The following is a 128379-nucleotide window of genomic DNA, read 5'->3' on the forward strand; positions in this document are numbered from 1 at the left end:
TTTATTCATTAAGTTATTATATAATATACATGTTCCTATATATTTGTTTATAAAACACGTCACTAAAATAAATAATTAACTGACTTACTTACACTACAATAAATTGCATAACAATTGAGGCAACATCTCCGCAAAGACCCTCAGATATATCGTCACCTGGGGTGCTAGGGGACCCATGGATCAGATAAGTTATAATTTTATACATATCAACATTCAATATGGATTTGCCAATTATATGGTCACATAATTAATGCCAATCATATAGACATATATTTACAAGAAAAAGATGTATGCACTGAAAACAGTTAATTTACAAAAATAGTTTGCAGGGGACTCAGAATACAGTGTCTGTAGAGCGTAGAGATCCATACCAGTTTGGCTCCAAAGGCCGGGACACCCTTGGATTATTACAGCTTTCATACATTGTATTTTATGTAACAATTATATGGGAATACAATATATATCAATAGTATCTATATTCAGTTTGAGTTATGTCATTAAATACATGTATATATAACGAAAAAAATTATGCACAGTTAATTTACAAAAAGAGTTATGGGGGACTCAGAATAAAGTGTCCATAGAAACCCCTACCATTTTTTTTAAATTGAAACCTTTTGTAAAGTTTTCAAGTATATAAACAAAACTAAGTATAAAGTTGTACTTGCAATTAAAATTTTAACTCCCACGTTCTGTTTAAAAAAATCAAGATAAAGTTACTAACGATCCAAAGACCTTCTCCCCAATCGTTATTATGATAGACCAAGGGACGTAATCTCGTCAAAACTAATTCACCGCGGGAGCACTGGTTGAGAGAGAAACACCTTTTAATGCGCCAGCACATCTACGAGATATATATATATATATATATATATATATATATATATATATATATGACAAAATGTCGTGAAATTGGAGATACCGTGGTTTTAAATAGTCTTCGTCATCGTTTAAATTCGTATCAGTGATAATTTATTGCATTAAAAAATCGGAGTGATTAATTACAGAGACTACTAATATAGTATATACGTCCCTGTTTAAGTATAACATTTCATGTGCAGATTATCTTAAACCAAGAGACATGTATCTCATATATATAGGTAAACCAATGCAAGGATAATACACTGTTGACCTATTGATGCAATTACAAATCCCAAGCATATATTGTTTGTACACATTTTAATGCTTTAAAATTATGAATGATGTAATGTGAAGACATTCCCCACAAAAAAGGTACAAATGTTTACTAAGTAATTAATAGTACATGAACTAGCATTTACTGTTTAAACACGTCACAGATTCTTTTTAAACATTTGCAATATTATACAATTCAACTTATTCAACCTGATTAAATTAATCACAGTTTCTCTACCATATCTTGAAAACATAATTCTGAACATGTATAAGTTTATTTCAATTTTATAATCAGAAGCTATTCGTTGTTTCCTCAAATATTCCAAGAAAGTCATGTATCATGTACTTTGTCTCTGCTTTAGTATCACACCAGTAATACTTCCAAACCGTACACGACTCTTCTCTCTTGGATACAAAAATATTCCTATTAAAGCACTACAATGTAATACACTGGTATTATGAGAAACTGTCCACTTTAACGAAAATTGTACAGTTAGTATTCAGAATATCAATAGTTTGACTATTTAATTATTCCATGTGTCGTCTGACTCAGGTCTTCAACCATTTCTTAAACTGATCGACTTTTGAGCTAAGACTATATAACTGTAACAGTCATTGATGTATCAATAAAAGAACAAAAACTGGATACTAAAATATTAAAAAAAACCAGCCGAAGGAGAAACGAGTTGTCTTTCGTTGGTAGATGGATAATGAGAAATAATGTAACATCGGGACCGCAAAATATGGTCCTTATTTAGAGTCGTTTGATTTCAGCACTTCAAAAAAACCCTTCCAATGCAAATGTGATAAAGGATAATATTCGGCAAAATAAATTAGATTTTCATATTTTCTATTCATTCCCTAAATTTTCCATTTGACCGATTATTGTATCTTAACACTGTTTTGTATATAGATATGTCTACAATGTTTATACGTCTAATAGTAACTGAAATCAGTAAAATTAGGAAACAACTAATTCTGACGTAGACAATTTATAGAAAATGTATAATATTGATTGAAAGAATTTTTGTTGTTGTAAATACATGTAATTAATATCCAAACGTTTCTTATATTATTTGATGTTTCATTCATACGCAATTAAGTATATTTTTTTCCCAAGCACAGGTACCTGACGTTAAAATATATATTTTTATAGTAATTCAAGATGATTCTCTGTACTATAATTCTCATTAGAAATCTTTAACGTCAAATGCCTGTGTTTATAGCCTCTTGTAGCAGAGAGCAGGGTACGTAACTCTTACGTACATAGCTTTAAAATAACGTTATCACAGTCGTGGATACAACGCCAATATATATACATATGTATGTGTATATATATATATATATATATATATATATATATATATATATATATATATCTTCTGAATATTTTAAAATGAAAGAGCTATTTTAAAGCTTTATTATTGAACGTTTTTCGTGTTTTCTTCTTTATATATATATATATATATATATATATATATATATATATATATATATATATATATATATATATATATTACTTATTAGGTTAGTTACTGACTCACTACGGAAATATATTGGGTTGATCAATCTCATAGATGGCGAGGCGAAGTGAGTCAGTGACTACTATCAAGCGACATATTTGTTCACAAATAGCGATGATCTACGCAAAGCCATGTACAAGATGCCTTACATTTCGTCCAATTTAACTCATTTAAACTATTCAAAATTTTCATCTCACCTTTCAAATACTCTTTCAAAATCTTTGCTTTACCCATGTTTACTTACAATGTTTTGTTGCTATTTAATTTCAAATGTGTTCTCCCTTTCCTCTGCAGAGATTTGAGCAAATTTCGTCGATGCCATTTTGTTCTGCTCCAGACAAAACAATGTGACGTCAATATTCTAAGGGCAACTACTCTAATTTTAAAGAATTTCAAAGGGCAACAACTCCAAATACTTTAAGAACTTACAGCATGCAGTTTATGTATAAAATACTATGAAATGTCAATGGGTCAGCGAAGCGTCGATCAATGACGGACATATTGCCTATTACTATGCCTTCTGTCAGTTTGTCACTATAATTATATTCAATACTCATCTATTTTCGCACAGTATCAAAGGATTCATATAGCGTTTGCATACTATGCCGAAATAGAGCACGGCAATTGTTTTCAACGTAAATTTTTCAAGCGCCGACAGCGGGATTCGAACTCACGACGCTAAAATCATTACAGCTTAAAGCCCAACGCGTTACCGCTAAACTAAATTAGCCGTTTTGATAATCAACGGTACTTATATATATAAAATGTAGATATATACGACTGACATCAAGCAATTAAATTTATTCATTTTTCCAAAAACACTTTATTATTGACGGTTATTTTAAAGTTAAACGTTTCTTATAAACTTTTGAACAAATTGATTGAACATTTTTCAAAAAAATTCTACATGAGAATCACAAAAACGCTTTTTGAAATGACGTTTGACAAAGAATGTACAAGAAAAAAAATTCAATGAGATTTCGTCTGCTAAACATTTCGAGTTTTCTCGGTAAGACCAAACGTCTCTCATTTCTTAAAAAGAACATAAACCTTTGTTGACTTTTTATTGTACAACAACTTGTTGATTAAATAAACAATCAAATTAATTGATTAATTTGAAGAAAAAAAAACAAAACAAACGCTTGCTTTTCCGGTGATTATTTTTAGGGACTTGTCAACACTCGAACGTCACAGCTACTTATAGCAAAGTACGTCAGTATATTCAACAGTCGGCATAATAATAACAATAGTGTTGTGTTGTGCATGTACTATGCCTAAATAGTAGTCAGGGTTTGATACATAGTGCACTCGCCTCCGGCTCGTGCACTATGTATCAAACCCTGACTACTATTTAGGCATAGTACATGCACAACACAACACTATTATATAAATATTATTTCTCACAGAACAAATATAGAGATATATGAGGCAATCACGTGCTATGTTTAAACCAATGAAAATGTGACATTTCAGTCCAAGGGAAAACAAATATATATATTCCCCAGAATATTTATTCTCTTATTCTCCTTTTTTCATCACACGCATTAGTTTAATTCATATTATTTACGGTTCTCAGTACATAGTTCAAGGGTAAAAAGTTTGAAATCTATTTTCTTTTATCCGGTATTACTTAAAAACCTATTACATTTGCCACTTTCATTTATTAGCTGATAAACACGAAACTTTAAAAAAAAGAATCCCTCAAACTAAAAAAAAACTAAAAAGTCAAAATTAATACAGACTTGAACATATATTCTTGTACTTAAATGGTCTACTCATAGCTTATCTTTTTGTCTTAAACATTTTAGACAAATATCTGTTGTACTTGAAAAACTATGAAAGAATTTATGATGGTTAACTCGATTTTTTTATTAAGTCTAAAACTTAGAAAAATATGTCATTAATATTTTGTTTTTATGAAAATATCTAAGTGACATATTAGTACAGAAAAAGTAGTTAGTAACCCTAACCCTAACCCGAGAAAGACTTTGTGCTTTATTTGTAAATACTGCTTTAACAGTATAAATTATACTAAGATCTATGAAATTGTAAAATAGCAGGTTATCAAAACCGCTCAGTCAGGCAGACAAATATACATGGTTCTGCTGCTAATGCAATATCTTATGTTTAGATACAACAATAACTCTGGGATTCTCCAATAATAAGTATTACATATTTCCAATGCAGTGTATACAGTTATACCAAATGTTACAATCAACTTTCCTAATATCCGGAATTTCTGGCATTTGTAAAGGGTATTGTTGTTAAAATGATATAAATAATTTTAAAAAAAATCAGTAGGGACACACCTTACTATAATTCACAAAACCTTGTCGGATTTTCAACACATCTTGTGACAACTGGAACTGTTTAAATGAATTGCATTGCTTTAAGAAAAAAAAAACAACCCCAATTCTTCAACCAAAATACTATATTCTTTTTTTCCCTAATTCGTATACATGCAAAAACGCCATGACATTAAGAATGACTAATAATTCCAGCTGATTATAAAAGCTTTCTCCAAAGTTTTCGGTTTCATGGTTATTTCCTAGATTTTGAATCATCAATAGAACTAGGAGCCCAAGCCATTTTACACAGAAATAAGAATTAACAGAGAATCAAGAGCCTTAGAGGACAGCGACAATGCTGTACTCGGGAGGGGCCAGCCATTAGGGGACATGCCTTTAATCAGTTTTAAATGAACCCACAAGCTGTTGAAAGCAGCACTGACCCGAAAAACAACAGTGCGCGGAATCACAGGAAAAACTGGCTCCGTCCACCCGGAAAATCGGTCTGCACCCAAAAGTCAGCGGCCAGTCCCCGTCCGACGGCGAAGGACTCCTTATACTTAAGAAAACCGGGGGTAATCAGGCAGAATTTATAAATCAATTATTTCACCATTAACCATCCTTCTACCACACTGAAAAAAAATACCAACTGATGAATATGAAATCTACGGCAAACAGATTGTTTCATATTGGCGGATAAAATTACTTCTAATGAGTTAGAATACTCATTCCGCTCTAAAGGGATCTATGAAAGATGAAAGGGAAGGTTGGGTGACTGGAGAAACTGTAGTTCATTTGGTAGAAAATATATTGACAGCCTTATCAATATAACTAGAGTTAAGCCTCTAATCCACGCCTTAAGATTTATAATTGTCGGTAATTCCTCGGGGTTACTTGGTGCAAATACCAAAGCCAAAAGGACCGTACAGCTTCCAGAATACACAAATGAAGTTAAACAGGTCTTTGATCAGTGCTTGTTACTGATTTGTTGGTGATCTTCTAGAAAATACAGCAAAATAAAAGACAAACCGACAAAGTGGAGCTAGTAGTTGTCTTGGACAGACCTTGAGAAGTATTATGAGCTTTCTCCAAAGTTGTTGCATCAAGTTCGTTAACTGGACGATCCAGTAACTCTTTAACAAACCAACATTGTGTGGACAAACCAACACCATTTTGACAAAATGTAGAATCTCAAAGCAGTATCGATTACTTAAACTGAAAAAGAAAAACAACCAGTATTTATTTTGTCATGGTAATTTCGTAGCATAAATTTTCATTCACAAAAACTACTGTCACTTAGTTAAACAAACACGCAAGTGGCGAAGATACCAGAAGAGATGACTGACCATTGATTGATTGGATTGACCAATGGATTCCCTCACATTATCTCACGTTATATGTAGATCCTCCAAGTCTCCGCCTCCATGTGCAAGTAATCTTAATCCAAGCCAGCCACATCGGTCACAAGCTGATTTCTATAGACCCGGTTTGCAATGGTTTCTGCATTTGTCTTCAATTTTTGCATATTTGTTTGTTTTAATATCATGTATCATTATTCATGTAGTTTTTAAGAACCTAACACACTTTGTTGGATAAATAATCCATTAAAATCAATAAGATGGCCATTTTATGATTATTTCAGAGTATAAGTAAGACCACCCTGCTATAGCATTCTTTAGGGCATCAATCAAAACGCAGAAAGTGAATGAATCCACATGTATGTGAGCCATCGGCACATTGCATTGTTCATTCAATATTTTTATTTATTTGTATGTGAACACTGGTACATGTTATGGCAAAGCATATGTAGAATTTATATAATTTTCATGGCATAATATTTTAAAAACAAAAAAAAACCCAACTTTTTTTTCCCGAAATATTTTGAGACACAACTTCATGAATAAATATGTAAAAACGTCATAGAAATGCCCCGTACATATGTACACGTATATAAAAAGGGAGACGGACTTTGTAAGTTCTCTGTGATAATAATGATCTTTGGGGAAATTTGCAGTTGGAATTCTTTCCAGAAAGGCATCCAACAATGAATTTGATTTTAAAGTCACGAATAATTTATCACCTGGAAAAAAATATAAATTCAATCCGCAGAAACAGAATTCCGGTTCTTCCATTTATTTCAAATATGCACAACAAAAGCTGACTTTTTTTTTTACACATTGACAAGAACAGAGAATATGAGACGTCAACTTGAATTAACTCAGAGCTGCATATTTCAGCAATGATATTTAAGATCAAAATAACCCGTGAATTTTGTATTTTTGTAAACAGCACTGCTTCTATTCAGGGGTCGTCAATGAGCGGGGGACTCGATGCGCTGGGTCGTCCAGTGTGAGAGGGACACGTTAACTAATGAATTAGAACGTCATCTGATCGGGTACTTGTTTCACCGTCATACAGGTGTTTACCTATACAGGTATCATAATTAATAAAGGTGATTCATCCGGTGTTAGGTTCCAATATTCCCACATTCCTCTGTATGGCTGATGAATTCTGCGGAAGGACGAAATGAGGCCGAGATATGTTAATTTGATCGTAGAACTTCTTAAGTTGTCAAATCCAATTGATTACGGAATAAAATACTCAAGAGCACACATACACGGACCGGCGTGCAGCAGGTGAAGGGATAGCGGGCTCCTAGTTGATTTAATATCAACATTCACTCAATACACTTGATCATTAAGAAATATTTCAGTTTTAATGAGACAGTGGCCTTCGGATGGGGATCTGGAGGTCACGTGATCAGATGGAGGGGTAAGGGGAGACCCCTCGCGGTGACGACATCTGCATTACCATTATATTGCTAATCAAAGAGACAATGACGTTATCATAAGAACGGACCACGTGCAAGAGTCCGCCATGATTTCGTTTCACTGAAACATCGACGAGTTAGCGAAGGAGGTTCAACCAAACTACAAACTTGTTTGTTTTATTTGATTAAATTAATTCAATTTGATACTATTTCGCATGAATTCTCTGCACTTAATAAGGAAACATTGATAAAATAGCCTTTTACTCAAATCGTTTATGTTTTAAAGTTTAAGACCCTCTAATAAAGACAAAATTTGGTAAAATATTTTACTTTAGTTATAAACAATTTAATAAGATTATGATATCTTGTAAAATATGGTAAAAAATATTTTAAAAAATTATTACTTTTTACTTAGATGTAAAATCAAAAAAGTTAAAATTCAGGGATTTGTGTTTGTTTTGTTTTTGATAAGTTGTACATGTACATGAAAAAGAATTAACCTGATAGGAAGCATTTGGAAAATACATATTTAACAAAACATTTAGTTTCGAATACAAAGAAAAGAAATTGTTTAATGGATTCGATATGTACTCTGATAAATTTTTGATAATGTTTACATTTTATATAGTGAACCAGCCAGAACGTGAATCGTCATGTGATGTAACAATTCTTACTTATCTATAATCAACACCATTTCAGAGAAAATTTTGTTTCCTTGCATATCTACGAATTTCTGTTTAACAAATCTTATTATACAGTTTTGAAACTATGTGATTATTATTATATTACAATAAAAAAGTGAAATATGATAAATAAACCAAGTACGGTAAACCTTTTTTTAAAAAGTGTCTTATAATTTGGAACCGTTGCCCTTGTGTTCTGATTGGCTATATCATACTGAAACCTTGGCCATCTTGTGTTGGGTCCACGTGTGGGGTATGTGTATTTGTTTAACTTGAAATATAGGTAAATGACAAATTAGTGCAAGAAATCGCCTTATTCTCAGCGTTGCTTTCCAAATAAGCCAAATTACGAACTTCTTGAGAACATGTTAAAACCGTTGTCCAACAAGTCATTAACCAAGTTCTTAATATTGCAAATGTTTCCTCTGAAGAAAAGATTTTTTCAATCAGTTGAGAAGAGGGGAGCTAGAGTATTGTGCTTTTAATGTTTTATTTTGAATTCAGCACTGTAATTTATCTATTTCTTTGAGATCAAACCTTCTGGTGCTCTCGCTGTCGCTTTGAACTAGGGGGTGCTTCACGGTCGGTGCGAGGGGTGAGAGACCGCTATGTGTGTGTGTCGCATTTCTTCACGGCGAATTTGTTCAAACATGCCCGTGTGCTGGTATCTGTCAGAAAAATGAAATACTTTCTGCCATCACAGTCTTCTGTCTCTAATAAGGTTATTACGCCTGATTTCAAGTGGCTGATAAAAGCATTACTCCTAATGGCGCTTGAATATTTACGGAATAAAGTTTTATTCATGACAGAAAGATTCGATCCTAACCAAACTGCAATCTCCAACAATGACACAAATGAAAACTTATCAATGATTTTATTTTTACAATTCTTTATTGGACTATTGAGTTTTTGTTGCCGTGAGTTGCTTGTACATATACGTACATTTGTAATAAGAATTAAAATAAAACAATTGCTGTTTTTTATAAGTAATATTTTTCATTACCACAAGTACAAGTGACAAATCTGAAAACTCATTTTACACACTTGTAGAAAATAAAGTACATTAATAACTCTTAACTTTTTAAATTATATAATGTTGCCATTGCATACCAGCTTTATGAATCAAGCTTTGAAAGCCGGCTATGTTAACAAATCCGGAGTGTAGAGGGAGCGGAATGCCGTCATATGTTTGTCAAAATCTCAATCTCTTTCTTTCCAAATGATGCTCAACTAGAAAAATGGGAACTCAAGATTCCACTTTCATTTTATATGAACACACAGAGGCTAAAATGCAGGAGGAACTTCCACTGCACTGGGATTTTGAGATGTTGAACCTAGAAAGTATTGATATTAATTCTATTTATAACAATTTTTATTGTACTATTAAAAAACAAAACGCTCTGAAAAGTTATACATTACATTTTGATAACAATAAAAAGAAAAAGAAATTAAATAGAATTGGAAAACAACAGTTTAATTCTTGTTTTGATATTTTGTTTTTGTTCTGTTTTGTTTGTTGTATTTGTTTTCGTTGTTGTTTTTTGTTGCGAAAGTTAAAGACAAAAATTGCAGGTTATCAAACATCAGTTTGCATCAATAATGTCGCTATGTCCCTGGCATCAGACTACATCCATTCAGGTACAGGTATATATAAGCGTACACGTCATAGGCACCTTACTGACATAGTTCTCTCAGTATAAAAAAATACCCCCTACGTAATAATATATCATTACGTATATTGTTTTATTATTACGACGAAACTTCAGTGTATATTTAACGTCAAGTGTTAGTGGTACACATCTGTTGGTTGTTATTCCATGAATTAAAAAGTTTATCAAAAACCGCTTCGGTAAATGGTGTTAGTTTTATGTTGATGGTAATAATAATGGTCTACCTTATGGAACCAAGGGACGAAACTCACTAGGCGTCAACCTTTAACAGAAGTATAATCAAAACAAATTGTAATTGATTTAAAACTTCAGCGTAAGATGAGTAAAGGGCACTGTTGTTACAGGTAAAAACAGTCAAGCATCATTTATTTCTTCTCTAATTTTGTTTTACTGTACAGCATTAAGTGTGCATTTTTTATATGAACTTTTTATAGAACTGTCACTGTCAATGGAAAATATATTCAAAATTTCATATTAATAACAGATGTACAGTAAATATTGTATAATCTTAGATTTAATTCACTTGAATACAATTCACAAAATACTGTTTGGTTACTTGTGACTTCGAAAGAAATTCAATTTATGATAGATAAATATTTTCTATGAATACTTCCTTCTGTTGAAAAATGATAATAAAAGAAATCCCTCTTTTAAATAATGCAACTGATAAACTTTTTGCATATAATGAAGTCCAAAACGATTGAAAATATAAAATATAAAGAGTCTAAATCATTTTCTTTTGAACGCCATTGATAACAAAAATAAGTCGGATTTACACAATTTCTCTCAGGTGATTCATAACTATGTGTCAAAATGTGTTCAGCATACACTGCTATATCAAAACATTTAGTTTTGCCTTCATCTCTGACAGTCTTGTTCTGTCGGGTTCGTCCTCCTGACGCCTTCAAGCACCCCGAACTCTATGGGCCCGTCTTCAAGAAAGCTTTTAATTAAAATTGAGTTTGACGAATTTCAATTGATTATTTACACAATTCTGTCTGCATACATTAAACCTTCAACGCAGAATTAAAAAGTGTAACAAATGTTTCATTATACGCCAAACCTCTTTTGGGTCTTTTTCCAGATCACGTGACCTTACTTGGAGGACAAAGGAAGTTAATGGAAGATGACTAGTCAATGATATAGGCGAAAATTAGAAAGACCAAATTAATAAACTTGAGATTACAGCAAAATGAAAATCAAGTACTATAGTACTCAACGTCTAAAATGAGAACGGCCGAACAATTGACTAAATGCACATCATGTTATTAGATTGACATCACTAAATTCTGACACCCATTTTGTATTAATATTTCGATAAAAATGACAAGTATTTAGCTCAACACATTTCAGTGCAGTGAAAACCGCTGTTTTCTCTCTATTTGAATGTTGAATAAGGGTAAATTAGATAGTATACAATTTTAACCGGGCCATCATGATTTACAATTAAATTATTTTGGCAGTGTCGATCGAACCAAAAAAAATGTAAGTAGATAAAATATATATCATGAGAAAATGTGACGGGACAATGCCTGAAATTTCAAGAACGTGCACTGGGTGGTCATCATGTAGATATCGAACAATGCTAGCAGTAATCAGGTAATTTGTTAAGTAAACTTTCATCTGCTTAAAGACAAGCGTTGACTTTATCAATTCATCTACAGTGAATATGATATGGTTCAAATTGTAATGATATTCTAACGATCTGAGAGCTTAGACTTGGTTTCATGAAATTATCTACCGTTTTAAACACATTTTAGCTTTTTTAACTCGGCGAAAAGGATATCGCCGTTTGATTTGATTAATTACAAGAATTATCCTTGATTTAAAACTCATCACGTTCAAACCATTATAGGTAACTTTTTATTCTGTGCGGTGGCCGTAATTAGGGATTAAAGGGGAGTTTTCTCGCTACTTGATATCAACCTTTTTTTCCTCTCTCACACACAGTCAATCATCTCGCGAGAATACAGCCTCCTCCAATGGGAGGCGGGTTTACATTACAGATCAGATAATGCGCACAGCACCAGAGGGCGGGCCGAGACAAATTAAATGTATACACAATTCGTGACATAGGACACTGAGGGCCGAGTATTTTGAGATGAACAAATGTTTGGGAACTAATATACACTCTCATTAAACAGAGATGGCAGCGACAGTGTTAGGGGTAAGTCTTCATTGTAATAATTGTGCATTCATATCGTTTTTCCATACCTCCAGTTTTATCACGAGTTTTCCTTGAGACATTTTGAGCGCGTCTTGAAGATATCACCCTCCAGGTTTTTTTCTTCATACAGGCTTCGTTAGTAATCTGTATTTACGTATAGATTTTTTGAGGAATAATTGCAGTGTTATAAGATTCTGCTAGATATTTCTGTAAAATTACAGCCTCGACAGTACTTCGTTTCTGGAATTGGAAGAAGTCATTTTGGGATTGGCAATTATTAAATTCTTCTGAGTAGCAGAGGTGATGATCAGACCTCAAATTACGTTTTTTCTGTTTTTGTTACGAGTAAAGTTCTTGTTCTAATTAACGGGAAACCAGCTAAAATAACCATGTGACGAAGAAGTGAAACGGACAAAACTTCCAGGGAATTCCGCTTTAATTAATAAATGCTTTCAAGATGAATTGCCAGTCGTTTTATTTTGAAAGTCGATAATTGTTTGAGTTAGTCGCATCAATTGAAAAATACGGGTATTGGGTGCTAGACAGTTAATATTTAAACTCTTCTGTTTTCTTCCGAATTTATCTTTTGGAAATCTAGACCCCGCTGCTTGATAACGAATTCGCATTTATTTTTATCAAACTTTAAAGTCTTCTTCAGTTTCACGCTATTCAAAGCTCAAGATCAACACTGAAGTGATTTCCATTGCATTACTTATCTTCAGATTTTATATTTTTTGTAGTGTGAATTTCAAATAAGAAGTAATCTATTGAGATTATATTTTGTACAGTGTAAAGAAAATTATTTCAATATCAAAAAGGTTTGAATAAGAATTACATCCATTAGTTTACATAATATTAAATCTTCACATTTCTATAAACTCTTCATATATCTACGAATTGAAGCATATTCAATAACACATAACCGATGTTAATTAAGTAATTTTTGAAGTGACAGTGATACGGCCGGACAAGATTTACGCACTTTTAATTGGGGGTAAGCTGCGTTAGTGTTACATATCCTTGAGATTTCGATAATTTATACCTTCATTTGGTCGCGGCCATTTTCAGACTATATTCGTCTCATTTAAAAAAAGATTTCTGTACATAGATAGGGGAAAAAAAATAAAAATTTATAGCTAAAATATTAGGAAATTCTCTTTACTAAACAATAATTGATGGCTTTAAACAATCACATGCAACACTTTACAGAGAATCTGTCGGTTAGTTTGTTGTCCATGAACCCTCCTTAATTTCCGGCAGAACCTTAGATTGTACACGGTACTCAGTTGTTTTTTTAAACTTTTCTTTTGACGATTTTCTGCTTTGCATCTGACCAAAGAATTACATTGACGGGTAATCAGTAAATCAGCGTTCATTAAGGGAGGGCAATCACGCCTCATTTCTTCCTAAACCACTTACCAAACTCCTGTCATTGTATCATAGCTTTTCCTGTTTATAACTGATCCTTCTAAAGTCGAATAAATGTGCGAATGATTTAGAGAAATATTTGTTTATGCAAATTTAGTGGAGAAATTATTTATTATATGATAACGATAACGAATAGGTATGAATAAAATCATACTTAAAAATAAGTAAATTGAATAACATCCAAATAATAAGTTCTCGATCATCAATTTTAAATGATATATGACAATTCACAGTACATGTATCTATATTATTCCATGCCTTCTATCCGAAGTCAGGAAATAGAAAATAGATTTCTGGTCTTGTAAATTTATACCAAAACCTATCACACACAAATTATGGGACATTCAATACACCCTATAGTCATATAATTTTTCTAGAAATTATATTATCTTATTGATTCCTTAAATGAAGTTTATCATTAATAAACATAGATAACTCTATATCAATGGTTCTATTCTTATTATTCTCAGGAATGTTTGAAAAATGTCTTAACGTTGTTAGTTTCGTTTTTCTGAATCTTTTAAAATTTACAGAGATTTAATGCAAAAAAATTGTAAACAATTAAAGCAAAACCCTGATTACTTAAATAGCTTGATACTTTAACAGGTTAAAGATAATGAACAAGTAAAAATAAAATAGTACAATTTCAATCAAAATGAAATTTTTAATATCCGTGAAAGTACCCGGACATTAATGCGGTGAAGGGCGTTGATTCGTCTGTTTATTATTTGACCACACAATTGTTGATTGACTTGTGACACATTCATTTCTCGTAAATACTGATATATGTTTCCGCAAGGTAGGGCAGATAATGATTTCAATCTGTGGGCCTCAATCTGACTGTTATCGGTGTAAGATCAATCGGAGCTCGCGTGAATCAGACCCCAGACCTCTCGCTCCCCGGGTCCCCCTCTCCCTGGGCGTTACGTATTGTCACAGATTTAAGTAGAACGATTTCGTAAAATCAAGTCATACTGATGCAGTCACAATGAAAATGTGTGAATTTATAAACATGCTTTTTGTGCTAGATTTGTGAAGATTTCGAGGCATATTTTCTTTGATCTGATAATTAAGTGGTTGGGTATGTGTTAATATCGTTTCAAATCTTGAAATTGAAATCCATCTCCCTGATCTCTTTATTAATAAATTTGGATGCGTGTTTATAAAAATTACTCTTATCAACATATGGTGGTAATATATTTTTCTTTAGAAGCTGAAAAACTTCTGATCCCGAAATTAAAAATAAAATTAAAATGTTGCGTAAATTGTGGCGATGATAGACACTTATACAAACAAACATTCCGTATCATATACAAATTAAAAAAAAAAACACCCATAAAGTATTAAAGTTTTTTCATTGAAATCAGAATTATAATTTTGTAAATCTAACGCTTTTTATAATATGAATTAAAATAATTTAAATAGAAGTTTATAATAATGGTTTTCAACAGGTTTTTTTTTTTCTTTTTTGAGAGAAGGTATATAAAGTATAGATAATCGGAGAAAAACATATTGTATATTTTTGAGTACGCGGATTAAAGAAAAACTAATTTCATGATTTTAAAAATATACTAAAAGATAGGTGATTAATACATACAGTCAACCAAGCTAATAATGGAAAACGACATTGTGTCAGAAAATTGAAGCTTCCTTGCAATTAAATAAAAGTTTGGAAAAACTACGGAAAAAATCAAAGGAATATAAAAAGTCCAAAGAAAATCGTAAAAATTAAACTACATAAATTATTTAACAGAAATGCTTATGATAAACTTAAAAGAAATATGAGAGAAAGAAAAGCTCCTTGTGGGGTGTAAAATATGATAAACAAATTGAAGTTCATTGTAACTTTTTTTCTTACAGTGACAAGATTTTTTTCAAACATTTAAAATTGATTCAAATAACAAGAAAAGCAGCATGCATCGGCGCAGTTTCCATAGAAGTCTTTGATGCGAACTATGTTATTCTAACAAAGAGCGAGAGGTACTAATCGTGTTTTTCACCTGACTGTATCAACCTCTGAATGACTCACCTTGAATCGAATTTCCTGCGAGTTTCTCTCCAAACAGGTGCGAGGTCCACGATTTGATTTACTGGGTGTCGTATTTTTAATGTCAGAGTGCGGTGGTCAGAGTTATTTCGGAATAGAAAATTGATAGCACGTGGTCCGAAAACACGGCAGAAAATAAAACAATTATCAGCGAACAAACGATTTGTTGCAGTTCAATTTTTAATATTCTACTTTATTATGATTCAACGAGAATCTAATTATTTTTGAAAGTTTTAAAATTGAATTCCAGAGGCGTGAAAAAGCATTGATGATTTTTTTTTTCAATTTTAATCAAACACTATAATTAAACTGTAACGAATTAGAGAGACGGTTAAATGTCAACATCCATCAGAGGGATGGATGGACGGGGTCATTTTGTGGACTGTATTGATCTTCTTAAGGAGAAGAGCTCTGTACATAAAAAGATATAGGAAAATCCTTAAATTTAAAAACTAAACAAATCATATCTTAACATTCCGGGTAGATATGACGATTACCCCCTCCCCCACCCCCAGCCTCCTTAAAAGACTGATTATAAACACAGATTATTTGCATCGTTTGCAGATATTTTCAAAATAATATTAGGTGTGCAGTGTACATGTATCAATTGTTGTTTGTTTGTGATGCTACAAAGCTCATAGGGCTAGAACAAACTAGTTAATTACTGTTAAGGGCCACTGAGGTTAGGCAAGCTGATTAAGTTAGTGTGAAGTACACTTATAGCAGTGGTCCCCCACGCAGCTCTGCCCCAGAAGTCTCTCGCTAACTTCTAGGTTCTGTTGGAGAGCGATTGGGGAAATCTTCGATCGATGGGGACCGTGTTTCGGCGATACAAGGGTGACTTTTCAATTCATCTTCCCCCTGCTGTGACAGTGCCGTGTTTTCCTTTGACAAAGTTTAAATCCGATTACTCTTTAGAAAATCCCGTTTTCGCATTCAAGAGGGGAACATCTCATTTAAACGTCACAGGTCAATGCGTTTCCTTTGATGATTTTTCGTGTATTTGCATATTATTACAATTCTGCACAAATAATTTGGTTTCTTGATGGAGGTTTTAGAAGTTTACTATCAAGTCTAATGCAAAGTTATGAGCTATTTCCCCAATTTCAATTTCATCTAACACGTGTTGGTCCTTATAAAATTTCTCTCATAATGTTATGTCTGGTAAATTCACTGGAACATATGTCTTTCTAAATTGGAGACACCTAATTTTCTTCCTAATTTTCCAAAAGAGAGAATTTTTTGAGCATAAAATTTTGAATCAGGAACATGTAATGTATCATGCTAAATTAGCTGAATTCTCTCATTTCAGGATCCCTACCACATCGGGGGAGCCCCACTGGCGATGTTGGCCGCACAGTGCAATAAATTGGACAGATGTCCCTCGCCTCTTGGCAACTCATCACTCAATAAAGGCTTCCACCCCTGGAAGAGGCCGGTTACAGCAGTGACGGCGCCGGACCCCATGACTTTCTCATCACAAAGAATACCCGGATTAAACGCAAACATGTCCGCCTCCGGTTTGAACTACAACCGCGTTCCTATAACATCCGTCAGTACGGCTAACGGGAGTAGCGATTGGTTACATCAGTCGCCTGCCTCTCAGCATTCAAACGATACTCCATCACCTACCTATCCCCCCAAAATGTACTCAGAAAACTGCATGAGCGGCTCAGTGCTTGGAAACGTATACTCAAGACTACCAACGTCCATGAGCGGTCATCCGTACGACTCTTGGTCTTTGAACTTGACGCATCACTCCACGGTCAAGGACGTCGGCACTCCGCCAAACACATCCGCGTCGTGGTGGGACATGCATTCTAACCATAACTCGTGGTACTCAGAGATACCCGGCTCTACCCCTGGGATCCACTCCTCTTTACCCCCAAACTACTCCAACACAGACTATAGTTTGACTCATTCGTTAGGATCCTCCAGTAATCCATACCTGGCTAGCAATCAGCATTTGCTATCGGAGACGTACAAAAGTATGTTTCCGTCACAAACTGATATCGGTGCTAACTCAATGAACCAATTCTTACCAAGACCGGTACTCTCAAATGTGACAACATCATCAAAGTCTCAAAGACGCTTGGCAGGCAGGGCAACATGTGACTGTCCAAACTGTCAAGAGGCTGAGCGACTTGGACCGGCTGCTGCCCACTTGCGCAAAAAAGCCATGCATAGTTGTCACATTCCCGGATGTGGCAAAGTCTATGGAAAAACCTCTCATCTGAAAGCACATCTACGATGGCACACCGGGGAAAGGCCGTTCGTCTGCAACTGGTTGTTCTGCGGGAAGCGCTTCACGCGGTCGGATGAACTCCAGCGGCATTTGAGAACGCATACAGGCGAAAAACGCTTTGCCTGTCCAATATGCAACAAACGCTTCATGAGAAGTGATCATTTGAGTAAGCACACCAAGACACATAACTGTGGTGATGGCAAAAAGTCGGACTGTAATTCAGACTCTGATAACAGCAACGACAAACCAGCGATAACCCCGGGCGGTGGCAAGAAATGACCCCAGGGTCAGGGCACCGAGACCCAACCCCCAAAAACCAAAGATTTCACTAGGAATTCTGTACCCAACCCCTTAACATTGCATACAAAGTATGCCTTACTTGTGAGGTAATGACTCCCTCGTTAGTCACATCGAAGTTAAATGCTGGTGTCTTCCCGAACATATAGTTGCCTACCTTATCCTGGTGCAAACTTGTTCTGTTACAGTTCATATACATACCTCTGTCTTCAGTGTTTCGACTGGGGAGCGACAATCATGATATTACTGTGAGGTGTGTTCGAAACATACATTGAACGACTTATTTTTTTTTTAATTTTTGGCAGACACTCTAGAAACAATAGTGTATAAATGCATGAAGAATGTTGATTATTGCAGTGAAAGCTAAGGAAATTTTCAGCATTTCCTCTAGTGTACTTTCATTAGCTGACGAATATTTACCATTTGTTTGTTATAATTGACGGATAATAAATAAATTCAATTTTAAATAATATTGCTTTAGATTTAATTTCTCAAAATGAATTGACTAAGAATATGCGCGAAGAAACCCCAGTTTAAGAAAAAACCCATAAAAATATGAATACATCTCTTAAAATATTCATGAAAAATTATAGGGGAAAGTTGTTATACACATATATCTATATCTACGTAGTATATCAGTTTACTGTAGTGGTAACTGTACCATTTTGCAGAGGCAATTTAGAATTAAAAATGTGGATTTTTATTGTTTAATTAATTTTCTCTCTTTAAAACTTATAGTCTTATATTCTAAGTAACATTGTCACAATTTTTCTTTGAAAAAAAATCCCAAAATGAACAGATTTCATGGGTGAATACTGTTGAGATAATTAAATTTCTGTAGCATACAAGTAAACTTTAAAATTCAGTTTTCAAGACGTTTTGAAAACATATAATAGATACTTAATGGTTGCAAAATAAAATTAAATGGTTTGTGCTTAAAGATGTATTTATATGATAAGCCTTTTATGGACATATGGATATCAAACCTGTTAGAGCTCTAGGTTTGAGGGCATCGCTTTTCTGTTCAAACATTGCCTGTAATGTCTTTTGAGGCAATTGCTTTTCCTGTCAAACATTGCCTGTTGATAACCGGGAAAATGAAAAAAAAGGGAACGGAATTACAAATATAATTCATAATCTACTTACATCAAACACTTGTTTCAAATGTTTTAAACGTTTTTCTACTCAAAATACAGATGAAAAGGAAAAGAAATTAATTCTATTTCAATCGGTAATAGAACACGTTTTAAGTTGTCTTTTTCAATTCGCTCTTTGCGTGCTAAACATCAAGTGAAAGAAGTCGAATTAGTGTAAATATGTATGCAGTCTGTCTTAATTTATATATCATTTGGCCTTTTTTCATTTCATTTAATTCTTGAAAGTAAATGCGAAATCACATATTTACGTACAGGAATATATGTTTCAGAACAACATTTTGCTGTTTGATTTTCGGGTGCAGCTCGTCTGTTAGCTGTTTTATGCAATATGCAAAGCAAAGATAATAGGGTTTTTCCTGATATATAACTAATGGCCTACACGTGGCACTGTAATCATAAATAATTTACCGACGTGGTATATGAAATGATTAAAGCACTTAAAACGCTAGCTCTGCTGAACAAGGGGTGTCGAAATCTTTATGATGAAGACTCCCAACAGCGCACAACAAATAGTTCCGTATTTCACCTGCAAAGAGTTAAGTCTTTGCAATAACGTTTCAAGTACCTGGTGGAGCTGATTAAGACTTATTTGCTGAAGTGTTCGGCGGTTTTTGGTGCTCTCAGATGCTCCAGGGACCCCTTGCCATCATACAACGCAGTTAATTCAAGGAATCTCTTTTAAAACCATTTCTGTCGCTGTTGGTACAAGATGACAAGTAGAAAAAAATCCGATGTTGTAACTTAATTTTTATAAGTTGCTAGGAGAGTGACAGTTTGATAGGAATAATTAGTGTGTTTACCCACATTTAAAGAATTAACATCTAATAAATGCTTGGTGTAATGTTTTAGGCAGAAAATTACTCCAATACAGGTGCACTGAAGACCCCCCCCCCCCTCTTTCCATTATAAAAGTCCCACAAGAAACAAAGATTTAAATATTGGAGAAAGTGAAAAAAGAATTACAAAACAATAGACCGTAATAAAACAAGAATTCCACACCCTACCTCCCGCATTCTGTACTCTCTCAGTGCAGGTGTTTCATGCTCAACAAAAATCAGATACCTCAATTATTTCAGAATTAAACTTTATGCGACATTTTTAGTTTGCTATGGGGGCTGAAACAGGGATCTCTGTAGTTCTGTGCTCTCTGTGCCAGCATCAGAGGGTTCCGGGGACCCTAGTGTCGCCATGGTTCAACTGACCAAGGCCCCCATCTGTTGTAATCACTCCCTATGATCGGCATCAAACGCGAGAGAGAACTAAAATTAAATTGATATTAAAATGATAACATGACGCAATCACGACATCTTTCTGTTTGAAGAGGCCATCAATTTAACGATTAAGTATTGTTTTCAGGCTTTACACTGATGATGATTCCATTTATTCTTTATCTTCTTTAAGCTTTGCAGCTTATCAGAGTAAACAATGAACATAGTGAAGTACAGAGGTGGGTGTTTTACTTGCAGGAGACCCCAGTTCATACATAAATAAGAAATATGACATAAGTAAAGAAAAAAAATCAAAAGAACACCAAAAAAGGTATTAGTTCTCAATTTCATACTTAAATTAATTTAATGATAAATCTGATGATAAATCTAATGATGATTACGATGATGATGATGAATCTGGTGATGATGTATCTAATAGTGATGATGATGATGATGTGATAACTATGATGATGATGATGATGATGAGTAGAATGACAATACACTTTTCGTTATAAAATTTATACTAGTGGTATTACAGTTGATATGCAAATTTGTTCTTGTATTTAGCATCTTTTGAAATTTCATAAACATTATATGACTTCACAAGAGACTTATCAAACCCGTAAACGCCAAATGAAATCATAAAATCCATTTGATAGCTTCATGTTTCTAGTGAGCCGGTGTAACTAAATCTCGGCTTTATTGGAGTATCCACACCAACGTAAATATTCATCAGGTTTAACCATCTTTATGTTCATGTAAGTAATAAAAAATAAGGCCGACACTTAAACAGGAGACTGTGGATCTCCAGCCCGACAACAAATTACAACAAGGGACGGTTAGGACCGGTGTACGGCAGAAACTTGATCCACTCCTATCGGGCTACAGTTTAGTAGGTATGACTTTAATAGCTACAACAGATTGCTATTACATATGAGTTAAAAGACTCTCTTTTCTTTTCTTTTTTGACTTGAAAGCCCTTTTATATTACACGATTGATAGTTGATACTCTTTTAAAAATCATTTATTTCCTTTTTTATACTGTTTGTCCTAGTGTAAGTAAATTATTGCTTTTATGTCAATTTGTTGTTTATTTTTACATCTATTTACAATGGTCTGTTTTTAAATATATATCATCCATTCATTAAAAAACCTATAGACCAAGGTCTTTATATAGTTTATAAAAAAGATTAAATTTAATATATATTTTGATCACTTTCATTGCATGTCATTTTATTGTAATTATCACAATTTTAAATTACATTGAACACGGCCATATAATGCTTCTGATGAAAAAAAAAATAGATATTATTTTCTACGGATAAGCGCTAGACAAAATGAATAAAAAATGAAATCTGGATGTTAACTGATTTATTAATCTGGATTATCTGGTTGCATCCAAACCCGCCAGGATGAAGACCAACAAGAGTGTAAAGTTCCCTCAATTTACAATTTATATACATTAGATCTAGTTTGTCTGCGGAGAGAGGGCTAATGGTATACAACATACAGGCATTTGAACCGGGGTTCTGAAACTCAATCTTGGATAGGAAAAAGGGTCCCGTCAGTTTGATGAGCCAAATTTAAATTTACAATCCAGTCTTTTAACTTTGAAGTTAGTTTGGTTATTAAGCAATTATTTCACTTAGATGAATTTAGAAACCAGTGCGCGCATTTCGTAAAAGATACCACACATCCCGCTGGAGTGACTACACCTTTGATGCAGTCTTCGGGTTTTTGAGTGAGCCTATATACTGATTCGGATTACAAACATCACCATATATTTAATAAACATTGGATGCCAAGGCTTCTCTCTTCCGCCATTTTTAATAGCCAAGAAGTTATAAACATATCTAAAGGATCGTTATATATTTATTTCCACGAGCTTAAGTGTAAAATGTCTCCCTCGCTGGTGTTTGATGTAACAGCGAACAGTTTTATTAACCGAAATATATCATGCAAACATAAGCTTAGAAGGACACGAGTTTTCTTTAATTTGTGAAGTCTGTAATATATTCGTCTCCAGTGAAGATAAAATATAGATAATGAGAAAGCCAGGATAATTTCCCTGCACTTTTTGTGGTAGAAGCAAAGCAAACCAATCAAAGTTTGTCTTTTGAGAAAAAAAATCTCTTTTGTTTTGCATGTCTGCTATAATCCCTAATGAAAGCTAATCGCTAATCTTCAGAGGAAGAAAACAATTAAGTAACACATTTACCACGTTTATAGTATCCTTGATGCCAACTTTCTAAGAAAGAATAATGGCTACTGTGAAACTGTGATGACGTCACCACCGTCTGCTTCATCCTTGCAAATGGCTTTGTCACTGCACGAAAAACACATCACAGTACTGGTGTTGCCAAGGAAAATAGCCAGTATTGGAGCTCTTTATTTCTTTGTAGAACAGGAAAATATTATGAAAATCAAAGAATAACTCTGGACAGGAATGCGGTATTTGAAGCTTCCATGATGAAATAGAGGTCGTGTTTGATTCATTAATACTGAGCGCCATCTAAAACATATTTTGTTACACTTTAAACTCTTCAAACATGGAAGCGACAAAACGAGCCAAATGGTCTAATTTTCTATCCATATATCCAATAGGAACTCACATGAATAAAATTCATGTTTTTTTTCAAAGACTTCAAAGAAATATTCTCGTCATGTAAAACACATAGATGTATACAAGACATGTGTTGTATTAAATTGGAATGTTTTGATATAGAATTATGGAAGACGAGGTGTTGCTCTGGGTCAGTTTATTGTCATTTCATACAGCGCACCCTTCTGCTTCCCCAATCTCCAGCTATGTAGCAAACGATGGCCTTAACCAGGAATTTTACGCTTCAGCTTGTCATCTTATAAATCGGTAACGATCTACATAAATTTGTCACGGGATCACCGTATAAAATACGCTTTAAAACTTCAATCCGGATTTTTATCGGTCGTGTATTGACGATTTTTCTTTTTAGTAGATTTTTACCTCCACGGTAGCCATTTTCTCCACGCTTCATTAACTGTAAGGCACTCTCCTTTTATTGAATTATGGAGTGGATACAGTGTATTCCTGGGCTTGATTGGATAAATTCCTTGACGACCCTGAATTTAGCACCTTCTGTGAACTCCATGGTGGACCCTCCATAGACCCCGGCCGGCACCGTGTGTCGGCTGTATGCTGGCTACTTTAGGTTCTCCTGGTTTGTTTGTTTGTTTGTTTGTTTGATTGTTTGTTTGGCTGAATGGTTGTTTAGCTTAATGGTTGTTTGGCTGTTTGCAACAGTTGGTTTATAAGAAACAAATTTATGCTTGTTGCTTGCAATTTCACAATGTCTATTTCTGTTCTTTTCTTTTTAAGATACTTATTTCAGTCGATAAAAATCAAAATTAACAACATTCTGAGCATAAATGACTTATTCCTTTCATTTATTAAATAAGTTTTTAATTTGTTTTTGAAAATAAATTGATATTTATTTTTGTAGCTCTTTAAAAAGAGATACTACTACGTGATAAAAAAAAAATCCCAAGATCATCATTTCCCAAACCTGTGTGCAATTTTTTATGCAGATGATGTTGAAATGCTTCGAAAAAGATTACTATGACCAAATATCGCAGTCAAATTTTATTAACTTTTTCCTTTCTGAACACCTGTGGGACCATAAAAATTCCGCTTGAATTTCTATTATGGCCTCTTTACCTTTATGTTGAAGATACATCGAGTCGTAACAATTATCTGAAAGAACTTTATTTTCAAAAGAAATACAAAGAAAAGAAAAGGATTCTATATCAACTTATTTATGACCATTCTTTTAAAAGTCTGGCAAAACTTTAATCTGTTCGGGATGCCCATAGGAATGTTAAATACTAAATGATGTATTGGACTGGCATCAAAATGAAACTCAAGATGGAAACTAGTTTAGGCGATTACACGTTCTGGATATATATTTATAGGCAGACGGGAGTTTTTCTTGAAAAATATACGTTTGAAGTTTAAAATTATTCGATTCTCTGAGCATGTTTCCGATGTCACGGGTGATTTAGGATAATATTTTCAGGAAACCACAAGTCAGCACTGATATGGTTTATCTTTTATAGCCTGACAAATCAGGGCTGAGGAATTGGGGGTAATACACATGCAGATCTCAAAATAGTGAAATCTCATAGGATGAAACATTTAGAAGATTATCATTTCGAATATTAAAAACAATATATATGCATTTACTCTTTTATTGTTTCAAGGGTGTGAAGACTGTTTACATGGATTTCCATTTCCTCCACGTAAGCCCCCAGACGTCGCTTTTTCCCACAATCGGAGCCGAAGCAAGACTATCAATCAGTAAAGAAACCTTGCCCCTGTCACCAAAGGGACGTAACTCGCCAGATAACGATCGTTAGGAACACCTCGCGATTTACCCCTATGTTCTAACAGTGATAAGACACATACGTAACACAGAAATCAGCGGAACAAATGAATTGTCCAAAAAGAACATTCATCCATCACTTGCGCTGTGCTTTCATTTTTAATCCCTCGGAACGAGGACTCTGTTCAAGTGTGAAACGATATCCGTATAATGGGGAACCTTTTCAGACACTTGCCCGCAAAAATAAAAAAGGAAGAATTCAATAAAAAATGGCGCTGAATTATCGTGTATCCAGCCGAGAGATCACCCCTGGGCCCATCTTTTAATGTCATTGAAATTCAACGCCGTCTTATTTGTTTGTTTTGTTGAATCTAACTGTGACAAATTTTCGTCGCGAAATACAAGAGCCAGGGTGAGACTGTACATGTAATTCAGTAGTAATGACCTTAATTAGACTCCCCCACCATTGAGAAGATGTGAGACGCATCACAGCTACCACTAACTTTGAAGTCGGAATATTATTTTCAATTTAGATTGAATGTATCCCGTGGTACGAGCGACGCCTGCTCTCGCCATTCCTTGTAGGGGTTGACAAGTCAACTCTTTTGATTTGCATTGACATGCGCAGTGATTTCTTCGCCTTTGCACATACCTTCCCCCAAGCTCTGCTCAAAACCAAGGTGTTAAAATCCACGCGAGGAATCTTGCCGATTGTGTATACATAATGGCCTGGACGTAGCAGCGATAAACCTCGATTTCCTCAGAGGTTATCCTATTTCATGCATTTCTTTTTGCAAAATTTGTCTATGGGTGACAAGCCTTTCACGTGATTTTGAAAGAGTAACAATGTCCTTTTCATCCGTTTCCCTTTTACGGCATAATTTTACGACATACCGGCTTTATTTTGAATTATGTAACGCGAAACCATTGATGAAGATAAAATATTTAGATCTTCATAAATTCTGATTTTTGACATGTTAATTTTCTATGACAAGGAAAAAAAACTGCTGCTAAACTTTATGAATAATTTAAAAGATATAAATTTGAAAAACTTGAAATTTGAAATATGGAGTTTTATTCGTTTAGTTTAAGTTTCTGGCGTAAAAAAACCCTGTTAATTTCAATCTAATCATTCCTTTTTCTTTTTAAAGTATAGCATTTTTTAGCAAATGTATATTTACGAAAAAATGAAAAGTTAAAAGGCAGTGAATCACAAACAATTTGACGAGTGCCCAATGACATATTTCACTCCTAACTTTTTTCAGTATAGCAGTTTCACCGATGAGTAAGATTCAGATATCTTACACCAAAAAAAAAAAGTTTTTCTCGAATTTCTTTAAACGAAGGGTCAACGTGAATTCTGAATAAAACCCAGGAATAGAATTGATGGGCATTCTGCGCTATTAAAATAAAAGGTAATTTAGCACACCTGTGAGGGAGATGGTGACTGATAAAGAAATACAATTTGTCCGACTATCAGTTTTCTCCTTTTTTCCAGATCTTTAGCAGATATAAACGTTTTCTTGTAGATTTTATTTTTAATTTGATTGTCGGCCGTGAAGAAACTTCAGCCTTTCCATTAAAATTTTCATCATTATCTTGTCGCACTATTGATGCTTATCTTTTTCACATCTGACATTTCCTTCGGGGGAAAAGAAACCCCATTGAATTTATCCGTATGTATCACTTTTAATACCTGATGGATTAGGAATGAAAGTGTCAATTTCAATTGAAACCGAATTTCACGTTTACATAGCCCAGCTCGATGGGTAGGTGCGATACACCATTATAAACCAGCAATTTATGAGCAAATCTCAAATAAATCAGTTAACCCTACCGCATAAAATGACTCCCAGTATTTTTCAATGGGCGATAAAGTAATGATCTAATAGCAGAAAATGTCCAGTTTTATTGTTGCCTTTATGTATTCAAGATTGCCTTAGTAGATAAGCCAATAAATTAGTATATCAAACAGTTTCTGGAGATAAAGTCGCCGGACGCTCGACCACAGGCGACGCGTGACGTAGTACCTACGACACAAATACTAAGTATATAATAATAAGTACACAGAATACTACATTAATAGTGTTTGACTGGTCTTTTCTGTTGTTTAAATTACAACGTGTATATACAGGTTAACGATTTAAAAAAATTAATTCGACAAAAGACGTTTTGTCATTCAGTAAAGCAAGTTTAAGTGAAAATAAAATGACTTGGTTCATTTTGACATTAGCATTACATTGTTATTAATAAAGAAAATTAGCTAATTGTATACTTTTTTATCGATGGGGAGAAAATTTCTTTTAAAAACTAAATTGCCCACAATTGTAATTGTGGACCAATCTGACTAAATTTTGGAGCTGAATGGCATTAACACTGCAGACGACACCTCTGGCCGGCAGACGACAATGAGATGACCCGGATTAGAACGTCAAAGGCGCAAGAATGACCGCCCATCGGTCACCCCTGCTTGTTGATACAAGATGTACCAACCATCTTTTATCCAAACATCTTTTCTCTTTCAATTGTATTTCTTAAAGACAACAGCTCATTTTTATCCATGTCGCCCGGGTTCTCACCCCTTGCTGAGCTCCCTGCTCGGGTTTATTTTGACACCTCTCTGAGAAGAAATATCCACAACATATTTTAACTCTTTAATCGTGCATTATTTCATACTTTTCTTCTGTTTAAATAAAATAAAATAGCGCAGAAGAAACAACCACACAGACCTTAAAAATTTGTCTATGACGAACAAATCGCTGTTTTGAGTTTAATAAAAGAAGATGAATTCATTGTGTGTGCACACAAAAACTCGATACTAAAAGTGTCAACGTTCTATTTACTTACTACACAGGGTGACTCATCGCCTGCATAAAGAAAGAGTTTTTCCCATTAATCATTTTAAACTATCAGGCTTTGGGTCTAATTTCTAAATTTCACAAGAAAAGTTTTGAAAAGAGCTTGTAGGAAAATTGAGAAGTTTTGAATGGAATGTCTGTTATTTCTTTATTTCATACATATTTTTCAAAAACAATCAAAAACGGAGCAAAGTTGTGCACCATTTCCAGCCTCCCCATCTCTGCTCATTGATCAGAATTAAGATCATCTCCCAAAACAGCAGGATGACAATTCATATATTAATCTCTAGATTGAAGTTAATTCGAGTCAATAGCGGGTAATTGCGGTAATTTATGGCCTGTTTTAGTCCAGAATCCATTTTGGAAGCACTCGATTACTGTCTTAACGAGAGTGAGATGGTAGAAAGGCGTAAAATCCGAACCAAAAACGTATATTTAGACGTCAAATCAGGCCATCAAGCAATCCCTGCGTTTCGTTTTGGCGGGCTATAATTGTAGTTCCTGGCGTTTCCTTGACATGCGTTAGTTTGACGGCGAAGCGTGCGTTTCATTTTCATCGTGTAACGGCGGCCATGATTACGCCGAAATAGAGAAGTTTCAGCCAAGAATCCAATTAAAAGAATCTTACTTCATCTTACGACTGTAAATCACGTGATCCTTATAACGACACCTAGCGGTCATAACACACAGGAAAATGAAAACAAGGCGTTGCTTACAGATTGTTAAAATTAATTGTCAATTGATTTGGAAGAGCTTTTGTTAAATGAAATTGTGTTAAATTTATTCAATAATTCTTTTATAATACCGGTAAGTTTCCTTCTCGGAAGAAATCAAAGCGTTTTCTACTCAACAATTTATTCTAACAACATATTAGAAAAACATATTTAAAACTATATGTAATATAAATATTGAAATGTAACTACTGATGAATAGATATTTCCAAATCTACTTGTAACTGCGGAAAAATTGATAGGAAATATAATGTTCAAAAGGCAAATAACAGAAAGCTTAATAAAAAAATGTTTGCAGCACAAAATATTAATCCTTAAAAAAAAAAAAAAAGAAGTTGCATGGAAATAACGAAATAGAAATAGAGTGATGGGAGCCAGATGTCGCGCGAGGTCAGGAAGGCCATGTTGGACAACGTTGCAAGTTGTTTGTTCCAGTCGTACGTCAATTTTATAAAATTACCCATAATTTCGCCGACGACAATTCAGTTTCTTCATCAACTGGGGTTCAATCCCGTAATCGGAAGCATTAACTCGCGGAGAAATTGACACTGACGAGGAAAGCGTGCAATTAATGGAAGATTTCTCTATCTAATCAAGAAACACCGGCTTAAAGAGGAACATCCGACCGTACCTCTACATGCTACTTACAGCAGCGACAATAGAAAATTAACAGATATTAACTCGGCCTTCATTTGCTCGGATTGTAACAGAATTGTATGAAGACGCAATTATCTAAAGGTCCAATTTTTTCAAATAAAATTTAATATTTTCATGAAGTTGCTCTTTTCTTTAGGATGATCAATGAGATCGAATTGAAGTACGAGAGCTGCTGATTAGCTTCATTCAATTATCAGAAAATCTTGTATCTAAAATACATGTAATGTAATTTTTGGAACCCGTATCAATTTTTTGCTTCTTGGGGAAAAAATTCCCTATTATAAAAATGTTTTATATTAAACATTTCTGATTTCCGATCAAAAAATAATTTATACTAATATTGTTATATTGATATTCAACATATAATATAATTTTAATTATGCTATTTACATGATTAGATTAGTCCACAGTACTAGTATACAAGTTATAACCGGATTTTTGTTACCATCATTCTGTTGCCCCTTGAAGGTCCTTAATTGGTGGACTAAAATTGAATTGAAATTCTTGAAATACTAAGTATTGGTAAGTATATTTTAAAAACGTATGTAAGTATAATTCTACATTTTCTAACATTTATTTCAAATATCTAGATCTGTTGTACATGTACATATTGTTGATATTTCTGATTTAGTGTGCATAAAAAACTAGCAGCTTTACGTTGAGACCAAGCTGTGTTCATATTTAAAAAAAATAGAATATATTCAAACCCCATAACTCTTTCAATCTCTTTTTGAAAATTTTAAATGAATTCATTTTCACAAGAGTGACCAAATTAATGAATACTGTTACTTGAATGTTTTTTTCTAAATTGGATATGTTTTGTTTTTACTCTTTGATATCACAATTAACTAGCCCAAACTCTGAACAGATTTACAGTAGGCATTTGGTATAGCAAAAGAGTTGAAATATCAAAAGATAAAATAAGTTATAATGAAGCAAAAGCAATTCACATTGAGTGATTTTCTTAAAAATCTCAACACCTTTTCGTTCCATCATAAAATGTGCATGAATGTTATATATATCATAAAACGATTTCTCATCGGTCATCAACTCCCCGGTTTTGTATCGATACATTAGTTTTTGTACTGGTATCATGAATGTAAATTGCACACATGTCAATATGAATAAATATTGTTTAAACTAATTTCTACAGATAATCTTCGTCCGTAACAAATTTCCCCATTCAGGTGGTGTCACCTTGACGTCCATTTCAGACGTAAATCTCGGTAATGTTCCCTCTGTTTTTTTCCCCGAGTACTTCCCCGGTCAGTTATAGTACATCCACCACGCAATAAGTACTAGAGCCCTCCAAATAAAGTATACGGCACTCCATTTAGTCACTTTATGGCCCGCTCATGATAGTTTTCTGGTGATTTGTGATCGTGTAATGGACAAAGAAAACAAATTTTGAAACTGACCCGAGGGATATACAATTAACTCGACAGGGTCTCAAAATCTGCCATCAAGGAAGATAATTGGATCGTTTACGCTAAACGTTTCCATTTCCAGGTCATACTGCCTTTGTATATGTTGTATGTACACCATAATCTATCTAAATATTTATAATATATCTATTTACACAAGAACACTCAGTAACAATATGGAAACATTGATTAAATTTGGTTTTATTTATTTTTAAGTAATAATTCTAAAAGGCAAATAAATATAAAAATCAATTCAATTCTCTTCTTTCTTACAGTTTTTGCTTGTTTGTTAAGAATCATTATTCATTTAATTTGTAATTTGACAATATGCAATTCGTGAAATCCATTGTGTTTTATAAATAAAACTACATCGTCAAGCTAGGATCGATAAATGCATAGTTTAATTTAAAATTTCCAGATAAATAAATTGGCATTTTAAAGTACACCAATTTCAATTTAATTTTTCCATACAGAATAAAAGAAGACCCGGGCATCTACGTTAAATTCGATTTAAATGAGCTATACCCTCGTGCACTTTACAGTCTACAAGTCTAACAACGCATTCAGGTTCAGTAAACCCCGCGTGTAATATGTAAATATACAGAGTGGTCACATACGGACGTAATCTGTCTCCACACACTTCTCGGGACGAGGGTCACAGATCCCCACTCGTCTACACCTTTTTTATGTAATCAGACAGGATTATGGTTATTCTTTCAGACCCAGGTCCGCCTTGGCCCTCCTTGGGGTCGACCTAAGAACACCCATCCATCATGTGCTTCACCCCTCAGACAACCCTTGAGTCTAAGATCCCTCTACAGTCAAGTATTTCACATCTCTAATCGTCTTTCATTTTGTATTACATGTACCTCAACTTAAAACCATTGAAAATATTTTTTAGAAAATTTTGTTCCTACCGTTGAAAATTTAATAAATTATTTCTCACTTTGAAACGATAATATTTTTGTTTTTTTAATCATTTTTGTGAAAATTTACGAAATTATGACACACATCGATCAATGAAGAAAATAAACATTAATATCTTCAAAATAGTTGAACTGAAATGGCTAAACATTGGCACTTTTATTTTCCCTTAATAACTGCTGAATACACAGAAACCAAATGACTTTTCTGATCGAAAGTTAAAACCCTCGCACGCCCAACCCAACCTAGGGGTTGTTCGGCACTCCTCCATTCTTTTTCTAGAACGCAAATAATACATCTTATCGAACGAAATTACAGCTTTTTCGATCTCAGTGTCTGCTCGGAAGTAAAGTCGATTCTTGGCAGAATATCGGTGAGAGAGTCCCGGAAATAGCGCAAAGAACAGAAATCTTTTACCACTATTATTACAACCTTAATTGAATTAAATAATTTAAAATTTTCGCATCAATGTGCATCCAATTTATAATTTTAATTTTTTTTTTATGTAAGTTCAATTTGGAGTATAAATACAAAGGACAACTTTTCGTGTTTGCAGTGCATTTCCCCCCAGTTAAATATTTACAATACTTTTTATATTTGAAAGTGAATTCAAAAGCAATATTTCTTGTAAACATCTTAAATGTAAAATATAGAGAATTTGCTCGGATTTTGAGGATTTTTCAAAGTAAGAGAAATTTTCTTACAAGAAGAAAAAAGGCCCTGTTTTCAATCTGAAGTATTGGATGTACCCCCACCTGCTGACGAACTCTGCACACATAGCAGTTTTTGGACTGACAATATATAATTAAAACAATGTACACTCATCAAACTTATACCCGCTAGGGGTCTACACAACTATTCGTTTTCAGGACAAACAGGCAGGGTTTGATCTTATATTTTGGCGTACTGTGTGTAAGTCAATAGCTATTTGTAGTGCCCTCATGCCTTCAACTTTATATTTACTTACCCGGTTTTTTAATCGATTTCACAACTCGACAAGCACGTTTTATAATAAAACAGGGACAGAATACTTCAGGAAATGTTTGCTCTTGAGCGAGTCAAAAACAGCGGTTTATGTATTTTATAAATTGGATTTTGTGTCGCTGAAACTATTGATTACCATGAGCTGCCAAGATGAAAAAATAAAATAAAATATTTTGTGAAATTTGTGTTTAATAATAACAAATGCCTGCTCAGATAAAATTAGATCGGTTTAAACTGAATGGTATATATAGAAAGAAAAGTGCATGTACATAGTTTTTATGTGATCTTCGTAATAAAATGAAAATTAATTCAAACAGTAAAATGAATCATTTTATAAAATATAATTTTAACATTGTTTCCCCGTTTGTGTGAAGTCGTAAAAATCTTTTAGCAATGTTAAGGAGTATTTGTGATTTCAGCGGAATTAGCATTATCTGATTTATCAAGAGAGGCGGGCCTACAGAGCCATGCTGTGAAAAGATTCCTGTGCGGTGTCGCATTTAGCGAGTATTTGATTGGCTCACACTTATTCAAGTTCACGAGATGCAGCGCTGAGGGAGAGGGGGCGGTGCCGGGATTTGCTCGCAGGAGAACCCTTGGCCGATGGAGTGGTAAACACTTTAAAGAAACAGTATTTTGCTGGCAAAGAATGCAAACATAGGCGGCCATTGAAATATTATGACACCGGGTGGATCGGGGGTAAGTTGTTATTTTTGTCGGTACAATAATGTTGGTAGAGTGGGGTCCCTCCCTCTCTCAATGGGGAGAAGAGAGATTCTCTGGCTCTAAAATCCACAAATACGATTATTTAATTAACAAAATGGAAACGCATTGAGCGCTAAGCATTTTAAAAATTAACATTCTTCACAGATAAAACAATATGGTAATTACAAAAATCTGCGCTAAATCTGAAAGTAGAAAAAAAAATGATAGGAACAGATGGAATCTACAATAGAACTGAATTTCTTTTCTAGTAAGTAGTTCTTCCGTTCTATTTCTGTTTTTTTTTCTAGTATATTAAGATAAAAAATTTGATGAAAAACTTTCATTTATTAAAACTAGAAATTAGTTTCTTTTTGCATATAAACTGCAAAACTTCAGGCATGCCGTAAAGCGTTTGATTCTGAATCAGCATTCAATATCGGTAATGAAATAGCCAAGTCCTTGACAGATCTAATGAAATTGACATTTCCCCGTGGAAATAGGAAAAATGGCATTACTGAGACCCGAGCTGCCATAAATCTGTGGAAGAATTTAGTTAAATTGCTCGTTTATTGTTTCGTCTCCTTCCATTTGTAAAAAGTAAATACTTGTCCCCTTTTAATTATTTTTGGCGACCATTTTATAGCTCATGATATTGCAATGAACAATAATTTAATAGCGAGGCTTGAAATAAACCGTGCCTCAATGAATTAGAGTGGGGCCTAATATTCCATCGTTCTATCTTCATTTATTATCTTCATTTACTTGATATTCTCTCGCAGAAAAAAAACCCACAAATAAATTTAAAGCAGTTGCTGTGTGTGATTAAGAACACTTTATCTTAATGCGTTAATAAAAGAATAAATACAGAAAGTAAAATAAAATTGATATGTGTTAGCAGATGCAGAGAACACGACAAGCATCACGTCGATGACTCGTTGCGTAACTTCAAAACACAAGCAATTCATGCTATACCCAAAGCTTTGAAATATCAGGAACAATACGATATTATCCCTTCCTGCTGGAGATAGTGTTGGTATAGTTTAGGGAACAGTCTAATGTTTCAGTACAACCGCTCTACACGATGTACTTTGCGCTGAAATAAATGTTTGATATTCGACAAATTAATGAGTCCGTAGCGAGCGTTACCGTCTTCACATCCGGTAAGGCGAGGAATTAACGCTGTAGAAATCAACGAATTACTCCTTGTTGTATAATCTGTTCTGTATTCATTCATTGACGGTGTATTTATACTAATCTCCGCTTCTGCCTATCAATGTCACAAACATACAGTATATAAATTTTCCCCACAACGAGGTATTATTTGATCCTGTTTTGTCATTCGGTGGTAAAAATCGGATTCTTTTTAAATTCTTTCTTTCCATTTTTAAACAAATAATAGATACATTTTTAACTTGTAATTTGTAAATCGTGGGGGGTTATTCATTTAATAACCAAACATTCTTGGATCATGTTTATTTAACAAATTTAAAAGGAAAATGAAACAAATAAAAAAGGATCAGAAGCAAGTTCGTACAATTTACGAATATATTTTCTAAAAATGTAATAAAACATTGCACAACTGTCATTGTAAAATACTGTACAGAGAACACACACCATCACAAGTAGAAACCATTCACTGCAACACTCAATACAAGCTTCTCCCTGTGATGTAGACTAAAATATCAATTATATCGGGTTAGGATTGATTCTAGTTCAGTATATATATAATTTCATGTTCTTTACGATTTTATATACTTTTAAATGCATTGATCTATTGATACCAGTTTAAATACATTGTAAAACAGAAATTTTTTTCCAAAATAGATAAATTATTATTCATATATAGTTTCTCCCATGATAGATTAATGTTTTTCTTTTGAAGGTTTTGTTTAAAAGATTGCCTTTTTTTTTAATAATGTTTCAAATTTTAAATTCTATTTGAAAAAAAGTACAAAATAGATATAAAGCAAGACCAAATGAAATAATGCAGTGACATCTAGTACTACAAATAAGGGAACATATTAACTGAAAAAACACTTATATCAGTATATAGAATACGTTTATTCTGATAACCATGATAAAACATAATCCAATTTAAAAAAAAAATAGAACTTAATCCAATTTAAAAAAAAAAAAAGAACAATTTTGCTTTCATTAAAAAAAAAGATTTTGGGAATTTGTGTAAATCAAGGGTTTCTAAAACCCTGACAGGTGACGGTAACTAAATCCGACAAGCTGAAAACACACCTGAGACACTTAGCGTGTACGTATTCCGTGACTTTGGGGACCTCGGCCACTGATCACAGGGCCAGGACGGTCCCGACTCTTTGAACTGGGTGGAAGCTGAAAAATTAGTCGTAGGTAGGAAGGTGATAAAGTAATCAGGCCGAATGAATTCGCCACCATCTCCAAAAAACAATCGGGGTCCCCGAGTTCATAGGGACCCTATTATACCCGACCTCCAAATCAGGCGAGGTTTCCACACAAGATCGCGATTATGCTTCGCTTTATTAATGAAAAAATTATGAAAGAAACTAATGGGACCTTTCCGAATTTTGTACTTCATATTGCCGTTTTAATATATGGACACTGGGTCTTAAATCTTCATTATTGAACGGTATATTATTATTATTTGTTGCATTTTAAAATAATATGAAACGTTAGAAGATTAACTTCTTAAAATTCAACAGATGGTGGACACACATCAGCGCCCTCTAATTATGAGGTATGCAGCGATAAATTATCCGTTCCGGCGCAGTAAGGTCGATTAGCGCCGCTGCACGCTTTTTAAAATCCAAGATTGAAATTCAAAGATTTGATCTATCGATCTTTCCAATAATTTCCGTATGGTGGACACCTCGCCTCGAACACCGCGGATCCTGAAGCAGACACAATCAGATTCTTAAAGACGCTTGATAATCCTAATTTATTACGTTTGATCGCCATTCGCCCCACTTCCATTAGGGAAAAAAGAGATTAATTGCAATTTATTTTAATAAAAAGGGCGAAATCTCAATTTGCAAAAAAATGTTGCAATCTGGCTGCACAGCTATGAACGTCCACCCATTGTGAGGACCGAAATTTACTACGGCATTTCCTCAAATCTACCCAGCATGCAAATTTCAGATAGTGCCAATGAAACAAATCAAAACTTGATTGTAGACAGAATCTCGTGTCTTTATTACCTGTTATTTCACAGAATGAGCTATGCTTAATAAAATGAATTTATAAAGAAAAGTTAAATAATCATTTAAAATTGTTTAAAATGTTAAGTTCTTTACATTTTAAATTTTATTTTAATCTTAAATGTAAAAGAGGAACTTGTTTTTACATTAAAACCGTTATAATTTATTGACCACGTGTTGATTTCCTTAAAATCCGAAATACGGCGTAATGACGAATAAACTTTTATAAACAAGCATTATGCCCACCCTAAGTAGCCCCCCCCCCCCCTCCAGCTTCTTACCCCCACTCTGCCAGTGAGACAGCGACCAGGCCACAATCTGACGCTTTCAGCCAGAAATGACGGTTATTTCATCAGGTCGACAAATGTATCAAGCATCCACTGTTTTTATGCATGGATGAAGAACATTTCCGCTTCACTTCACAGTGATTTATGATTGCAGTAACTTATCAAAGAAGATCAATACGACATCTACCGCAAGAGGTGTGGGGGGCGACCGGGGCTTCATTCATGTACTCAAAAACTGGGGGTGAACCAAACTGGGCTTGTGAAAAAAAGAAAAACAAAACAGCGACAATTGCCCACCATGTACGACACAAATTAAAATGTTTAGCTTTAAAACATAATGTTACAGAGTGTATCATATACAAGCATGTTCAGGATCTTTCTGTCAATGAATAATTAGTATCTGACATACTTAGTCATTACTTATTGATAAAGAACAGATGTAAGAATTTATACTAGAATTAATGACTGATTTCTGTTCAGTTAAAATTTTTGTACCCTAAAAATGCAACCTAGAATACTCGAGAAGCAACAATTGTGATTTCACGTCTTGTTACAATGAGGAAGACTTCAAGGAGAAACTCTTGATAATAAAACAATGTTGCATCTGTTGCCAAATATAAAGAGTTAATGGGATTTATTTTTGAGAATTAAGTAATGTTCGCCGGTAGCTTATGTCGTTAATCTGTTATATGTGTGTAGTTGTAGGTTCTTGGGACGTAAGCTTGAACCCCATTAGCTATATACATGTAGTATAGTTCTAACGTTAATCTCTTGTATATATCTGTATATTTTCAGGATATTGTGACGTATTCTGGCACACCATTAGCGATGCTGGCGGCCCAATGTAACAAAATCACCAACAAGAGTCCTCCACCTTTGGCCGAGGCCGCTGTTGGTAAAGGCTTCCATCCATGGAAGAAAATATCGTCCAGTGTGGTGCAGGCGCCGTCGCCGATATCTTTCGCTGCTCAGAAAATGAACAGTTCTCATTTTGGAACCGGGTCACCCATAGGATTGTCACGGGCTACCACCTTGCCGGGAACTTCCGGAACTTGTGGAAATGACATTTTTTACCAATCCGCGACATCGCAGCCGCAGTCTGATCCTGGCCAGACAGCGCTGCTGCAGAAAATACACAACGAGTCGACCCTTACCCCTCAATCTTTAGGAGGCATGTACCCCCGGGTCCCAACAATGCCCAACCACCCCTACGAGTCCTGGCCGTTCAGTGTTTCTGGTTCCGGTTCACACAGTATAAAGTCAGAAATGGCGCCGTCAGTCAGCACCGCCTCCTCTTGGTGGGACATCCACTCCTCTCCCTCAAACTGGATCACGGACATCGCGACCAATTCCGGGGGACTCCATTCCCAGTTACCTCACAGTTACCCTCCCTCTGAATACACGCTGGGGCATACCTCTTCTTTATTATCAACAGGACAATCCATTCTACAGGATTCATACAAATCTATGATTCCGGGCCAAAATGATCTCACTTCTGCTAGCGTTTCACCGTTCTTGCCTCGACCATCTTTGCCAGGAATTTCTAGTCCCCGATCTCAGCGCCGATACACGGGAAGGGCCACGTGTGAGTGTCCCAACTGCCACGAGGCGGAGCGCTTGGGACCCGCTGCCGCGCATCTCCGGAAGAAAAATATTCATAGTTGTCATATTCCGGGATGTGGAAAAGTTTACGGCAAAACTTCTCATCTGAAAGCTCATCTACGCTGGCATACGGGGGAACGACCATTTGTTTGTAATTGGCTGTTTTGCGGGAAAAGATTTACGCGGTCAGACGAATTGCAACGTCACTTACGAACTCACACGGGAGAGAAAAGGTTTGCTTGCCCGGTTTGTAACAAGAGATTCATGAGAAGTGATCATCTTGCCAAACACGTCAAGACTCACAGTGAGGGCAAGAAATCGGGGAGCGGATCAGACTCAGATACAGGGGTGGACCAAAAACCAACCATTGATATCAAACCGACGGACGCTGAGCTAGCTGTGAAAGAGACCGGAAGTCTGAATGACTGTAGACAGGAGTCCAGAAATCTCAACCATTGAAGTTTAACCAATGTCAAAAAAAATCTGTCTTATCTATTCACACACATTTTCTTTAAATTTGTTCATGATTATAAGGTGTGGCACTAATTGTTATATCATCAAATGTAAGCCTTTAAAGGGCTTATATTAAATATTGAAGAGAGAGAATAAACGACAAACAGTCGATAATGGGGGGTCAGAGCCCGACTTAACAGAAAAAGAACTCAAACAGTCAGCGATCGATCAGTTAAAAAGAAGAAGAAAACACGTTCTTTCTCTCAGCGAAATCTTGTAAGATTTTTTGTGTATGACTTCAATGGATCACAGAAGAGAAAAGAATCTACATAATTATATGTTTGATTGTAAAATCTCTGAGAAAACAGAAGATGTGAGAAATTTTCCGAAAGAAAAAAAATCCAAAGAAAAGTTGTTTGTTTAAAGATTTTTTGTGTTTTATTTTATACCTGCCAAGAAAATGCTCGAATGGTATTTCTTTGTTCTTGTATTGTTGTGCATTGTTTGATATAAAATGTTGTGAATAAAAGGAAAGAGAGTATAGAACGACTCACTACTTTATTCTTTATATCAACATATTTGTTTGTTCTAAATTTTTTCAAACGGTTGAACCTTTCATTCAAAAATATTATTTAAACACAAAATACTATACCTCAAATCTTTTATATCCAGTAATAAATTCAATTCTATTTATAGAAGTTACTCTTCAAAAATTAGGTAATCACGTGACCAGCTATTTAACAAAGACGAGCTAACTGGTCTGTCTGAAAATATTTTTTAAAATTTGTTTTATTTCATTAGAAATCAAAACTGATCGTATTCAATGAATTTTATTAATTATAACAAAAACGATCAATTAACACTGCTTTTCTCAAAGTACTGTTAAGAAAAACAATAATTAGCCAAATTAAAACATTCATTGGAGGTACTGAAAATGATGACATTGACTTTTAAGATTTTTATAGTAAGGTTGAAGTCATGGTTCTAAGTATTGTAGCTTATATATTATTTTTTTTCGTGTAGAAAGATTGTACATGTATAAGCATTGATGGCCGTTGGCATTCAGAATTTCAAGAGCAGTTTTGTAAAATATAATCTCCTAATGAACTAGTCATAAGCAAGTAAGAAAATCTGACTGGTGTGGCCATTTTATCCCCGCTGTCAGTGGATAGCGGTATGACTTCGTTGCGGACAATTTGACGACTTCTTCTCCCGAAATCTGATAACGTTTTTCTCATCCAAGGGTTTAAGAAGCTTTAAAACATTAATTCAAATTTTCGTCAGTGTAAACTTTTTTTATGAAGAAGCCCTTCTTTGATGGAATTGAAACAAATTCAGTGTATTCATCGCTCAAATCCCAGTTATCTGGAGCAATTACAGGGACGATAAATAAGATGTGATACTTCTGTAGTCTACAGAGACTTGCCCGGTATTACATACCGTGTATGGAAATTTTTTTCGAGGAATTTTAGAAGAAAAATAGTCAGGATAATAACATTTTATCCCTATCATTATAAAATTAGAAACATCAAAATAATCTTTTGATTGTTTCGTTTACTTCAGAAGTCATTCGAGAATATACAATACGGATGCGTATGATTACATCAAAGAAATTTCTCTAACTCATGTATCGTTGACAAATATCTATAAACAGAATAGATGAAGAATATTCATTTTTTATTAGTCCCCTACCGCTTTTCACCGGAGGGGACTATAGCTTTCCTCTGCGTCCGTCAGTCCGTCTGTCTGTCTGGCCGTCTGTCTGTCCCACTTCAGTTTTCCACACCTTTTTTCTTTATGCGTTTGAGGAATGATATGAAATTTGCTGACCAGCTTCAAAATGTCAAACTACAGATCAAGTTTACACTTTTGTAGGGTCTGGTTGATATATTTTCAAGAAAATTAATTTTTTATATTCCAATTTTTTAATGTTCGGGTTCGTTATCGGGCTCGGTGTGTATCAGATAAACGAGGAAAGTATGTTGTCAGTAATAATATCGTGCATTTCTTGGACCATTCCTTTTATTGTTTCTAACAAACAAATAAGTTCTGTAAAATAGTGTCAAACATTGTGTTGTAAATTATATCGACAGGGTTTTATGTATTATTACAATCGGGTTCGTTATCGGGTTGGTCTGTTCAGACGGTAAGAAATGATATTCCGCATAACAGTGTATTGTTTTCACAAATTTCTACAAACCGGTAGGGGACGTGTATTGCTTATGCAATACTCTCAGAATGCTTGTTAATTAAGTTTTGTACTCAGTTCTAAGAGCCTATAAGTCTAAAAAAAAAAAAAACTATTTCAGTTTTCGAAAATTTTAAAACCTGATTAGCCGTCGATCACTTAGGTATTTTGACAGGGATGGTAGGCGGGAAGGTCTCTGCCCCATGGAACCCCCCCCCCCCCTCCCGGTGATTCCTTGCCCTTATCGCTGGTCCCAATCATGATGCTCTTCACACGATCTGTTCTTTGGAGCGCTTTGTTTTATCAAAGTAAGGAATTCACAGACTGTTTTATTGTTTATACCATTGTATAAAGTGCATAAAAGCGCATTTTGATTTCAATGGCTCCTCAAGAGTGGAAATAAAACAGGTGTTGTCTGAGTATCGATTTGTAGAGTTAATACACAATTATCAACCTCATCCTGATTGCTATTAACTTCAAACACTGAAGGGTCATTCGTTTCCTTGCGGGTGTAAGGGGCCCTACAGCTTTGATTGCCCCTTATGTCACTCGATTTTCTTAAGCGATCAAGAAAACTTTGTTAAAGACTTGAAAAACTGACCAGTACACGATAGTGGAAAGTCATTAATCGACGGTCACCAGCTTTTACGAGGCATTTTCTTTTGTGGTTCGTTGTTTGCGGGACTCGTGCCCCACGGGCGGGTAATTAGAGACAGCCTAGACCTCGGACAACTGCGGCCATCCGCTCGGTGGAGGATGCAGACGAGAATCGCTAAATCGAATCAGAAAAGTATTGTGAAGAAAAGTGTCCTATCTCAAAACAACGCAATGGGGCATATGTATGTTCCCACGTTGGACAAAAAAGAGATACCATCATTTTCATTTCAATCATCACACTTTTTTGGGAATGATTTATTCCTGAGAAGAAAACGTAAATAGTTTCCGACAAGTTAAAGACTTGGGAGAGGGCAGGGTTGATGTCTCGGCCGGGACTTCGGTGATAATCATGTATTCTGTTTAAGCAATCTTCTCGCTGTGATCGTTTTTCTAATTGGCGAGGCCTACCCGAGCTGACACCACGATTTTCTATCTCTTCAAAAATACGATTTGCCAAACTGTGGATGGTCTAAGCCAAATTGTCGTAGCCGTGGTTTAGTGCTACATCATTTCCTTTTGCATTTACCAAATCGGCGTTTCTATAACCCTTACACATACGTGATAATACATACTTGATAATACAAGTCAGATAATAGCTAGCGATGTTTAAGCATGCCTCAGAATTCAGACAGAAGGTTTGACTTTGTGAACTGTTTTTTTTCTGCTAGTCTTGTTTCAGATTGCAACTCAACCATGTTATTTCCATGTCTAGGAATTTTTTACCCTCGGGTCATTTTTCGTGATTTCCTATCTAGAAGGTCCAAGATCCTGATCCAATCAATTGCTTGCTTAACGTTCTCACCTGAGAATATAAAATCAAAATTAACGGTTATCGTTTGGAGGTCGGTGTGTAAATTTGGTCAATGATCGCCACTGATCGTATACCTGTACGTGTTGGGTAATTCACAGAGATCAGTTTTAATACGATCATCATCGGATACCTCCGTTTTAATTCAAGAAATGAAATTAATGATAATCTATTTTTGAAGACTAGTAGAGTGGTCTCTGGCTGACCTCGCTTCCGGTCATATGATACCTAGGGGCCGTTACTCTGCCATAAGTCAATGGCGATTGTTGTGATGATAAATCTCTAATGTAAATGAAGCACCGGAAGTACATGTATTGTTATTTATGGGTAGACGATGAAGTCCGACACCCAACGGCCGGTGGTGGTATTGTTGGCAGTTAATGAAAATGCCTTCAGCTGATGAATTAACGATTAAAACTTGATACAGAGATGGGGGTCTTCGCAATCAAATTCTAGGACCCTTACTCGCCGATATACATGTACTCATTTGTACTAATAAACCATGACTATGGTATTAACATCATAAGAGGAACTAACTGACTCATGTGTTATAACAGGAATAGTGACTTTGCCTTAATATCTGGTATATTGACTCTGATTGTTACGTTCCACCGTACTTACTTATCACCAGAAAGTGCGCAAGAAAGCGTGGTCTGTCGGTGATTCGGTGGTTTTGTACATTGTAGGTATATATACATAATCTACCATTTGAGCTCTAGACAAAACTACCCCCCTCAAAGGATGCCAGCGTGATGCTGCTGAAAGTGACCTAACTCTGACCCAGGCTGATATTTAAAAACGCGTGTCCTTTCAGCAGTCCCCGCCTGTGTGTGTTTAGGTGCGGAGGGGGCGGGTAGAGGTGGGAAGGGGTGGTTGGGGGCTGACCGAAAAGCAGCCCTAATAAGTAGGAACTAACGATGTTATTCAATATCAATTCTATGCAAAGTTTGTGTGCGTAAATCGGCTTTTAGTCTCGCAAAATAAGGGTTCTCATCTGCCGTTAAGCTATCATTTTGTTGGCAGTTTTTTCACGATTTGCCCGTTTCCCACGGCGCGGGACGTTTTATAAATGATATATAGTTTCCATATTAATTTGGTGCTCTTTCAGAGTTTCCAAGATATTTCTCTCCGATGCAAAGCAGTGCCTCAGACGACGAAATGACAAAGGGACCTGAAAAACAACTCGAAAATTCCATTGTCATCGAAATACATATCCTAAATTAACTGCGGTGGCAAAGACCTATAAAGGAGTCGGAGCCTCGCGCAGGACTTAATGATAATTAAACGGGTTGTTCTGGAATAGCAAACGTGATCGTTCTTCTTTGGTCCGAATAGAATTACTGAGAATAGCTGACAGAGTGATTAGTACCCTTCTATAGTACCCTGTGATTACCCGGGACACCCGATCCACCCACGTGCAGGGGGCGGGGTCCAGAAGCAGGTGACAGTAGATGGGGATTCTTCAAGACAAGGCAAGAAGCAAATGAGCTCGAAAACAAAGTATGGAGTTTGCAACATTTATTGAATGGCGATCAGCACGGGTTGTCGGTTCGACGTTGTCAAGGTTGACTCTGCAACACATGCTCTTTGGGGTAGGCGCGCACCCACACAATTCATCTCATGCAACATTGTTTTGGCAAGATTAATTTTACGGCCCTCTGTTATTTCTATTTTTTTGCGTTCCGATCTTGCCCTGGGCCATTTATTTATCAAATTAACTATATTGCCAGTTGTGAGAGATAATAAAATTCGAAAGACTCGCGTCAATTTCAATACAAAGCCCCTCATCTACGTTTGAAGAACATATGTATAAATAAAATTCATATATTGATAAATCCACTACTCATATAAAATTAAATGTACATTTACTTTACTTCGATGTCAAAATAAACATTTAACTACTTCGCAATAGAAGAGTCCACATTTTAACGTACATTTTTTAGAAGTGAAACCGTCTTCAAAATATTTCATGCTATAGATTCAGAAAAAGACCTTAATTAGGGGCTAATTTGATAGTTAAATTAGCTGTGGTATTTTTATTTTTCCCGCGATCGGCCACCGTATACTTAAATAGCCATTCCATGAAGTTTCCTATTTTATCGTCGCCTTTTGCCCCGAATTCAAACAAAATGATACCATAAAATGGAGGAACATTTCAGTTTCTCAAGAGAAAGGTCAGACATTAAGAGATAGTAAAAATCCTGTTCTGTGTCCACCTGTATTGTGCTGGTCGGGAAATAATCAGGATAACACGGATTATCCCCTTTAATCAGGGCTATCAAATTAGTTCAGCTAGTTAGCTGCAGTAACAAATGTCAAACTCAGTAGCAAATTCCCTTGTGCTTCAAATTGCTCGAGATGTTAGTTACAAAGTTGATATTGCATTTGACTTTCTTGTTTATTATTTATTAATAAATGAATATACATTATGACAATGACAAAAAACGACACTCTCCTGATTGGGCCACGGCATTAGATCTGTTGCTAATGCTCACATACTAATTCTAAAGCTAATGGGACTTTTATAAATGAAAGGTTTTCTGCCTAAATTACTGGAGCTTTCTCAAAATAGTTTCCGATATCCTGAGACATTGAATAATTGACTTTAGCTGTTGCAAATGATCAGAATGGGCCAAATTTCGTATGGGTATTACAACACTGAATTTCATTTGAAAATGTTTTATTTGCGGCTGTCGTCCAATCTATAAAAAATATTTAGGCACATGCTTGTACCTAAATATTTTCTATAGATTTTAAACAATCTCGATTATTTCTACGTTTATCAATTATGTCAAAAAATTTATTGTTTTTTTAACGATTTTAACGAGTTTAACTTTAGTTAGCTAAATTTTATTTCATCGAGTGAATTAAGTACAAGAGTATAATATACTGTCGTGCACGAAATTCAATTCTATAAAATTCAGTTAACGACAAAACGTTTGTAGGCATCTTTTTTTTATCTTTACAATTAAAAGTACCTATGTACAAATCTTACCAAATGTTCAAATTTACATGTAAGATAGAAATTATAATACATTTTCAGAGACTGTCCTCTCTTTTATCATGTTAACTATTACAGTTGTTTTTCTTTATCATCTCGTTGCCAGTATAAATTAGATTTTAACAACAATATTCGTTATTTTAATTTAAAATCGTCATTATTGATATAGGTCTATGCATCTATTATACATTTATTTATGTAAATACGTGAAACCTTTGAACCGCATAGTTATTGGTAATAAACAATACAATACAGCCACCAGTTACATTTATAACTCCATAAACACAATCCTCCATTTGAAATTTAAGACACATATGAAAAATAATTAAAGTGCAAAAAAGGCGCAACCAATATTCCCACCGATCATGGGATTATGAACTACAATCACTCTACTGGCATAATTCAATTGGGGTTTTTCTGATAGCGAAGCAGTAACGGTTCAAAAAATATTAATTATGTGGAATATTGTAAAAAAATATATGTAAGAATAACTACAAATCTAGTTGACGAAAATGCCTACCAGATGCGTTGCAGTGCTTTTATGGTCAAGATTACATAATTAATATGTCCGAAATTATCGTTTCACCCACGTAGAATGTTTGTATGGCAGTGAAAAAAAAAAGTATATTAGCACTTGCAAATTTTGTTATATAACGTTTTTCTGTCGAAACGTGCGCAAAAGGTAACAGTCATTTTGCATTAAAAAAAAAGAAACAATTAACTCTGTAAGATTTTATCAGTATTGTACCAAAATTCTTTAAAATAAATTTGTTTTACTTTGAATTAACAAATGACGGGAAAATGGAGAGAGAGAGAGAGAGAGAGAGAGAGAATGAGAGAGAGAGAGAGAGAGAGAGAGAGAGAGATGATGATGAAAGAGACATAACTCTCCGTTTGTATCTGATTGAATTTTTAATCTTTCATAAAATCAATGCTAAGATTAAAAAAAATCCATTTCCCTACTAATTTACCCCATGCACGAGCATGCACGAGAGCACTGGTCGAGTTAACCGACTGATTTGACACTCACATTCCTCTGTGTTTTTATTTAAACCCGATTTACAACGTGAGAAATCATTCTGATTAAAATTACTTGTTAAATCGCAATTAACACGCTTTGAGTTTAAGTAAACGGAGGCAAACAATTTTGATCTGTCACCGTTAAAGGCCAAACTATCGAAAAAATACCCAATCCAAATAAAAAAGGAGAGTTATTTACCGGGGGACAAAGGCAGGGGCAGGCCCGGGTGACAGTGTAAGGTGACGCGGTGCAGGGCTGACATTATTCCCATTGTGATGTACCGTACACGACAACCCAATATTACAATATTTCCCGTTTAACATTTTAACCTTCCCTTGTAGATTTTACCGGATTTATTCATTCTTCTCTGCATCAGGTGTACCCTTTAAATGGTGGTATCTGGGTTTACAAATGCTATTCGAGGAACATTACTAATTAAATCTAGCGTAGTGATTACTCCATTTTAACGTCGTTTTCAATTGATTCTGAGGTGAAAAGAGGAACTGTTCTCTTGTCATGGTTTTTTGCGATACTGATGATTAAGTGGGCTTGAAAGGGACATTCAAAGACCCATTTTAACAGTTTGTTTGGATTAGAACGAGGTTATATTTATTAATTGGGAGGATCGACCCACAGTGAGCTGAAAGATAAAGCAATTGGAAGAGGGCGAACAGAAAATAGTTCCAGCTCTCTAACTTATTGTGTTACTTTGCGTACAGCTTTTCTAATTGATGAACAGAAATAATTGAAACGTATAATAGTTTCCCAATGATATTTGGTTGGGGGGGGGGGGTTAAGTATATTGTGAGGGGGCGGGTCTAGGGCTGCCTAATTTGACGTCATTGACACTGATGATATCATTGGTTAGAATAAGTTAACAAAGAATGGTAATACTAAATACAGGATTATGTGCGGTAAAATTTTTTAATAATTCGACAGCAGTGCCTTACGTATGTAATACATGGCTAAGAACAACCAAAATACTACGGATCTAAACGTATTGTTACATGTATATGTATATGTAATGTTTTTACTGCAAATGAGAAATTATACAATAAAAAATGAAAATATTTAATAATGAAAACTATACAATATATAGTAATGGAAATAATTATGTAAAGTATTTGATCATACTTATCAATGTTAAATAATAGAATTTTAGAACCTGACACCCCTTTCCACTGGACTCTCCCATGTGGTTATGAGTTAGAGAAGCTGAGATTCGGTGTCATTCCTCTGTTAGCAGCTGAAAGACATGGTAACAGAAATACTGTATAAAACGTCTGGACCCACTTAATAAGATCAGCCGGAACAGAGCCGAAGCTGTTTTGTTGTTTGGTATTGTTTATAAGGGGTGGTATTAACCCACATTACTGACAGTTTGTCAGGAAAGGTAGCAAGTGCCTGGGTTAGGGGCCCGAATAGAGCTGACCTGTCCTTGGTACTTACATGTAGCTATCTGTTACTCTATTAGAAGGCTTGCCTTCTTCATCGTCAATCCTTTGTATATTTGATTCATTCTTGATGATAACCCAAGGGAGGGACATTTTGATATAAAATATAAATGTGATCAGTGATTGGGAAAATTTGTATGCCTTTCATTCTTATGTTAACGATCAAAGAAGGGACTAAACTCATTTACACATTACATTACTTGGTGGCAGCGGTGACCGTGTCTTTGTTTGATTATTTGTGTTTCATTAATTGCTTTTATTATGTTGATTTTTGGGAGTTGATTTTAATCAACTCTCCTATGCACTTACTCGGGCAAAGCGAAAGTGAAACAGTGTTTGGACCTAAGCACAAATCAATACCGCTGACAACACTTAGTTCTTGAAAATAATCCATAAATTCGATGTTGTGTATTCTGAAGCATTGTTTTTGAAGAAAACTTATTTATTAATACCATGAAATATAATATTTTAAATTGTACAAACAGTTTAGATATTTTTTAAAGTCGTATGCATTCCTACGCTATCGTTCAATGTAGTCTCGTTCAACCATACGCTTGGCTGTCTCGATCCGTTAATATCCGACAAAACAGAGTCTCTCTTGCTTGTCGAAGATAAACGGAGACAGCCGAGCGTTTGGTTGAACAAGACAAGAGTTCAGTCTTGCCTGGATCCATACAATTTCTCAGAAATATTTCGATTACTGATACTACTTGCCATGCAAAATCACATATCGTTGATTTTGAATAAACGATCAATGAAAAAATCAACTTCCGTCAGTACTTCAGTACTTTGATTATGTTGGCTTTCCAGATTGTTTGACATGACATCTAACGTAAATGATTTGATTTATAATGAAATATATTTTCTGGAGGATGAGATACATAGGCTAAGGTTTGAGTTGACAAGAGATAGGCATTCAACACCAGTAGTTGAACGGCATGTTAATCGTGGGCAATTGGCAAACCATATGCCTCGCCAAAATGCGATAACCAGACTTGATGAATACCAAACGGCAATCCAGAGTGAGTGGGCTAACCGTTTGGCAGACCATGGCATTTGGCATGTCAGAGAAATATGGCAAATCGAGATAATTATGGATAAGAAATGACACACTAACATAAACAGACATGAGCAAACACCATACATAGCCATAGACAAGTGACATGCAAAAATGAAAACGTGATCACAGGTGATATACAAAGAGACAGGACACAAAATGTTGAATTGCCTCATAATGTCGACACAAACGAAAGTCTATTAAACCTGCAACATTTGCTGGTAGTACAAATTGGAGTGACTTAAAGTCACACTTAGAGGTTTGTGCGGAGTTGAATTGCTAGTCAGTGATTAAACAGGGGTGTATTTGGCAATATCTCTTAGAGGTAATGCACAAGGTGTATTAGAAAACTTGCCATCAAACGACAAGCGGAATAACAATGCGAATGTACAGCACTGCAGCAAAGGTTTGCACCTACAAACCAAACGAAATTATATAGGGCTCAACTGCGGGAGAGAAAACAGAAGGCTGTAGTGTCTCTTCCAGGGTTAGGGCAGGACATTCGTAGGCTGACAAATTTGGCATAATCAACCGCAAAGTTGATCTTAAAGAAATACTGGCTAAAGAGCAGTTCATAGATGCCTTGAGAGATCCTGACACAACAAGCGCGGCCAGTAGATTTGAATGATGCTATCGACCATGCAGTTGACACACAGCTCTTCACAGTGCTGACAGAAAAATGCAGGAGGCCAGGCAAATGTCAGAGGAGCGGAAAAAGACATCGGTGATATCAAAGAAAGTCAAAACTGAAAAGGCATGAAAAGATATAACAGATGCCTTAGCCTCATATAAGGGAGGAGTTAAATGACTAAAGGGGAGAGAAGATGAGATTCGTCCCAGCCAAGGTTAGACAAGAGAGAAAATCCAACGCAGAACAAGACGTTTAAATGTTATATTTATGAAGGCCAGGCCATCTGAAGAAAAATGTAGAGAATTTGTAGCCTTACAACCTACAACTACACAACTAAATTGTGGAGCATCAGAAGCCATAAACAAAGCTATTGAGAAAGAAAAATTCCTGGAAGTTAGAGTCTAAGATAAAAACTTAAGGTTTTTGGTAGCAACATTGACCATGTGTTTAAAGGTAAAATTGGTTGTGAAAATCTAGGGATATCACCAAAGAGTGACGTGATGACATACTGCAATGTTAATGACGTATAATCGAATTCTCCTGCACTTGGCATAGTGCAACAATGCAAGTAGTTTTGTGATTTTGATGGAGCATTGGTAGGGAACCAAGGAACGCATAAAAGTTCCTGTGCGTCTTATAAATCTGCACAATAAAGTAACAAAACCTGAGAAAAGGAACATTCATTGTCGAGTTAAACCAAGTGTTTGAGGTGATGACTTTAACTGAAAAAGGTAATGATGATCTTACCATGCCGAAACTGCCTGTCCATATACAGGATCTCTTTGAACGGTCAACTATGTACATGGAAATAAGGAGACTGTTTGTCATTTGCTTATGCGTTATTACACATCTTATGCAAAGTCTGATCGAGATTATTGATGAAAGGACACAATAAAACACCAAAAATTAACACAGGAGACGGTCTTCCTATCAAACAAGCCCCAGGAAGAATGCCTGTTCACATGCAAAAAGAAGTTGATAGGCATATTGACGATTTGTTGCAACAAAATATTAAACCATCTAGCAATCCGTGGGCATCAAATGTAGTTTTGAACGATACCACCATATTTTATTTTGATGTCCAAGTAGCGAAGTGGACAATGCACTCGCTTCTCACCGCTGCGACCCGAGTTCGATCCTCGTGATCGACAGTGGTTGTAGGTGATAGGGTACGGCGGTCGCCCCCTTGGACACGTGGGTTCTTTCCGGGTACTCCAAGATCAAGACAAGATCAAGGCAATTCAGGAATGGAAGGTGCCAACTAATGTTCAAGATGTAAGATCATTTATTGATCTCTGTAGTTATTCTAGGATATTTCTGAGGGAGTTTGCTACTATAGCAAAGCTATTGCACGACTTGACAGCAAACGACGAATCGTTCAAGTAAAGAGAGGATGTCAAAAAGACGAGGTTTGTTTGAATATTCTTGTTGCTAGGTAGGTTGAATTTAATGGTCATATGGTATCTTCAGATGTAATATCTACACGTCCTGATAAGACAAAAGCAATTCAGGATTTGAACGTGCCAACTAATGTTAATGAAAGTTAGGTCATTATTGGTCTCTGTAGTTATTTCAAATGACGAATTAGTGGAGAGAGGACTGTCAAATTTCGTTGACAAGTTGAAACATTTCCGAACATCTGAACCAATACTTGCACATCTTGATTTTAAAAGGATTCCATTTTGGATATTGTTGCCAGCGACAAAGCCATACGTGCTGTTCTCATTCAAGTAATCGATGGCAAGGTGAGAGTTTGTGCTTAAGTCAGTCGATGCTTGTCAAAATCTGAAGAACGTTACTGCGTAACTAGAAGAAAACTTAAAGCATATTATCTTAGGTTTTTTTTGTGTTTTTTTTATATTTTCAGGTATTTTAAACACTTTATGGCAGACAGTTCGGACTTCCATGTCAGAACGGACCATAGTTCCTTCAGATGTATGATGCAATTCAAAGTTATAACCAAATTGGACAAGGTCAGCCATTGTTGTTGGCTCAGAAAAATGTCAAAGATCTCATGAAGTTGCGTGCATGGGCAGAGGAAGGTTCATTTCGAAGTGCTATAAAAGTATCGCAAGGAAACCATTTTCTAAAGTCACTGGTTTCTCAGTTTGAAAAAATTGTGCTACAACGATAATCTTCTTGATCGTATATGGGGAAAAATGTCGGTTAATCAGACTCTTTATCAGTATATAGTTATATCTTTCCGAGCGTTGTACAGTTCTTGCACACTACCATGACATGAAAACATCAGGAAATCTCGGTATTAAGAAAACATTGTCTAAGATTCGCAGTAGGTTCTACTGGCCAGGTTTACAGCAAGATGTGCGTCAGCATATAGAGGGTTGTGAATTGTGCTCTAAATAGAAGACTGACAATGTAACTAAATGTGCATCCATGAAAGTGGTACATTCTAGATAGCCTTTGGAAAGGATAGCGACGGACATCTTAGGTGAGTTATCGTTAATAAAGAAAGTAGCAAATACATCATGGTTATTGCAGACTATTATTCAAAATGGACAGAGAGCTTTGCAAATCAAATTATGGAATCCACCACAATTGCTAGATTCATTGCAGAAGAAGTGATCCGTCGAAATGGCACACCAAGGTCGACAGGTCGAAAGCAAGTTGTTCTCATATATGTGTTAATCGTTAGGCATCAGAAAGAGACACATAAAGCACCGTACCGCCCCTAATCGGATGGTATGGTGGAACGTTTCAATCAAACACTAACATATATGCCAAGCAAATTTGTAAATGAAAATCATACAGTTTGGGACGAACATTTACCGTATATCTTGATAGCATATAGGTCAACCATCCATGAAAGGTATCCACCAAATTCATTGATGCATGGAAGGAAGTGCTGCACTCCTGTGGACCTAGTGTATGATGTACATTCCGCTATTAAGCCAGTTCCTTAAAATGAATGGGTTTGGCATTTACATGAAATACTTGAGAATGCACACAAAGCTGTTCGGGCAAATACAGAATGATTCGCCACAACCATTACCGTGACAAGAAATTAATTTGGGGACAGTTCAAGGAAAATGATGAGGTGTATGTGTATTTTCCATTTTCCATGACAGTCATCCAAATTTACTAACTATTGGCATGGATCATATAGAATCATAATGAAAATGTCAAATGTTACGTTAAAGGTGAATTTTGGGCAGCGTGAGTCAGTTCAAGTCATACATGTTGATAGAATTATACTAAACGACCTCAAACGTTGGTTTGAGAAACAGATGAAGGGCAAACGGAAGAAACATTACAGGAGCAAGAGCATACGTGTAGTGGCAAAACATAGGCAACAAGAGAAAATACAAAATGCAAAAACGAGAGTGTTTTCGTAAACAGCAGAAATATAAAAATGAGAAACAGTCTAGCAAGGAAAAAGAACTGCCTGCAATACAGTTTCTTAGTAGAAGACCCCTTGTCTGGTCAAAAGATTACATGACTGATTATTAGATTATGTTACTAATGTTCTTTATTTGTTGCTTAGATTTCGAGTAAAGGCATGGTGGAGACTAAGATGACAAAGAGAAGTGGGAGAAGGAAATGTTCAATGTGATCCAGTGTTTTCTTCGACGATGTTGAATTTTCCACAGATTGACAAAAAGACCTATTGCATTTGGCCAGAAGCTGGGTAAAATAAACAAAGCACCGGACAAGGCAAATAACACTAGAAACGACCGCAATATTGTGTCAAGTGTGGACGAATCAGAGAGTGAAGAATGGTTGTTTCAAGACCAAGGAGTGAGATCTAGTTCCAATTGGAAATACTATCAGTAGTTCAACTTGTAGCAGGGATGGCATTAAGATTGAAGGAACAGTCAATGAAGAGAGATCAGATCTCACGTTGGTCGTTTTTTTTGCAAGAAAACGTCACCTTCTATCTCAGGAAAACGTACATTAACAGATGATGACAGTAAACCACCTGGGTCAATCAGAATATATGGTGAAAATATATGGTGAAAATGTTTGTCAAGAGAGGAAAGCGAAGGTTGACATTGGTACCCAAACATAGTTTAAAAGACAAGTTCCAGTAAAATCTGTAAGGAAGTATATAGAGGTTGAGGTTGAGATTAATGAAACTATAATGAATAAGTAATTGATCTTGATTTTAATTTAAATATTCATCTTTAACACAGAAAGTGTTATGAGCATTGTTCTTGTAAACCACTGTTGAGCAGTTGTAAAATTTGCATTTAATTTTGTAGTTAATTTAAAAAAATACTAGATAAAAGGTAAAGAGTTTTGTCATTCGGGACGAATGTAGCCAGAAGCTTGGGTAAAGTAAAAGAATTGATCATTGTAATCAATTTTATAGAATAAAATAACCCGACACCCCTTTCCAATGGACCTCCTATGTGTATATGAAATATATAAGTGAGAAAAGCTAAGAGTCGGTATCATTCCTGTGTTAGCAGCAGAAGGAGAAGGTTATAGAAATACTGTATTAAACTTCTGGACCCATACAATTAGATCAGTGGCCTGAATAGAGCCGAAGCTGTTCTGTTGTGAGGTTTTAAACCACATAAGTGAAAGTTTGTCAGGAAAAGAAGCAAGTGCCTGGGTAAGGGTCCCGAATAGAGCCGACCTGACCGTGGTATTTGGCTATCTTTTACTTTATCAGAAGTTAGATTTGCCTCCTTCATTGCCAATATTTTGTATATATTTGATTCATTCCTTATTTTAAATCCAAGATAGGAGCATTTTGATATAAAATATAAATCTAATCAGTGATTTTGAATTCCACATAAGTATTAAAAGGCATTAAGCTTATAAAATTTAATATACTCGAAAACAAAATGTATGTAAGCTCTTGTCATTAAGTATTTAAAGAGGAAATAACTAACAAATACTACTTAGCCGACGAATTTCTACCGATTCTTGAATTAGAATAGATTAGAAGTATATACATGTATTAAGGGGGCTGCGTCGCCATTTTGTACATTTGAGGATAAGAATGTAAACATTTATTAAACTGCCTTGTTTCTGCTCAAAACGGAACAAAACTGTTGCCAAAAGATATAAAAGCAATACATATGAAGACATATATGTCATTTTCTTGGAAAAGTTTTCAAACAAGAACAGGGCAATGCCTTTTTAATCACTTAGAATGGCTGTCAAACTTACTTTGAAGATTTCAAAAAATGTTTACATTCTTATCCTAAATGCACAAGATGGCAACACATCCCTCTTAATGTGGTGCATTTAAGAATTTTTTTTTAGTTTATTGCAAGGAATGAAGTCAGACAAGTTGCACAAAATATCTGACAAACTTATTGTCATATACTATCTTATGCATCTATTCTGTTTATAAACTCTTTTCATCCACTTATTTGTATGTATACATAAAGTTGGACTACTGCAAACGCTCCGATATTCATTCAGATTTAGGAGTTATCGGACCTTGTTGAGAAAAGAGATTTAGAGGCATTGCGAATTTCTCCTACAAATACGTTCACACAATTTTACATTTAATAGAAATATGTACAAGACACCGCGATAATGAAAACATAGAAAGTTTTGTAAACATTTTTTTCAGAAGCAGATCCATGGTGTAATTTTGATTGATTAAAAACTAATAATGTACACTTTATGCATGTAAAATGGGACAGATAGTTAGATAGCTTTAAACTATTCCTTTTTATTGTAATATGACATCTGGTTTTAACGTGTTTGGATTGATTGTTTGCTTGCTAATTGATTTAATAATTTACAAAGCTAGGAAAGTTTCAAGAAAGGGTCATGTTTAAGTAAGCCACCCCCCCCCCCCCCCCCGGGAATAAACCCAAATAATACAAGGGTACGGAATATGAAAGGTTCACGCAAATTGAAAGGGGTAACCTCAAGTGATATTTTAAGTTTTTATAAAAGAGAATCTATTAAAATCTGTATTATTTAAAAAAAAAATAAAAAAAAATATATACTTCTACAACTCCTGCACACCTTGAATATGAAAAATAAAAGCAAATTCGAGATGTTAAGGACTAATTTTTTTTTTAAACAAGCGGTCAAATCCATGTAACATCAGTTCTTACAAACTTTGTGTTTAACCTTCATATAACAAGTTTATGTTGAATAAATCTGATCTCTGAGGGTACACGGGGCTGGATCGACTTTCTGCTTCAGTGATTATTGACTAGAGTACTGTGTCTCTGCTACGTTATGTATTTAGGTCTGATTATACATTATTTATAGAGGTGCGGAAACTCATAGTTGTAAAAGGTGCAGAGACTTAGTAAAAGAGGGCCACTAAATGGTGGGGTATTTTTTGTTGTTGGTTGATTTAAGGAAGAAAACGGTTGATTCCGAAGCACACGTAGTTTAATAACCCACAGAATATAGAATAAGGCGTATAACTGTATTACACTTATTGACAGCTGTACATATCATTACCAGCTTATGTAATGAGATTATGTTAGTGCAAAATTTATCCATCTTGTTTATTATTGAGCTCATTTTGCTATCAAAAAAATACAAATAAATTGAATGTGTCGGTAATTGTCTTGTCGCAGTTCAAAAATACTTTAGTAATTGACAACGTAGTTTGACCATCGTTAATTCTATAATTAAATTCTTTACAAAATACGGGGTTTGTGGAATTATGATCAACTGCACTTTATAAAGAGGCTTCTGGTTGCTCTTATTTATAGCTCTTGTGCTGTTTATCTAGTCCATATTTTTCCATAATATAATATTAAGAATAAAAAACATGCTTATATTCACTTAAAAACTTATATAGAGTATGATATTAAATATTAAATAATATAATTATTAAATTATTATTATTTAATGAAATAATTATTAAATAATAATCATTATTAAAATGTTATTGATTCCGTGGTGTTTTGATGCAAATTAAAGCAGATTTAGAGGCAATAATGTAAAGACATTTTATAAATACATTTCTTACTGCAAATGAGTAATGCTCAGTAGCATAACTGCCAATAGTAGTGTACACGAACTGCAAAAATGTTTTCATCACCGAATACGATATGTTGATCCGGGTAGGCGGATCTTTAAGAACAAGTAAACTGATAACAAAAACAACAATGAGGGTAAACTATGTTCTAGCAAATTGATTGATAGAAATAAAGGCTGATGGTGGCCTAACAAAGACCACTAATTTTACAAAGGTAAACACTACCCTAGTGAACATACTGATAAAATATAAAACTACATTTAATAACAAATGTCTACGATAAAAAATATAGTTATGCTGATTTTCTACAACCACCCCCTCCTTTGACCATAAGACAAAAAATAAAATTGCAACATCATTTTAGAAAACTAGATTTCACCAATTCAATGAAAAAGACGTTTTCTATTGATGGGAATAAAGATTTAATGGTTTTGACATTGGTTTATATAGAAAGTGTAAATATGGGAGCTTTATTTTTCCAATATGCGATTATATTGTGGGACGGGTCCTTACACTTTCTAAAATAAATGTTTATCCACTTGCAATTTACAGGTAGTTGTTTTGATGTCGAACATTACTGATTACGAAATGCGGTTAGATCGCGTTGTCCCTCCTACCTACCGTGTGACGGGGTACACGTAGATACATCATTGATGTCAGATATATGTACTAATATGAGGCGATGAACATTCAAAAACAGGAAGTCAGTGAATCGATGGGTTTTTTTTTTAGCATTAAAATCGATTCTTAAATTGATAACAGTTGATTGGCACCACTTCATAATTAGGTGAGCTGGTTACTGTACGTATGAATGCAAAACAATGTAATATGGTGTATCGATTTGTAGCTGTACTTCATATGAATTAGTAACTTTTTGACGATTTTTCAATTTAACCGAAAATACTGTCTTATTCTATATACAATATATGTATTTGATGATTTTGATCTTATTTATGTATATGTTCAAGTCTTCTTCCTCATAATGAAAACTTTCGATGTCACCTGGTTCGCCGCCATTGTCTTGTTGCACACAGGACCAGTTCTTCCTCAGTTATTCAACCTTCAGAATAGCGGCCAAGGGTTATCCCCAAATGGACGGCTGGACATCTCTCAATTCATTTTACCAGGTAATAAAATTTATACTAGTGTTTCATTGAGTATATGTAATCATAAAATGTCTTATTGACTATGACTTTTACCACAAGATACAATTATATGAGGCTTTTTAAACATCGTTCGTACACCTTTCTTCACTTGTCTCCTATTTACCACTTTCTTCACTCGTCCTCTATTCATTTGTTCTCTACCCCTTTCGCCTTTTGTCCTGTATTTAACTTAATTAATCGTAATATAGAAATCTCTTTTTCCTCTTATCATTTTTTAATGCAAGGTTCATGGATTTCATTTGGTCCGACTTGTTAGTATTTTGCCAACAGATAATTTGTTTGCACCATGAATGATACTTTGTGCTAAAATTCATTGTATTTGTTAGGTCCTATATTCATCTGAGTTCATTTATGAAAAATTAGTAAGAGCAAACATGCTGTATATAGAGACAAATGATGAATATGATGTAATTCAGTGTCTTCTTTGATAGTAGTGGTCATCCTATTGATACTGGTTATTATATAAGTCAATGTCTCCTTTGATAGTAGTGGTCATCCTATTGATACTGGCCTCCTTGCCTCTACTTGTGGGCAGTTCCTGGATTTTCTTGAGGGATATGGACGACGAAGACAACAACGAAAACAAACAACCGGACTATACAACAGAGACATCAATAACAGAGGGGAGGATACCAAGAATAACCAATTCACCTTCAGGGGTAAGCAGCTTCTTATTTTCGTTTTTAAAGGACATAATATGATATACAGCGCTTTTTGACCTTTTGTTTAATTTTTTGGATCCTTTTTCTGTAGGATAAGGTCACAGAAGAACCCGTAGACCCCACGCCGGCCTAAAAATTGTGGTTGATATAAAGCTGACTTGCAATGGATTATGAATGAATATGTTGAAAAAAAAGTTCTCGTTTTCATTTCTTCAGCGCTATTCCCAATTACATATCGGACATGTAAAGGTTAAATGAATTATGTTTCGAAACACATTACGTACAGGTATACTGTTTTCATTTAAAATTAAAATGTTTTCTACTTTACTTAACGTCAAGACATAGTTATATACTAAAGAAAATTATAATAAGGTCTTAGTTCTACTTAAATTTTGTATGCAATATTTGAAACGCCTCAACAGAAGATAAAGGTTTGATTAATCTTACCATTTCTATTGTTCTGTGTTCTAGATTTCATGCTAAATTGTATATCTAGACCTCATAATTTGAGTGAATAATTTCCGCATCGAGTAACATTAGTAAATGACGGAAACTAGATGATCGAAAGCATACCTCTATTATTCCTAAATAGAAAATACAGAGGTAATTTCTAATTACCCCACGAATCCAATACATGTTTTACTGTTGCATATCAATTGTCATAAATTCAAAACCCTGTACATCAAATTGTGTTTTGCTAAGAAGATGACACCGATACTGACATTTCCAACAACAATCCCTGACTACCTCAGCAGCAGAAACAACAGGAAGTTGGACGACAAAAAACATTAGCAACAAAAAGAACAAAAACAACTTAAAAACAACAGATGCAACATATTTTATATGTTAACTGGTGTACAAGGCTTTAAAAGAAGGAGGGATGGGACATAAATCTTTCCTTATTTTCAAATTGAGGACATTATTCTTATATTATTTTCAAAAATCGAAGACATCAGTCGTTTAGTTTTTTCTGTTAAGATTCTGCTCATTATAAGATCATATTTTGGATTCAATAAATGGAATTTAAAACTTGAAAAAGTATTTCACAATAATGAGAAATATGCATAATGAGAAATATACATTTAAAGTCAACTTTAATATCGTGGGAAATGGCTTCCTTTTTTTGAACTGCCATTGGTATATTTTTGTCAGTAACGATGGTTCTCATGCACCAAGCCGAATACCTTAAAAGACAAAAATGGAAGCCAGCACAGAAAGGTGTATAATTAAAGATTATTCGATAAAAGTTTGGTCAATTTTAGAAGCATTAATTCAAATTTTTGTGATTTCAACGTACTAAACAGGCGTTACTAATATATGCGAGGAGGTAAATATAAGACTGTTTTGTGCCGAGACTACGTTCTAATTAATATACTTAACGAGCATTAGCATTACTTGAATAGCATAGCGCATTCCGATATTATTTTTGATTGTCGTTACAGCTTATACCGGGCAACGGACATTAAAGAAAAGTTTTTAATTTTTTCATTGATCAATGTCTGTTAAAAATATGGTGGAAATGACTAGACACTTTGTGATCTCAGGAAAGTCAAATGACACAAACTGGTAATTCTTGAAACTGGATCAAACATTAATGAAGATTGGTGTTACAACGACTCAACATGTCAGAGAACAGCCAACATTTACAAAAAGGCATTTAATGGAAAAATAACTAACATTAGGAGACAACAGCAATTTTTTCAACGCAAACCAAACTTTGAAACCAGAAATGCACACAAGATTCAAAACAGTACTTTGTGATGATAAAACTCAAATTGGAGGCAATTGCACCTTAACCTATCAACAGAAGAAAATCAATGTGAAGCAGAATTCATAATGCTTCAACTGTCTTGAATCACATCGAGTCAAGAAAACTGTAAAAAGTCTGGGGAACGACTTCATACTTATGCAATGGCTTTGACACATGATTCAACAAGATACGAGAAATCTGTCCCTTCTTCAGCATCTCAACACGCATCTTGTAGTGGCAAATACTCAATCAATACTGAACAAGCAACAGCCAAAGTTACCAGTGGAGAAACAGTCATGGTCACAAATATATTATTTTATGAGGGATCACAGATTTTATTCATTACAGAGAAATTAGCAGAAAATCTGAACTTGAAGTACACGGAAACTGAAACTCCGACAATTGCAGCATTTGGTTTAAAAGATATGACTTTGAAAACCACCACCTTATATCTGATTGCAGATTCTGGGGAACAAATTCATGTAGATGTTGTCCCATGTATTGGGGCCAAAGTCCAAACGCATCATGTTCCAATCAAGAACCTCCCTTATCTGAAACAATTGTAGTTTGCACACTTCTACGATGGATAGCCATTGATAGCTCATTACGAATCGGCGTTAATCACTACTGGGACATTGTTGGAAATGGCATCATACGCGACCTGGACCAGTTGCTGTAAGTTCTAAAATAGGCTATCTACTCTCTGGACCAACACACTCAAGTGCCAAATACAATCACGTTGTTTCCTACAAAGTACTGTCTTATCATCGCCCAGAGGAATTGAATTAAGAGGAATTCTGGAAAATAGAAGACCTTTGAAGCCTGAAAAAAACCCAACCAATTTGCCGATTAAAGATCAGAAATATGTTACCTTTGAAAATAGTCGATACACAGCAAAGTTACCATGGAAAGAAGAAGTCTGCATTTTACCCTCAAATAAAATAATTGCACTGGAACGCACGAAGAATGTAATTCGCCGTTAATCATGTGACATTAGACATATGACGACATAATTAATAAACATGAAAAATGTGGATTCATCGAGAAAGTAGAGAAAGAGGATACCCCCAACGGGCAGGTATATTACATTCCTCACCATCCAGTTGAAAATGATTCAAGGACATCTAACAGAGGCTGGATTCAATTTAAGAAGTTGGAATTCGAACAACAAGAGATTGTGTCTGAAAGCAGATGAGGAAGAGGTACTGGACAGAGATGACAGTGTAAAGATATTAAGATGGGATTCTACAACAGACTAGATTTCTTTTCCAAGACGAGACTTGGACAATAATATGAAATTTACAACAAAGAGAGAAGTACTCAGCCAATCATTCAAGATTTTGACCAACTAGGAATCTTGAGTCCCATCACTATAAGAGCCAAATTACTTATGCAGGATATAATTTGGGAAGAAAATGTTACCTGGGATGAAAGCTTTCCAGAATGTTACCAGGAGAGGTGGTTGGAGCTCGCTGAGGAACTTTCAGAATTGTTATCTACTACAATACCAAGATATCGGCTGCAGATGATATTGTTCCTAATTAACACTTATTCACAGATATCAGCAAGAGAGCTTACAGAGCCTGTGCATATCTTGTGACAGGAAATACCTCAAATCTGATTATTTCAAAAAACCGAGTTGCACCTATCAAAACTACAACCTTACCTCGTCTAGAATTAATGGGAGCAGTAGTTGGAGTCATATTATCTAAGAACCTGAATGGCGTAGTGAACGTGAAATCAACAACCTTATGATGTGACAGTAAAATTGTCCTTCATTGGCTTCATTCGAAAAAGGCGGTGAATCAATTCAATCTAGAGAAAAGCAGTGACTGAAGAATCAACAGAAGGACATACATGGAATTACATTCCAACTGACTTTAATCCCAGATCTTGACAAGGGAACTTTCCTACACACAATTTAAGATAACACTCTTTGGATGAATGGTCCTACATGGGTAACAGAACCATCAAAATACCATCAGTGGGAAATCTCAAGGACGTCTACTTTTACAACTTACACAATGAAAATCCGAAAGTTGTATCAGAGAATATCATCATGCCTGGAGTAAGCAACATCATAAACATCTCAAGGTTCTGCAGTCTACAAAAACTGATCAGAGTTACGTGTCATTTTCTGAGATTCATAAAAAGTCTATAAAACATCCAGTGAGAACAACAGTCAAGAAAGGCAAAATTATATTAAACAACCTCAACTAGATGAAATAAAGAAAGCAACAATGCTCTGGATCAAAGATGTACAACAAAACGCATTGGAATGAGAGATTACTGCCATGAACGGAGGTAAACAACAAACATCTCTACATAAACAGTTGAAACTTTATCCAGACGAAAAAGGACTATTACGTTGTAAAGGTAGAATTGACAATTCTCCTTTAGATGACTCAGCAAAATATCCTGCCTTGCTACCCAAGAAGCACAAATTTAATGATTTGATAATAATGGATATCCTCAAAAGACGTTTACACTTCGGATGTTCACAAACCCTCGCAGAAATTTGCCAGTCATTTTGGATACCGACCATAAGACGTAGTGTTAACCGTATGCTACGGAAATGCATTCTATGCAAGAAGATAGTTGGACAACCAGTTTCAGTTACCAGATCCACCATCACTGTCTAAGGACTGTGTATCAGTCTGCATATCCTTTTCAACTGCCGGAGTAGATTATGCTGGACTCATTAATGTCAAAGTAAAAAGACAGACATAAAATATGTACAATATGTCTGTTCACTTGTGTAACAACCAGAGCTGTTCATCTGGAACTTCTTCAGGATCTATCAACTGAAACATTTGTATTAGCATTCAGGAGGTTTATCACCGACAAAGGAATGCCACACACCATATACTTAGACAACAGAGCAACATTATAACCTGCCTAGCGTACCATCATGGAGGAAACCGGTTTATTGTTATTTTCATTTTTTCATATTATTTGGAAGTTATTACCAAAATGTGCACTACTGCATGAATGATTTTGGGAACGCCTTATTAGGATAACGAAAATAACTCTGCGCAAAATACTTGGAGTTATTGAGTGAGCCAACCATTTGTACCATACTGGGTGAAACAGAAGCCACAATAAATGACCGTCCACTTGCATGCCGTGTATGTTTTTATCTATTTACCATCAGAAACATCGTGCTTGTAAACCAGATTCTCAAAATATCTACCTTCACTATTAAATAAAAGTCAACCATTCAGCAGTGAAAAATAAATTCTGAAGGCTTCCAGTATGAAATCATACTTTATGCAATTTTAAAGAAGTCAAAATATATTCTTGCTCGTAAAATTCACCGGTAGCATCAAAATAAAAACAGATAGGCTCCTGATGGTGTGTTGTTTAAGAAAAATTTTGATTGATCGAAAAACGTACTCTCAATAAAAATAATAAAATTCTGCCCCCCCCCCCCCAAAATAGAGATGGAAACCCCACTTCTGAGTCTATTGCAAAAAGATGACCTACTTACAGGCCAAATTTTATTAAGCAAAAGAAAAAAATTCATATATTTCCATAATATAATCATGTTATATCGGGAAAATAGAAACACGGACGTAAATGCTTTAGGCGCAGCGCTTCATTTGCATTAAACAGATGTACACCAATTAATCTTTCTGTCAATAAGAAAACCTACCGAACACTCCACGAACAAGTGCTGTCTCTGTACAATGTAACCACCGAGTAAAACCTCTCAAGAACAGATTAAAATCAAATTAAAAACTACATTTTTGTGCATTTTTTAATGCTTAACCCGAACGGTAATTTTTGGTTTGGGTACCACTTTTATGATATTCAGGTAACAACGTTTTCATTTGATTGAGTTTTTTTAAAATTTAATTGGCATTTTTGTGGTCTGATAAGGTGTTATGAGAAAGTTCCTTGGTGGAGAAAGAATTTTCTGACTGGTACAGCCTATTATTGATGCTGCAAATTTTGGCCTACCTTTGACTGTTACAGACAAGAAAAATGTCAGGAAAATAATTAAAAAGTGTTGGCATATATCCGTTTTGTGATATTGCTAAGCTTTTAGCATATCGATATCGTGGGTTAATCACTTTGAAACGTATTTTAAAAGAATTGAAGATTTAAATATATATATATATATATATATATATATATATATATATATATATATATATATATATATATATATATATATATATATATATATATATACCGCACATATTGACTGATGTCCAAAAAGAGGCACAAGTCCAAAACCGCTTAGGGATTGCTGAAACGTTCAGAAATTCAACGAAAAACAATTTGCAAATATCGTATCTGTTGCAAAAACATGTGTTGACTTTCGAACCAGTAAGAAAATTTGAAAACAAAATATTAACTAAACACGGTAGGTGGTCTATGGTTGCCAAAAGAATCATAAACAAAAAATTGGGTTTTTTATTGCACTTTTGAACTGATTGTAAAATCCTACACATATGTTGCCAAAGAGTAAAATTAGTTACAGGTCGGTATTGCCAAGGTGTTATACTAAAAATCTCACGAAGTATAATCATAAACGGCACCCTGTTTCTGGATTTGTCATGTTTGCCTACATCATGACACACCTGGGTTTGCGACGCAATTTTTGAAGTCAGAGAAGGATAACGACTTGCCACACAAACGAAAACAAATTCCATCTACCCTCAGAAGAATCTTTCATGACTTTAAGGGACATTTAGAAAAAAAATAAACTCGATCAATGACGGAATCTCGTGACAAGAAAGAAAACTCACACTGAGTAAAACAGAAAAAAAAACTAAAGAATAACCATCAAAATGTCATAGTTGAAATTTAACCGGCGCATCAAGGGATAAACAAAATAAATCTAGGAGACTGATTGAATGAGCATGCAAGAAGCTGTATGATACGAAACCTATGACTGAATATAGCATAAACAAAAATACTGGGATTTTAAAATAATCTTTCGCTCTACAGACAACTGCACATTTTTGTCAAAATCAGTGGAGTACTGCGCCTGGCACCTGTTTAGTCGAGTACCATGAAACATATGTGTTTTCTTACTTAACACTTATTCAAGAAAGTCCTGCAATCGGTTCACATATAAAGATCACTGTTAATTTCACAGTAAAAATGAACTATGAATCTGGAAGCTGTTCAAAAATAAGCGTGGTAATATCAACCTAAAAAATCAGGAAATTTGCCTTATCATTAGGATAAAAACTTTGTGTTTTTTACATACCGTACTCTGTGATATTGTAAGCTTTCCCGAAACCCCCTAGGGATGCGCTATCAAATGACCTTCTAGTTCATGGATGTTTGTGATGTAATTTTTCCACTCGGTGAGCAATGTTTGGACGGTGTGTATGCAAATAGAAGTAAACAAAGGCAATCATGACATATATAATTTTGTAGATAAACTATTGTAAAAGAGAATTGCAGTAAGCATTCTCCCAATGTTTTTCATCTTAAAGCGAAAATGACTGCCAATCACGTAAGGGGATAACGTTATTCCTTGTCATTCGAAGTTAGATACCTTGTCTTATTATTATACTATATTTGAACTATTACAAAAACAAGCATATGTTGCCTGCTTAACATACTTATGTTTATAAGATTTTATGCATGCATAATCAGTTTGCCGGCTTAATGAATTAATATCTGTCGGATCATTTCTTTAGTTATCACGTGATCAAACAGTCACCTAATATAAGTGACAAGTCTACCCTTGAACTCCACATCTTTTAACTTCATTTGGAATACCTAATGTTAGTTTCAGAGTAAGTAATTACCATCAATGTAATGTTGCCGACTGTTTAGACTAGAACTGTTTGAAATCGTTCTTATGAACATCAATTTAACAAAACTTCTAAGTTAAAAAAAATATTCATAAATTTAAGGCAATGAAATTTTACATTTCCCACCGTATACTGTGGTCTCATCAATATTCGTTGAATACGAATTCTCGTGGATTTCGTTGTTTAGTTGATCCACGAAATTAAATGTTCATTGAAAGGCAATTTTTATTAACATTTTGTATTGATAGGGTCATTGGCCACGAATTTACGTATCCTTGAAACTGTGTTTTTCATTAATCCACGAAAATGGACACCCTTGAATATTGATGAAACCACAGTATTGGTAATTAGAGAATACGGAACCCTTTTTATGTTCAAGGTTAAGGATTATAATAAATTATGATATTTGATAGGGTTGGATATGTAACATTCTAACTCTACACTTTTAGTTGAGGGTTAATTAAAATAAAAGATGACAACTTCCTGTGGGGTCACCCTAGTCTTTGTTGCTGCTCTCTTGTTTATGACTAGGACCGTCAACTCCCAGTACAGTTACCAGTCGACATACGGTCAAAGTGTCTACTCTTCATACCCAACGGGTCAAATGATGGCCGTAGTGCCACAGTCGGACATTTCTATCTTCATCATACCAAGTAATGGCATATATTCTCATGCTCTTTCTGACGGTCTCTGATTCTTTTAGCTTAACTTTTATTTGGTTTATAATATTATCAAAAATTGTAAAAATACTGTAACCAGAAATTAATGATGTTATGTAAAACATGTCGAATGTTTTTTTTTTCTTATTGGTTGATTTCAAATCAATGTTAAGTAACTTTAATTTAAAACAATAGATTGAAACAGTCCAACTAGTGTCCAGTCGAGTAGTACACGGACAAACTCGTATACAGGTCGACTAGTCTACCAAGCCAAAAAATGCAAGAAATTTATATAAGTTATTGCTAGACATCACAAGAGTTATGACCTTTTACGAGTTGATCTGTGTAAGACATGACTGACTGTAAGTCGTTCAAACCGTTAATATAAGATCTCTCATTTGCGATGGTATTATGTTTTTTATTCAACAAGTTGTGCATTTTCTTTTCCCGAGCCTTGGCGAGGGGATGGAAAACATAATGAGTCGAATTAAAATCATATACCATCACATATCATAAGAGATTCTTTTAATTACATGTTTTACCACGTATTTTTTCTATATAAATTGTAATTGTGAACCGTACAACACATTATCTACAAGACGTCAACAACTTTATGCATGGAAAAAAATTCCTTGAAATATAACAAATAAACATTTCATTTTAAAACAATATATTTTTGAATTCGTGAAAAATAAATGAAACAAAATTAAATGGTTCACATTTACAACTCAACACTTTTCGACTAAATTTTTTTTCCCCTTTTTCTTTCTATGTCAACAAATGTTTGATAGTGGAGCACGTGGCGGAGGAACAAACAGTGTAATATCAAAAATGTATCCCCTGAATAATATCTACCGTATATTGAGCTAAACATGTGATAAAATGTTTTATGATATCTCCACTAATCATTTATTATTATACACAGTAATCCTTGTTGTGCTGGCCGCGGTTATCGTCCCTGCATTGGTCGGTAGTTCCTGGACCGTAATGAGAGAAATGAAAACAACCAATTCCCCGACGACGACGACGACGACGACAATGACACCTACTACACCCACAACTACGCCAATGGGCCCGGGGGGATAAATGTATAAATCATGTACCATGTTGGAGTCGCTGTCATCAATCCTTCAGAATGCCTTTTTCAGGAGATATTTAAAAGGATTTATATAAATTAATACCCGTAAATAAAATGTGAATAGGAAGTGTTATTTTCAGTCTTGTCTATTTATAATTTGTTTTATAAACTTATTAATTAATGGCGGCATATTTTGTCCTTGTTTTCTATCATGGGAAAATGAATTAAAAAAGTCCTCGTAACCAGATTCCTTGTTGGAGCCACTGTTCATCGAGCATTTAAATACATTAGTGTTTATTTTTCAAGAGATATTAAACAGATCCAGATGTCTGTAAATAAAATGTGAATTAAAATAATTTATCCAAGGTTGTCTTATAATAACAAAATGTTTCAGAGTGTTTGAAAACCTGAAAAATTGTTAACTGTAATACCTGAAAGAAAGAAAGAGTTTTGTTCGTAATCCTTTAGATGTGTTATATCTCCCTAACATTATTGAACAACACTGTACGACGGGGTATAAATTCATGGTTTCCGTGTCACAAACTGATTCATTTTTAGTTAATATTCAGCGTCCAATGAATTTACGGTGTACATTGTGAGAAAAAGGAAAAATTGTCGATGATTGTGACACACAACAGAGTTTGTTATTTGAAAATGATGATACTAGAGAATTTAAAAATAATTAAAACCAACCGGTTGAAAGGAAGATGCTTTCTGAAGATTAAAATCAAATGTAACCCCTCGCTTGTATATCAAAATATGTGTGCGACTTTCTGGCTTTGTTTAGTCACTCAGAGGTAAAATTGATTATTAATCTGATTAATCGTAATATGCAGGAAAAAAAGTACACTAATATTAAGAATTAAGGTGCAGTGTTCATTTGCATAAAACATATGCACATCAATTCATTATTCTGTCAAAAAGAAACATCCGCTGTGATGATTAGCCATACAAGCTACGAATCATCCTTGTTCAAGTTCTCGGGTAAGGTAGGGACGGAGGAAAACCACGAGTAAGCAAATATTAGATCTAATAAACAGGTGCCATTTTATCCTAATACAACCAATAAATCTTTTTTATTTTTTCATTATTATTTATTTAAAACATGCATTAAAACAGTTGAACATTTTCCTTCATACGTTGAATATCTTTGAAACATATCATAATTACGTGCAAGTTTTGTCGACAAGCTATTGGAAATGAATATCTTAAAAATTCTCGTTCCTCACTTTTGGAGAGAATTGATCAGTCTCTAAAATGTAATTTGTTAATTTTGGTTAAAAGTTTTTTACTATGTTGTCATCTGACTTATTTCCCCCTATATATTTTTTAAATGAGTTTATTTTGTTACATACTTTAAATGTGCCCCCGTCACTTTTTGTAGGCGTGTAATTTCCCATTTTTCAATCTAATGGTTTGACAATATGCAATATCTGCATAGATTTTTTAAATGTTTATTTTTTCGCTTTATTCTTTTTTTTGGTTCAATATATGACCTATTAGTTTTTTAACTCCCCCTCCCAACTTATACTTACTGTACATGCATGCAAAATTAGCTTAAAATTGGATTGATATGAAAGTAAAGCATGGCTATTGCTTTAATATATAATATATCTATCACCCCCCCCCCCCCCAAAGTAAAAAATAAAATGTAAAATCAAATCATCTCAGGCAGGTATCGCATTTTATATTGAAATAGCTAGTACACGCATTACGGATGTTTGATCCACCTGGAAATTTATCGCTGGAAATACAGCGCGAGATCACTGTGACGTCATATGTTAAAATCTTTATTCAGTTGTTCACGTAAACCGACTCAGTACGAAGGAATGGAAGCATGTACAAAATCTCTCGATTCTCATTAAAGCCTGTGAAGTACGCAAAATGTGTCTTCAAACCTCAAGGCACCGTAAAGTACGAATTAAATATAAGCCATTTTTGTATATCATCACATGGGAAACATTTGAGAATATTATGGGCCGTAGACACTAAAAAAAATGTTCCCGCTTGCAATGGCACTTTTAGCTCGCTTCGCTCTCTATTACCCCCATTCAATTTTCATTAAATTGAACAAAAAATGGATAGAGATTTGAAAACTGATAGATGAAATTCGGACTGAAATATTTTTAAAAATTGTCACTGACAACGAATTGCTTTGTATATATAAGAGCTACTGCCACTCATAGCCTGTGCTTCTTCATTTTTCAAAGAGTCTTATTAATTAATTGTAATATTTTCACAATAAAGAAAATCTCATTCAGAATGTAAAATTTTATGTTTTTTATTTTTATTTTTCTAAACTTAATTTTTCCAAACATATTCACAGGCCCGTAAATCAAAAAGTAGGTGATTGCCTGACTTACTTTTTTGAAAGAGAAACGTAACACTGCAATCCAAAATCTATTGTATACAATAGATGGTTTCTCATGATCATCAGTGGATTTTTTTTTCATTCTGAGTAAACGTCGTCCTTTATGTTAATTTCACGGCGAGTGTGACCAATCAGCAGAGGATGCTCACTCCTCCATGGCACCTGATTCTACCTCTATTTTTTTTAGGTCCGTGTTTGCTCTGCTCCTGTTTTGTATTTTCCTTTTTTAAATCTTTTGATTTTAACCACTGTTCGCTATTATCACGTCATTTTTAGAAAAAAATATTCCAAAAATAATAATGTAGGCATATTTATTATATGAGCAGTCGTGTTCACCCTTAAACAAGAAGTGCTGATGGAGCCATTCATTTCACAATTTTGGTAAACGTCTTACTGCTAAAAACAATCATGTATTCATATCAGGCTTTGGGTAATGCTAAATGTAATGGTAATGCATTGCAATGTATTACATGTTTTCAAAGTAATTCTAGCAATGTGTAATGCCACACAATTGCATTACAATTAATGGTAATGTAATTCATTACTTTCCAAAATCTAGTGTAATGCTGGCATTATATGGCATTACTTTGCATGACTTTGCTTATTCATGCATGTTCACTTTTTTTAAAAATGTGATGAATATATGAATAGCTGAAATTGAAATTGATTAAATTCATTTAAAGGAGAAAGAAATAATTCTTGAGACAAAAATGTTATAGTTATATTATAAAAACAGATTTTTAAAAGTTCATTTTAAATTGTTAATATAACTAGCCATAAGAACACAATTTCATAACATGTTTAAGAATGTTGTTAGTAAAAGTTTTAAATCATTTAAACAATTTACTCTGATTAGTTTGCACTTCAATAAAGAATGTGTCAACAAAACACTATGCCTCAAGGATAATCTTAGTATCAAAACAATCGTTTTAAGAAGTGCTAAACAGCCTAATCCTCTCCCCTTTGTTATGTCCCAATAAAATAAAGAACCTTTAAAATTAAAATGAATGCATTTTCAATCCATGATGAAAATCAAAATCCCTTCCAATATTACAACCCATCTGAAAATAATTTTACTCTTTTCTGTTTCTAACATTGTATCATGCCAAATATCTATAAATATCTTTTTACTTATGTAATATAATCTTCATAATGCCACAAGACGATTATATATTGAGCAAATGAAGAATGACTCCTGTGTAGTCATTGAATTTGAACCTGATACTGAACATGAACCTGTAGATATGTTAAAGAGTATATTTTATATTTGAAACATTTGCAAAAACTCTTTATAAGCTTTACTGTTTTAAAACAAAGTAATGGTAATGTAATGCATTACTTAAAAAAAATCAAGTAATGGTAATGGTAATTTAATGCCCAAATACATGAAGTAATGGTAATGTAATGCATTACTTTACAATGTAATTCGCCCCAAGCCTGATTCATATGTCATACTTAATATCTAGTAGTAGAGAGGTACGCTTTTCGGCGATTTTTGCATTCTGGTATATATTCCCTTGTTTTTTTTACCCCAATATACACAGCTCCTAGGAGGTAGAAGTTGCGGAAAGTAATATATTTCTCGCAGCATATTAAAGCTTTACACCAAGATAATCACCATCCATCTCAGAAGTTTTAAGGGATCCATCTCAGAAGTTTTAAGGGATAAAAGACAGAGAACGCAAAACGCACGACGACCGTCAAAGTCCAACGGCAAAAGAACCGGGTCTTCTCTTATGTGTTTTAAAAAGAGTAAAAAAATAAATGAAAGTTGGTTTTTATTGAGCTAATTATTTTATCAGATTAATCTTGCAAAACTCAACGATTAATTCAAAGTTGATAATTTCAGCAAAATTAATGAAACTGAAACACGACTTAACCTTACAAAACCAAATCAAAAAAATCTCTTGCAAAAAAATAATCAAAATAATCACTTTGAAAATATAATTATCAAACGCATACATGTTGTTTAGTTGTTTAGCAAGCGTCGAAATATTGTAAAACTAAGTTATCTGTTTAATAACTAGATCAATGTATATTGCCGTACAACGGTGACTGTTCCGGAAAGGCTCGCCACCATAGCTAATGAAAAAGAAACATATAAGAAGTCAGAATATAAATACTCGTATATATGATGTCACAGCGTACATAGCATGCTTCGTTTATTTCGAGATAAGGTACATAAAATGTGTGCTTCGAGTAGCTATATATAGAAGGAAATATCCAATCTTCAGACTGTAAATTAATCAACGGTAACCTTTAATGATGATTGGATAAAAAACCTGACGAATAAACTTGAGCACCATACAAATCAACAATATATAAGTCGAATCGAAACAAAAAATAATCTGTCGGTAGACCTGGGAGGTAAGTTTTCATACATTGATATTTAGATCATCTGGCACAGATAATGTTCCTTTACTTCAGTTATCATAGTTATGGTTTTTGATGACAGTATATACAGAAATTTTCAAATTATTCTCTTTCAGACTGTTTTCTTGATTTACTAGACTGACTACTTTGAGATAAAATTAAGTGATTCATTTTCGTTTTTTTAATTTTTAATTAAAAAATATGTTTTATATGAAAATATCAACAGCTGAGGTTGAAAGGCTCTTGTTAAAATTTTCATCTCAATTGATAAGAGACAATATCAATATTTTCTTTTTTATTTTCACAAAGTGGGTTATTGTTTCTTTATTTAAAGAATCTTATAAGGACATATTCATTAGATAATATTGAAATATAGTCTAACTAGGGAGGAGATTCCCTTTTACTGCAAGTGGGGATAATCTAGATACTTATTTATCATTTAATATTGAGGTACATTCCACATCAGAACAAAAAAGAAATAAGTGAAGCGATAAAGGATCTCCTTGTGTATGTTCTCTTTTTGAGCACAATATTTTAAACATGTTTCCTTTTAAACAAAAATAGTTTTTTTAAAATGAATTTGGTGGTTTTTTTTGTCCTGTACAAAAATACTTTACAGCCACGTCAAAAAGAATCGTAGAGATGACAACTTCCGGGGTAGCTCTGTTTGCTCTCGCCGCTGTCCTATTTCTTGCAGAGCCTGTCGCCTCGCAAATGTACCAACAGGCGACTTACGGTCAGGGCGTATATGCTCAATACCCAAAACCCATGATTGTACCTGCAGCTCCGCAATCGGACATCACTGTTTTCATTATACCAAGTAATATATTTAACTTTTCTTTGTCCTAGACGCTCTGATTTTAAACCAATGCATACGGCGCAAAGTAATAGAAACGGTTGAACTTATTTGAACTCATTATTTATAATTATCTATCGAACGTTTTAAAAATGTCTCGTGTACAAATAAATGTAAAATCAAATCTACACGCAAATTGAAAAAAGAGCATTTCATTTCCTTGTAGAGCACGGTCTTAGTTATGTAACTTACCCAATCCTAATAGTATTTTTGTACAATAAAGATACGTTCTAATGAAATCATTCATTTCTTGATTCCAGTTATACTCATTGTGTTGGTCATCGTCTGTATACCGGTACTGATTGCCAGTTCTTCAAGCACGTTCGAAAAAGAAACCACAACTAAATATCCATATATGCCTACTACTGAGGAGGAATACAGAAAATATCCCGCTAGATATCCCGGATACTGACCTGGAGAATTTCCGAGACTCTCTAGAAAAGGAAACGAATAAATAAATGGATGATTCCACAATGTCTGGTGTTGTTGATTTGTTTTGTACATATTCTCGTCTCATGGTGAAGATAATTCATTCCACACATTAAACAACAATTTTGACATAGACCGAGTTCTATTAGTCACAAAGTATTTGACAACCAAAAGTTGTCAATACTAAGAAATGACCAAGCATTTTGATGTTTTGAAAAATGTAGAATATAATTTTTATCATAATGATAATTTTCAAATAAAATGTTATCATGACTATTGCATGATTAAGTCAATAAATCCACAGGAGGAATGCAATATATCCATTGCGCTGAAGAGTCCTTCTCTCGGCAAAAATGTTAATTACTCTCAAAAAGTTTCAATGTATATGTGTAGCTTTTTGGCAATTAATTTTTAAATAACTAAAACAATCGACATAAATGTGTTTATTCTATTAAGTAAATCATATACTAACCTGTATTATATACAGTTTATATTAAAAAAATACCATAAAAACAGGAGATAGAAAAGCAATACTATTAAACATGGCAGAAGTGGTTAATCATCCATTATATAAAGAAGTCTACACTATTGGAAGCCTGATTTAATAATGTCTCCATTTCACGCTTAGATATGTTACTGTAAGAGAACATGGACTATGGCTGCCATAAGTAGACACAGAACACTGATTACTGGCACACCGGCACTGGAACCTGAAAGTAGATGTTGATCTTTACAATCTTCAGCAAACTATCGCTAAGAAACAGTTTACAAAAAAAAAAATAAAGTCCAAGATGTAAATACAAAAGGGCCAAGGACCTTTATGGTCACCTGTGTATGATTCAGGCCTGAAGAAGGCTAAATTGTCAACAAATTATGCATCGGATCTACCTTAAATATTCATATATAATATTTTTGGTCTAAACCATGACTTAAAAAAAAGGAATTCAAATATTTTGATTTTCTGATTTTAAAATTGTCCTACATCTTTAAACATTGCTCCTTCTTTAAGGAGAGTAATATCCTTTGAAAAGGCTATTAGCATTCAGCCCTTTGCATTGGGTGTAACAAGAGTACTAGTATAAAATTGTATTATATCTGACATCTTATACCTTACTCAAACGACGCAACTTTAGTTAAAGGTTTGAAATCTAATACCATCTTCTGTGAAAAATCCTCTTGACATCTTTTTAAACAACACATCATTTACACTCTAGTAGCAAAAACACATGTGCATCCAGCAAGGCATGAGACTTTGATTACGTCGAAGTTACACATGAGCTTGAAAATAAAGTCCGGGCCTTTTCACCCCCCACCTGGAAATGGCAAGCACCAAAATTACATATGATATCGAATTCTTACAAAACTGGGATTGTTAAACATCCTACACATTGTGTTTTATCTCATAAAAATATCCGGTCATGTCTCGGAGGGGAAAGAGCCAAATTCAAAAGGGAGTTTGGGAATTGTTTTACCTCAACCATGTATTGAACCTTCGGTGAAATAATGCACTAGATAATGTAATATAAACTGATGGAGAAAAAAATATATGGCCCAAAAAATATTTTGGTATTCAAAATTTATTAAAAAATATTTAATATCTTTATATGAATAAAGGTTTGGAAATTTTGAATAGGGCAGTTCAGAGTTATTTTATCCCTATTAGTAAGATATTAAGAGTAGAAGATTAAAAAATAACATTAACCCAACAACATATCCAAATTTTGATAAAAATCAATCGATGGAAAACTGATATATTCTATACCCTGCAAAATTTTGGCGTATTTACACCCTTCTTCTTGCGCCTTTATAAATGTGATTTTTTTTAGCTACATTGTAGTACTTTATTCATCTGCTTATCCACGCCCCAATATTAACTAAATTTGCTGATTAACCACCCCTATGACATTTGACAAACGTTTTTAGAATGGAACTATTCAAAAGTGAAAAAAAAGTTCTATGTGACTGGTAACAGAAATTGTTAAAATATGTAAAAAAAAAAATCTACGAGAATTACTTCTGTATGACACATTTCAATGTAGATCTTATGTAATTTATTTCCTGTATTGAAACTGTCATGAAACATTTTTAACAAAAGCAGAAATCATCCATCATTATTTAAAATGTGCGTGTTTGCTGTATTATCTTGCATTCTCTTGTGGTTAATGTTAAAATTACTGAAATGGTGTTTGAGATTTGCAGACAGAATCTAAGATTCTCTAATTTATATTTTGTTGAGGAGGGAGAGTGTTTAAGGAATAAATTAGCTTTACCATTAGTGTCCGAGGCCCATGTTTGTTTATCTTACGTTGTATTTTTCAGGGGAGTACAGACCACTCCCCCACCCCCTTTAGATCCGCGGATGTTTGAGATGAGGTTAGATTATCATGATGCAAAAAATTGTTTAGTATATCATATATTTAAAGAGGCTGAATGTAATCAATTATTAACCAATCAGATTTTCTTAAATTTGGAGTATGATTTGTAAAATTATAAACTATTATAATTAAATTTAAGCTTTTGAATTTTAGTAATTGTAGTGCCTATATCTTAATAAAAACTTTTTTATAAGTGTCCTTATAGTCTAACAATGGCCATCTTAAAGACTATAAAAAACCCTTAAGGGCACTAAGAAATTCCTGAGTGAACCTGAGAAATTCATTGTTGAGGATACTGGGGAACCCTTGAGCGACCCTGAGGACGACCTGGTTGACCATTGAATCGGCACCGAGGAAAGCCTGAGTGACCATGAGGTCGGCACTGAAGAAAGCCTGAGTGACAATGAGGTCGACACTGAGGAAAGCCTCAGTGACCATGAGGTTGACACTGAGGAGAGCCTGAGTGACCATGAGGTCGTCACTGAGGAAAGCCTGAGTGACCATGAGGTCGGCACTGAAGAGAGCCTGAGTGACAATGAGGTCGACACTGAGGAAAGCCTGAGTGACCATGAGGTCGTCACTGAGGAAAGCCTGAGTGACCATGAGGTCGGCACTGAAGAAAAAGCCTGAGTGACAATGAGGTCGACACTGAGGAAAGCCTGAGTGACCATGAGGTTGACACTGAGGAGAGCCTGAGTGACCATGAGGTCGGTACTGAGGAAAGCCTGAGTGACAATGAGGTCGGTACTGAGGAAAGCCTGAATGACCATGAGGTCGGCACTGAAGAGAGCCTGAGTGACAATGAGGTCGACACTGAGGAAAGCCTGAGTGACCATGAGGTCGTCACTGAGGAAAGCCTGAGTGACCATGAGGTCGGCACTGAAGAAAGCCTGAGTGACAATGAGGTCGACACTGAGGAAAGCCTGAGTGACCATGAGGTTGACACTGAGGAGAGCCTGAGTGACCATGAGGTCGGTACTGAGGAAAGCCTGAGTGACAATGAGGTCGGTACTGAGGAAAGCCTGAGTGACCATGAGGTCGGCACTGAAGAGAGCCTGAGTGACAATGAGGTCGACACTGAGGAAAGCCTGAGTGACTATGGGGTTGGCACTGAGGAGAGCCTGAGTGACCATGAGGTAGGTACTGAGGAAAGCCTGAGTGACCATTGGAAGACACTGAGGAATGCCTGCGTGACCATGAGGTCGACACTGACGAAAGCCTGAGTGACCATGAGGTTGACACTTCGGAAAGCCTTAGTGACCATGAAGTAGACACTGAGAAAAGCCTTTAGGATCTTTAGGAATTTCAATAATGAGAAAATATGAATGATTTGAAAAGTTAAAGATGAGCGCCTTGGGCATTAATTGTTAATATCACTGAGTCCTAACTCAATTTGTATAATAATGGTAAAAGGTGATCAATAAATGTTGATACTATCACAAAAGCCTTATTTGAGGGAATAAAAAATGAATATCTAAAATAATTATTCCTGTAAGTAACAACAAAAATCCATGCGGGATTCGAACTCGGAATGTATGTAACACAAGTCCGACACTTTATCCACTCGGCTATGGAGTAAGTTACATGTTTTAGTCCATCAAATCCTTTTAATAAAACAAAATGTCGTTTCGATCAGCAGTCAGCCGTTTTGTGATGATGTGTTATTCAACCTTAAAGCATATAGAATTTCTCCTTTCTTATAACATTACGATTAAATATGAAGCGGTTAATGTATACGCTAAACGATTTATGCCATGCTACCACAACTATTATGCAACCAGAACCTTTGTCCAAGCGCTACCTATGATAAATTATTATAGAGGTATTTAGAGAACTGAAAGTCGATCTCCGTTTGTTTTCAGAACAACAGTGACAAATTCACATTTTCATATTATCATAATAAAGTGGTTGTTCGTTTAAATGATGCCACATTTACTTAGTGTTGGCAGAGAATGGGATATAAAAAATAACAACTTATCAATTGATAACTAGTTTGAAAGAAAAATTATTTCCGAGAAAAGGTAGTATCGTGATAGTGCGGCATTGTTTTTTTTTAAAATGACGTCATCTCCTGGTGTTGTACGCATCAAAGTTAGATTCGCAAACTGCGTAAGCAATGATACACATTCATATTTTGTTGTAAGATTCCCAATTTTGTTATCACAAGTTTCATAGACCAAAAGCCTTCCCCTAATACATTTCTATAATGTACAATTTCCTAATTATTGTGCGACTTATAATGAAGAGTGATTTCTTTGATTGGGTGCATATTTTACACTTGATCTTTTTTATTTGCACAATCAGTATTGACTAGCATTCATTTTTTTTCAATCACATATAGGTAAAGAGTAAGAGCCCTTTCTTTCGTATAAACAAACTTGCGAGATAGATAAAGAGATACATGTATACTCAGTTCAATGTGAGTTCAAGCCTGTATCTGTTTTTAAATGTACTTGTTGGTAATGTATCATCATATTAGGAATTGTTCATATATATTATATGTATCGGTATTGCAGGAAATAGTTATTGGCTAATAATATAGTAAAATACTGATTTTAACCGTATATGAATTTCTATGCACATATATACATGTACATGTATTCCAAACAAGCTTGCTAACTGCTCTCCAGTACTATCAATACTTATAGACCTAGTCCTATATAATGTAAGCGTGTGATGTAAGTGTTTTGTGCAATGATCGTTACGTACATAACACGCATGAATCATCAAAGTTAACAATTTATTGTTTATATACATCTTTCTTTTAAAATTTTATTTAATTAATTGAAAAATATAAGTTAACTAAATAACTTTAATGTACATCAGTATTTCAGCTAAAAGAAGCCACATCCTCTCCTACATGTACAAGACTTTGAGTCTGTAATTATCATTATTATTTCGTGCAGTCGGTGATTTTTCTTAGGTTGTTGAGGTTTTAACCAATCGATAAACCGGGCGTAATGATGTCAGCCTTGTCAGTTTCTTCAGCGTTATAAAATTACGAGCACCAGATCACCAAGAGCAGCAAACTCTTGTATGACTATCAGAGATAAATTCAATGCATGTTCCATGGTTTTTCTCAACATAAATAAACACGGGAATTAGGTAATTGATATTCATAACGGGAATTGTGAAAATGACATGTGATGATAATGAACAGTGTTCCAAATCAAACGTCTAAAGGACAAATACAAAACAGGAGCAGATCAAGCACAGACCTTTAAAAAAGTTAAAGTTCAGGTGCCATGGAGGAGTTAGCATCTCTTCTGACCGGTCACACCCGCCTAGTGCTCTTTGTTGTGATTGGGAAAAACGGAGAAAAAAATCCGAAAACAATTAGGTGATTGATTATGTAACAATGAGTATGAAGAAAACTTCTGTCAGCCTGCAACCCAATGGAAGATTGTATTTGCTGACCAGGTTCTTGTTTGCTCTGCTCCTGTTTTGTATTTTCCTGTGATTTTGAACAATGTTCGTTATCGCCACATGTCATTTTTAGGAGGAATATTTATCTAAAATAATTTATGCATATTTACAAAATGACTAGTAGTGTTCACCCTTACACAAGAAGTGCTGATGGAGCCATTAATTTCACAATTTTAGTAAAGGTATTCCTGACCAATGCAATCATGTACGCACGTGTCCTACAAAAGAACGCCGTTTAAGATTTTGTCATACAGTATGGATCAGACCCAACCAAACGGAAGGTAAACTCCAACTAAACCCTGGGTTAATTTACTGGGATTACTCTGGTTTACTACAGTGGACCCAAAGTAAACCCAGAGTGTACACAGATAGTAAACCCCGATCAGAAATATATTCCTGAAAGCAGACGCTACATGTGTATTCGGAATATACAAGTGGCGGGAATTACAGGCAGTAAAATGGTAAAAATCAGTGCGTACAGTTGACCCCAAAAGCAGTTCTCGAGTAAACCCAAAGTAAACCCCGAGCAAACCCAAAGTAAACCCCGAGTGGCTCCTAATTTTCAAAAAGTAAACCCGAGGTAAACACTGAGAGTAAACCCGGGTTTACTCTTGTGTTAAGTTGGGTCTGGTTGGTACTGTACAGGTATATCTCCCCCCGATTTTAATCCAATATGTATAGCTCCAAGGCGGTAGAAGTCTAGGAAATTAATCATACGATGAACCTTCATCTCAGCATAAGAAAGCTTCACAGGTGGGGGGGGGGGGGGGGGGGGGCTGAGGGATTATTGGACAACATAAAATGCAAGATGACGGTCAAATTCCGACGGCAAAAGAACTGGGTTTGCTCTAAAGTGCTATAAGAAGAGTGAAAAATATTAAAGGTTGTTTTAACTGAGCTAAACATGTTTAGGAAGTATCAGATTAATCTTTCGAAGTTCAAAGATAAATTTATAGTTTATAAGCTCAGCAAAATTAGTGTCAAAAATGAAACACGTGCAGTAATGTAGACTAATTAACTATAACAAAAAAGAATAAAAAATAATACCTTGGAAAAACAAATCAAAATACTCACTTGAAAAATGATTTAACGCATCCAAATTGTTTAGCAAGACTCGAAAATGTTCAAAACAAAGGTATCTTTTGTTTAATAACTAGATCAATCTATATTGCCGTACAAAGGTGACTGTTCAGGAAAGGGTGATCATCATAGCTAATGAAAAAGAAACATACAAGAGGTCAGAATCTTAATATTTGATACCACAGCGATCTCGCCAAGCAGGTTTAGTTTATTTCGAGATAAGGCACATAAAATGTATGCTTCGAGTGGTTACATTTAAAAAATAATACGGTCCTCTAATGCTGATGCAATTTTAGGTAATATCCAATCTTCTGATTGTAACTAAAGTCAAATGTAACCTTTTATGATCATTGGATAGAAAACCCGACGAATGAATTAAAGCATCAATAAAATAAACACTATATATAAAACAAAATAGTCAGTTGGTAGACCTTAAAAGTAAGTTTCTATACACTGGTATTTATACCACCTAGAACAGATAATGTTGCTATACTTTTGTTATCATTCTTATGGTTTTCAATGAAATGTAATTTCAAATAATTTTTCAGTCTGTTTTATTAATTTATTTGACTGGTTGCTTTGAGATAAAATTATTCTTTTTAAAAATATCTTTATATCAATATCAATATACTCCTCCTAGGCATCTGATCCTACATTTATCTTTTTAGAGATCCGTGTTGCTCTGTCTTAAATTTTTATTTCGCTTTGTGGATTGTTGAGATGATTGACAATTTGTCATTGTCATTTTTTATCAAAAACAAATAATCAAAAGCAGATTGGCTCTTATGAAAATTTCCATCTGAAGTGATAAGACACAATATGTAATTTTTCTTCTTCCTTTTTTAAAAAAACAAAGCGGATTTTGTTACTTTATTAAAAGAAATAAATAAGGTCATATTTTTTAAAAGCTATTGAAATATAATCTAACGAAGAGGAGATTCTGCAAGGGATAATTTAGAGACATTTATAATATCATATCGTATTAAGGTACATACCACTTTAGAACAAAAAAAAGTGATAAAGGATCTCCTTGTGTTTTCCTCTCTTTTGAGCGCAACTAATAGAAACGTGTTCCATTTTAAATTCAACTTAAAAAAAAAATTAATTTGGTATTTTTGTTTTGATTTGTAAACTTTTAAGAAAAGTATCCCAAAATATTTTACAGCAATGTCAAACAATATCATAGAGATGACAACTTCCGGAGTAGCTTTTTTTGCTCTCGCCGCTGTCCTATTTCTTGCAGAGCCTGTCGCCTCGCAAATTTACCAACAGGCGAGTTACGGCCAGGGCGTATATGCTCAATACCCAAAACCTGCAGCTCCGCAATCGGACATCACTGTTTTCATTATACCACGTTGCTTATCTTTTTTGTACTAGACGCTTTGATTTTAAACCAATGCATACGGCGCAAACTAATAAAAACAGTTGAACTTAACTGAACTCATTTTCAAACGTTTTAAAAATGTCTCGTGTACAAATAAATGTAAAAGCAAATCTACCAACAAATGGAAAAATGTTTCATTCCCTTGGAGAAGGCGGTCTAAGTTATGGAACTTGTGCCCAATCCTAATTGTATTTTTGTACAATAAAGATACGTTCAAATAAAATCATTCATTTCTTGATTCCAGTTATACTCATTGTGTTGGTCATCGTCTGTATACCGGTATACCAGTTCGTTCTTCAAGCCAATTCGAAAAAGAAACCACAACTTAATATCAATCAAAATCTACTACTAAGAAATACTGGTCTGGATATAAAAAATATCCTGCAAAATATCCCGGATACTGACCTGGAGATGGAAACGAATAAATAAATGGATGAATCCACAATGTCTGTTGTTGTTGATTTGTTTTGAACATATTCTCGTCTCATGGTGAAGATAATTTATTCTACGCATTAAACAACAATTTTGACATAGACCGAGTTCTGTCAGTAACACAGTGTTTTAAAACCAAAGCTTGTCAATACTAAGAAATCTTAAATGACGAACTATTTTGATGTTTTGAAAAATGTAAAATATAATTTTTATTTTAATGATAATTTTCAAATAAAATGTTATCATGACTATTGCATGATTAAGTCAAATGGAGGAATGCAATATATCCATTACGCTGAAGAGTCCTTCTCTCGGCAAAAATGTTAATTACTCTCCAACAGTTTCAATGTAATAAGTGTAGCTTTTTAAATAACTAAAAACAATCGACATAAATGTGTTTATTCTATTAAAGTAAATCATATACTAATCTGTATTATATATAGTTAATATTTTAAAACATTACTATAAAAACAGGAGATATAAAAGCAACTATTGAAAATGGCAGAAGTGGTTGATCATCCATGATATAAAGAAGTCTACACTATTGGAAGCCTGATTTAATAATTTCTCCATTTTTACTGATAGAGAACAAGGACTATGGCTGCGATAAGAAGACACAGCACACTGATTACTGGCACACCGGCGCTGGAACCTGAAAGTAAATGTTGATCTATACAATCTTCAGCAAACTATCGCTAAGAAACAGTTTAGAAAAAATAAGGTGCAAGATGTAAATACAAAAGGGTCAAGGACTTTTATGGTCACCTGTGTATGATACAACCCTAAGGAAGGCTAAATGGTCAACAAATTATACATCGGATCTACCTTAAATATTCATATGTAATATTTTTGGTCTAAACCATGATTTAAAAAAAGAATTCAGTTATTTTGATTTTGTGTTTTTAAAACCTTTATACATAACTCTTTTTAAGAGAGCATTCTCGTTATCATGGGTGTAACTATTGTATAGCATTCTAATGTATATTCTTGCAAAAACTACGCAACTTCAGATTATTGATTCAAATTAAATACAAACTGTCATGTTTTAAACATTTGGTAAAATAATGTTCTCCACATTAAGCATTAGATAGTGTAATATAAACTGATGAAGAAAAATTTACATGGCCCAAAAGCAAGATTGATAGATGTATGAACAATAAAGGAATAAACTTTTAAAAATTGATTAAATAAACATTATTAAAAAATATTTAATACTTTTGTATCAATAAAGGTTTTTAATTAATTAACAAAAGATTTTTGGGCAGTTTAGAGTTATTTTATTCCCAATGGTAAGATGTTAAAGGGTAGAAGATTAATAAAAATAAGCTAGAAACATATTAAAGCAACAGAAGGTGGTAAATAAAATTAGCATTAGCAACACCCCTGTTCTTAACTTAAACACAGGCCATGGTTATTTTTCACGTTTATTCTTTTAATATAATGATATAAATGATATATAAAAATGAAATCAGACTTGGCAAAAAAGTTACATTAGTCCAACAGCATATCCAAATGTTGATAAAATCAATCGAAGGGAAACTGAGATATTCTATAACCTGCAAAATTTTGACCGTCGTAATCTCTTCCTCTTGCACCTCTAAAAATGTGAAATATTTAAGCTGTTTTTTTCCTTTTGCTTATCCACGAACAAATTATAACCAAATTTTCCCATTAAGCATCGTTTTGTATTACACATTTCAATGTAGCTTTTATGTAATTTATTTCCTGTCTTGACTCATATGAAACATTTTTACCAGAAGCAAAGATGATTCATCATTGTCATCGATTATTTATCAAATGAAAAACACTTTCTACAAGTCTATAAAGAAAGTGCGTGTTTGCTGTATTAACTTGCATCCTCTTGTGGTTAATGTTACGATTATTGAAATGGTGTTTGAGGTTTGCAGAAGGAATATAAGATCTGCGAATTTAGATTTTTTTTTCGATGAGGGAGGGCGTTTAAGGAATAACCATCTTTACCAGGGGTGTCCGTGGCCTATGTTTATTCTACTCTGTCATTTTTTCAGGGGAGAACAGCCCCCCTCCCTCCCTCCTCCCCTTAAATCATGTATGAGATGACGTTAAACGAGTTAATCTGACTGGGATAAGGTACAACAGAGAGAGAAACATTCTTAGTGTTGAGAAAACAGATATATAGTCGCTACCAATGTAAACTTATTAAACTTATGTCTTACATTCATGTTGAGCCATTTGTTCCTCTGCTTTTTTCAGAGTATCTTCAGCATTTGAACCACAGTCCTTTAAAGCATTTTTAACGCAGGTAAGATACTCTGACACAGATCTAAAAAGGAAGTTTGATTATTATGATGCATAGAAGTGTTTGGTACATTATGTATTTAAAGAGGATCGATGTGGTCAAAAAATAACAGATCAGATTTCTTTAAGATTGGAGATATGATTTGTAAGATTAAATTTAAGCTTCAAGGTTTTAGTAATTCTAATTTCTATATCTTTATAAAAAGCTTTTTTTCTATAGGTGTCATTGTCAATACAGTCTAAAAATGACCATCACCACCAAGCTCTCTTATATCCGTACTGGAAAAAACCCGAGAATATCAGAAAGACAGAAACCCATAAGGTAACCCTGAAAGGCATTGAGAAAACCCTAGGTGAACCTGACGATTGCACTGAGGGTACTGAGCTAACCCTGAGTATCCCTGAGGTTGGCTTTGAGGAAACCCCGAATGACCATTAAGTCGGCACTGAGGAAACCCGAGAGGACATGATATTTGCAATTAGGGTGCTGAGGAAACCCTGAGTGACAACAAGCATTCTGAGAGTATTGCATAAGCAATACACGTCCCCTACCGGTTTGTAGAAATTTGTGAAAACAATGCACTGTTATGCAGAATATCATTTCTTACCGTCTCAACCCGATAAGGAACCCAATTCTGATAATACATAAAACCCTGTCGATTTAATTTACAACACAATGCTTGACACTATTTTACAAATCTTATTTGTTTGTTAGAAGCAACAAGAAATCATATTGACGCAAGCGTCAAATGGGCCGCAAAAAATATAATTGTTGTATGAATCATTGGTTGTTTACATAAAAACACACCACAAAGAAGAAAATTAGAGTTGGTTGTACTAATTTTTATGGTAAATTTTAATATACTTTCAGCAACTTGTTTTGACGTTTAACATTTTACTATTATCATAAAGAATCTTTCGTTACTGTAAGCATTTCTAACGGAAATTGTATGATCATTGGCATAGTATGAAGTAATAGAGAGCACATTGATTTGTACATTACTCTAATACAAAGTTCAACTCATCATTTTTCTCTTGAAAATTATGTATTTCAAACCATTTAGGGTTTTTTTTGTTGCATTTTATTGAATGAAAACAAATGCATTAGTTTAATATATGATTTCAAGGGACCTCATAATAAAATTAAAATTGATTAGTTCAAATTTTCCAGTCAATTCAAATTTTAATTTCTGTCATATTCTTGCGTAAATAATTCATATAATGTCATTTCATGATATTTTCTACCACATTTTACATGGAAATATAATAAATACACACGCAAAGTCATTTTATTTGACACGGCACATAGAAATTCAAATATATCATTGATATAAAAAGAAATGACATTCAGGTCTTTAGTATTTCAGGTCTTTAGTATGTCCCGTATACCGATCCTGATGCATTGTTTTGAAAAGAATGAAGAACTCCGAAATTTTTTGATAAAGAATGAAGAACTCCGAAGTTTTCCGAATAGATTATAGTCTCGATAAAAACGCGCCAAATACCATAATCTACTAAGTATGACCTACTATTCATTTACGAGTAAAACAAAAAATATGTGATATTTTCTAAAAGGCATAAAACATATTTATACATGCAAATTTACTTTAAATTCATAAAAATAAGCATAGTATTAATTCTATTAAAAAAGAACTATCCCGCAGAAACGCAGTAAAAATATTTAAATGTGTATCAAATAACGGACCGCCTTCCGGCGGCCCGTAATAAAAGGAATGTTCCACGAAACGTACGATATTATTACTCACTGACAACATACTTTCCTCGTTTATCTGATACACACCGAGCCCGATAACGAACCCGAACAGACGCTACAAAAGTGTAAACTTGATCTGTAGTTTGACATTTTGAAGCTGCTCAGAAAATTTCGTATTATTCTCAAACGCATAAAGTAAAAAAGTGCGGAAAACTGAAGTGGGACAGACAGACGGACGGACAGACAGGCGGACGGACTGAAGGACGCAGAGGTAAGCTATAGTCCCCTCCGGTGAAAACCGGTAGGGGACTAATAAGGTTCTGATGCCGGTACTGAGGGAATCCTCAGAGACCTAAAGGATTTACAATAGTAAGAAGATATAAATTGATTTAGAAATTAAAAGATGAGCGCTATATGTATTAATTGTTAACATCACGGTGTCATAACTTAATGTTTATAATAATGGTACAGGATGATCCATTAATTTTGATACAATTACTATACTTAACAAACGCCCTCTCTGATAAGGTAAACGGTTAATTAAGAAATCTTCTTATCTCTTTGACTTCAATTTTATAACGTTTGTAAGGAATGGAAAAAAAATTATAGATGCAAGTAAATATGATCAGTTCAATTTGCTTTGTGTAGTTTACGTTAACCGTGTACACTGGTTGTGTTTATATACAAGAACTTACCGAAATAATGTTTCATAAGACTTTGATTCCACCACCAGTAAGCATCCTTATTCACTATTTTCAATCTCGAAACATTAGGCTGGTGTGAGTATTATAAAACATCAACTGTTCCTCATTCGAGTCAATTCAAACTAACGAGCATTCTCAACTTTGTGTATGTCAACAAACTTGATTGTTCAAGACTTCTGATCAGTATTTCTATTCAATCAAATGAATAAGCTCTAAGAAATATTATTTAGAGTTAAAAAAATTATTTCAAGATTTATTTCAGTGAAACTTTACATTAAAACAGTTAGACTTATCTCAGAAATGACGTACTAAATTGTATTGTGCAAGGTCACAACAACCGCATAACACAACGTTGCATCATCGTTTTTCATCTTTGAAAAAAATCAATTCGGGTCATATAAGAGACTGTCTCAAAAGCTCCATAACATAAATCAAATTGTACGAGTTAAATAGGACATCTGTAATTGTGTGATTTTAAATTTGCTTTATCCAAATCGTTGAAATGGTTATATTCGCTCGGCAAGCCTCGCGAATATATAAATCATTTCAACTCAGTGGATAAAGCAAATATAAAATCACACAATATAGATATCCTCTATATATGCAGTTCTAACATCTTGACTGTTATGGCGTGTTAAAATCATTATGTACATGCATTTGTATGGTGGCAAAACTTGTATGTATTGTGGTGAAAGCTTGACTCCTTTATATGGTGTAACAATTTTTAGACGGTGGCTGTTCAACAGCCTCCGTATATTGTGATTGTCTTGTCCGTGACGTCAAATAATGAGGATTCCTTAAGCACATCTAGCGGTGGTCGAAATAATGAATAATTATGAGATTCAATGAATAAACATGGTGTGCTTCTTTGTCATATCGTTCGCATATTATCAATTAATCTCCCGCGGAGACGTATCTCTCTTTACAGTTGCCCCCTCCCCGCAAGTGATTTGGGAAGTCGGTGTATTTAAAATATATATATATATATATATATATATATATATATATATATATATATATATATATATATATATATATATATATATATATATATATATATATATATATTTGTATATAATATATATCATTAAAACTGGAACCATACTACTGAACTTGAGTTCTCTGCAAATTCAAAATAAATAGCAAAATTAAGTTCATGTGTTTATTGTGTCCATAGGCTTAACGAGAGAGAGAGAGAGAGAGAGAGAGAGAGAGAGAGAGAGAGAGAGAGAGAGAGAGAGAGAGAGAGAGAGAGAGAGAGAGAGTGAGAGAGAGAGAGAGAGAAAGAGAGAGATTTCTTTTGAGAAAAAAGTAGACGAATTAAACTTCACAAACACTGTCACAGTATATCATTCTTTAAATTAAACAACACAAACAATGTATAATACTTCATTGTTAAGTATGCTTCCTTTCTCTTTCCTTGAAATCAAACATCACAAACAGTGAAGAATACATGTACTTCATTGTTAGACATATTTTTTTTTCTCTTTACTAGAAATCAAAACAACACAAACAGTGTAGAATACTTTATTGATAGGCGTGCTTCCTTTCTCTTTCCTTGAAATCAAACATCACAAACAATGTAAAATACATGTACTTCATTGTTAGACATACTTTTTTTCTCTTTGCTAGAAATCAAAACATCACAAACAGTGTAGAATACTTTATTGATAGGCGTGCTTCCTTTCTCTTTCCTTGAAATCAAACATCACAAACAGTGAAGAATACATGTACTTCATTGTTAGACATACTTTTTTTCTCTTTGCTAGAAATCAAAACATCACAAACAGTGTAAAATACTTTATTGTTAGGCATAATTCAGAAATGAAAACTTTTCCCCCCTTATCTTGGAAGGAGCACGTGGTGCACCTCGCGCGTTGATTTGATTAACAGGGGTAACACGTGGACTGTGACTGAAAATGCATGCTGGATTCAATCACAATGTTCTATATTCTTTTGTGGATACTAATTTTATGAATATATAATATTAGTATATATTTTAAATGAATGTACGTAAAATTACGCCTAAAACGCTCTCTCTCTCTCTCTCTCACTCTCTCTCTCTCACTCTCTCTCTCTCTCTCTCTCTCTCTCTCCCTCTCTCTCTCTCACCGATCATAATACGAGAATATCTGGATCGACGACACTCATTAATGAAGAAACCCCTTTTGCAAGATAGAAAAGGGGGGGGGGTTGTTGTACAGTTAGACAAAGTAGTTTGCAATTTAGAGGTTATCTTTTGTCTTGAACAGGTGTGGAAACCTCTAAAATATGCCGTTTTCTACCTTTTGTTTGCAAATCACTATACACAGGAAATAATATCAACTTAAACTAAATATACACAAGAAAAGAAATGTGTACATAAATAGTTTGCGTTGTATTTTTTGAGTTCGAGTTGTATGCATTTAATAACATGTACAGTAAAATGAGTTTCCAATGTTGTTTTGTGATGCAAAATAATTTCCTCCTTCCTTTTTTGTAAAGATTAAACACATTTAAGTAGTAATATTTTAGCAAGCTTATAAGGTTAAGATAAGAGAACAACACAATTTTTTATAATATTATCTACCTAACTCTGATATCAACCTGAAAAATATCCTCGCGACCTTAAATTGCCATAATAATAAACCGCTTTGCGGATATCCTAATATGATAAGGGTAAGCGCGCTGTGTTTCCTTAAATAAAAAAATCATATATTGTCATTAGTTTAATTTCCTCCGAAATGATGCCTCCGTCTATCCGTACTTTCAGTATTTTGATATTATATGCCGTTGTTGAGTCATTATATGATGTGGTCAGTTCTTTACATGATGTGATCATTATATGGATTACTAACTTCTTTATATGCAGTCGTAACTCTTTATGATAAGGTTGTAAACTGTTTCCCGCTGAAACGTTTTAATGGGGAAGAGGTCCAGTTTTGATTAAAAAAAATACCGCGTTCATTGTGACAGTGTACATGTCGTATAATGAATAAACCACTGCACACAATGGTCTTACGATATAACGTAATGATGTTACCACTTCATATAAAGATTTTACCCCTGTATATAATGGCAAAATTACAGTATATAATGATGTTAGCACTGCATATTATGATGTTACCATTGCATATAATGTTATTACTATTGCATATAAAAAATATTCCAATTCATATAATATGAAATTGACCTTTAGGAACCTCACTACACCTACACTTTTTAAGACACTAAGTCACAAGATGGCGATTTAAATGTTTTGTTAAACTGTTTATATCGTTCGAAAAGGTTGTATATCGTCGTATCTAAATGGTTAAAGTATTGGGCTTCTGAACCGAAAATCATGAGTTCGAATCCACCTGGAGCTTTCGTTCATTTTAACTGAATTGAATTTTTGAAAATGTAATTCTTCATCCAAAATTGCACATTTTTTTGCCTATTAGACTTAAATACTTCTTATCCATTATGATATATATCATAATTGAGTAATTTTCTGCTAATTTGAAAAAAAAATATTTCACGGTGTAGTGAGCCACCTTAAGGTGGAATAACACACCTGGAAAAAGTCACTCAAATTGACAGGAAATTTTTTGATTATGAAAGATATAATGATAAATTAACTGTACAAATGTCAAAAAAGCGAAAGATTTGCAGTTTAGGGATAAAAAATGAATATCTAAAATAATTATTCCATGTAGTAAGAAACAACAAAGCCCTTGCGGGATTCGAACTCGGGATATACGGATCACAAGTCCGACACTTTATCCACTCGGCTAAAGAGTAAGTTACATGATTCAGTCCATAAAATCCTTTTAATAAAACGAAATGTTGTTTCGATCAGCGGTCAGCAATTTTATGATTTGTTATTCCACCCTAAGGCAGCTATGGCGTTCCTTGTGACCGGGGACGGGATGATACTTGGTTGGCTTCGCCTCGCCAGGCATGACATTTTCTAACCAGGTTTCATCCTCGCACCCGGTCACTACACTACTATGTAACTAATACATTGGTATGCTCATATAACTTAAACGTTTTAATTATCGATGCTTTTTTGGAGTCATAATGAACATGCAGAAAACCTTGATTTCACAATTAATATATATGATATTAGAGTTTCTGTAAAAAAAATAAAATTTTGAGCATTTCTGAATAGTACTTTTTTTTTTCATAACAAAGTGTATTTTAAATTATATGAGATGGTATAAAAGTGTCCGTGTGTGGCAACGCACTTTAAAAAAATTACGCACTTTGAAAAAAATTTTCAATGTGCGTGAAATTTTGGACAAAATCAACGCACTTTGAAAAAAAATTTCAAAGTGCGTTAAATTTTGGACCAGGTTAACCCACTTTGAAAATTTTTTTCAAAGTGCGTCATAAAGGTACATCAACATTTTTTAGTATCGAGACACTTAACGCATTTTGAAAAAATATGTATAAATCACATATTTTGGAATTAAATTCCTAATTTGTTGATAGTATGATGATTTGTTAACGCTAATGAATCTAATTTACTTTCTTTAAAATCGGGGATAGGGATGGGAGTGGGGGGGGGGGGTAACCAAAGATACAGGTCAATTACCTGTGCTTCATTTCATTGATTACAGGAAGGTCCCCCACACCTCTTTTGTCCTTCCAAAACATGTTTAATTTGATATTCAGCAACTTAGAGTAAATGTAAAAATCGGAAAAAGAAAAACGCTTTGTTGAAAATTAAGTACAGTGATATTATTGGTAATCATTTCTTGGTATGTTAAAGAATCTATAAGCGTTTCAACATAGACCCTCTTTTCAAATTCTAATCAAATAAATCACTTCATTAAAAAAAACTCCATGTACATTGACAAACATTAAATTATCATAAACTTAAACACTGATCCTCTAATAGATCATGTTGTTTTTGATAACCATAACTAACTTATCCTTTTTTTAATCATGTTTGTCTATAAAGCACATGCAATTGCAGACAGTTGAAATATGTTATACATTATCTCCATTATAAATAAATTAAATAATTTTCGTTTCTGGCACAGCACAATGTACCAGATAATTAGTAACTTTGCTGCATACACAAAAAGGAAAATGCAGTTGCTAAGAAATGCAGTTATTGTCATATTTGGATAATTCAAATCTCCCTAATTGTTCTATGTAAATTGTCAAGCTGCGTAAGCTAATGAGAAAAGGAAAAACTTCTAATATAGAAACTGTTAATCAAGTTAGCTGAGAATGCAGTGGGTTCCTTCTAAAATATATCCCATTAAGCTACACAAGGTTAAAACAATTATTTATTGTATCTAAAATTAAATATTATTTCGACTAAACTCTGAACAATTTTTTTTTCAAAGTGCGTTAGTATCGACGACATCAACGCAATATTTTTTTTTTCAAAGTGCGTTGACTTGGTTAAAAAATTAACGCACTTTAAATTTTTTTTCAAAGTGCGTAATTTTTCAAAGTGCGTTGTAACATCCGTGCGTCTTCACTTAATGCAATGAGCAATGGGAACATGGAGCATTCGATGCTGAAGACTTTGCCAGGCGATGTAAAACACATGTTAACACTTTGCCAGTTTGTATCTTGAAAAATGGCAACCATATGAAAAGTGCGATGAAATATACATGCTATCTTTTCCTACTAATATGACAGTAGCATGTTTTGTGCTGTTAAAAATATTTTGTTTTTAAAAGTATAAAAATAAGTAAGGAAAACAAAGAACATTATACCCAAAATAAATAATATACAATTAACTTGGCTTACAATGCGAGCTGACACATACATGTAGGTCACAATGCATCGTAACGTTTTGACAACCTCAATGAAATTAAATACTATGCATGAATTTTCCAACTTTGAATAACGGATATGACAAGTGAGTTTCCTAACCTTAGGGCCAACGTAAACGTGTATCATTACGAGGAGGACAGCGACGTAAACTCTTATCGAGACGGCCATTTTTCCTAAAACCCAGAGAGCCGTGTGCTGCGATGAATCATATAGGAATGAGAGTACCAAACCCCCGGATGTTTACATCAGAGAAAAAGTTATAGAACGTTGTAATAAGAAATGAATGGGTAGGCGTTAGGCGATTGGCTGAATTCAGGTATGTGACAATTCTCATTTTGTAGTAAAATTATTAGTTTTTAAAATAAATGATGGAATGGGGGAATATTTTAAAGAATATAGCAACACTAGGAAAAATTGTAGGGGTGGGGGTTGATTTTTTATGAAGAGTGACATTTACTGCCGGTCGCTGTAAGTTGTAAACAACTGCAAATTTGACCTATAAACGCCACGGAACCCTATATTTTTTTTGTCATTTCCTGAAAGGTCTTGAATTGAAGTTTCAAATGATACCAAAGATTTGACTGAAACTATTATAGTAAAGTACTGAGAGGTCATAACATTTGTATGGAGTTCTATGAGAAAATAATTAGTAGGCTTTTCCCATATGATGCTGTGACTGTAGTGCGGCTGGAGAGAGCTAAGAGATTCTCCCAGTTATCCCCTAACGATCAGGGTTCCGGAATTCCAATAGTCGCATAGATATAAGTGATCAATTGTTTTATGGTAATGTACACACACACATGCACAAACGCATGGATGCACGTGTAGACGCAAATATGCTTTAATATGCATGCGGTTTTGCAATAAGCGTTTTAAAATGTATAGATAGTATCAGTCTTTCAAACCAGGGTATAGATTATGATGGTATAATGAATATACTCCTCCCCACGGATGTCGCATACAATTTATTCTAAACTTTAATATCTGTTTTCTATATCCATTATAAAAAAACCACTAACATTCGAACAAGTAATAGCTTTCCAAAAAGCTTGCCTGACTAAACAAATTTATTCAATGGAAGCATGCATGTTTCAGTTAGGCTATCTTATAAGAAATGAATTTTAATTTTTCGCTGCTGATCATTAATTCTTGTGCATGTACATGTATATCACTTGAAATTAAATCATTTCTTTCCAACAACAGAAAATAGGAAAGGATATAAATGTTCGTATTGTTTTTGAAAGTGTGTGGGGGCAGCTTTATCTAAAACATCTTGACAAGCAGTTAATACAAGGGCAAATTCTCAAAATCATGAAAAAAATCCTAATTGTAACTTAAATTCAATTAGATTCCTTATTTTGTATGTATGCTTCGAGTGGTTACATTTAAAAAAAACTACGGTCCTCTAATGCAATTTTAGGTAATATCCAATCTTCTGATTGTAACTAAAGTCAAATGTAACCTTTTATGATCATTGGATAGAAAACCCGACGAATGAATTAAAGCACCAATAAAATAAACACTATATATAAAACAAAATAGTCAGTTGGTAGACCTTAAAAGTAAGTTTCCATACACGGGTATTTATATCACCTAGAACAGATAATGTTGCTATACTTTTGTTATCATTCTTATGTTTTTCAATGAAAGGTAATTTCAAATAATTTTTCAGTCTGTTTTATTAATTTATTTGACTGGTTGCTTTAAGATAAAATTAGGAAATTCAAATTTTTTTTTAAATATCTTTATATCAATATCAATATACTCCTCCTAGGCCTACATTTGTCTTTTTAGAGATCCGTGTTGCTCTGTCTTAAATTTTTATTTCGCTTTGTGGATTGTTGAAATGGTTGACAATTTGTCATTGTCATTTTTTATCCAAAAAAAATAATCAAAAGCAGATTGGCTCTTATGAAAATTTCCATCTGAAGTGATAAGACACAATATTTAATTTTTCTTCTTTTTTTTTAAAAAAAACAAAGCGGATTTTGTTACTTTATTAAAAGAAATAAATAAGGTCATATTTTTTAAAAGCTATTGAAATATAATCTAACGAAAATGAGATTCTGCAAGGGATAATTTAGAGACATTTATAATATCATATCGTATTAAGGTACATACCACTTTAGAACAAAAAAGAATCTCCTTGTGTTTTCCTCTCTTTTGAGCGCAACTAATAGAAAAGTGTTCCATTTTAAATTCAACTTAAAAAAAAATTAATTTGGTATTTTTGTTTTGTTTTGTAAACTTTTAAGAAAAATATCCAAAAATATTTTACAGCAATGTCAAACAATATCATAGAGATGACAACTTCCGGAGTAGCTTTTATTGCTCTCGCCGCTGTCCTATTTCTTGCAGAACCTGTCGCCTCGCAAATTTACCAACAGGCGAGTTACGGCCAGGGCGTATATGCTCAATACCCAAAACCCATGATTGTACCTGCAGCTCCGCAATCGGACATCACTGTTTTCATTATACCACGTTGTTTATCTTTTTTGTACTAGACGCTTTGATTTTAAACCAATGCATACGGCGCAAACTAATAAAAACGGTTGAACTTAACTGAACTCATTTTCAAACGTTTTAAAAATGTCTCGTGTACAAATAAATGTAAAAGCAAATCTACCAACAAATGGAAAAATATTTCATTCCCTTGGAGAAGGCGGTCTAAGTTATGGAACTTGTGCCCAATCCTAATGGTATTTTTGTACAATAAAGATACGTTCAAATGAAATCATTCATTTCTTGATTCCAGTTATACTCATTGTGTTGGTCATCGTCTGTGTACCGGTATACCAGTTCGTTCTTCAAGCAAATTCGAAAAAGAAACCACAACTTAATATCCATCAAAATCTACTACTAAGAAATACTGGTCTGGATATAAAAAATATCCTGCAAAATATCCCGGATACTGACCTGGAGATGGAAACGAATAAATAAATGGATGAATCCACAATGTCTGTTGTTGTTGATTTGTTTTGAATATATTCTCGTCTCATGGTGAAGATAATTCATTCTACGCATTAAACAACAATTTTGACATAGACCGAGTTCTATCAGTCACACAATGTTTTATATCCAAAAGTTGTCAATACTAAGAAATCTTAAATGACCAAGTATTTTGATGTTTTGAAAAATGTAAAATATAACTTTTATTTTAATGATAATTTTCAAATAAAATGTTATCATGACTATTGCATGATTAAGTCAAAAGGAGGAATGCAATAAATCCATTACGCTGAAGAGTCCTTCTCTCGGCAAAAATGTTAATTACTCTCCAACAGTTTCAATGTAATAAGTGTAGCTTTTTAAATAACTAAAAACAATCGACATAAATGTGTTTATTCTATTAAAGTAAATCACATACTAACCTGTATTACAAATAGTTAATATTTAAAAAAAATACTATAAAAACAGGAGATATAAAAGCAACTATTAAAAATGGCAGAAGTGGTTGATCATCCATGATATAAAGAAGTCTACACTATTGGAAGCCTGATTTAATAATTTCTCCATTTTTACTGTCAGAGAACAAGGACTATCGCTGCGATAAGAAGACCCAGCACACTGATTACTGGCACACCGGCGCTGGAACCTGAAAGTAAATGTTGATCTATACAATCTTCAGCAAACTATCGCTAAGAAACAGTTTAGAAAAAATAAGGTGCAAGATGTAAATACAAAAGGGTCAAGGACTTTTATGGTCACCTGTGTATGATACAACCCTAAGGAGGCTAAATGGTCAACAAATTATGCATCGGATCTACCTTAAATATTGATATGTAATATTTTTGGTCTAAACCATGATTTAAAAAAAGAATTCAGTTATTTTGATTTTGTGTTTTTAAAACCTTTATACATAACTCTTTTTAAGAGAGCATTCTCGTTATGGTAACTATTATATAACATTCTAATGTATATTCTTGCAAAAACTACGCAACTTTAGATTATTGATTCAAATTAAATACAAACTGTCATGTTTTAAACCTTTGGTAAAATAATGTTCTCCACATTAAGCATTAGATAGTGTAATATAAACTGATGAAGAAAAATTTACATGGCCCAAAAGCAAGATTGATAGATGTATGAAAAATAAAGGAATAAACTTTTAAAAATTGATTAAATAAACATTATTAAAAATATTTAATACTTTTGTATCAATAAAGGTTTTTAATTAATTAACAAAAGATTTTTGGGCAGTTTAGAGTTATTTTATTCCCAATGGTAAGATGTTAAAGGGTAGAAGATTAATAAAAATAAGCTAGAAACATATTCAAGCAACAGAAGGTGGTAAATAAAATTAGCATTAGCAACACCCCTGTTCTTAACTTAAACACAGGCCATGGTTATTTTTCACGTTTATTCTTTTAATATAATGATATAAATGATATATAAAAATGAAATCAAACTTGGCAAAAAAGTTACATTAGTCCAACAGCATATCCAAATGTTGATAAAATCAATCGAAGGGAAACTGAGATATTCTATAACCTGCAAAATTTTGACCGTCGTATTCTCTTCCTCTTGCACCTCTAAAAATGTAAAATATTTAAGCTGTTTTTTTTCTTTTGCTTATCCACGAACAAATTATAACCAAATTTTCCCATTAAGCATCGTTTTGTATTACACATTTCAATGTAGCTTTTATGTAATTTATTTCCTGTCTTGACTCATATGAAACATTTTTACCAGAAGCAAAGATGATTCATCATTGTCATCGATTATTTATCAAATGAAAAACACTTTCTACAAGTCTATAAAGAAAGTGCGTGTTTGCTGTATTAACTTGCATCCTCTTGTGGTTAATGTTACGATTATTGAAATGGTGTTTGAGGTTTGCAGAAGGAATATAAGATCTGCGAATTTAGATTTTTTTTTCGATGAGGGAGGGCGTTTAAGGAATAACTATCTTTACCAGGGGTGTCCATGGCCTATGTTTATTCTACTCTGTCATTTTTCCAGGGGAGAACAGCCCCCTCCCTCCCTCCTCCCCCTTAAATCATGTATGAGATGACGTTAAACGAGTTAATCTGACTGGGATAAGGTACAACAGAGAGAGAAACCTTCTTAGTGTTGAGAAAACAGTTATATCGTCGCTACCAATGTAAACTTATTAAACTTATGTCTTACATTCATGTTGAGCCATTTGTTCTTCTGCTTTTTTCAAAGTATCTTCAGCATTTGAACCACAGTCCTTTAAAGCATTTTTAACGCAGGTAAGATACTCTGACACAGATCTAAAAAGGAAGTTTGATTATTATGATGCATAGAAGTGTTTAGTACATTATGTATTTAAAGAGGATGGATGTGGTCAAAAAATAACAGATCAGATTTCTTTAAGATTGGAGATATGATTTGTAAGATTAAATTTAAGCTTCAAGGTTTTAGTAATTCTAATTTCTATATCTTTATAAAAAGCTTTTTTTCTATAGGTGTCATTGTCAATACAGTCTAAAAATGACCATCACCACCCAGCTCTCTTATATCCGTACTGGAAAAAACCCGAGAATATCAGAAAGACAGAAACCCATAAGGTAACCCTGAAATGCATTGAGAAAACCCTAGGTGAACCTGACGATTGCACTGAGGGTACTGAGCTAACCCTGAGTATCCCTGAGGTTGGCTTTGAGGAAACCCCGAATGACCATTAAGTCGGCACTGAGGAAACCCGAGAGGACATGATATTTGCAATTAGGGTGCTGAGGAAACCCTGAGTGACAACAAGCATTCTGAGAGTATTGCATAAGCAATACACGTCCCCTACCGGTTTGTAGAAATTTGTGAAAACAATGCACTGTTATGCAGAATATCATTTCTTACCGTCTCAACAGATCAACCCGATAACGAACCCAATTGTAATAATACATAAAACCCTGTCGATTTAATTTACAACACAATGCTTGACACTATTTTCTATTTTACAAAACTTGTTTGTTAGAAGCAATAAAAGGTATGGTCCAAGAAATGTACGATATTATTACTCACTGGCAACATTCTTTCCTCGTTTTTTTGATACACACCGAGCCCGATAATGAACCCGAACATTAAAAAATTTGGAATATAAAAAAAATTCTCGAAAATATGTCAACCAGACGCTACAAAAGTGTAAACTTGATCCGTAGTTTGACATTTTGAAGCTGCTCAGAAAATTTCATATTCTCAAACGCATAAAGAAAAAAAGTGCGGAAAACTGAAGTGGGACAGACAGACGGACGGACAGACAGACAGACGGACTGAAGGACGCAGAGGTAAGCTACAGTCCCCTCCGGTGAAAACCGGTAGGGGACTAATAAGGCTCTGAGGCCGGTACTGAGGGAATCCTCAGAAACCTAAAGGATTTACAATAATGAGAAGATATAAATTGATTTAGAAATTAAAAGATGAGCGCTATATGTATTAATTGTTAACATCACGGTGTCATAATTTAATGTTTATAATAATGGTACAGGATGATTCATTAATTTTGATACCATTACTATACTTAACAAAAGCCCTCTCTGATAAGGTAAACTGTTAATTAAGGAATCTTCTAATCTCTTTGACTTCAATTTTATAACGTTTGTAAGGAATGGAAAAAAAATTATAGATGCAAGTAAATATGATCAGTTCAATTTGTTTTGTGTTGTTTACGTTAACCGTGTTCACTGGTTGTGTTTATATACAAGAACTTACCGAAATAATGTTTCATAAGACTTTGATTCCACCACCAGTAAGCATCCTTATTCACTATTTTCAATCTCGAATCATTAGGCTGGTGTTAGTATTATAAAACATCAACTGTTCCTCATTCGAGTCAATTCAAACTAACGTGCATTCGCAACTTTGTGTATGTCAACAAACTTGATTGTTCAAGACTTCTGATCAGTATTTCTATTCAATCAAATGAATAAGCTCTAAGAAAAAATTATTTAGAGTTATAAAAATTATTTCAAGATTTATTTCGGTGAAACTTTACATTAAAACAGTAAGACTTATCTCAGAAATGACGTACTAAATTGTATTGCGCAAGGTCACAACAACCGCATAACACAACGTTGCATCATCGTTTTTCATCTTTGAAAAAAAAAATCAATTCGGGTCATATAAGAGACTGTCTCAAAAGCTCCATAACATAAATCAAATTGTACGAGTTAAATAGGACATCTATAATTGTGTGATTTTATATTTGCTTTATCCAACTCGTTGAAATGGTTATATTCGCTCGGCAAGCCTCGCGAATATATACATCATTTCAACTCGTTGGATAAAGCAAATATAAAATCACACAATATAGATATCCTCTATATATGCAGTTCTAACATCATGACTGTTATGGCGTGTTAAAATCATTATGTACATTTGTATGGTGACAAATCTTTTATGTATTGTGGTGAAAGCTTGACATGCAATGGTAAATCCTTTATATGATGAAACAATTTTATTATATGCCGTTGAGTCATTATATGATGTGGTCAGTTCTTTACATGATGTGATCATTTCATTATATGGAGTGGTAACTTCTTTAAATTCAGTCGTAACTCTTTATGATGAGGTTGTAAACTGTTTCTCGCTGAAAAGTTTTAATGGGGAAGAGGTCCAGTTTTGATTAAAAAAAATACCGCGTTCATTGTGACAGTGTACATGTCGTAAAATGAATAAACCACTGCACACAATGGTCTTACGATATAACGTAATGATGTTACCACTTCATAAAAAGATTTTACCCCTGTATATAATGGCGAAATCACAGTATATAATGATGTTAGCACTGCATATTATGATGTTACCACTGCATATAATGTTATTACTATTGCATATAAAAGATATTCCAATTCATATAATATGAAATTGACCTCACTACACCTAAACTTTTTTAGACACTAAGTCACAAGATGGCGATTTAAATGTTTTGTTAAACTGTTTATATCGTTCGAAAAGGTTGTATATCGTCGTATCTAAGTGGTTAAAGTATTGGGCTTCTGAACCGAAAATCATGAGTTCGAATCCGCCTGGAGCTTTCGTTCATCTTAACTGAATTGAATTTTTGAAAATGCAATTCTTCATCCAAAATTGCACATTTTTTTGCTTATTAGACTTAAATACTTCTTATCCATTATGATATATATCATAATCGAGTAATTTTCTGCTGATTTGAGAAAATATTTCACGGTGTAGTGAGCCATCTTAAGGTGGAATAACACACCTGGAAAAAGTCACTCAAATTGACAGGAAATGTTTTGATAATGAAAGATATAATGATAAATTAACTGTACAAATGTCAAAAAAGCGAAAGATTTGCAGTTTAGGGATAAAAAATGAATATCTAAAATAATTATTCCAGTAAGAAACAATAAAAGCTCTTGCGGGATTCGAACTCGGGATATACGGATCACAAGTCCGACACTTTATCCACTCGGCTATAGAGTAAGTTACATGATTCAGTCCATAAAATCCTTTTAATAAAACGAAATGTTGTTTCGATCAGCGGTCAGCAATTTTATGATTTGTTATTCCACCCTAAGGCAGCTATGGCATTCCATATGACCGGGGACGGGATGATACTTGGTTGGCTTCGCCTCGCCAGGCATGAAATTTTCTAACCAGGTTTCATCCCCGCACCCGGTCACTACACGACTATGTAACTAATAGTGTCATTAAGGGACCCCTTCGTGTCACTTTGGGTATCTATTGTGTCATTCGGGCTGTCCCAAGTGTCACTTAGGGTTTTCTCAGTGTCCCGCGGGTTTTCTTCAGGGTTTTCCCCTAACAGTAGTGATAGGAATGTCTTTCATATTGATTCGTACCTGCATAGTTCCTCTTTGTCGTCACTTATCTTTATACTGCTGGTACAGGAGGCGGATTTAGTGACACATTCAGAAATTTGACCAAGAACACCTAAAAAGGTTATTATCACCGAAGAAATGAAAATGTCTAGGTTGCATTAGAATTGCCAAAGAAATTTTAAAATTACATGGTACCATATATAACTAAGATATGTAATTCACCGCGTTACCCTTTTCGCTATGAATTGTATAACAACTTTGTATTCAGTAACATAGCATAAGGGGATTTGAGATTTGAGAAATTCAATTTTTTCTTTTCTTTTTTACTTTGTTTTGTCAAGATTTTTGAGTTGAGGGTGCCCCCCCCCCCGAATAAAACGATGCTGCATGCCTGGTATTGACGGCAAAATTCATTTCCGCGGATCCCTGAAAATGGTATGGTCATATAACTTAAACGTTTTAAATATCGATGCTTTTTTGGAGTCATAATGAACATGCAGAAAACCTTGACTTCACAATTAATATATATGATATTAGACTTTCTGTAAAAAAAAATAAAATGTTGAGCATTTCTGAATAGTCCTTTTTTTTTATAACAAAGTGTACTTTAAATTATATGAGATGGTATATAAGTGTCCGTGCGTCTTCACTTAATGCAATGAGCAATGGGAACATGGAGTTCGGTTTACACAAAAATGGAGCATTCGATGCTGAAAACTTTGCCAGGCGATGTAAAACACATGTTAACAATTTGCCAGTTCGTATCTTGAAAAATGGCAACCATATGAAAAGTGCGATGAACTAGACATGCTATCTTTTCCTACTTATATGACAGTAGCATGTTTTGTGCTGTTAAAAATATTTAGTTTTTAAAAGTATAAAGATAAGTAAGGAAAACAAAGAACATTATACCCAAAATAAATAATATACAATTAACTTGGCTTACAATGCGAGCTGACACATACATGTAGGTCACAATGCATCGTAACGTTTTGACAACCTCAATGAAATTAATATGCATGAATTTTCCAACATTAAATGACGGATATGATGAGTTATTTTCTTTACCTCTGTGGCCAACGTAAACGTGTATCATTACGAAGAGGACAGCGACGTAAACTCTTGTCGAGACGGCCATTTTTCCTAAAACCCAGAGAGCTGTGTGGTGCGATGAATCATATGATGCTGTGACTGTAGTGCGGCTGGAGAGAGCTAAGAGATTCTCCCAGTTATCCCCTAACGATCAGGGTTCCGGAATTCCAATAGTCGCATAGATATAAGTGATCAATTGTTTTATGGTAATGTACACACACACATGCACAAACGCATGGATGCACGTGTAGACGCAAATATGCTTTAATATGCATGCGGTTTTTGCAAGAAGCGTTTTTAAATGTATAGATATTATCAGTCTTTCAAACCAGGGTATAGATTATGATGATAAAATGAATATACTCCTGCCCACGGAGGTCGCATACAATTTATTCTAAACCTTTAATATCTGTTTTCTATATCCATCATAAAAAAAACACTAACATTCGAACAAGTAATAGCTTTCCAAAAAGCTTGCCTGACTAAACAAGTTTATTCAATGGACGCATACATGTTTCAGTTAGGCTATCTTATAAGAAATGAATTTTAATTTTTCGCTGCTGATCATTAATTCTTGTGCATGTACATGTATATCACTTGAAATTAAATTATTTCATTAGTTTCCAACAACAGAAAATAGGAAAGGATATAAATGCACGTATTGTTTTTGAAAGTGTGTGGGGCAGCTTTATCTAAAACATCTTGACAAGCAGTTAATACAAGGGCAAATTCTCAAAATCATGAAAAAAATCCTAATTGTAACTTAAATTCAATTAGATTCCTTATTTTCAGTTTCATTTATTACATTCTCAGACAAATGTTGACGGGATGGGGGGGAGGCAAATCCATGATATTTCCATTAATTATATATGTAAAGTTAAGAAAAGTGCCTGCTGCAAAAAACAAGGGGGGAGCAGCCCCCCCCCCCAACATCCCAAACCCCGATGCTACGTGCCTGTGATGTGTAAACACGGTGTACTCTGGAGTATTATATGATCCCAATTTTGACTCTGCCACTAATCGATGCGAAAAACTATAAATGAGACATATCGGCGCGGAACCTGCTTTACCATTCATGCAACGGCTGATATCTCGATCCGATGGTTTGAATGATCTCATCCATTGGCATTGATCCATGTGTAGAAGGTCAAATGAATGTTTTGACATTTGTTTTGTTACAACTACATATAATGTACTTTGAATCGAATGTTTTGAAAGAAACCTTTCGAATTAACATACTTGACTAGCAATTAAGTTTAATGTAGGTATTAATGTACATTTAGTAAGACAAGGCTGCATCCAGACTTGCTTAAACAGTGCAAGAGCTCCTTGTTATCACCCCTACATAAGGTTCTATGTGAGTGCTGGGAGGATGGGAGCATGCCACAAGACATGAAGGATGCGAAGATCATCACCCTCTACAAAAACAAGGGAGAAAGAAGCGACTGACATACGTGTAGGACATACATTTAAGGAGGTGACTACTCTTTCTCTCATGATATTTCTGTTAAAGTGACCCCTAGTCACCCTACAGTGGATGACCGGTAACTCTCAATCCTGTAGAATGACATTAGATGACCCATGGTCACCCTACAGTGAATAACCAGTAACTCTCTATTGTGTAAAATGACATAAGGGGACGCTTGGTCACCTTACAGTGTATGACCGGTGACTCTCCATTGTGTAAAATGACATATGGGGACCCATGGTCTCCGTATTGATATAAAGAATCAATACAACTGTGATACAAAAAACTTAGGTTACATCTGGTCCCCTTAGGCATATCTCAATTAAGGTGACCCAAGGTCTCCCTACAGTGGATGGCTTTGGTAAATCTTCAGCTTTACAAAATCATTACCTTAGATTTATCAAAACCATTGGTCACTTATGTCAGTTTACACTATGGAGACCCACCGGTCATCCACTGTAAGATGACCAGGGGTCACCTTATGTCATTTTACAGGATGGAGAGTCACCAGTCATCCACTGTAGGGTGACCAGGGGTCACTTAATGTCATTTTACACAATGGAGAGTAACCGGTCGTCCACTGTAGGGTGACCAAACGTCCCCTTATGTCATTTTAAACAATGGAAAGTCACCGGTCATTAACTGTAGGGTGACCATGGGTCACCTTATGTCATTTTACACTATGGAGAGTGACTGGTCATCCACTGTAGGGTGACCAGGGGTCCCCTTATGTCAGTTTACACAATGGAGAGTTACCGGTCATCGACTGAAAGGTTGACCATGGTCACCTTATGTCATTTTACATTATGGAGAGTCACCGGTTATCCACTGTAGGGTGACCATGGGTCACCTTATGTTATTTTACTGGATGGAGAGTCATAGGTCATCCCCTGTAGGGTGACTATTGGTAACCTCATGTCATTTTACACTATGGAGAGTCACTGGTCATCCCCTGTAGGGTGACCAGGGGTCACCAAATGTCATTTTACAGGATTGAGAGTTACCGGTCATCCACTGTAGGGTGACCAGGGGTCACCTTAACAGAAATATCACGAGAGAAAGAGAAGTCACCTCCTTACTTGTATGTCCTACACATATGTCGTAATGATTTTGTAAAGGTGAAGATTTATCAAAGCCATCCACCGTAGGGAGACCTTGGGTCACCATAATTGAGATATGCCTAAGGGGACCAGAGGTAACCTAAGTTTTTTTTATTACTGTTGTATTCATTCTTTATATCAATACGGAGACCATGGGTTCCCATATGTTATTTTACACAATGGAGAGTCACCGTCATACACTGTAGGGTGCCCAGGGGTCACCTTATGTCATTTTACACGATGGAGAGTGACCAGTGATCCACTGTAGGGTGAACAGGGGTCCCCTTAAGTCATTTTACACAATGGATAGTCACCGGTTATTCACTGTAAGATGACCATGGTTCACATTATGTCATTTTACAATCTGGATAGTCACCGGTCATCCACTGTAGGGTGATCATGGGTAACCTCTTGTCATTTTACACTATGGGGAGTCACCGGTTATCCACTGTAGGGTGACCAGGGGTCATCTTATGTTATTTTACAGGATTAAGAGTTACTGGTCATCCACTGTAGGATGAACAGGGGTCACTTTAACAGAAATATCACGAGAGGAGAGGGCTCAAATAGGCAGATTGCCTGCTGCCCAATCCTATTATGTTATAATTTTTACATAATAAAATATTGTTTATATTAAATATCACGAGAGAAAGAGAAGTCACCTACTTACATGTATGTCCTACACATATGTCGTAATGATTTTGTAAAGCTGAAGATTTACCAAAGCCATCCACTGTAGGGAGACCTTGGGTCACCTTAATTGAGATATGCCTAAGGGGACCAGATGTAACCTAAGTTTTTTGTATCACAGTTGTATTGATTCTTTATATCAATACGGAGACCATAGGTCCCCATATGTCATTTTACACAATGGAGAGTCACCGGTCATACACTGTAAGGTGACCAAGCGTCCCCTTATGTCATTTTACACAATAGAGAGTTACTGGTTATTCACTGTAGGGTGACCATGGGTCACATTATGTCATTTTACACAATGGATAGTCACCTGCTATCCACTGTAGGGTGACCAGGGGTCATCTAATGTCATTCTACAGGATTGAGAGTTACCGGTCATCCACTGTAGGGTGACTAGGTGTCACTTTAACAGAAATATCATGAGATAAAGAGCAGTCACCTCCTTAAATGTATGTCCTACACGTATGTCGTATTGATTTTGAAGATCAATACGGAAACTGGAGGTCGGTTGATGCAATTTTCAGATGGAGATTAATCAGTCTTCATCCATTTTTTGACTACCTGGTATCACCTCAGATCATTTTACAAGATGGAGGTTCACTAAGGTTATTCACTGAAGGGTGACCAAGGGTCACCTTAAGTGAAAAATCGATAAGGGGACCAGAGGTCACCAATAGTTTTAGATTGATGTTGCAATTCTTTGAGTCAATGTGGAAACCTGAGATTTAACAAAATATCAATATACAAGGTAGAGATTTTCCAAAACCATCTACTGTGGGAAGAACAGGGATCACCTTAAGTGAATATCTAAAAGGCTACCAGACGTCAACCTGGGTCTAAAACAATGTAGTTTTAATTTTCTTAAAATGACATGAAGTCTGGATGTCAGCGTATGTCATTGACAGAAAAATCCATAAGGAGACCAGAGGTCAGTTCATGTCCTATATCAATTAAATGATTATTTTGCTTATCTATAGGGAGACCAGAGGTCACCTTATGTTATTTACATGAAAGGTATTCAGCCATGGTAGGGAGACCAGGAGTCACCTGAAGTAAAAATATGCACAAGGAGACCAGAGGTCTCAGGTCCTTTATCAATAAACTAATTTTAATATAAAAACAGTCAGCTAATGTTATAACAAAATGGATATCCCTAGAAGCCATCCACTAAAGGTCATCTTTCGAAAGCAATGTCTCTCGTTATAATTTTGTTAATTAATAACGGAGACCAGAGGTCACCTAATGTAATTTTACAAGATGGAGATTAAAAAAAGTCATCTACTGTAGGAGACCCAAGGGTCACCTTAAGTGGAATATCCAATAGGAGACCAGCGATCACTTAAGGTTCTATATTGGTGTAGTTTTTAAATAATTCTGTAAATAAATACGGTAATCAGAGACCCCTTAATGTTATTTTACAAGATGATGAATCATAAAATGTTATCTACTGTAGGTAAACCAGAGTTCGTTTTAGGTCTTGGACATGTGTCGTAATAATTTTGTTAGTTAAGAAGGCGACCAGAGGTCAACTTGTTTCATTTTATAAGGTGGAAAAACCAAAGTAATCCACTGTAGAGAGACCAAAGTAATTCACGGTAGAGAGACTTGGGGTAAAATTTTATAAATTATCAATAAGGAGATGAGAGGTCACCTTTAGACCTAAATTATTGTAGTAAATTGTTAATCAATACAAAGACCAGATGCCACCTTCTTTTACAAGATGGAGAATTACCATGCAGAATTCATCCACTGTAAAGAGACCAATGTCTATTAGCTTCTAAATCAATGTAATATTTTGAAAATCAATACGGATACCAGAGGTTATCTTATGTCATTTTACAAAACGAAAATCATGCACCATATTTATATTGTTTATTAGGGAGAACATAATTGTTAGAGGGAACAGTTGTCACATAAAGATGTTAATGAATACGAAAACCAGAGTTCACCATCTATTGTACATCACTGGGGAGACCAGAGATTGCATAACTTGTAAGGAGACAACAGGTTAAAAATGTGGTGTGTGACAAATTATACTCTAATCTACTGAACACAAAAGTTCAGACTTTGATTTTATTAATAAGCAAAAACGGTGCACATTTCGATCACATTTTGTCGTCAAAGGATGTTTGGGGGGGGGGGGGGGTGAAGGGGTGACGATTTGCTCGTCTTCATTTATTTCTTAGATGCAATTCACAATAGGTCCGTATTAACTATGTTTATTTTTGCAATTTAAATATTTTTTTTAATTTGATGAGTAAAAATCCAGGGGGGTGGTGGGTGGAGCGGGGGGGGGGGGGGTGGTGAACTCCGACCCTCATGCAACACCTGTAGACAGGGGAACACCTACTCTGTAATGACAATAAAGAGACCAGATGTTAGCTAGAGCATTAAGTTTATAAGGTTGCTTTTGTTGTATGATGTATCTTTTGAACACAAATTTGATGTCATTCCTTTGTTCCAGCAGTCTGAATTTTTACATGTACTGTCCGATATTAGTAAGCTTCTTAAAATAAGACCGTTACTCGTGGTTACAGTACTGATATCCTTAAAAATCAGACTATCTCAGGTAAACCAACAATGAAATTCAATAGCAGTGTTTTAGGTACGATATATTTAGAAAACAGCTCTGTATGAAAAAAAATATCACACAGTTCTAGGCACCAACGGGCCTCGAAACTGTCAGGTATTTTTTCATACCAAACTGTTTTGGCATGTATCCATTACGGAAACCAGAGTTCCTTATTTAATTTATTATCAAATCATTTTACCATTATATCAAAGTATCAGTAAAAAGTCTATGGGGTGGATGGCTGGGGGGGGGGGGGGGGTTGGGGGGAAGGGGGCAAGACTATATCTTTCTACAGGCTACACCTACGTATACAGAGTAAGAAGGTGAACTACTTTGATATTTTAATGAGGAGGATTTTGTGTTACATTGATAACGTCACCTATAACTTGGATATCCTTAGTGAGACCACAAGTCACCTAATGTCTATATAACGTATATCATATATCTTTAACATTACAGTCAATGTTGAATTTTGTATCCTCTATAGTGTATTTCCTATCCTTAGAGGGGTATTCTTTAGAAAATTACATTTCTGCCTGTTGTATAACATTTCTAAAGGCTAAAAGTGGTACTAGTTATTCTACATTCACCTTGCGGTTGTAATGCACCACATTTTGTAGCGGAGTGCACAGATTTGGTAGTTGTGAATAAGCAGGTGACCTGGGGTCCTAGTTGAGCGTACGTATTATCCACAACTATGACTACACCTAGCGGAACTTGATGGAAGTGGATAAGGGAGATAATTAAGACAACTGGCTGAGATATTAAACCCGGAAATGTAGCAGAGTAACGATGAATAAAAAATGAATAAAAAAAAGTGTTGTGTTGAAATGTGTTGAATTTTTAAATTATGACTTTCAATAATTTCCTCTGAATAGTACGTACAAAACATGAATGTAGAAACTATTTCAACAATGTTGGTTGTTATCACATATAAACTGTCGCTTGTAACGCATCTCTGCTAATAAAAAAAAATGATAAAAAGCATGTTAATGCAAAAATTATATGCTTATGGAAAAGAAAATTTTCTAATTGTATCCATTAAAAATAGTTTATTTAACTATCTCAATTAGTCACGAGGTTTTGGGGAGGGTCATAGTCTGGATCGTTGTCGCTAATGTTACTTGAGAAAAAGCTTCAACCCCACTTAAAAATATCAAAAAGATATCCACTTGCAATATTATAAGGGTCACCTTTCCTTCAACAAGGTATTACCGTTAGTTGTTTTCGTCAAACGGTTGCAGTATCAAGGTCTTATCAGATCAATATGATGACAAAAATTCTTAAATGACAATATTTGGGCTTTGGTTGTTATATATAAAAGATGCACTGTGTTTGGGTAGTTCATGGCCGTAACAAGAATCATCTGTGCAGTTTCATATGCATAAGTAAGTCAATGTATATAGTGTGTGTGGCGTGTATCTGGTGGGCATTAATTAGCATTAATTAGGGATATCAAGGAGTACTCTCGCTCAATCATGACGATCATAGACTAAAGCACTGAGGTATTGATGGCTGTTGATATTACTGATCATTATTAATTTTGAAATCCAAGACATGTAATTTAGCATAGCAAGTAGTTTAGCTGGATTAATTACGCAATTTTTTTTCTAATACGAATTATCGAACTTCCGAGCTAAAGACGAAAATCCGCATATGAATCATGTGTAATTATTTAAAACTAACAACTTGGTTGCGGAGAGGACACCAATGAACCCCCTTCATATTTTTTCAGATTTGTAAATCTTCAAAATAAGTCTGTAGTTACACAGTTCAACAGCTGTTCTAAGTGATTAAAAAGGCATTTTCCTGTTCTTGTGTGCATAATTTGCATACAAAACAACATGTAAAATCTCATATATAGTGCTTTTACATCTTTTGGCAACAGTTTTGGTCAGTTTCGAACAGAAACAAGCCAGTTCAAGAAATGTTTACACCCTTATCCTCAAATGTACAAGATCGTCGCATATTCCCCATAATAATATGAAATCCAGCATCAAGACACCACGAATGTTATCTGATGTTTTTTTTTTAAAAACTTGGTCTTCTTCAAGGGGAGGTCTCGACTCCCCATTCTTTTCTCATTTTATATCAATGATCTAGAAATGGAGTTCATTAAGAATGGTAATGTCCCTTTGCAAGTACAAGAGTAATTAAATATTTTTACGTTAACATTGTGTTTTGCCGAATCTGTAAATTTCAATTAATGTTAAATACGTTAACTGATTAGACTTCAAAATGGGACTTCAGTTTTGGTTTAAATTATTACATAATAGAAATTCTACCATAAGGTCACGCTGAAAATTTAGAAGAGTGTAAAGTTAACAAAAATTGTTAGGATGGCGTTTTAACTCAAGGGTGGGGCCAATATAGTCATATAGTGTTAAATGAATCCATATAATGGGTGAGGATGGGCTGTATATTATGTTAATAAGATTATTTTATTCAGCCTTTAATTTAATTTAAAAAAAGAAATGAAGACATATTTAGAAAAGAGAATGAATGAAGCTGTCAATCAAAATTAAAGATATCATGAAAGTTTTTGTCAGGCGTTTGGGTAGGGGTGTAGCAGTTTATGGCTTTATCTTCCCTTGCTTGTTTATATTTGATAATCAAACATTGTAAAATAATGTAGTTAAGAAGTTAAAATAAAGAGTAAAAGTTTGCAAGCCAAACATACTGAAGTGTTGTATTCGTTCACTATTTTTTGAATGAATGCCAGATGGTGTCATTGAATAAAAGGTTGATAACTGATCAATAAAACATGAGAATTGCTGTAACAAAATAACTTATCAGTGGTTTTGTTTTGTTGATAGATGTTTGGCGGCCGCAAGTGCGTTACTACTGGGCAAGCAATACAACAATTTTGGTTGTTAGAAATGCCTAAATAAAGCATTGTAAATATTAAAATCGAGGGGGGGGGGGGGGCGGTTGAACAAAATTGTGACCATACCCCTTTAAAATACATTTAACTGAATAAAGTATAAAATATGATAAATAGAAAAAGAAATGTTACTGATTTAAAAGCGCTTTATTGTAGACAAAATAATATACCAAGTGCGCTCGATAACTCTTTAAGCTTTTCTAATGTTTTAAAGAGAAATATAACTGGATTAATGTTGAAAAAAGAAACGTTTTCCAATGTAAATATATTCGAATGGACTTCCCTCCAGCGCGAAACATCGGGTGCCTAACAATATTAAAGTAAAATTAATTTTCTTCGGTTTTATGATTTTTATTTGATGACGTTACATCGAACTCTGATAATTCTTGGAAAGCGTATATACCGCAATCAGTCACTTAGCTGTATAGCGCTGATGTACCGACTGTTGAGAAAGCATACATTAAACTATCCCCAAGGTATTTTCGGTTATAAAGAAAGTGCATAGATGATAGATGATTGTAAGTTAATTCGCCAGAACATGTATTCATCTTCTGCTTAAGAAAAATTATTTTGATTGGAGACCGTTCCGACGAATAAACGTTATACCCGTCTCAGCCCATTAGTCTATAAACGTCCCTACATCTGATATGAATCAGTTGGAATAATTCGGAGGTGAGTTTATACATTAGTTTGTCATACTTTAAGAGTTTAGACTTAATCTGTCCAAAAAATACAGCACAGCTATTCTATGCATCTAACAGAACAGGATTTTTTGCTCAATACAGAGTGAAATATACTCTAACTTTATTTTTTATTTATCTTAGAGAATATATCACAGGACGGACATAATATAAATCATTTAAATGAAGGATGTAGTTGCATAATGTATTGCTACATGCAGAAAAGGATACTGATTGTAATAAAAAAATCCAAAAAAAAAACAAAGCCATATATTATTAATTGAATTTAACATGAATCTTTAACCGAAAACATTCGAAAAAGCTGTGTTGCATTTTTAAAGCAAATACATTTTCAAATCCCAAATTTTATTAACAGGTCGCTTTCAGGATTTTGATATTTTAAAAAACTAAACATAATGACATCTTCCAACGTCGCTCTATTCGTGGTCGCCGTTCTCGTGTTCGGGACAGTCGTCAACTCTCAGTCAGTGTACCAGCAGACCTACGGACAGGGTGTCTACTCCCAATACCCAAGGAGTCCCGTCTCTATTTGGATTATACCAAGTAAGAATTGCAATTCTAATATACTATTTCAAGTCTGCACTTTTCATTTTCGTTATCTAAAATCATCTAAATTAAGTTGTTTGAGTGTCTCAAATATTTTATGATGACAGTTGTATCTAAAATTACCCACTGATTACGGTAAAAACCCACATTGCAAGGGTAACAATTGTATTCTCATCAGTTTATGGATTCCTTAACTGCATATTAAAAATACCAAATATACCAAAACCGGACTAATAAATATGTAAATTGTCTCATATATACAGATATATATATATATATATATATATATATATATATATATATATATATATATATATATATATATGAGAAAGATTTTATGAAAAATTTATTACCTTCTGATAATATAGCATTATATAAATAGTGCCTATTTGGGAGAGTAACTGTTGAAATTAACACCCCGAGAGAACCATTTTCAACCGACGCAAAGCGGAGGTTGGCAATGTTTTTCAAAGGGTGTCAAGTTCAACAGTTACATTGTACCCTCCCAAACAGGCACTATTTATTTTATTATACTGAATGTCTTAATTTTAAAGAAAATTTTACTGCTTTTATATAGATATGAAGTGAATTCTACGGCGAACAGTACGCGCATAATTTACGCATGTAACAATTCGTTGTGTTACCCGTTGCCAAGCTTGTTGCTAACGCTAAGGGTATTAGAACGGACTACCAACTGCGTCAAAACCAATCAGATTTCTGTATTTAAGATGAAAGTATAATAATATTAATGAGTAAACTTAGGTTAACCATAAAATTATTTGTTACACAACTTTTTAATACCCAACGTTCCAATTTAGTTGTCCTAATCGTTCTGGTCGTGATACTGATTCCATCATTGGTCGGAAGTTCCTGGATTATGGTTGACAAAATGAAAACACGTCCACCTACACCGAGCACCACGATACCGACCACCTCGACTACGACTATGACTACACCGACCACCTCGATACCGACTACTTCGACCACAACTATGACTACACCTACCACAACTGAAGGAAAAGGAGGATATGATATAAAGAAGAGTACCGATGAATAAAAAATGATAACGTTTTGTGTTGAAATGTGTTGACTTTTGAAATTATGATTTTCAATTATTTCCTCTGAATAGTACGTACAAATCATGAATGTAGAAACTATTTCAACAATATTGGTTGTTATCACATATAAACTGTCGCTTATAACGCAACTCTGCTAATAAAAAAATGATAAAAAGTAAGTAAATAAAAAAAATTACATGCTTACGGAAAAGAAAATGTTTTATTTGTATGATTTAACTATCTGAATATACATATTCATACACATAAATAAGTCAAGGTATATAGTGTGTGTGGCGTGTATCTGGTTGGAATTAATTAGCATTAATTAGGGATGTCAATGAGTACTCTCGCTCAATCATGACGATCATGGACTAAAACTCGTAAAATGGTTGCGGAGAGGACACCAATGAACCCCCTTCTTTCGGATTTTTAAATATTCAAAATAAGTCTGTAGCTACACAATTCAACAGCTGTTTTAATTGATTAAACATTCATTGTTCTGTTCATGTATGCATAATTTGCATACAAAACAACATGTAGAATCTCAAATTCAGTGCTTTTATATCTTTTGGCAAAAATTTTGGTCAGTTTCGGGCAGACACAAGCCATTTCAAGAAATGTTTACATTCTTATCCTCAGATGTAAAAGAAGGTCGCACATCCCCCATAATAATATGAAATCCAGTTTTAATACACCGTGAGCGTTATCTAACGTTTTAAAAAAAACTTGGTCTTCTTCAAGGGGAGGTCTCGACCCCCCATTCTTTTCTCATTTTATATCAATGATCTAGAAATGGAGTTCATTAAGAATGGTAATGTCCCTTTGCAGGTACAAGATTTAAATCTTTTTACGTTAATGTATGCTGATGACATCGTGTGTTTTGCCGAATCTGTAAATTTCAATTAATGTTAAATACGTTAACTGATTAGGCTTCAAAATGGGACTTGGCCATTAATTCAGATAAAACTAAAATTGTCGTATTAAAAAATGGAGGTAAAATCCATGAAAACGAAAAATGACATATACATGGACATACTAAACTAATAGAAGTTGTAGATAAATTTATGTATCTTGGTGTTTTGTTGAACTATAATGGAAATTTTAATGTAACACAAAAACATTTAGCCTGTCCAGGCAAAAAAGCAAGGTTCTGTTTAAGATCAAATGTTAGTCAGTTTAATTTAAATGTTAAAACTATGCTCTCTCTCTTTGACATACGTAAGTAGCATTTTGAATTACGGGTGTGAAGTTTGGGGGAACAACAGTGCGTGTGACATTGAGAAAATACATTAAGATTCATAAAAAATGTTTTGTGGGTTAGAAAAAATACAAATACGTCTATAGTGTATTTTGAAACCTGCAGGTTGCCGTGGAAGACTGTACACTATTTTCGGATTTTTCAGTTTTGGTTTAAATTATTACATAGTTGAAATTCTACCATAAGGTCACGCTCTGTAAAAAATTCAGAAAAGTTTAAAGCTAACAAAAATTGAAAAATGTATCAAACTGGGTGTCAAATATAAAGGACAAATTGTTTGGAATCGGTTTAGGCTACATCTTGGCTGACCAAGATAATAAAAGCTATTTTGAACTTGAAAAGCAAAGAATTATTGACGCTTTTGTGCAACATGTTATTGCAGATATAAAAAGTTCATCTAGATGTATGTTTTAAAGAAACATTATTGACCATTTTTCATTACAATTTTATTTTGTGAAACCCATTTCTTGTATTAATATTTAAATAAAGATAACTCAGTAAAATCAGAATGTTATCACGTAATGTATCCATAGAAAGTGGACGCCATAAAAATATTTCGCGTAATACCAGAATTCGTGATTTTTTTCATCCAACACTGAAGATGAATATCACTTTGTCTTTATATGTCCACGCTATTAGCAATTACGAGTCAAAGATATCAAAAAATACTATAGGGAAAAACAATGAATGTATTAATCTATACAGCTATTATGTGTAAACAATATGTAAATCTGAAAGTTAATATCTTGACCACCCAGCTCCCTATAAATGTAGTATCTATCATCAAAGTTTCAACAAATCGAGTATTGCACATTTTGAAAAACACATCTAGACTCTTTTCATAATACGTTAGAATTACGTCTTTAGATATTGAAAACTAATGGTATTTTTGTTTAAGCTGAATATCTGAAGCCTGTTGTAGAACACCTCAGCCAAGATTGGGATTTTAATGCGTTAAAAATAATTTAGTAATGCAAACCTGAAATTCGTAATGACAACAGAAATATGAAGTGATTAGGACTCATTATTAGAAGATGAACATTCTGTTTGTCTTTTTAGTTCAGTAACACCGGTATGACTTTTTATTAATTAGAAGTAATTGCTGGGAAAGACCACCGGGTACATTAAAGGTCTGTACGATCTTTGAATCACCTGTTTTACAAGTAGTACCGTTACCTCTAGGCTACACATAAAAAACACCCAATATCACGATGCAAATCTATATTTAGAGAGGGAGTGCATAAGAAATCATTGACGGATCAAATTACGTTCTTTACATCTACATTGACAAGTTGTATTGCATTTTCATTTGTCAAAACAAATCTTCTGTCAAATGAAGATTCTGATTAGATAGATTACTTAGCATATGAATAATGACCCATTATGACCCGATGAAGCTCGAATCATATTTGTTGTATCGCAAGAACACACTACAAGAACATTTACAGTGTTCTCAACTGGCACAGATCGTTGGTTAGTTTTATTATGATAAAAATTAATCTGAATTTGTAACTCGAAAGAGATTATATTTATGTTTTAGGCCACACATCTCAACAGAGAGAAAGAGAGAGAGAGAGAGAGAGAGAGAGAGAGAGAGAGAGAGAGATTAGTATTAAGCATGTGTGTAAGGTTTTTGAAAGTTGAATATGTTATATTTGATTTCTGATAAATTTGCAAGTTAACTTATTTTTAAGGGCAAAAGACAGTTCAGAAAACAGATTGATAAGATGACCATTTTAATTTATGCTATATTCGTTGTCGCCCTCCTGTTCGGGACAGCCGTCAACTCTCAGTCGGTGTACCAGCAGACATACGGACAGGGTGTCTACTCCCAGAACCCAAGGGGTCCCGTGCTAGCTGTGCCTCCGAACCAGTCGAACATCCTTCTATTAATTATACAAGGTCCATCAGTTTAAAATTTTTAAATGCTTAATCGTCTTTACTTTTTGCATATATACAGTGAACTTAAATTCTTTGTGCATCTCTTGAATATGAAAGTAACAGTCAACTGGGTAACTGAAAAACCTAACACATCTAATTCTGTAGGGAAAAGCTTTAATTAATTTTTCATTGCCTGTTAGCTATCTAATATAATATACCTATTTAAAGCCGGTATCCAGGCTTCTAATCTCACCCTAGTTATCCGGCGTGACGTTTCATATAAAAATTGTCGATCTTTTCAAAATCAAGTTTCTTTGCATTTGGTCCTGATGGATTCTTAAAACTGTCAGGTAAGCACTTTTGTGGATATTCATTGTAAATGACACTCACAGACAAGTTCACCTCGTTTAGTTTAACTTCAAATAGTACAGAAGTAAATCCCGCCATTTTGTTTTTGGCGCTTTCCTCAGTTTTGTTAATGTTCAAAGATTTTATACCCTAAACCATATTGACACCTCAGTATACAGTATGTAAATACGCAAGGTAAAAAAATCCCAGTATTTTAAACTGCCTTTACCAATCTAAGCTCGTGCTTTTCACAGAAAGGGGCAAACAACGCTGTCTAGTTTTTCATCACTATGCATTCTTCCATAACCGGAAGTCAAGAGCTTCATGAAAACACACCCTATATCAACATACATGTAATAAACAGAAAGTCTGTACTTCTAAAAGGTAATACATATATTTCCTATGAGAACTTAAAATCTTCATTTTTATATAACATTTTTGTCGAAAATAAATTTTCAGGGCCTTTAGTAGACTATTTTTGTGTAAAACGTTCGCATTTCAAACCCTCGCAAAATCTGAAAGACAATTTTGACAAACTTAACTACCTGCAGTTATTGTGGAATTTGCATTTATTAAAGGGGTATGGTCACGATTTTGGTCAAATGTTATTTTCTGTTTTTATTATTTATAATGCTTTGGACTGTATTTCTAATGATAAATTGAAATTCCTAGAGTTATCAGGAAGATAGCGGGCTCACAGTTCTTTGTCATGTAAACAAGGCTCGTGTCTTCAAAAAAAAAAATATATATATATATATATATATAGATATATAGATATATAGATAGATAGATATATATATATATATATATATATATATATATATATATATATATATATATATATATATATATATATATATATATATATATATATATATATATATATATATATATATATATATATATATATATATAATGGAGACAAAGACTACTTTTGTATACAGGATCCCCCCTCCCTGAAGTATTATTACTTGATTTCATTCCTAATACAGACATTTGAAAATATAAACAGTGAGCTTCTAGGGGACTATATTCGAATGGACCTCCATTCAGAGCGAAAATCGGGTGCCTAACAATATTACCGTAAAATTAATTTTCTTCGATTTTATGATTTTTATTTGATGGCGTTAGTCAACGAACTTTGATAATTCTTGGTAAGCGTATATACTGCAATCAGTCACCTAGTTGTATAGCGCTGATGTACTGACTGTTGAGAAAGCAAACATTAGACTATCCCCAAGGTATTTTCGGTTATAAAGAAAGTGCATAGATGATAGATGATTACAAATTAATTCGCCAGTTTTCATTTCTGCTAAAGAAAGGCAACGGAAAAATTATTTTGATTGGAGACCGTTCCGACGAATAAACGTTATACCCCTCTCAGCTCATTAGTCTATAAACGTCCCTAAATCTAATGATGAATCACTTGGAATAATACGGAGGTGAGTTTATATATTAGTGTGTCACACTTTAAGAGTTTAGACTTAATCTGTCTTAAAATACAGCACAGCTATTCCGTGCATCTGTTAGAACATGAGTTTTCGCTCAATACAGAATGAAATATACTCTAACTTCATATTTTTTTTTTATCTTAGAGAATATATCACAGGACGGACATAATAAAAATCATTTAAATGAAGTATGTCGCTGCATAATGTTTTTCTACATGCAGAAGAGAATACTGAATATTATTTTTAAAAAAAACTTTTGATAGCCATATATTATATATTGAATTTGACTTGAATCTATAACCGAAAAAATTCGAAAAATTAACAGCTGTTTTGCATTTTGAAAGCAAATACATTTTCAAATCCCAAATTTTATTTCACAGGTCGTTTTCAGGATTTTGATATTTTAAAAAACTAAACATAATGACATCTTCCAACGTCGCTCTATTCGTGGTTGCCGTTCTCGTGTTCGGGACAACCGTCAACTCTCAGTCAGTGTACCAGCAGACCTACGGACAGGGTGTCTACTCCCAATACCCAAGGAGTTCCGTCTCTATTTGGATTATACCAAGTAAGAATTGCAATTCTAATATACTATTTCAAGTCTGCACTTTTCATTTTCGTTATCTAAAATCATCTAAATTAAGTTGTTTGAGTGTCTCAACTATTTCATGATGACAGTTGTATCTAAAATTACCCACTGATTACGAAAAAAACCCATGTTGAAAGGGTTACAATTGTATTCTCATCAGTTTATGGATTCCTTAACTGCATATTAAATACCAAATATTCCAAAACCGGACAAATAAATCTGTAAATTGTCATATACATATAAGGTAAGATAAAGATTTTATGAAAACTTTATTACCTTCTGATAATACAGCATTATATAAATAGTTACGCTAAGGGTAATAGAACGGATTACCAACTGCGTCTAAACCAATCAGATTTCAGTATTTAACATGAAAGTATAATAATATTAATGAGTAAACTTAGATTAACCATAAAATTATTTGTTACACAACTTTTTAATACCAGTTGTCCTAGTCGTTCTGGTCGTGGTACTGATTCCATCATTGGTCGGAAGTTCCTGGATTATGGTTGACAAAATGAAAACACGTCCACCTACACCGACCACCTCGACTACGACTATGACTACACCGAGCACGTCGATACCGACTACTTCGACCACAACTATGACTACAACTACCACACCTGATGGAAGTGGATAAGGGAGATAATTAAGACAACTGGCTGAGATTTTAAACCCGGAAATGTAGCAGAGTACTGATGAATAAAAAATGATAACGTTTTGTGTTGAAATGTGTTGAATTTTGAAATTATGACTTTCAATAATTTCCTCTGAATAGTACGTACAAATCATGAATGTAGAAACTATTTCAACAATGTTGGTTGTTATCACATATAAACTCTCGCTTGTAACGCATCTCTGCTAATAAAAAAAAATGATAAAAAGCAAGTTAATGCTAAAATTATATGCTTATGGAAAAGAAAATTTTCTAATTGTATCCATCAAAATAGTTTATTTAACTATCTCAATTAGTTACGAGGTTTTGGGGAGGGTCGTAGTCTGGATCGTTGTCGCTAATGTTACTTGAGAAAAAGCTTCAACCTCACTTAAAAATATCAAAAAGATATCCACTTGCAATATTAAAAGGGTCACCTTTCCTTCAACAAGGTATTACCGTTAGTTGTTTTCGTCAAACGGTTGCAGTATGCAGGTCTTATCAGATCAATATAATGAAAAAATTCTTAAATGACAATATTTGGGCTTTGGTTGTTATATATAAAAGATGCACTGTGTTTGGGTAGTTCATGGCCGTAACAAGAATCATCTGTGCAGTTTCATATGCATAAGTAAGTCAATGTATATAGTGTGTGTGGCGTGTATCTGGTGGGCATTAATTAGCATTAATTAGGGATATCAAGGAGTACTCTCGCTCAATCATGACGATCATAGACTAAAGCACTGAGGTACTGATGGTTGTTGATATTACTGATCATTATTAATTTTGAAATCCAAGACATGTAATTTAGCATAGCAAGTAGTTTAGCTGGATTAATTACGCAATTTATTTTCTAATGCGAATTATCGAACTTCCGAGCTAAAGACGATAATCCGCATATGAATCATGTGTAATTATTTAAAACTAACAACTTGGTTGCGGAGAGGATACCAATGAACCCCCTTCATATTTTTTCAGGTTTGTAAATCTTCAAAATAAGTCTGTAGTTACACAGTTCAACAGCTGTTCTAAGTGATTAAAAAGGCATTTTCCTGTTCTTGTGTGCATAATTTGAATACAAAACAACATGTAAAATCTCATATATAGTGCTTTTACATCTTTTGGCAACAGTTTTGGTCAGTTTCGAACAGAAACAAGCCAGTTCAAGAAATTTTTACACCCTTATCCTCAAATGTACAAGATCGTCGCATATCCCGCATAATAATATGAAATCCAGCATCAAGACACCACGAATGTTATCTGATGTTTTTTTAAAAAAAAAACTTGGTCTTCTTCAAGGGGAGGTCTCGACCCCCCATTCTTTTCTCATTTTATATCAATGATCTAGAAATGGCGTTCATTAAGAATGGTAATGTCCCTTTGCAAGTACAAGAGTAATTAAATATTTTTACGTTAACATTGTGTTTTGCCGAATCTGTAAATTTCAATTAATGTTAAATACGTTAACTGATTAGGCTTCAAAATGGGACTTCAGTTTTGGTTTAAATTATTACATAATAGAAATTCTACCATAAGGTCACGCTTTGGAAAAAATTTAAAAGAGTGTAAAGTTAACAAAATTGTTGGGAAGGCGTTTTAACTCAAGGGTGGGGCCAATATAGTCATATAGTGTTAAATGAATCCATGTAATGGGTGAGGATGGGCTGTATATTATGTTAATAAGATTATTTTATTCAGCCTTAATTTAATTTTAAAAAAAGAAATGAAGACATATTTAGAAAAGAGAATGAATGAAGCTGTCAATCAAAATTAAAGATATCATGAAAGTTTTTGTCAGGCGTTTGGGTAGGGGTGTAGCAGTTTATGATTTATCTTCCCTTGCTTGTTTATATTTGATAATCAAACATTGTAAAATAATGTAGTTAAGAAGTTAAAATAAAGAGTAAAAGTTGGCAAGCCAAACATACTGAAGTGTTGTATTTGTTCACTATTTTTTGAATGAATGCCAGATGGTGTCATTGAATAAATGGTTGATAACTGATCAATAAAACATGAGAATTGCTGTAACAAAATAACTTATCAGTGGTTTTGTTTTGTGGAAAGATGTTTCGCGGCCGCAAGTGCGTTACTACTGGGCAAGCAATACAACAATTTTGGTTGATAGAAATGCCTAAATGAACCATTGTAAATATTAAAATCGAGGGGGGGGGGGGGCGGTTGAACAAAATTGTGACCATACCTCTTTAAAATACATTTAACTGAATAAAGTATAAAATATAATAAATAGAAAAAGAAATGGTACTGATTTTAAAGCGCTTTATTGTAGACAAAATAATATACCAAGTGCGCTCGATAACTCTTTTAAGCTTTTCTAATGTTTCAAAGAGAAATATAACAGGATTAATGTTGAAAAAAGAAACGTTTTCCAATGTAAATATATTCGAATGGACTTCCCTCCAGAGCGAAACATCGGGTGCCTAACAATATTAACGTAAAATTAATTTTCTTCGGTTTTATGATTTTTATTTGATGACGTTACATCGAACTCTGATAATTCTTGGAAAGCGTATATACCGCAATCAGTCACTTAGCTGTATAGCGCTGATGTACCGACTGTTGAGAAAGCATACATTAAACTATCCCCAAGGTATTTTCGGTTATAAAGAAAGTGCATAGATGATAGATGATTGTAAGTTAATTCGCCAGAACATGTATTCATCTTCTGCTTAAGAAAAATTATTTTGATTGGAGACCGTTCCGACGAATAAACGTTATACCCGTCTCAGCTCATTAGTCTATAAACGTCCCTACATCTGATATGAATCAGTTGGAATAATTCGGAGGTGAGTTTATACATTAGTTTGTCATACTTTAAGAGTTTAGACTTAATCTGTCCAAAAAATACAGCACAGCTATTCTGTGCATCTAACAGAACAGGATTTTTTTGCTCAATACAGAATGAAATATACTCTAACTTCATTTTTTATTTATCTTAGAGAATATATCACAGGACGGACATAATATAAATCATTTAAATGAAGGATGTAGTTGCATAATGTATTGCTACATGCAGAAAAGGATACTGATTGTAATAAAAAAATCCAAAAAAAAAAACCAAAGCCATATATTATTAATTGAATTTGACATGAATCTTTACCCCAAAACATTCGAAAAATTAACAGCTGTGTTGCATTTTTAAAGCAAATACATTTTCAAATCCCAAATTTTATTTCACAGGTCGCTTTCAGGATTTTGATATTTTAAAAAACTAAACATAATGACATCTTCCAACGTCGCTCTATTCGTGGTCGCCGTTCTCGTGTTCGGGACAGTCGTCAACTCTCAGTCAGTGTACCAGCAGACCTACGGACAGGGTGTCTACTCCCAATACCCAAGTAGTCCCGTCTCTATTTGGATTATACCAAGTAAGAATTGCAATTCTAATATACTATTTCGAGTCTGCACTTTTCATTTTCGTTATCTAAAATCATCTTTATTATGTTGTTTGAGTGTCTCAAATATTTTATGATGACAGTTGTATCTAAAATTACCCACTTCTGACGGCCACAACCCACATTGCAAGGGTTACAATTGTATTCTCATCAGTTTATGGATTCCTTAACTACATATTAAAAATACCAAATATACCACGACCGGACTAATAAATATGTAAATTGTCTCATATATATATATATATATATATATATATATATATATATATATATATATATATATATATATATATATATATATATATATATATATATATATATATATATGTAAAAGGTAAGAGAAAGATTTTATTAAAAATTGATTACCTTCTGATAATATAGCATTATATAAATAGTGCCTGTTTGGGAGAGTAACTGTTGAAATTAACACCCCGAAAGAACCATTGTCAACCGACGCAAAGCGGAGGTTGACAATGTTTTTCGAGGGGTGTCAATTTCAACAGTTACCCTCCCAAACAGGCATTATTTATTTTATTATACTGAATGTCTTAATTGTAAAGAAAATTTTACTGCTTTTATATAGATATGAAGTGAATTCTACGGCGAACAGTACGCGCATAATTTACGCATGTAACAATTCGTTGTGTTACCCGTTGCCTATGCTTGATGCTAACGCTAAGGGTAATAGAACGGATTACCAACTGCGTCTAAACCAATCAGATTTCTGTATTTAAGATGAAAGTATAATAATATTAATGAGTAAACTTATATTAACCAGAAAATTATTTGTTACACAACTTTAATACCTAACGTTCCAATTTAGTTGTCCTAGTCGTTCTGGTCGTGATACTGATTCCATCATTGGTCGGAAGTTCTTGGATTATGGCTGACAAAATGAAAACACGTCCACCTACACCGACCACCTCGATACCGACCACCTCGACCACAACTATGACTACACCGAGCACCCCAATACCGACCACCTCGACCACAACTATGACTACACCAAGCACCCCGATACCGACCACCTCGACCACAACTATGACTACACCGACCACCCCGTTTCCGACCACCCTGTTTCCGATCACCCCGTTTCCGACCGCCCCGTTTCCGACCACCCTGTTTCCGACCACCCTGTTTCCGACCAGCTAGACCCCAACTATGACTACAACTACCACACCTGATGGAAGTGGATAAGGGAGATAATTAAGACAACTGGCTGAGATATTAAACCTGGAAATGTAGCAGAGTACCGATGAATAAAAAATTATAACGTTTTGTGTTATTGTGGATTATGGTTGACAAAATGAAAACACGTCCACCTACATCGACCACCTCGACTACGACTATGACTACACCGACCACCTCGACTACGACTATGACTACACCGACCACCTCGATACCGACTACTTCGACCACAACTATGACTACACCTACCACAACTGAAGGAAAAGGAGGATATGATATAAAGAAGAGTACCGATGAATAAAAAATGATAACGTTTTGTGTTGAAATGTGTTGAATTTTGAAATTATGATTTTCAATTATTTCCTGAATAGTACGTACAAATCATGAATGTAGAAACTATTTCAACAATCTTGGTTGTTATCACATATGAACTGTCGCTTATAACGCATCTCTGCTAATAAAAAAATGATAAAAAGTAAGTCAATAACAAAATTACATGCTTACGGAAAAGAAATTTTTCTATTTGTATGATTTAACTATGTGAATATACATATTTATACACATAAATAAGTCAAGGTATATAGTGTGTGTGGCGTGTATCTGGTTGGAATTAATTAGCATTAATTAGGGATGTCAATGAGTACTCTCGCTCAATCATGACGATCATGGACTAAAACTCGTAAAATGGTTGCGGAGAGGACACCAATGAACCCCCTTCTTTCGGATTTTTAAATCTTCAAAATAAGTCTGTAGCTACACAATTCAACAGCTGTTTTAATTGATTAAACAGTCATTGTTCTGTTCATGTATGCATAATTTGCATACAAAACAACATGTAGAATCTCAAATTCAGTGCTTTTATATCTTTTGGCAACAATTTTGGTCAGTTTCTGGCAGACACAAGCCATTTCAAGAAATGTTTACATTCTTATCCTCAAATGTAAAAGAAGGTCGCACATCCCCCATAATGATATGAAATCCAGTTTTAAGACACCGTGAGCGTTATCTAACGTTTTAAAAAAAAATTGGTCTTCTTCAAGGGGAGGTCTCAACCCCCATTCTTTTCTCATTTTATATCAATGATCTAGAAATGGAGTTCATTAAGAATAGTAATGTCTCTTTGCAAGTACAAGAGTTAAATCTTTTTACGTTAATGTATGCTGATGACATCGTGTGTTTTGCCGAATCTGTAAATTTCAATTAATGTTAAATACGTTTACTGATTAGGCTTCAAAATGGGACTTTGCCATTAATTCAGATAAAACTAAAATTGTCGTATTAAAAAATGGAGGTAAAATCCATGAAAACGAAAACTGACATATACATGGACATACTAAACCTATATAAGTTGTAGATAAATTTATGTATCTTGGTGTTTTGTTGAACTATAATGGGAATTTTATGTAACACAAAAACAATTAGGCAGTCCAGGCAGAAAAGCAAGGTTCTGTTAAAGATCTAATGTTAGTCAGTTTAATTTAAATGTTAGATCAATGTTCTCTCTTTTTGACATTGGATTTTTTAGTTTTGGTTTAAATTATTACAGAGTAGAATTTCTACCATAATGTCACGCAGTGAAAAAAATTTAGAAAAGTGTTAAGTAAACAAAAAGTGAAAAATGTATCAAACTGGGTGTCAGATATAAAGGACAATTGTTTCGAATTGGTTTAAGCTACATCTGGGCTCACCAAGATAAAATTTGTTATAAAAGCCATTTTTAACTTAAAAAGCAATGAATAATTGACGCTTTTGTGCAAAATGTTATTGCAGATACATGTATAAAAAGTTCATCAAGAATAATGCTTTAAAGAAACATTATTGGCCATTTTTCACTTCAATTTTATTTTGTGAAACCCATTTCTTGAATTAATATTTTTAAAAAGACAACTCAGTAAAATCAGAATGTCATCACATAATGTATTCATAGAAAGTGGACGCCATAAAAATATTTCTCGTAATACCAGAATATGTGAATTTTTTTTATCCAAAATTTAAGATGGATATCACTTTGTTTTAAAATGTCCACGCTATCAGCAATAACGAGTCAAAGATATCAAAAAATACTATAGGGAAAAACAATGAATGTATTAATCTATACAGCTATTATGTGTAAACAATATGTAAATCTGAAGGTTAATTCCTTGACCACCCAGCTCCCTATAAATGTAGTATCTATCATCAAAGTTTCAACAAATCGAGCATTGCACATTTTGAAAAACACATCTGGACTCTTTTCATAATACGTTAGAATTACGTCTTTAGATATTGAAAACTAATGGTATTTCTGTTTAAGCTGAATATCTGAAGCCTGTTGTAGAACACCTCAGCCAAGATTGGGATTTTAATGCGTTAAAAATAATTTAGTAATGCAAACCTGAAATTCGTAATGACAACAGAAATATGAAGTGATTAGGACTCATTATTAGAAGATGAACATTCTGTTTGTCTTTTTAGTTCAGTAACACCGGTATGACTTTTTATTAATTAGAAGTAATTGCTGGGAAAGACCACCGGGTACATTAAAGGTCTGTACGATCTTTGAATCACCTGTTTAACAAGTAGTACCGTTACCTCTAAGCTACACATAAAAAACACCCAATATCACGATGCGAATCTATATTTAGAGAGGGAGTGCATAAGAAATCATTGACGGATCAAATTACGTTCTTTACATCTACATTGACAAGTTGTATTGCATTTTCATTTGTCAAAACAAATCTTCTGTCAAATGAAGATTCTGATTAGATAGACTACTTAGCATATGAATAATGACCCATTATGACCCGATGAAGCTCGAATCATATTTGTTGTATCGCAAGAACACACTACAAGAACATTTACAGTGTTCTCAACTGGCACAGATCGTTGGTTAGTTTTATTATGATAAAAATCAATCTGAATTTGTAACTCGAAAGAGATTATATTTATGTTTTAGGCCACACATCTCAACAGAGAGAGAGAGAGAGAGAGAGAGAGAGAGAGAGAGAGAGAGAGAGAGAGAGAGAGAGAGAGAGAGAGAGAGAGAGAGAGAGAGGAGAGAGAGAGAGAGAGAGAGAGAGAGAGAGAGAGAGATTAGTATTAAGCATGTGTGTAAGGTTTTTGAAAGTTGAATATGTTATATTTGATTTCTGATAAATTTGCAAGTTAACTTATTTTTAAGGGCAAAAGACAGTTCAGAAAACAGATTGATAAGATGACCATTTTAATTTATGCTATATTCGTTGTCGCCCTCCTGTTCGGGACAGCCGTCAACTCTCAGTCGGTGTACCAGCAGACATACGGACAGGGTGTCTACTCCCAGAACCCAAGGGGTCCCGTGCTAGCTGTGCCTCCGAACCAGTCGAACATCCTTCTATTAATTATACAAGGTCCATCAGTTTAATATTTTTAAATGCTTAATCGTCTTTACTTTTTGCATATATACAGTGAACTTAAATTCTTTGTGCATCTCTTGAATATGAAAGTAACAGTCAACTGGGTAACTGAAAAACCTAACACATCTAATTCTGTAGGGAAAAGCTTTAATTAATTTTTCATTGCCTGTTAGCTATCTAATATAATATACCTATTTAAAGCCGGTATCCAGGCTTCTAATCTCACCCTAGTTATCCGGCGTGACGTTTCATATAAAAATTGTCGATCTTTTCAAAATCAAGTTTCTTTGCATTTGGTCCTGATGGATTCTTAAAACTGTCAGGTAAGCACTTTTGTGGATATTCATTGTAAATGACACTCACAGACAAGTTCACCTCGTTTAGTTTAACTTCAAATAGTACAGAAGTAAATCCCGCCATTTTGTTTTTGGCGCTTTCCTCAGTTTTGTTAATGTTCAAAGATTTTATACCCTAAACCATATTGACACCTCAGTATACAGTATGTAAATACGCAAGGTAAAAAAATCCCAGTAT

At 34.2% G+C, this 128379-nt stretch overlaps 8 protein-coding genes across 9 annotated transcripts; 6 read left to right on the forward strand and 2 right to left on the reverse strand.

The window, feature by feature from the left end:
- The first annotated feature begins 12106 nt into the window (after nt 1–12106).
- On the forward strand, nt 12107–18722 carry LOC128193157 (transcription factor Sp9-like). Its single transcript, XM_052866440.1, has 2 exons — nt 12107–12235; nt 17023–18722. The coding sequence occupies exons 1-2, from the start codon at nt 12215–12217 to the stop codon at nt 18232–18234; spliced, it is 1233 nt and encodes a 410-aa protein (XP_052722400.1). The 5' UTR covers nt 12107–12214; the 3' UTR covers nt 18235–18722.
- A 14373-nt stretch (nt 18723–33095) lies between these two features.
- On the forward strand, nt 33096–39343 carry LOC128155203 (transcription factor Sp9-like). The gene is made up of 2 exons (XM_052816801.1): nt 33096–33252; nt 37526–39343. Exons 1-2 carry the CDS (start codon nt 33232–33234, stop codon nt 38789–38791), a joined length of 1287 nt encoding a protein of 428 aa, XP_052672761.1. The 5' UTR covers nt 33096–33231; the 3' UTR covers nt 38792–39343.
- A 17840-nt stretch (nt 39344–57183) lies between these two features.
- On the forward strand, nt 57184–58623 carry LOC128157363 (uncharacterized). Of its 2 annotated transcripts, none has more exons than XM_052819867.1 (4): nt 57184–57320; nt 57502–57660; nt 58189–58358; nt 58453–58623. In XM_052819867.1, exons 2-4 carry the CDS (start codon nt 57516–57518, stop codon nt 58492–58494), a joined length of 357 nt encoding a protein of 118 aa, XP_052675827.1. In that variant the 5' UTR covers nt 57184–57320; nt 57502–57515; the 3' UTR covers nt 58495–58623. The 2 variants fall into 2 exon arrangements, with proteins under 2 accessions (XP_052675827.1, XP_052675826.1); XM_052819866.1 differs by having other exon boundaries at nt 58186–58358; nt 58453–58588.
- A 24114-nt stretch (nt 58624–82737) lies between these two features.
- Nucleotides 82738–92977, reverse strand: LOC128155657 (uncharacterized). The gene is made up of 4 exons (XM_052817469.1): nt 92909–92977; nt 85022–85077; nt 84550–84656; nt 82738–83006 (listed from the first exon to the last, which is right to left on the reverse strand). Exons 1-4 carry the CDS (start codon nt 92975–92977, stop codon nt 82930–82932), a joined length of 309 nt encoding a protein of 102 aa, XP_052673429.1. The 3' UTR covers nt 82738–82929.
- A 3158-nt stretch (nt 92978–96135) lies between these two features.
- Nucleotides 96136–102854, reverse strand: LOC128191202 (uncharacterized). Its single transcript, XM_052863285.1, has 4 exons — nt 102640–102854; nt 101593–101683; nt 97940–98046; nt 96136–96404 (listed from the first exon to the last, which is right to left on the reverse strand). Exons 1-4 carry the CDS (start codon nt 102707–102709, stop codon nt 96334–96336), a joined length of 339 nt encoding a protein of 112 aa, XP_052719245.1. The 5' UTR covers nt 102710–102854; the 3' UTR covers nt 96136–96333.
- Nucleotides 102855–112445: 9591 nt separating this feature from the next.
- On the forward strand, nt 112446–113687 carry LOC128155665 (protein CLEC16A homolog). The gene is made up of 2 exons (XM_052817481.1): nt 112446–112627; nt 113449–113687. The coding sequence occupies exons 1-2, from the start codon at nt 112480–112482 to the stop codon at nt 113685–113687; spliced, it is 387 nt and encodes a 128-aa protein (XP_052673441.1). The 5' UTR covers nt 112446–112479.
- A 5359-nt stretch (nt 113688–119046) lies between these two features.
- Nucleotides 119047–120070, forward strand: LOC128191905 (probable transcription-associated protein 1). The gene is made up of 2 exons (XM_052864270.1): nt 119047–119194; nt 119662–120070. The coding sequence occupies exons 1-2, from the start codon at nt 119047–119049 to the stop codon at nt 119853–119855; spliced, it is 342 nt and encodes a 113-aa protein (XP_052720230.1). The 3' UTR covers nt 119856–120070.
- A 2934-nt stretch (nt 120071–123004) lies between these two features.
- On the forward strand, nt 123005–124515 carry LOC128191705 (hepatitis A virus cellular receptor 1-like). The gene is made up of 2 exons (XM_052863911.1): nt 123005–123256; nt 124107–124515. Exons 1-2 carry the CDS (start codon nt 123109–123111, stop codon nt 124433–124435), a joined length of 477 nt encoding a protein of 158 aa, XP_052719871.1. The 5' UTR covers nt 123005–123108; the 3' UTR covers nt 124436–124515.
- The last annotated feature ends 3864 nt before the right edge of the window (nt 124516–128379 follow it).

The sequence above is a fragment of the Crassostrea angulata genome, chromosome 7 (assembly GCF_025612915.1).
Source record: "Crassostrea angulata isolate pt1a10 chromosome 7, ASM2561291v2, whole genome shotgun sequence".
Classification (NCBI taxonomy): Eukaryota; Metazoa; Mollusca; class Bivalvia; order Ostreida; family Ostreidae; genus Magallana; species Magallana angulata.

Excerpts from the sequence above, each read along its gene's own strand:
- LOC128155657 (XM_052817469.1), bottom strand. The coding sequence starts at position 92,977 with ATGGCCGTCTCGATAAGAGTTTACGTCGCTGTCCTCCTCGTAATGATA. Across the intron at positions 85,078-92,908 it reads ACGTTTACGTTGGCCCTAAG|TGCCGACTTAATGGTCATTC; the intron begins GTTAGGAAACTC and ends GGGTTTCCTCAG. Across the intron at positions 84,657-85,021 it reads CAACCTCAGGGATACTCAGG|ATCTGTGTCAGAGTATCTTA; the intron begins GTTAGCTCAGTA and ends CTTCCTTTTTAG.
- LOC128191905 (XM_052864270.1), top strand. The coding sequence starts at position 119,047 with ATGACATCTTCCAACGTCGCTCTATTCGTGGTTGCCGTTCTCGTGTTC. Across the intron at positions 119,195-119,661 it reads CTCTATTTGGATTATACCAA|TTGTCCTAGTCGTTCTGGTC; the intron begins GTAAGAATTGCA and ends TTTTAATACCAG.
- LOC128155203 (XM_052816801.1), top strand. The coding sequence starts at position 33,232 with ATGACACCGGGTGGATCGGGG. Across the intron at positions 33,253-37,525 it reads TGACACCGGGTGGATCGGGG|GATATTGTGACGTATTCTGG; the intron begins GTAAGTTGTTAT and ends GTATATTTTCAG.
- LOC128191202 (XM_052863285.1), bottom strand. The coding sequence starts at position 102,709 with ATGGCCGTCTCGACAAGAGTTTACGTCGCTGTCCTCTTCGTAATGATA. Across the intron at positions 98,047-101,592 it reads GACAAAGAGGAACTATGCAG|ATCTGTGTCAGAGTATCTTA; the intron begins GTACGAATCAAT and ends CTTCCTTTTTAG. Across the intron at positions 96,405-97,939 it reads ACAAATGGCTCAACATGAAT|GTTCCAGCGCCGGTGTGCCA; the intron begins GTAAGACATAAG and ends ATTTACTTTCAG.
- LOC128157363 (XM_052819866.1), top strand. The coding sequence starts at position 57,516 with ATGAAAACTTTCGATGTCACCTGGTTCGCCGCCATTGTCTTGTTGCAC. Across the intron at positions 57,661-58,185 it reads CTCTCAATTCATTTTACCAG|TAGTGGTCATCCTATTGATA; the intron begins GTAATAAAATTT and ends CTCCTTTGATAG. Across the intron at positions 58,359-58,452 it reads TAACCAATTCACCTTCAGGG|GATAAGGTCACAGAAGAACC; the intron begins GTAAGCAGCTTC and ends CTTTTTCTGTAG.
- LOC128155665 (XM_052817481.1), top strand. The coding sequence starts at position 112,480 with ATGACATCTTCCAACGTCGCTCTATTCGTGGTCGCCGTTCTCGTGTTC. Across the intron at positions 112,628-113,448 it reads CTCTATTTGGATTATACCAA|TTGTCCTAATCGTTCTGGTC; the intron begins GTAAGAATTGCA and ends GTTCCAATTTAG.
- LOC128193157 (XM_052866440.1), top strand. The coding sequence starts at position 12,215 with ATGGCAGCGACAGTGTTAGGG. Across the intron at positions 12,236-17,022 it reads TGGCAGCGACAGTGTTAGGG|GATCCCTACCACATCGGGGG; the intron begins GTAAGTCTTCAT and ends CTCTCATTTCAG.
- LOC128191705 (XM_052863911.1), top strand. The coding sequence starts at position 123,109 with ATGACATCTTCCAACGTCGCTCTATTCGTGGTCGCCGTTCTCGTGTTC. Across the intron at positions 123,257-124,106 it reads CTCTATTTGGATTATACCAA|TTGTCCTAGTCGTTCTGGTC; the intron begins GTAAGAATTGCA and ends GTTCCAATTTAG.